Genomic DNA, 128,241 nt, shown 5'->3' with positions numbered 1-128,241 from the left:
AGTGAACTGCCACAAATAGCATCTATCATGCCTGATTACAGTCTCAGTTAAGCTTAATGCCAGAGGCCTTGGACCTCTTCCTTAATCCCAATTCGATCACCTATGATCGACCAAATCTCCTTCGCATATGATATTGCATTCCAAGACCACGACACATAATCCCCATGATCTACAATGAGATCTTACATCATTTTATACAAACCCTAAGACCTAAACCAATTAGGTCGGCCACCTAAAAGATATTACAATAAGATCATTTCATAAATCCGTATTACAATGATATGCCATGTCGACTTAAGACCAAAATAACAATAACAAATTCATAAAACATCCTGAAACATCCCAGTAACGTGTAGAGTACACATTAGCATGATACCGGTCCATAACCTAGATAGGTACCATACCTATTCTTTGTCCACCACGCCAAAGCAATGTCTTCAAGCAATTGAAGCATGATCAAAGAACATCTCCAGCATCCTGAAATCCATGAAGAAGCTGCACCAACACCAATTACGCATCCTATCAAGATTCCTTAATGAAAGATCTACTGATAGAGCCTTAAACCAGTGCCGGTAAGGGTTTACCAGAATGTATGATAGTATCCAATACCAAGCCAATACCAACTAACCAAAACATGATCATGGAGCATATAACACATGAAATCAAACATACTTCACTGATCCAAACATGTCGGAAGTGTCCAACAAATAATCTCTTCTACCGGTAAAACTAGATCTTCTACCGGTAACTAAAACCTGTCTGTCGGTAACCCTCCATAACAACTAGTGTTGACATCAATGCAACACATAATCAATTCATCCACAATGCCAACAAGATGTAGGAAAAAAACTCATGATGAATGAAGTCTCTAAAAACTGCTCTCAAGTGTCCCCATGTCGATGATGAAAGATACCCCCTCCAAAGATGGTGAACGACTCCACACTGTTGAAAAAGGCACTCCAAGATCTAGTGGAGATGAATGTAGAACAAGTCCCAAAGACTCACATGTATCCTCTAAGCATAAAAGAGACCTCCTCCAACTGTTGTATATAAGTATCCACAATCATGTCAACCTCGAGAGAATGATCATGTAGAGAATGAACAAGATGGTCAGAGTGTTCCCTTGCAACAATCGAAGAAGGATCATCTTCATCAAAGAGACGATGAATATCATCAATGATGTCTCCCAAATCTGCAATGTAGGACTCCACAAACAAACCTGCCATGTCTGTCAAGTACTCATCCCATGAAACTGAAGCCGGAAGACAAGGTATATCCTGCTGCACTGAATCACAAGAAGGCAAAATTGTTGCACTATCTACATCATCAGGTGCAATAGGTGATGTGATATCAATAGGAGGAGATGAAGTGCAAGGCTCAATGGGGTCACATGTGAGAAACCCCAAGTTCAAGTACCCAAAGTTCTCCTCAAAATTGGAATCATCATGTGAAGAATCATCATATGTGAAATCATCCTCATCAACAAAATCTGAAAAGGAATATAACTGAGATGCATGATCCACCACCCCAGTCGCAATGATAGCTCTAGTCTCCAAGTCTCTAATGAAAATTGATTTAGATGTGAACTCCACAATTCTCTTTGTTGCCCCATATGTGATTTGATAGATGGAAAGAAGATTGTTTGTCAAGTGGGGTACACACAACACATCATTGAAGGAGTTATCCCCAATAGCAATAGTTCCTTTCCCAATCACATCCATGTATATATGATTTCCCATCAAAATATGTGGAATGGTGCAAGGCTCAAATGTAGAATATATAGTCTGCAAAGATGCCATATGATGAGAAGCCCCTGAATCTAGAAGCCACCTCCCTGAATCGTGACTTGTAGTAGCACAAAGAGCTTTTCCTTTTCTTGTCCCAAAAGAGTGAGTCTTCCTACTTGTTGAGGCCATGAATGCTTGCCCTTCCCCTTTTGATGGTGAGGAAATGGAAGGTGACAAATCCTCCTTCTTGTAGGCATTAGGCAAATCAAGGTTGTGCTTTGTGAGGATATGTATGAGCTCATCAATCTTCTTAGAATGACAATGATGCTCCTCATGACCATCCTTTTTACAATAAGCACAAGTAGGTCTCTCCTTCTTTGGCGAATTGTCCTTCTTGGAAGAGGATGAATCCCCTTGTTGTGGAGACAGTGGTGCTTTGTCCTTAGGCTTTGATTTTCCTTTCTTCTTGTTTAAGTTGTCCTTTCCTTGAGTTCCTTTGTTCCCTTGATTTTCCACTAATGCTTGAGACTTAGAAGTCTTAATAATGCCCATGCTTATCAACTTAGTTTTATCCATCATCAACATTTCGGTGAAAGCATCAAATGTAGGCATTGTGTAGCTTGAACCCATTGTCATCCTATGGGTTTGGAAACTAGAAACAAATGCTGCATATTCTTGTGGAAGCTTTCCCATCAAATTGAAGATCAATTGAGTATCCTTCTTATCAATGCCACAATCCTTGAGTTGTGCCCTCAACTCTTTTGCCTTAGTGACATAATATTGTATAATATCAAAGTCCTTGGGATCTAACATGGTGAGATCACTATCAATTTGATATCCCCTAATCTCATCAACTTGACCATACAAGTCTTGAAATTTTTGCCAAGAATCCTTAATTAAGGTACATTTTTCAATATGAAAGATGAGATCCTTTGATACATACTTTCTTAAGGTACCAATTGCCATGATGTTTTTAGTGAGCCAATCCAAGCGAGCATTAGGATCAACCTTAGGATCAGCGGGAGCAACAATAGTTCCATCAATGTAATGAGTTAGTCCTTTTTCCATAAGTTTACTCCATGCATCAATTTTCCAAGTAGCATAATTATGAGGAGTCTCAGTTAAATTTCCACTCAAAATAACTACAAACTGATAGCATATTATGAAATTAGACGAAAAATCATGCACTTAAAAAAAATGACACTTGAAAAGGAGTTAGTATGAGCCCAAGCGGAGTCCCGAAAGTTGTAAAAATGGGGATTGGATAGGTACAGTCACCAAAAACTAAAATTTCTGAAAAATATGTCCATCCAAATCAGAAAATAATACAACCACGTGAAATTACATGAAAAATATCCCATTTCAAAAAAAATTGCACAAAAAAAGGAGCAAAAATGAGCAAGATATGGCCATTTGAAGTTGAACTGCAAAATAAAAAAGCTCAATGAGAGGGGCCTGTCAAATTTTCAAAAATTGACAATGTCAGATAACCACTATGCTAAATTTGATGGTCATCCAACCATCATGAAAACTTTGCCTCACTGCCTACGTGGAAGTCCATACAGTACGAATTGACAACATGGACCAATGGTGTGATGACACATGTCATACATTATTTGAGGTGGCACAATACAAATGAACACGTGTCTAATGTTGTGGTCAAGTACGGTGCTGACATGGAAAATGATGTGGATCCGACATGTACTGCTGACTCGATGCTTGGTTGGTAGGATGACTGTGCACCAGGTGGCCGGGTCCGCGTGGCGCACTTGTGCTAGGCTGGCGGACAATGAAGCCCGCGTGGCACACAGGAAACCCGTGTGGGGCTAGCCGAGGAGATAGGACCGACGGTGGTCAGAACAATCGCCGGTGAGGAGTGCAGTCAGTGACAGAAGGAGCTCGGGTGCTGGGGCTGCCAGGAAGGTAGCAGTGGTGGCTGTCGGGGAGGTAGCGGCGATGGCCGAAATAGGGAAGGAGTCGCCAGGAAGCGGCGGTCGGCGTACTACCAACGAGAGATCGAAGGAGGAGCAATGGCAGAGGTTGGGGGATGTCGGGTTAGCAACTTGCTGGGGGAGATGTGTGCTGGTCGCCGATGGGAGTAGGGTTGGTTGGCAATGGTGGCCGATGGGAGTTCGTCAGGGCAACTGAACAGTGAGGAGTTGCCAGAGAAAGATATCGCTGAGAGTTGGTAAGATGCATGGATCACGGTGTCGGGAGGTGCAGTTGGTCATGGCAAGAGGATCGACATTGCCTGCAACATGCAAGCTACGTACAGTACGGGGGGTGGGGTAAAATTCCCCCCCAAATAATATAATTTTGATTTTCAAACAAAATAAAACTTTTACAATGTGTAATAAAAACTGTGAATTTTGTATTTTTATTTTTTTAAATATGAAACTAAAAATGAAATTCGCGGAATTTTTATTTATTTATTTATTCTAAAAATCCGTACCATACCGTCTTAATTGGGCAAAAAAAATTCTTCAAGCCCCGAAATTGACTTTCACCCAATATAGGCAAATTTATAATCAAAATTTATGGAAACAACCACCCAGACTCAATGGCGAGGTCGAATCTGGTCTAGGACACCTCTAAAAGATGTTGCTCCTTAGATCTGCCTCTTGACCTCCTTCAAAATCTCTCCAAAGGCTATTCAAAGGTGCTCCAACTGCTCTGATACCATGTGAGATTATGTTTGAAGCAACCAAGATCAAAGAGACCATAAGATAGCACAATGACAAGAATAAACTGTATTCCTATCAAGATGCAAAAGAGATCAGCTGGATCATCAAGATTATTACATACAATGTATGATAAGCCTGCTTATAAAGGCAAGGCTAAGAGACAAGAGAGCACACAATAATGACATGTGGCTCAATGAGATGCAAGGGTAGGTAGGGGTAGGTAGGAGAAATAGTAAAATATTCCACATGAGGTGGACCACCCACCGAAGGTGAAATTATCACTCCACAATAAGTGGATATGATAAGGTAGCTACAAGATCACACCATAAAAGGTGGAAATTATCGTACATACACAATTCCAATGTAGCACGTCTCCCTAGGTGTCTCATATACAAACTACTATGATATGCATGTACCTAAGTAAACTTAAGTAAAGTGTAGTTATATCTAAGATGAATAAATAATTACACCAACACTTATTAACATTATCGTTGCCTTATAATTACTGTGTAAATAAGCATATTAATATTACGTAATATTTAATGAATATGTAATGCTAATGTGAATGTGAGTAATAATCTATTTATTATGTTTATGAATCTGATTATATAATACTAAAGAGGTTCATTCATAAAATCATAATTAAATAATTGATGCATAAGTATATTATATATAAATTATTATTATTTGAAAATATGGGGATATCACACTTTCCCATGGATACATTGAGCAGTCAATCTGCCCATATGCATGGTATGATAAATATGCTAGAGATAATGATATTAGATCCATAAAACAAAATCAGCCTTTACTATCTAGATTCCTCAATTTGATTTAATAGGATTATTTGGAGTGCTAGTCTTTACCATCCGAAATCAAAAAGATACTTTTTTCTCAAGTATTAGATCCTTTTATCCTTTCATGATCTATTTCTCCTCACTCTCTTGTAGCTCTAAGTGTTATCCTCTCTTTGATTCATTCTCCATGATTTATTCTTTTTAATAGGGCTATGGTGCATCACAAAGAACAATATTGCAATTTCCATGACATTCCAAGATTGGTTGAGGACGAAGAGGATTGGTGAGTCTTAAGTCCCGAACTCCAAAATTTTTTGCATTATGCCTTCCTCTAGGCTAGCTTTTGAGTATACTTGTACTAGTAGTTGCATATTCATTTTCTTATATTGGATAAGGCCTTAAATAAGAACAAATCAAATTTGTCTAATAAAACTCATTAAGTGCCATGAGCTTCAATTTTATCATTACATACTCATCATGGATCTTGGGCAATGATATGTATTGTTGATTTTCATTGTCGACAACCAGTATGATACTAGAGTGTTGCACCCTCTGTCGAGATGAATCATGAGAATGAAAGGTAAACACTTATATTCCACTCCCTTGGGCCTAGCCAATTATGCATTTACTTGCATAAGGATATAAGTGTCCTTTGCAACAAATTGTATTCTTAATCTTTTCCCCATGCTTTTAGAGTACTTTCCATGTTGACAAAACTATTGAACTTGACATGGTGTAAAGTGTATCCATAACATAATTGTCTCCTCCAAATTTTAAATTACACTTGTAGGAATGATTAGGGTGCAAGCTTGAGGTTGTGTGCCCTATGCTAGTAACATGATGAATTGTATACTCGTGTTGCTGTGATTTTGATGATGTAGATTTCTCATTAGTTGCTACAAGTAGAAACTAATGAATTTATGTATTCCTTTCTAGCTAGTTGATATAATGAGTTTATGTATTTCTTTCTAGCTAAATGAACACCAATTTCTATTCCTTCTTTAAATCTTCTTTGCTTAATACACAATCCTTTACATTCACAATTTCTTTATGCTCATATGCGTATGAGTGCTTATCCAATACTACCTTATTGTAGTGCATTTGCTCCTTATTAGGACAAATATGACTCTTTGAAAGAAAAATATAGTTGCTTCCTCTTGAGATTATTCTTGTGTCTTTATTTACATTTTTGTGTGGGGTTCCCTTTGATTTGTTGCAATAGAGTGTCTTAGGAAATGATTTATATTTTGGTCTTGGTTGTGGCTCTAGGTATGAGTTATCTTCAATTTGCAAGGATTTTTTTCTTTATCCCTTTTGACTTTTCCCTCATTTTTTGAAGTTTTAGTTGGAATTAGAGTTTTATTGCCATTCCATGGCTACAATTTTTTTTTATAGGGGTTTGTTCACCTTATTTCTTTGATCCCACTGTGTCTCTAACTCCTTTCATTTTCATGACATCTTCGAAAGATATTACTTTTTGTATATCTATTGGAGTGTTTTATATTTTGTATAACCAACCATGACGTATTCCTTTACTAAAGTTTGAATTGCTACTATGATAACACAATTTTTTGATTGTAGAAAGGTGGGTCAAAGAGGTTTGTCAATATAACCACCCACTATTATTTTCTTATTGTCATCATCACCTTTGTTTTCGGTATAGTTGACTCTCAAAGGGCTTGTTCCATCATACATTAGCAATTTCAGAAGTCAGATGATTCAAAAAACAGTAAGAAAACCAACTCTAATACCATTATAATGTCTTGTGCAAGATTTAGGTTGAATAATTATAATAGGTAAAAATGTATAAATTGAAATAATACAAACCATAAACTATATTAAGGTCATGTAGTAGACCTCACAATTCATTATTAATCTCCATATTTCATTACTTAACCCTAAAATAATAAACCATAATCTATTTTACCCAAACTTAACATAAAAAAAACTTTTTCATTACATTCATAAAATAATAATGAGCCCACAATAACATATTAAAAAAAAGTATCTATAAAAAAGGAAAGGTAGAGATGCTTTACAAAATATTGTTGTTACAATAATGATAAACTAAATCACAACAATTGCATTAATAGAAAATCAAAGGTTGCCTAGCTATGACACCCAGCTAAGAATGCAATATTTTTTAGAGAATCCAGATTACAAACCAACTATTATATTAAATATAACTATAAATAATCTTATGATCTAACTATAACTATAATAAATGAAAATGCAGGTGCTTACATCCATGACAATTGTAATTGTTATGCATACTCGATATGAACAATTTTGGCCACTATTAAAGCTCAAACATGGCCTTTGTGTGAGACCACTCCTCTAGTTGTAAGGGCTTTTGTCCTCCAACATGAGATCAATGAGGTTTTTATCCCTTAATATCTATAGATCCATGAGTTTTCCTCCACAAATTTGGATGTTTGAACATAAGTGCTCATGATGATTTTTGGTTAGGGTTTATGTTGTTTGTTCAAAGATTCTTTTCTTATTAGGCTTCTCACCCAAAATACCATCTATAAAGAGGTCATCTAACATGGATAGTGCCAAGTACCAATAATGTACATAGATGGGGGGTGCATAATGTACCAATAATGTAAATAGTATTGATTTCCTTTAAAACATGCTCAAAATTCATGTCCATGTGCTCATAGAATTATTATGGAGGTATGAAAGAAGATACTCAAAGCCTACAATATCTCTTAGCATTAGTGACACAAATATCTACAACCACAAATCTTAACTATCATATTATTGGTAGCTAGGGTAGTATACTCAACTCTTGCAATAGGAAATACATGTGGAGCCACATTCTCCAAGTAAACAATTTTGTTGGCAACACAGTACATTGAAGATGAAGCCATATGTTGAGAATATATTTTATGATGCATTGCCATGTCAGATTGTAGGTGCGACAAATAGTGAGTGGTTAGAGTTGGGGCATTGAGAATACCTTATGACTCACACTACAAGTTAGGTATTGAGGTTTCAAAGGGAGGCATGTTTGTGAGAGAAGGTTCAATTCTCTAATAAGCACTTGTGAAGGAGTAGGGTCTGGAGGAGAGCTATTATGAGATGTACAAGTTTAATAGCTCAATAGAAGCATATAGTGAAGATAGGGGATGGTTGTAAGGTATGCCTAAATAAAGAAGTCTGAAACCTTGATCTAGAAGTATAAAAGAAAGTAGACTTGGGAGGAAGGTCATGCCAAGAAGGGAAACTTCACAATTTTGATGACTTATACTGACTTAAAAAATTGGCCGTGTCTTTGCTTATATTTTTTTAGGATATTAAGCATAAGCATGAGGGGTGAAGGGGAAGATGATAATAAATGGACATTTTGTACCACAACATAGATTATGGAAAAAATATACATGATAATTCAAGTGTTGTATGTTTGTCGAGCAAGATCAACATGCTATTCATTGATTTTCCACTAAGGTTGAGTATTGGGGGGTTGTGGAAGCAACCATAAGGGCCATTTGGATTCAACACAACTAAGTTCGGTATCTAGTTCAAATGACCATATATTAATTTTTATGACAAGTAGAATGCTTTTCAAATTTCATGGATGTTGTCTCACAATTAACATACCAAACACATATAGGTTCATATGCACTATATCTAGGAGTTTATTAATACACAAGTCATTGATCTTCAATAGTGCCTAATGTTTGACTAGATTGTCAACATCTTCACCAAGCCTTTTATAGAAAGCAAATTTCTTCATTTATGACCTTTACAAGGGGTGTAAAAGGTTGCTTTTGAGGGGCTAGCTAATCTTGTCCTTCTTTACTTTGTGTTTTTTATTTGTTGGAATCCATCTTTTCATCCTCTTAGGTTGTGTTTAAGCAAGTGTTAGTATAGCCTTTTTTGCATGTTAATTATATTTTTCCTACACATATGTTTAACTTGCTTAAGTTGTTAATAGTGGGCCACTTATGAGTGTAGATGCTATATTCCAGGAGTGTAACTCCCATTTATTTTTGGTAGTTGGAGTTACTTCTCATTTATTCGTTCTATTTGTCTTCTCTCTTATTCAGATGTACTTTACTCACTTTGTTTAAATTATTTTTACTTTAAGCCATTCTTATTCCATAATTATTTGCATGTTCTTTTCATTTGAAACTCTCTCTGATCTACAATTTCAATTTTAAGATCATTTGTCAAATATAACATGTATGTGATTAAGATCGTTTGTCAAATATGATGTATGTGATTATTTGGCCTTTCATAATTTTTAATAAATTTTAACAAATATAAGCATATGAATAATAAATATAGAATACATTAAAATATATTGAAATACCTATATATAAGTAACGTGAAAAATAAATATATTAAAAATGTGTTTAAATAAAGGAAAATCCAATTTTTCACAAAAATATACAATCTAAACATGGCGTGGCTATGCAAATTCAGAGAATACATTAAAATATATTGAAATACCTATATATAAGTAACGTGAAAAATAAATATACTAAAAATGTGTTTAAATAAAGGAAAATCCAATTTTTTACAAAAATATACAATCTAAACATGGCGTGGCTATGCAAATTCAGCCATGACACTAAGACTGATATCACGACCTTATTAGGGAAATCAAATCCCTCAAGAAATAGTCGGTACAGTTTAAAATCACAAAACTTCTCTTTAATTTTTATCATTCTACTCAGCATACGAACAAAGGCATGTTGTTTGCTCTGGGAATGCTAAGCATCACCTATGCACAGTGGGACTTTCCAAGATGTTTTGTTGTTTTAAAGAATTACTATTGAGAACGTTGATTCGAAGAATTGTTGCTCGATTCTCTCGTAGCTTGCAGGCATCCTCCATAACACGGAAGTAGTAGCAAAATGGAGGGAGGAGAAGAGAAAAGCTGGGGCGAGAGAGTGGCTGAGCTGGTCTACGCCAAGTATTATTCTCTGCCAAAGAAGGGAAAACCCCAAGGCCGGGAGGCCACTGTCCTTGCAGCATTTCTACTCTCTACTCCCAACAATGGTACCCTTTTTAAATCCCCACTTCATATTTTTGTGGAATATGCATCGCATTGGAATATAAATCTAGAATTTTAAAGGGCTACAAGGAAAAAAATTATAAGAATAGAAGGATTTTACAATGGTAGCACCATTATTTCGAAGACTACCTTCAAGGTCCTTGAAGTTGCAAGTAGTGTGCAGCTTTTTCTCTCCATGCAAATGTCTTATGAAATTGAGTGCGAGTGCATCGTTAGTCACACTACCAGCAGTATAACCAATAGGTCTTTAGTCACATTATCACACTACTGGCAGTACTCTAATGGGCTCACTTAAATTAATTATTTGTGGTTCTGCTTCTTAAAATGCATCATCATCCTCCACAAATGAGATTCAATAGCTGCTGTAATGACCAATGTTCTTGAATCTCTTGAACTTGTTGCTCCGCGCTGATCTGTTGGGTAGATCTTATCCTAATCTCACTATATCTGTCGTAATTAGATATTGTATTTTTCCATTAACAAAGCAACGGAATGAAGACTTCTAATGGATATTTATGCAACCATATTTAATTATGCATATTGAGATTTGTATCAGCCTTCAATAAAGGGCTCTTTCGAGGATTAACTATAGCATTCCTGAAGGGTTCACCAAAGGGATCGCCTAGAGATTACTTCTAAGATCATTGAGGTTCTCCAGGAAGTTCATTAGATATGTAATCTTGCAGTCATATATTAGCATAATAATTGGCAACTATTTTACTCAAAGTTTCATGAAAGATGCCAACAATTATTCTGACTGTTATGACCCTATGCACAATGACCTTGTATTATGAAGGAAATTTGAAGAGTTGTCTTTTGGAGGAAAACTCTATTTAAGAGAGGTCAAGCAAGGAGAAAGTGGCATATTGATATAACATTTTAGTTTTTGATTTCTACGTCTTGTTGGAGCATTAAACTTTAGTTCAATTAACGTAAGGATAAAAATCCCCTAAGTTTGAAATTGGAGGATGAAAGCCCACAATTTTTTGGAGTGAATTCATACAGGAGTCAAGATTGGGCTGAACTATTGGAATTTCAAGTTGATATTAGTATTAAACTTGTGCTGAAGGAGCATTCTGATTATTGGAGTAATTCTGCATTCTGTTTGGGTAGAAATATATCAAGTTTGTGGCTGTGATCTGCACAAATAAGGAGTGCACTAACAGTTGGGTACCTTCTGCCATATAAATCACTGCCATTGGAGCATGATAATGGTTTCCTTATGATCGCTGGTTGTTGTTGATACATCACATCATAGATGCAGCAGTAAAAAACTGTTTCATACAACTACTCACTAGGTTCCACGTACATAATTTACATCATTAATTTCCAGGGTAGTGCTGCAAGTTGGGCATAACTCAGATATATGGTAGATCCATATGGTATTATGCAGTTCTCGTATCAAAGTCGTAACAAAGTTGTAACCAATATTTGAGTCTAGATTATGGTGCATGGCCCCTTAAACTTATCATCACAACTAGGACATCGATCATTATGGTGACTTCATTATTGGTCGAGGTATCAAGGATTGTAAGATCTATTCTTATTGAGGTTTCAAGACTGCTGGGATGAACATAAGTCCATATTGTATGCTTCATAACGACCCAATGCTACTGTTCCATAGACCAGTTTGCCTATAAATCAAAGTTTTAGATTTATTGCATCAGTATTCTTCATTTTTGGACTTGAGCTAATCTACAAATCTGATCCATTTTGCTGTTTATATAGTTAGTGATTTTGTGCCGATTATTATATGTAAATTAAATAATACAAAATATTCCATCCAAGATATTATAGTTTGGTTATGCCATTCTTGCAACAAGGATTACACACAAGGTTTTATGGTCACCTTTTGTACATAGGCGGATAGGGGTGAAATGATTTGAAAAAATAACCCTAGTTGAGAACGTTGAGGTGTCTAGGTTGTTTACATGGAGGGTAACACAATAAATAAGGGAATGCCAGTACAGACTAAACAATCTAGTAAATGACTGCCTACCCAATCTCTGGATGTTGAGACTCGAAGGAGAGAAGGTTCTACCAAGGTCAAGAGAAGGGCTGTGAGGTGTGTTCAATATGCAATCACGGTAAGTGTTAGATTCTTCAGTTACAGAATTTTCTTTGCCCATACCATCTTGTTTCATGTGGCTTGTTCTCTCTACTTCAAACAAATGTTGTTGCTCCATCATATGCCCTCCTTGGAGAACATAAACTTTGCATTAACCAACTTGATAGGGAGTATTTTAAAGTAAGTTTGGACTGAGGCAAATTTGGTAGAGAATGGGTTGCTCTAATGTCATGGATGGGTGGATTGATATTAGATGTAAAAGGATGAACACTTCCAGTTTTAGATTTTGAAGGATGATATAGAAGAGGTTGGGGCCTCAAATGTTGTTTAGGTGGTCATTGATTCAACATGTTTGTGTAGGTTAGTTGGCCTGATGGCGAAGAGTGCTAAAGCATATGTTTTGGACCTTGTATTGTGTTCATGCTTTGAACAATACATTGAACAACATAGGGAAGATATATTACCTCCATCCGCAATTAATAAACGACCAATAACACATTCAATTACTTCATTCACCCAAAAAAACCTTAACGCCAAGATATTAACAAAACTTCATTCTTCTACTCTAAACAATGATGGCATCAAATCTCTTCCAATAAGATATTTCAAATACTAGAAATCCTTTCACAATATTTGCAATATAACTAGATATTTTAATATTCTTTAATGAAGCACAAGCACGCACCTCAAAACTTCCATAAGCTAATTTGTAAACTTGATATCTCAAAGATGTATCCAGAATGAGGGTTTTTGTCCTCACCTTACCTTCAGCACTCTGACGATCCTTGTGTGGAACTGTTACAATGAAACATGAAGGTTTCGTCTACCGCTCTAAAAAGCCTTTGGGGTTCTTGTCTTGCAGACAAAAGTTTGGCCTCAAGCACAAACCTAAGAAATCTCCGCAAAGAAAATTAACAATCTTTCAATCTTCTGTTTTTGAAAATGAGACCCCAAGCCCTCTTTTACAACTTTCCCAAGAAACTTCTGGAAGGAAAGAATTAAAAACACTTTAATCTAATTTAACCATATGTCTCTCAAAAGTGACTTTTTATTTAAATATTAAATATTTCAGCACTTAGTCACTTTATAAATAATCAATTAAAGTTGTCACTTAATATACTTTTGTCCAACAACTTAAAATTAATTATTTTCTCCCAAAAATGAGGACATTACACAAGACCAATGCTGCACATCTTGCTTAGTTTAAATGGTAATTTTTTTCTTGTAAGATTCAAACCAAGCTGCTCTCTATCCACATTGATGATGAGCCAAACTCCTTCGATGTGCAAAGCTCCTTCAAATATGACATGCACTATTAGAAAATATATTAAATAGATAATATTATACTTGGTGAAGCTAAACAATAAAGATAGGGGATAGGTTTAAATAATATATAATTTAAGCCTCTTTAAATTAGGCTGTTAAGTTAATTATATTATTTTAGGTTGTTAGTTTTAACACCCACATAAAATAGATTATTAAAGCCTCTTTATATTAGGTTGTTAAGTTCATTATATTATTTTATGGTATTTGTATTAACACCCACATAGAGTAGGTTTTCTAGAGAAGTATGGGGGATATAGCATGAAAATAGTTGTGTACTCCTAGAACATAGGAAGCACAACAAACTTATAAGAGTGTATAGATATCTTTGTATATTATGAATAATATGATTATGAGATTTGTGTGTAATTCCTTCAACATGGTATTAGAGCTAGATTAGGAGCTTGAGCACCAAAGTTTGGTTGGGGGAGTGTTGGAGAAATGACTCACACCCAAACCATAATAAGAAGCCTAGCAGAAAAGGCCTGGTCACGATGAGGCGTGGTAGTTCAGTGGTAGAGCACCCCAGCGTGCGCATGGGAGATCCTAGGTTCAAGTCCTATCTAGTCTCTGGAAAATAACATACCTGTTCACTATGTCAGCATAATTTCAACAGTAAGGAAATATTAAAGGTCACAGTCTTTATTATGTTAGACAAGTATTTGGTTTCTAGGTAATGTAATTCATTGTACAACTCAAGTTTTTCAGAACTGCATGTAATTTATTTTGATTTGTTTTCACTGCGACATTCTTTGATACTTTTTAGTGTCTGCATTTTGTCTGATTTTTATTATTTATTTTTATCCACAGTTACTACTTTGTTAATTTCAGGTTTTACTTGCTACTATGCTTAGTTTCTATTTTAACTTGCACATGACTTTTCAAAATAAATGTGACTTTTAATTGACTGCTTGTGTAGAATGCTGCCTTGGGCTGCTGTTGAAAATGTTTAGTTGTTGGTGAAACATGCTAATGTCATGTATTTCTTTTCATCACTGGTGTTAAGTTATTCTGCATTTAAAGATATGTTCAATTGAGCTTGCCTACTTTCCTATTATCAGTAGTGTTCTAATTTTGGAGTTAGAGATATACATTTTTGAATGTTGTTAATAATTCTTATATTTTGAAATATATTATTCAAATTTTTAATACAATACTATTACATGCTGTTGAAAAAAAAATGGCCCTTCCTCACTACCATCCTTGAAATACAGTCCTGCATTCTCTGCTTTCCCTATCCTGGAAACGTTGTGGAACATTGGCTATCAGCAGTTGTAAATTTTATTGCTATTGGCTTAAATAATGACACATACTTTTTGCAAACTAATATCCAGGGGACTAAGGAAGTGCAAATAACTTGAAATGTTTATTGTGCTATGTAAGGAGGGAATTGTAGAATAAACAAATCGATTTGCAATTGTGTTCTATCCTGTAGGGGTTTAATTTCTAAGTTAGGATACCTAGATGCTAGTTGACTTTTTTTTAGTGAGAAGGCAATTTGTGTTTTGTAACGTGCTTTTATGTTAGTCTTATTTATTTTGATAATTTGATTTGATTCTGAAAAAAGAACATATTCTAATATTCTTCTATGTATCATTGTGCTGTTTGGCATTTCAGCCTTATTATGATTCTTAGATATGCTTGAATCTTGAATTTTTATTGCTTCCTTGGCAGAATTAAATGTTATTTCATTAGGAACTGGAACTAAGTGCCTTGGGCGTTCACACATGAGCCCAGCTGGAGAAGTCATCAACGATTCACATGCTGAAGTGATAGCAAGAAGATCTCTTGTCAGGTGTATACTTGTCCACTTAAAACCTTATATGTTTATTCTATGTATGAACTTAATCACACCATTTGTCAGAAATAAATTATCATAGGCTTTATAGGTTTTAGAGTCATGTGATGCACGTGTGTCAATATTTTTAGGAAATATAAATGCAAGATCAAGAATGCTCTCAGAATTGTTGTAATAACTTCTGTTTCAATGGAAAAAAAAGAACTTATAAAAGAAATCATTAACCGTCAGTATATTTGTAGCTCTTCTATTCTGGTCTAGCAATGATGCCAAAATTACCAGGGAAACAATCATCTGAACCTTCAATATAGTATAACTAATAAGTTAATTATGATATCAACGACAAGACAAGAATTCATTCCCAACAAGACAATCAAAACGAGACCTCCATTTCAGTAATGAAAATATATTTTTATATAATTGAGTTTTACATAAAAAAGTAGATAAAAGAAAAGTATATGTGCCTTGCATTACTAAAATGTCAAATTATGAACATGAATATTGTATCCTCTAATGCATGATATAATGCGTTTTCTGTGAGGAAGAACCAAAATGCCAAAATAGATTTAGCAAAAATATCAAAACGAATAACAGAAATAAGCCAGCAGAATGGAATACTAGAAGACATTTCCCCAATGATCTAATATGAGAGATGTACTACCATTACTCCTGAGGTAGTGTTTCACAGTTCAATCATAATTAAGGAAAAATAAACTCCATAGGCTCTTTAAAAACAAGAATACAACACCATTCAAGACATATACCACATTGACTGCTATTTGTTGCATATACCAAAATAGGGTAAGAGGCTTCTCCCACAAGGTACATGCTAATAACCTTTGATTACATCATAGTACCATTTCATTGGTGCATTGCTGACTTGATATTATACATTTCTCAACAATGCATCATGAAGGTCTACAATATCTCAATCATAGTATACAAATTCGCTGAGTACTTGGTGAGTCACCAAGTACTTGTGGAACTTTTCCATGAGAAGACTAAATAATAAATGAATACGAAAATTCGGGATGTGAGGTTGAAACTTGAGACACATTTCCTAACAATAGTTTAAGTCTGTTAGACATTCAATAGCACTAGAAGCCACATATGAGTTCCTCTTGTTCTATACTTACTGATTATGAAAAAAAATACCCTCATAAATTTCATTTGTTTCCAAATGTCATAGGAATTCCCTCAGTATATTGTTATTAGTGAAAACACGATAAAAGTTCATAATATGTGTACTAACTTATGCAAGTTATTAACCTTAAGTGTACTTTGCCAACATCATCATACAGTATCGAAGCCATAGTTCAGAAACTTGTGCCCAACTTAGACTCAGTGACTCAGCAACAACTCAGCAAATTATAAAATACGTAAATTCCTTATCAAATGCAGTTAAATAGACCATAAACAGGTGCTTTTTTGCAGTTTAATTTGAGTGATTGTAGAGTTTCTGGCACCTATGGGGCTGCATTTGCAGCTCAGTTTGACCTCTGGTAAGGATTGACCATGATTTCTTGCAAGTACAATACTAGCCAAGAACATGTACTGAGTTGTAAGTGAGTAAACTTGCTATTTACTTGGTTTCAGAAATAGCATGCTATTACACTGCAAATTTTTTATCTATGATCCAAGCATGCAACTTGGCATTGTAGGGTTATTGCCATTTTGGAGTCTTATTATCATTAATGGTAATTTTGATAAGGAAAAGGGTTTTCTCTTAGAAAAACTGATGTGTGAAAGAATTGCCTTTGTGACCCTTGAGTTAGGAATTTGGGATATCCTATATGGAGCAATTCAGTGAACTTGGCTTTATGTGATGATAGACCCACTCCACAAATCTAATAAAAATTCTTATCTCTTGTTATTGGAGCAGTTCTCCATACCTAAACGACCATATGGATATGGATAGCCTTAGAATCTGCTTTAGTGGCAATCTTTTGAATAGATCCATGCATAACTTTGCTCTTTTTACACGTAGGAACTCCATTTGTCAGTAAATATCCACCTACCCCAAAGACATATCTTCAAGAAACACCAATTGTCAAGCAGAATACCATATGAATCTGATTCTATACATCAATGGATACAATGGAATCCTAGGTGGAACCAGGGGTATGCATCCCATCAGCTAGCATGCCTGCAAAGTCACCACACAGTCATCTCATTGGGGTAAAGAATTATGACCAAATCTCTTGCCAAGAAAGCTCTGACCACTAAGGTCAACACCAAGTTCGTTGCCACCCTATAAGTGAGGGGTGTCTCATAGGTGACCCCTTCCTATTCATGTCTCTATAGGCATACGATGTTTTTCTTTTGGTGCATCCAAGTATCTCTCTCTTATTTGAAGGTAGGAATAAGAAGAGTACCAATGTAGTATAATGGGGTTTTATGCCACAGCTACTGGTGCTTGTTCCTGCACCTCTAGCCAGAATTTCCCCCTTTTATGCAAAGCTTATTATGACTCACTAGAAGCCTCATGACTTTAGCAGTGATGTGAGGTAGTTTAAAGCACAGCAGTAATGGCACCTTTCCAGATATTTCCTTACGCATTTTACAAGATTATCTGTCTATAAATATTATTGTCTCTCTAGAAGACACACTTTTTTAACTTCAAAATTACTATAATATATAAATATTTATTGTTCACCAACAATCAAAGATGGGATTCTAATTTCAATACATCTTGTCCTCTGCAATCAACTTTTTCTTGAGACATTAAGTTAGAGTACACATTTTGAAGCAAAGTATGCATATATAGTAGCAACTCATGAATAAAATATTGCATAAATTTAATATTTTATGCAATAATAGTGTGCTAATGAGGATGAATAAATGCTTTTCTTTTGAATGCCTGGTATTAAGAGTATTGAGTGAACAAGTAAATTCTATGGCATGCACAATTAGACATTGATTGGATTTATAAGCCCCTTTAAACATTTTCATTTAACAAGACTTTTCTTCTTCTTGGGATGTTATCATATAAGATGAATGAATTCTTTTGAATTACTATGGATTCCATGGGTGACTGCCATCCTTATATTAGTGAACTGCCAATGTTCAACTGTAAGACACAAGGCTTTAATGTTGTTTTTATCTAGTGATAGGACACAAGTAAGTGTTCACCCCTGATTTTTTTTGAGTTTATTTGATTGAATAAGACAGAGATGCAGAAAGTGTTTTGTGTTTCAAGTTCATTCACCATGTTTGTTTTATACATTGAATAAACATTGTAATGAAAGAGAATAGACAATCCATTTGCAATAAATCATATTTATCTCCATTAGAAAATCAGAAAGCCTTAAGCATTAAAGTGAAACCAGACTTGAGAATTAAATTACAAACCTGATTACAAAGACAAGAAATGTATTTTCAGACGTCCAAGTGAACGGCACACTTTTCCAAACTCCTCCAATTGACTTAGCACCAACAGGTAATCAAATGCAGATTTAAAATCCAAAGAAAACCATGCCAAAGGTGCAGATTGAAATGACGAGCAAAACCTACATGCTAAATGAGATATGGTGCCCAGCCTAGAGGGGCGATTTGACTAGGTAAATCAGTCCACCAAAATCTTCAAGTAGTTAAAAGGCGCCCCCCTAAGGAATACAGTGAATCAATATCCAGAATGAAATCTTTCACTCCCACTGAGTTTGAAAAGAACTATGATATCTAGTATCTCTGAAAAAGCACACCAGCACACTGAAAGGACACCAAATCACTACCAAACTTGAACGGCACTCTAAGAAAGCTCACACCACATCAAACATTAGATACCAATAACAGAAAACCTCATAAATCTTCAACATCTTCAAACCCATATCACCAAACCAAGCCAAAATCACTGTCAATCTCAAACCAAGCACACACATCTAGTATATGCAAATGAGAGTTCAAACTCAAATATATAAGAGGGAAGAATTAGGGCAACACGCATTTGAATTTGAATCTATTTACCTCTCATTTCACCTTTTGAAATAACATGGAATTTCCCCTTCAAGTTTGACCCCTTTAGAGCTCTTAATATTTAACTTATAAAAACACTTTATTCACTCCCTTGTCTTCGTGTCACCTTATGAAGGCAAATATAAATCTTTTAAATTATTAAAACCCCACCTTGCCTTGGCATCACTTTTGGAGTTTAACTTGCTTTTTAAAAACAACTTAAAGTGGCCCTCTTCCCTAGGTGTAGGAATAGGGGGAACACTATATGAACACATCATCTGTAATGTCCCTACTAGTTAGAGATTACTGTCCTGCAAAACAGATTGTTAGAATACAACATATAAATATATATATATAAACCATTTTTTAATTTGCAATCTATCTTTAATACTTAATTAACATGATCATAATTTTCATCAAATAAAAGGATACGAATGCCATATGAAAGTATGTCCTTAGGCGGCCGTGAAGCTTGCCTTCTCGGAACCCCTTGGTTCCAAGCCCTTCAGGAAATCGAAGATGAGTTCGAATCCTGTCTTGGGTGTAACCTCTTACACCCAAGCCATCCAAGGAAGACCCTTGTCTATTCCTTGCCTTGGGTGATGCCTTCATCATCCAAGTCCTCAGAGGGGACCGGTCAGATCCGTCTCTTCTTGGTTGAGTTTAATCAACCAAGCCATACATATGCATATCAGTTTTCAGTATATATACTGCCCTAGGGATTATCATAATCCCCCTTTTAGATTAAGGGAGTTTCCTCCCTCTAGCCTCCAACATGTAATCACATTTATAATACATTTTTGCATTTTATTACTATTTTCCATTCCACAATCCACATTTACATATTCCTGAATTACATGTATTTCCTAACATATATTCATAAAAATGTTCGTTAACCAATATTCACATTTATTTCTTAACATATATTCTTACTATTCATTGATATGCATTTATTACTTATGTTCATACATATTCATTAACATCTAAAAATCATTCATTACATATGTATCAAACTGTTAATTACTACATTCCTTAACATATGTATTAAGCTGTCCATTACTATACTAACATATGTATTAAAGTATTTATTTTATATTCATTAACATATGTATTATTAATATTCATTAATATATATATTAGAATATTCATTATTAATATTCATTAATATATATATTGAAATATTTATTATCAATATTCATTAATATATATATTAAAATATTTATTAAGTATATTCATTTGCATATACATTTGTGACATCCCTTACCTATTTATTAATTTACCAATTATTAACACATTTGTTAATTACCTTTTTGTATACATCACTAATACCACTACTGCCTAAAAAACATAAGTTGGTAGTATAACTTTGGCTATAAAGGCAGACAGATCTGACATGGGTCAGATCTGGTCTGCCACTATATTAAGTATGACTGTCGTACTTATTGTTGTTTATATTGATATTACTATTAAAGTTTGCATAAACATTATCAGGCTTCATATATAAGCATACGTATTAAGCCATCCTCATGCATACCACCGATAACAAGAATGGTTGCTGCCTATGGCTGGCCTAGTAGTTCCGATTTTCCTCTCCTACGTGCCCCCCTCCTCTTCCACATTGCACGTTCTTTATATACTTTTCATATGTCCATTGAATAGGATCACATCTTCTCATGACAACGGTTATGACTTTTTATAATTCCCTTTCCTTACGTAATAGTCTTAATCTCTTAGTATGATCGAATATAATTAACTAATAACCATATTTTTATTAGCACCGTTTGAAGTCACTTTTTATGGTACGTGGTATTTGACTATTCCACGTCTCTTAAGGACACATACTCATGCCTATCAGATATTGTTTCACCTACTGGATATAGTTCGCCGACTATCGACCCTCCATCCATTACAATAACCTCTGTCTTTAGCCAATATCAAATATGTAATACTTAGGAATATAACTTTATCGTTCTTCCTTTCCCGATATCCATCTTTCTTTGATTGTCGCCGGCTATGACTCTTTAATAGTAGATTATACAATATGGTTAGAGCATGATGAGTTGTAATTATCGATGATGATATGGCTACTGGTGTTTAGAAGTGGTCAGTGACTTTGACCACCAATTGTAATTTTTAATGATATGGAGCCAGATGTATGTTCATAATAATCGACTGATCATACCCAAAGTTGAACACCAACCCATGCCCCTGTACCCCTTACGGGTTCACTGTTATTTAATCTAGTAATATAAGCTAAATTATATATTTATTGTTTTAGATATATAAATCATGTTTACATTTAAGAATAAGTAAATTATGTTTATATAATTTATTTTGATAAGAATATTATTAATAATAAATATTAATAATAATGTTTAATAAATTCCAAATAGAAATTCGTTGTTTATTATAATATTAATTAATAATAATAATTACTTCATTTAGGATGTATATAACGATCAAGGAGGGGACATGACATCATCCTTCACTTAAGTTATAGAGTGACTTTATAAAAGAACACTAATTATCTTATCAACTTTATAACTCACCAAGGCACTAAACTAGAAGGCATTGCACTCTGAATTGAAAGGAGATAGAAGCCAAGACCAAGTGCTAAAATAATACTTACTAAAAATAGCCATATGCTAAAAATAGAAACTCCGCTAGAATACACTGAAAACCCCTGCTATAGCTCTCCTCAGATGATTGAGTCCCCTAACCACATCCACTTAGCCTACATGAACTTGAGAATAGGCTTATGGAATCCTCAAATTGACTAGGTGCAAGAAGGGGACATTACAGTCCTCCCTTCCCAAGATTGCTTATCCTCAAGCAATTGCGAATTTGGATGCTATAAAATTTGACCACTCTCCCGTTTAGCATCCTCCACTAGCAAGTTCTTCCACTTCACCAAGTACTCCTTGATAAGTGCTAACCTTCTTTCACAAAGTACGCTCCTTGAAATCAACCACTGCCTCTAGAATCAATATCAACTTTCCTTCCTCATCCGAAGGAGGCAACTTTATAGAAGGAATTACATTACACCCAAGTGCCTTTTTGCGGTGAGATATGTGGAAGACATGGTGCACCTTCCTACTCTCAGGTAGCTCAAGCTCATAAGCCACTTCTCCAATCCTCTTGGTGACTTTGAATGGTTCACGAAAGTGAGGCTTAAGTTTCTTTAACCTACTCTTCTTGAGAGTGGACTGTGTTGATGTGTGTTTTGTGACACACTACAACACAGAATAAAATACCAAGTATTCTATGCTCTCTTGAACAAGGAAACCTCAAATGCTAAACGATGTGATCAATTAAGGCTACCCCAAGGTTTACAAGTGTTATATCTAGACAATGCAATAGATAGACTCAATGAATGATGTGGTTTGCCATTATCACAAAAGGACTTACGCTTTTCACTTCTACTAAGCAACTGGAACTTGAATCCAATATAGCAATTTAATGATACTTTTTTCCCAACCTAATTCGATCTCTTCAAACAAACAAAGATCAAAAGGATAAAGGTCAAAGAAACTAAGCTAAGATCCTAAGGACAATGAAGATAATGGATAATGCTTAGATAGACAAATTCCTTAAATCAAGCTTTGCTTCTCCATGATGACAACAACTACACAAAATTGATGCGATCTCCAAAGGTGATGACAAATTTTTCATATTGTCAACATCCATTGAAATACTCAATGTTGGCACAATTCAAATGATCATCCACAATCGAATTAAGATCAAAGTGAGTTTTTGGCTAACCATACACTACAATTGCATTTAACAAATTACAAATGGTATGAACCAAGGAATTCATCACATATCTTCATATTTCTCCATTAAAATCAATGAACTTCAACTAAAACTTGAGAAGTAGAAACCATTCAAAATGTTGAAACATCACACAAAGATTCACCATTTCTTCAATTTAAATTATGAATCAATTTTTACATAGTCTCGGCAACAATTTTTGATCTCCTCCCTACTACTATTACTACTTCCATTGCCATTAAACTCTTCCTTACTATTATTCACTTCTAACTATTAACCTCTCTTATTAACCTTTATAGATGAAAAGACCAAGGCTTATATTTACAAAATGAAGGGCTTGGATTGATTCTAAAGCAATGGCTAAGATAATTCAATTAAACCCTAAGTGGAGTTAGTTATAACCAACAGCTTTTACATTTAATGCTATCTGTTGAGAAAATTATACAACCTTGAATGCATGTCCTTTGAGGAAAAGGACCACTGAAAATTAACATAGCCTCAATGGCACGATTTACAAGGAGTAGATGATGACATTTCATTAAATGCATTCACATGTCCACTTTTTCTCCTTTGGATGAGTCGGGTTCTATGAATCTAAACATGTTGACCTTGAATTGTTTGATTGGTTGGAGATGAGTAGGTGCCACCTTAGCTTGCATATCTTGTAAACTTTCTTCTCCTTGCTCTTGGTTTCAACTCCACTTCTATAGCATCATAAAGAAGTGTCTGGAACTCCAACAATATCTCTTGATACTTAGCATATATCTATTGATGTGTTTTTATGCACTATGCAACACATAATAAAATACTAAGTATTCTATCCTCCCTTGAACAAAATCCTCCCAAGTGCTAAACTTCATGATCAAATGGGGTGACTCCAAGGTTCCGAATGTCAGGTCTTGACGTGCTCTTGGACAGACTCAGTGTGTATGATGCGATATTGCTAGAATCACAAGGGGGACTTACGTTGACACTTGAATGCTGCTGGAACATGGAAGTTTACTTGACTTTAAAATAGAAGATTAAAGGGATAGGGTTTAGGAAGCTAATCTAATCCTAGAATGTAAGTGACTATGAATGACTTAGTGAAATTCAACTAGACTTTGCTTTGCATGGCAAAGCAACAACTACACAAAGTTCAGTGCGATCTTCTAAGGAGAGCAAAATGATGTTCAAATTACCAACGGCATAAACACCATCAATGCAATGCATATCAATGAGTGAGTAGTAATCGAAGTTAAGCTCATGAAGAGAGTTTAGTTGACCACGCAAGATACTTCACAATCAGCGAAATACTATTAGTATGAACATCAGAATTTCACCATTAATCATCCATAATAGCTTCCATTCATCTAATTATCACCATCTAACATGAGGATATAACAAGAAACCATGCAATTATGTAGAAGAAACAACACATTCCACCATAAATTCAATGAAAAGGATGTTTATTTACAAACTTGGCAACAATTTCCTCCTTCTCCTCCTACTCTACTCTACTTCTAACTTGCTGCTCTTGATCTCCTAACTTGTGAATTATTAACTATTAATCTTTACAAATGAGGAAACCGAGCCTTATATAGGTAGCTCTTTACAGTGAGTGGCTTAGATTGATTCACAATCAATGGCCAAGATTACAAGATGAAAACCCTAATTAGGGTTTTTAACACCCATTACATTGCATTTAATGCTGACCAATGATAAAATTACATTTTATAGGACACATGTCCTTCCTTGAATATTTGACCAATAGATGATGAGGGTAGGTGCATCGGATTTTGTGCCCACATGTGGTAGTTATTTGCCTTGTTGGATGAGTCAGGTGCATTGAATCTAGACGCTTTGACTCGCTCCTTGTAACTCATGACAAGTGTTTTCTCTTTCTTCTTCTTTGTAATGTTGATGAATCTTGGAGTGTTGCAGTGTATTGGACTTTCTTCCATGTGCTGAAGTCTTGAATGGTGTGATCTCCTTGAGCACTTGTATCTCTGATGTTTGTTCCTCCATTCTGTGATGATGATCCTATCCGTCTCCTTGAATTCCTAGGGCTTTGATGCTCTTGTTGATTCAGCCTTGATGTATGTTGATCCTCACCCTAGTGATGTTACCTTGCATTATTCTTCAATAAACCACGACTTCACCTTCACTTGAAATGAGACGAGATGCTGGAGAAATCAGCATGTTTCTTCCTTCCTCCTTGGTTAGACTCATTGCCCTGGTGTGCTTGAGCAATCCTTCATGACATTGATGTAATGATGAAATCAGGCTAATCTTCTCCTCCATATTGCTGAGTGTGATCTTGATGTTGTAAGTGAGCTGATGAGCCTTCACCTTTCCTTTTCATATGCTTTGTCAGCTTCAACCTGAAAAGAGCACAGATACAAATCAAGATAATGTAGATAAAGTACTTCTTACTGCCCTAAATCTTGCCTTCAAACCATGACTTAGATCAAGAAATGACTGATTTTACTGGGGAAATGATGTTCTCAGTTCTGATCCATATCTGATTTTACTGATTTCATGTCTGATTTCTTATGTTTTAGGTCCGAGACATGTCTAATTTTCATTGATTTCAGGTCTGAGACCTGCCCTTAGCCGTGGTCTCATAAGGCACTGACAGTGATCTTCAAGAAGTTCAGGCTTTTCATCGTCAACTGGCAGTGACAACAAGCAAGGAGGTTGGGGTTTTCAAGTGCCACTGGAAGTGGTAGGTCGGAGATTTCAAGCCCAACTGGAAGTCACCTTCAAGTAGGTCGGGTTTCTCATAAGGCACTGACAATGCTTGCAAAGTTCAGGGATTTCAAGTGCAACTTGCAGTGTTATCACAAGGTGGTTGGGAATTTTGGCATGAAGTGGAAGTCACCTTCAAGAAGGATCGTGGATTTCTCCTACAACTGGAAGTCCTCCCTGCAAGTCGTGGTTTTTGGTTGCAAGTGGAAGTGGTTGGGCTTTTGAGGAGGCATAGGAAGTGACCTTCAAATGAGGTCGGGCTTTTAGACAGGCACTGACAGTGCCTAGGTCGTGGTTTTAGCCTTCAAGTGGAAGTAACAACTTCCAACCTTTGTCATCTACATCCTTCATCTTCTTTGATCATTCATTTGATCAACTCTTGAAATTGCTTTCTCTCTTTACCTTAGATCGGACCTTTAGGCCCCTACTAGAAGTGCACTAGCCTGGTCGGGGTTTTGAACACCCACTGACAGTGGTCGTGGATTTGAAGGGGCTCTGACAGTGGCTTGTGGTAGGTCGTGGATTCAACCCCTCACTGACAGTGGCTCTAAAATGTCCACTTTACTTGCTCAATTAGCTTGTTTAAAGCATTTCCACTCATTGCTAGAAGAATTCACCAATCTCAATCATCCTTATCTTTGAAAATTTAAGCATTCACCACAATCAAAGTTCATTTCGCCAAGTATAAAGACTTTCTCACCTTGATCGGGCTTTAGATGGGTCATAGGAAATGCATGTGAGCTGGTCGGACTTTTGACCATCAACTAGAAGTGCTTGTAGAGGCTGGTTGGAGATTTTGAGGGTCACTGACAGTAGTGATGAGGCAAGGTGGGGATTTAGGGGGTCAATGACAATGACCTCACGTTCAATTTTATTGATAGTGACACTTCATCAATTCTATTCTAAGGGTCCTTCATCTTCAACAAAACCTCATCATGGTAGCCTATGCCCTAACCCCCCTCTTCTCAAGCATTCCATTCTCTTTGACAGCTCTCCATACTTAAGACTCAAACCATCTCTGATTTTGAAGGCACATGATGATGATGATCAAATGAAATGATCATCACAAATCATTCATTTCCTAAGCCTTGAGAGCTAACTAACTCAATTCCACTTAAAGAGACAGACATGACTTATTACTTCCCGACAACTTGGGGCATTGCACCTCCTACAAGTAAAAGGTTAATAGCTAAAGACACCACTAGACAACTAACCTAGAAAGTGGAAAAAAGTGGGGGTCCCCATTTGCAATGGGGTGATGTGTGAAAATGTCACAACAATATCTCCGTTGGATGAGTTTCTAACTTTGATTAACTCTTTTGAAACTTCACAAGGCTTTCCTTGTCTTCTCCTTTCACATTCCATCTTCATGCTTCACTATCTACTTTTTGATATCTTGGATCTCCTTGATCTTCCAATCATTTTCCTCCATTACAGAGCAATTCTTCTTTGTCACTTTCTTGAATATCTTCTTGAAGTGTGAGTCTTGATGTTGTCTTCCTTCACATTGTTGCCTTCCAAGTTGCTTCATTTGCTTTCTTTGAACTTGAATATCTTGAGCTAGTCCTCTTTCATGTTGTCCTCCTTGTTGTGAATCTTGATGTTGTTATTATATCTTTCTCCATGCTGTACTGTCTTTCTTCATCCTTGGATATCCTGAAAAGAGGAAAACAAAATACCTTGGATTATACTTGTGAATGCCATCCTATGTAAGTAAATTGCAAGAAACTATGATAAAATGAGAATTTGAGACCTTGCACTTCTAATTTATGTTGACAAATCAATCTTCAATTGTGAAATTGTAAAGCAAGCCCTTTTAAACCCTTGCTGTTCACCTTTTTCACACAATTTTCTAGATAAATGTGTCTTAATACATTCTGATTTTGTCTCTAACAGTTTGGAATAACTTGAAAATTCTGGAAATGATGCCTTTTCACATCTGGAAAACGGTTGGAAATTGATCTTGAACAAATTCACTTGAGGTTTTGTGATGTTTCCTCTTGCCCCTTAAACTTGTTTTAGGTCTGATTCACCTTCTTTCAGGTCCGACTTACCCTCTCCTCTGCTGGAATTCGTTTGGTTCTGATTGGAATTCGCTTGATTCTGCCTTGGATTATTCTGAATTGAACTGGAATGGATGTGGAAATGGTTTCTTGATTCCTTCCCCTTTATATGCGTTAATGGGGCAGGTTCACACTTGACAAAAGGGGGTCGGCTAAGAGGATAATTTTAGTTTGTTTCCCTCCAAAACCTTCAAACCATCTTCAAATTTAAATCATTTCAAACCCCCTTTTCAAGGTCAGCCTCCTCTATGGATTGTACTCATCCTAGGTGTGATTCCTATTTATACAAGGACTTATGGTGCATGTGAAGGGTGACTAAGGACTTCTAAGCCCATTTGATTGATGTTCTAGGACTAGAAGGCACAATTTAGAGGTTGATAGGGACTATTGAGTGATTTTTCACTAGTACAAGGACAAATGAGCAGGTTTCATGGTTACTTAATGACAAGAAGGCGGGTTTGAGGGTTGTCCAAGGACTAATGAGCGCATTTCAAGGCTGACCAAGGACTTTAGGGCGCATTTCCAGGCTTGTTATGGATTTCCAAGCAGGTTTTGAGCTTCAATAAGGAATTTGGGGCGGGATTTTCACTGATCCAAGGATTGGTGAGCGCAAATTGAAGGGTGACAAGGACTATCAAGCGCTAATTATACCAATCCAAGGATTTTGAGCGCAATTACCTCTTAGAGAGGGATTCTTGATGGATTTTCAATTTCAACTCAGGAATTCCTTACTTCAACTCTGGATTTTACATTTTAACTTTGAAATTCCTTATTTGAACTTAGGATTATATATTTCAATTTTAGATTTCCACACCTCAAATGAAGATTTTAAACAATCCACATTTCAATTCTGGATTTTAACATCTCAAGCTTGAATTCCATGTTTCAAACGTGGATTTTGTGTTTCAACTTTGGAATCAAAGTGGAAAATTGACCTAGAGCTGGAAATCATTTTTTCAGAATATTATAGATTGCTGCACTTTTCTGAATTAAACTCAGAATAAGAATTCTTATTTGATTTCCACTCGATCCTTCAATTTCACTTAATTGATGGATTGTTGTTGAATGATTGATATTTGTATGAATGATTGATTGATTGATTGATTGAATTCCTTTGATTGTATGATTTGAGGAATTGGTGAGTGATGATTCAGTGATTGATGATTAAATTATTGACAAGTAATGATGTAATGAATGCTCGTTTGATATATTGGTGAATGATGATTTGAGTGAATGCTGATTTAATAGAGTGATTTGCGGATTGATTGTTTTCTTGATTTGATAATTAATGATTGCTTTTGCGGATTCATGAGTGGTGGTTGATAACTCATCCTTGAATGCTTGGAATGATTTCTCCTTTATGCTTTTTTGGTGAAAGGGTCACCACCTTTCATACAAATTGAGTCACCACCTGCTATTGCTGCCTTTCGAGAATATTAAATTATTGTCCAAATTGATTACTCTTGGATATCCTCCTGAAATGAAACCTTCTTCCCTTTATATCTTCCAATGTGAGGGAGAGTCACACCTCTTCATCATGTCTTCCCTTTGTAAGGGTCACAACCTTTCACAATTACCACCCTTTGAAAAAGTCAAAACCTTTCACAATTACCACCCTTTGAAAGGGTACAACCCTTCATCATTTATGCCCTTGAAAAGTCACTTCCTTATTTTCTTCCCACTCCTTTCTTCTTCCATTAATCCTTTCTTAATCCCTATGTTCCATTCTTTCTTCCTTCCTCCATATCCCCTTTCAAATGTACTCTACCCCCTTTTACGTTTCATATTTGAGGAAGTCACAACTCTTCTTTGCATGCGTCTTGACCATTCATTTAATATTATTATATATATATATTTTTATATTTTAATTTTATTATTATTTATTATTAGATCCTATTTCAGAAAGGGGACATCACAATCTGCTTGTATATCTTGCAATATCCAGGTTGGCGAGCCATAGGAATGCCATTAAATGTCTTAAAAATCTTCATTTTAAGCTTGGATTCAGGAACAAGCAATAATCTTTTCTTGTAGTAAACGAGATTATCCCTTACCTTCTACCTTTCATCTTGCAAGGAACCATCTAGAATACTATTGGCAAGGGCATTCTTTGCATATTCGGCTTGTATTTGCTCCTTCCAATCTTCTGTTATCGTTGAAAATGAACATAATTTTGTCCTTCTTGACAATGCATCAACCATTATATTCCTCTTCCCCCTGACATATTTTATTTAAAATCATAGGCTTGGAGTTTGCTAACCCATTTTTGTTGCCTATCATTGAGGTTTGTTCAATTTAGGAAGTATTTAAGACTATTGTGATCTGTTTTAACAATGAACCTCCCTCCAACAAGGTATTGTCTGAATTTGGCTACGACATGCTTAATGGCTAACATTTCCTTGCAATAGATGGAGTAGCCTTTCTCACTTTCTCTCAACTTCCTACTCTCGAATGCAATTGGGTGTTTGTTATGCATTAGGACAGCCCCAATACCTTCACTTGATGCATCACACTCAAGCTCAAATGGCTTAGTAAAATTTGGAATGGCTAATATAGGACTTGTGCTCATCAAACGCTTGAATTGATCAAATGATTGCTGTGCTGATTCAGACCAAACAAAAGCTCCCTTTTTAGTTTCATCTGTAAGTGGGGCAGTCAATTGTGAAAATACCTTAACAAACCTCCTATAGAAGCCACATAGCCCAAAGAAACCTTCCAACTTTGTGAGATTAGTAGGTGGAGGCAACTCAAGTATAACTTTGATTTTCTTAGGATCTACTCCAACTCCCTTAGAGCTGATTATGTGCCTAAGATATAATAATTCTGTCATCCCAAATTCACACTTGGACCCCTTAGCAAACAAAAACTCACTCTCAAGGATACCCTAAATCTCATCCAAATGTCTTTGTGCTTTTCCCATGACCTGCTGAAAATAAGTCTATCATCAAAGAAGATCAAACATACATAATTGCTTACTGAATATCCTATTCATGCATGACTAAAATGTAGCAGGTGCATTAGTCAAACCAAAGGGCATGACAAGGAAGTCAAAATGGCCAATGTGACATCTGAATTCTGTTTTTTCTATATCCTCTTCTCTAAACTCGTTCCGATGGTATCTTGATCTCAAGTCTATCTTAGAAAAATTCACTGATCCATGTAGCTCATCAATGAGCTCATCTATTCGTGGGATGGGGTACCTGTTCTTAATGGTTTTCTTATTCAATGCCATGGTCCCATCCTTCTTCTTCACCAACACAACTGAAGTTGCAAATAGACTCCTTCTCTATCTAATATGTCCCATATCTAAAAGCTCCTTCATTGCTTTCCCTATCTCATCCTTGTGCCTCTTAGGGTGCCTATAAGGTGTGGTTATAATTGGTTTAGCTCCCTTCTCTAACTCAATTGCATGCTCAATGCCCCTATCAGGAGGCCTACTTGGAGGAATGCTACTGAAAAGGTTGCTTTGCTTGGAAAACAAAACCTAAATGTCAAGAGGATATGATCTCTTCTCCTCTTTTGGAACTGTGGGCATAATAATACACCCTATTGCCCACTCTACTTGATCATGCTTGAAAAGCCTCACCATGCATCTGAAGGATACTACATGTGGCCCTCCATCAGATATTCCCCTCAAGATCACATTCCTACTCATTAATTTGAATTTCAGCTCAGTGGTCTGAAATTTAAGAGTGATCTCACCAAGTGATTGTAGCCATTGTGTCCCCAACATTGCATTGTATCTCCAATGCTCACCACATAGAAGTCATCCTTGACTTCATAGTGCCCCAATTGTATACTCAACTATGGAATCATCTTGGTGCAAGTAATAGTGAAACCATCTATCTCATGTGTCTGAAGTCACCTATGTGCTACAAGTCCCTCATCTATGAAATTATGAGTGGCACCTGTATCTATCAAAGCAATCAATTGCTGTCCACCTAGTACTCCTCGAATGCTAGGGACTCATTCTTTTGGAAACTATGGAGTTGGGCAAGCTTCCCATCATTCTTGTCACCCTTTCTAGGCTCTTTCAATGTCTCTTCTTCCTGTTTTTCATCCAAATCAGATTGCTGGTCCAATTTTTCTGATGAAGATTCCTCTGTTGAATAGTATTCTATCTTACTCACCTTTCTTGTAATTGCACACTTATGTCTTGGGTTCCAAGGCTCCTTGCATGAGAAGCATAAATTCTTTTTTCTTAGGTCATTAAGTGCTTCACTATCAAGTCTTGTGACTGATTTTTTTCTTGATTGGAGTCTTTTGTGAAATGTTTTTTATCTTTCTTATTTGAGAAAATCTTGGACTGAACTTTTGATTTCAGGGTAGCCCACTCCATACTCCTTGCCTTCTTCATAGCTTCATGCAAGGATGGAGGATCAAATGTCTTAATCTACCTCTTAAGTGGTTCCATGAGTCCCTCACTAAACAAGACTACCAATCTCCTTCTGTAATCCAAAAACTATAACTAAAAGCCTCTGAAAATCTGCTATGTAAGCATCCACTGTGCCATTCTGTTTCAACTCTGTTAACTCTCTAAAGTGCAACTCAGGATCTTTCTTGTCAAATCTCTTAATGAGTTAATTAGTAAACTCATCATAAGTAGTGATAGATCTGTTACCCAAGGTAATAAGGCCATGGTACCACCACTCATGCACAACTTCATCTAAATGCAAAGTGGCAAACTTAATTGTCTCATGCTTAACCATAGGTCTAAGTGCTAGGTAGTTGTCCAACTTCTGCACCAAAACTCTAGTTGTGCACTTATTACTACCATCAAAATGAGCTAGTGTCACCTTGTCTAATGCCTGCTGTAGGTCTCTCTAAATTGTTGGTCCTCTGTGATCAGCTCTTCCACCACCCCTCTTCTTCTTAATTGAAGGTTAAATTGTTTTTAAGAGCTTTAGGAAGGGTTTCATACTCAGCCTAGGCATTCTGTAACTCATCCACCAATAGTAGAGGAGTCTCATGAGCAACCTGTAAAGCATCTCTATGTATAAAAGTAGTTTGGAAGGGCCTAGGTATGGTGTTTGACCCTGCTGCTATAGGCTGCCTCTCACTGTTATTCTGCTGATTTGTGGAACTACTGTCTCCACCTTGTATTTGGCTGCCTTGTGAATTGTTCTGATTGTCCCATGTGTTATTTTGTGGTAAACTTTGTCCAATCTTACCCAAGAGCTGTGCCATCATGTCCATCATGGTATCAAACTTCTCAATTCTAGAGTTTGGGCTAACAGAACTAGTTCATCCCTTATCTTTCTCAGTCAAGTTCCCTGTAGTGTTCTGATGAATCCCAAGAACACCTGAAACTGTCTCATCGTCTGGAACCTATGGGGGCTACCAACGAGCTTTCCTTTGTTCCCTGTTGAAATATCTCTGTTCTCTTTCACTCATAGAAGGTATGCGGCTGAATGTAGCTGTCTAAAGTTTAAACACAGGCTGGCAGGAAAGGTTTGCTCTAATACCACTGAAGTGTTCACCCTTGATTTTTTTTTGAGTTTGTTTGATGGAATAAGATGGAGATGCAGAAAGTGTTTTGTGTTTCAAGTTCACTCACCATGTTTGTTGCATACATTGAATAAACATTGCAATGAAAGAGAATAGACAATCCATTTGCATTAAACCATATTTATCTCCATTACAAAATCAGAAAGCCTTAAGCTTTAAACTGAAATCAGACTTGAATTAAATTGCAGATCTGATTACAAAGCCAAGAAGTATATTTTCAGACCTTCAAGTGAACAGAAAACTTCTCCAAACTCCTCCAAATGACTTAGCACCAACAGGTAATGAAATGCAGATTTAAAACCCAAAGAAAACCACACCAAAGGTGCACATTGGAGTGACCAGCAAAACCCACATGCCAAATGAGATATGGCGCCCAGCCTAGAGGGGCAATTTGACTAGATAAATCATTCCTTCACCAAAATCTGCAAGTAGTCAAAAGGTGGCACCCAGCAATGAGGAATACAATGAACAAATACCCATAATGAAATCTATCACTCCCCTGAGTTATGAGCAGAGCTATGATATCCAGTATCTCTGAAAAAGCACACCAGCACATTGAAAAGACACCAATCACTAAACTTGAACAACACTCCAAGAGAGCTCACACCACACCAAAAACTAGATACCTGTTGATGTGTTTTTTATGCACATGCGAATACAGAATAAAATACCCAAAAGTATCTTATCCTCTCTTGAACAAAATCTCTCAAATGCTGAAGATTAGCTTAAGGATCACTTGAGAAGACTTCAAGGTTCATGAATGTAGGGTCACTATGTGTGGATAAGCTCATTGGTTTGATGTGATTATGCTAGAATCACAAGGGGACTTACTTTTAAATGCCTGAATGCTTGATTTGCTGGAACTTAGATCATCTGATATTGCAATATAGTGATGCTTTTTGTCGTAGACTAACTTGAATTGAAAAAAGGGCAAAAGGAAAGGGTTGAGAGAGTCTATTCTAAGACCTAGAATGTAAGAAGATAGTTGAATGATTAGCTGGAATCCTACTGGGCAAGGTCTCCCCATTGACTTAAACAATTTGACACAAGCTCAGTGCAATCTTCTAAGGACGTTTCAAAGATGTTCAAATCATTACCATCAACATTGATCACCATTCAAGTTAATGCATAAGAAATGGATGTATAACGATTCGAAGTTAAGCTCATATCACTCCAGTTGACCACGCAAGGCACACTTAATCAGCAAGAGGCTAGTGGTATGGACAAAACGAATTCCACACAAATTCATTCAACAATTTCTTCCATTCAATCTAATCCACATAAAAATAAATTGAGAAACAAAGACCATGCGAGTTGTTGAAATAACAAATCAAATTTACCATAACTTCAATGAAATCAATTGTTCTTTACAACAAGGATTTGACAACAATCTTTGCCTTATCCTAATCTAACTTCTATTCTAATTGCTATTCTATTCTAATCACTATTAGCTAACTATTCGCTATTGCTATTAACCTTTACAAATGAAGAGTTTGAGCTTTATATAGAGAGCTCATTTACAATGAAGGGCCAGGATTGATTCTCCATCAATGGCTAAGATTTTACAATGAAACCCTAATTAGGGTTTTTTACAACAAACTCTCCTTAGCCAATGAGAAAATTACATTCAGTGAGTGTGGACCAATAGATATCAGGGGTAGGTACATCAGAGTTTGTGCATCCATGTATGAATTAGATTCATTGAATCAAGACACGCCGATGTGGACCTCTCTGATTGGTGAATGGTGACTGGGATGATGACTAGGATGCCACTTCAACTCGCACTTTGTAGGCTTGATTTGATTCATCACCATGAAGGGATGTTGAGAGATATCTCTTGATACTCAACATTATCTAGCTCGCTCAAAGTAGTGGTGATGAGAATTATTGATGCAACTAAGTCCTTCCATCCTCGCTTGTTTGCCTTGGAGTGATTGTATGACTTCTCCTTAACACTCCTTTGATCTCTTCATGCCTCCATAGTGTGGCGAGAATCAAGATTCCTCTTAAGTATTTTGTGCTTGTAGATGAAGCATTCCCTTTGCTTGCTGGTGTAGATATCTTCCTTGCAGCTTGATCTTGATGTTGACATTTTCTCTTTAGGACACTTATTTTGATCTTCCTCCAACATGATCCTCTTCATTTCTTTGCTCATTTTCTGCAAAATAAACAAATAAGCATCAACACACATGATTAATAACCTTTTCATACTCTTATTTTGACTTGATCTCTCATTCTGATTTCATGTGATTTTTCACTAGATTTAATCAAAAGTTCATGCTATAGGTGCAATTAGGTCAAATTAGGAGGCACTGTACATATCTCCAAAGAATTTCGGTCTAAATCATGGGAAAGGTACATGAAAATTTTGCTTCAAATTAAGAGCAAAGGACATGGTTTGGTGTATACTTATCATTCAACCTCTTACACTTGCCTTTACTTTACTCAAACCTTAAGTGTTTTAGTCGCTTTAATGCTGAATTAGCCTTCAAAAAGACCTTAGGAATAATTTCGCTCAATGTCCTTGACAAGGTACACTCCAAATTTTGTTCTAGACCATCAACAAGGTAAATACATGACCTTAGCAAAAATTCGCTCTAGATCCTCTGTAAGGTACATGTTCCAAGTAATAAATTCGATCCATTTCCTTTGCAAGGTACATGACCTTAGAAAGAAATTCGCTCTATGTCCTTTGGAAGGACAAGGTCCAAGGTAAGAAATTTGCTCCATGTCCTTGACAAGGTACATGACCTTGTGGAGATTTTCGCTCTGGGACCTTTGGAAGGTACATGAAAAAGTTCGCTCTAGGACCTTAGGAAGGACAAGGTCAAGGTGGAAAAGTTCTCTCTATTTGGTGGCCAAGGTACATGGTCTTAAGATGAAAATTCGCTCCAAGTTTGAGGCAAGGTACATGACTTGGAAATTTGCTCTAGGACCTTTGGAAGGACATGACTTGGACATTTGCTCTAGGACTGCTCCAAGGACATGAAACAAGTTCGCTCTAGGACCTTAGCAAGGGCAAGGTCAAGTAAGAAATTCGCTCTATGACCTTAGCAAGGACAGGGTCAAGGTGAGAAATTTTCGCTCCATGACCTCTCCAAGGACATAACTCAAAATTCATTCTAGGGCTTCACTTGGAGAAATTCGCTCTTGATCCTAAGGAAGGTACATGACCTTAATCAAAATTTTCTCTCACTTGGTTGGTTTTGACCTTAAGTTTCCCAATCCTTCCACATGAAAGCATCATCAATTCGACCCTTAAGAACACCTATAGAGGAAATTCGCTCTGTGACCTTTGGAAGGCACATGCCCTTGGTGAAATTTTTGCTCTAGGACCTTGGCAAGGACATGACATCAAAATTTCGTTCTAGGACCTTTGCAAGGTACATGAGTCTATGTCCTTAGCAAGGTACGGGGTCAAGGTACTTGGGTAAATTTCGCTCCAGCGAGGGAGCAAGGTATGCATCCTTAGGAAAGACTCTTGACTTAGTCCTTTCACCTGACTTTGCTTAGTTTGTTCAATCCTCAAGTCTTTCACCCATAAATCATTCTTGCCACATGCTTGATGACTTACTTCACTCCACTCAGGAGACCAACCCGACATGATGGCCCTCTAGATACTTGAGAAACTCTATCCCTTCAATGCAAAGACTAATAGCAAAGACTCTAACACAACCGAGAAAGCAAAAAGTGGGGGTCCCCATTTGCAATGGGGCGATGTGTGAATACCTCACAACAATACCCATATCAGAAAACCTCATAAATCTTCAACATCTTCAAACCCATATCACCAAATGAATCCAAAATCACTATCAATCTCAAACCAAGCACAACAACCAGCTAGGGTGGATGTTTCACCATCAAAATCAGCAACCAAGAAGAGGGTTTTTTTCCTCAACCAACAAAAGAACTCTTAGAGCTCATTCCTCTAGCATCGACTAATGTTGTCAAATCTTGTATCTGCAAATGAGAGCTCACACTCAAATATATAAGAAGAGGGAAGAAATAGGGCAACACACATTTGAATTTGAGTCCATTTCCCTCTCATTTCACCTTTTGAAATATCATGAAATTTCCCCTTCAAGTTCGACCCCTTTGGAGCTCTCAAAATTAAACTTTTAAAAACACTTTATTCATTCCCTTGTCTTGGCATCACCTTGCAAAATATAAATCTTTTAAATTATTAAAACCCCACCTTGCCTTTGCGTCACTTGTGGATTCTAACTTGCTTTTTACAAACAACTTAAAGTGACCCTCTTTCCTAGGCGTAGTAATAGGGGGAACACTTTATAAACACATCACATTTCACTTAAGTAACTAAGTTATAAAGTGACTTTATAAAAGAACACTTGAGTGAAATCAATCAAATATTATCCTGTAAATGTTAGAACTCACTAAGGCACTGAACTGGAAGGCATTTTACTCTGAACTGAGAGGAGATAGAAGCCAAGACCTAGTGCTAAAAATAGCACTTACTAAAAATAGTCATATGCTAAAAATAGAAACTCTGCCAGAATACACTGAAGACACCTTTTATAGCTCTCCTCAAAACACTGAGTCCCCTAACCATATACACTTACTCTATGGGGATTTGGGAATAGGCTAATGGAAACCTCAAATTGTTCATGTGCAAGAAGGGGACATTACAACAAGCCCTCTGGGATGCAATTGTGTGGGCATTCTAATTAGATTTTAATTTTTGTGGGAGTTGATCTATAGGTTCTAAGTCTTCTCAATATCACTTCCATGAGAAGTCATTACATTTATGACATATTTCATCAAGTTCTTTAAAGAATACCCCCTTGTCATTCAAATTGTGGTCTACCCAATAAGGTGGAGAGGTACTTATGAAAAATGGTTAAATATGAAGCTGTCTTATCGTGCATAGTTGCTTGTGCTTACTGTTTGAAATACATTGTTATCAGGTTAGCAGTGAGCTCAAGTGTAGCATTTGTAGTCACAATTAAACTGTAATTTCTGTGATAAGGTGAGCCTAAAATAGATGCTAACTAAGCCTTTTTTCTATTATAGGGTTGCAGAAGATCACAGTGATGATACTGCAACATTTTTTCATCTACATAGGATGGATTACAAATTACAGTTGGATGTAGTGTTGTGGGATATTACACGATTGCATTCTAAGAGTGACAGTTTTTGGGTGGAAGATTTTTGGACCATACACCACATAGCTGCTGCAGGAATAAGAAGCCCATGCGCTAGAAGCCAAAATGTCAATGAAAAATTAATGAGCTGACTGTTGGCCAGTCCATAGAGATACAATTGCTGCGTGTATTATTGCATCTAGTTCTAAGGTTACATTGGCTGATGGTCTTCCACAAAGCATGATAGCTACTCTCTATAAAGATCTTTTACAATGTATATGGATAGGCTAATGTCTCAGATATTACCCAAGTCAGATGATAATTGTTTTTGTGATGATTTTGTTGATTGTTTAGATTGCATTTAATTTCTCCACATTTTCCATTTTGGGGACTAGTATAGGGGTGATTCCTGTTGAATCTTGTGCTTCTCCATGAACATTTTGACCTGTTTTTCCAACTCTGAACATTCTTTGATAGTTGTTCTGTAACAGGTAGTTTAGGAAGCTATCATCTTGGAATCAACTCAATGGAGTGTTGAATGTCTTTGATGAACTATCAACAATTAAAGCCAGGAGTCAGGTGCACAAGAGATCTTTTTAGACAAATGAATTTTTGTGGTGTTGTAGATGTAACACACTTTAACACCATAAGCATAGGTTACAATATCAAAGCATGTAGGAGGATGATAACTCCTAGATTCAGGGCAGAATGGTTGCTGAGAAAAGACTCTTTATGAAACAGCATAATTGCAGAGAGGCCGAGGGGATTTGGGTGCAAGGCATAGGGGAAACTAAGGACTAGGGAAAAAGGCCTGGACAAGACTCTTATATCTCTCAGATGCAAGGTAGTAAGTTCTAGAAGGGAATTTTACCAAGTTTACAAGGACTTGCTAACCAATATTCACCTTGTATTCTCGAACTTTGTAGTTATCTTACATGAGAGTTGAGAAGTTTACAGGTCTATGTTGTCGTCTATCTTGCTGCTACATTTTTTAACTGAAAGGAATCTGATAGAATGTTAAAAAACTACAGTTTCTACCTACAAGTTGTAGTTACAAATTGATTTGTCACAATAAGTTACATTAAATGTTATGTGCAGTAACATAAAAAATTAAAATACAACATAAACTTCAACACATTATGCATACAATAACTTATATGAAGACATTAAAATTCTTCTGTTCAATTTTGCACATTTATGTTCTGACAATCTTTCATCAATATCAGTATACTTCAAACTGGTGTTTCCCTACCCATGAACTTCTCAGTTATCTTTCATACAATTATGAATCACTGACTTAGTAGGTGTGTCTCATGAAATACCTGACAACTGACAAGTGTAAACTGGTTAAAATTATCATGGCCTTTTGTCATATTCAAATATCATTAATAAAAACATAAGTAAACAGAAAATAATTTGGGGTTATCCTATGTTGTTCCTTAAGCACAAACTTTTGGGCTGTCTTGGGCAATAATTTCTTCCTCTGCAGTATATGCACCATCACAAGGTCTTAGTGATTTAAAGAAACTGTCCAGACCTTAATGAAAACACTCTGAAAGCATGTAGAAAGCGGTAAGATTCTCCATTGTGAATTAGAAACAACTACACAACATGGTTCAGCTGCCATTTTTCCTATCAACTTAATTTATGATTTGAGTTGTTTATTGTAATATTGTTTTGGAAAGACATGGGCTGGAATGAAATGGGTATATGAGAAAACATGCAATCAGAATTCTATGGCCAAAGCTACCCAGTAGAAACCTAGACCTGATTCTATTTTGTGAAATGGACATTTTCTCATTAGGTGATAACATAAAGAGATAAATCCCTGAGGACAACTTTCTTGCTGATACCATGTCGAAATTGAATGTATCAATATATGATTAAATGGTTGTGAGCTTTAATGTGTTGGGATTGTTACCTGTTTTTACTGATCGAAGTAAATTTATTGCTGGTGGTCTCTTGTTTATCTGATGAGCACTAAAGCCTTTCTGCTTCGCAAAATGGCCATCAAGATTGACTAAGTTTTTAATGGAAACTTATGGAGGCCCTGAAGCCATCACTGCTGACATGCTATGGTAGGATATGATGATGTCTGAAGATGCCTTTCTGTATGTGCAATCCGTTATTGGTTATTTTATGTTCACCGTGCACTTGCTTTTAGGATCATATTCCTGACATGCATGTAGATTGTCCTTCACAGTTAGCCCAAGGGAGATATAGTAAGAGGTTTAACTTTCACCCATTCAGTGAATATTCAATTTATTTGTTGTCAATAGTTTTTATCTCATTGCAATTATCAATTATGTATACTTGATGGGTGCGAGACAGGGAGGGTGACAAAGAAAACAATATGATCTTATTGTACTTCTCAGTTAGCCTTTTGTTGGTAGCTATGATTTGTACAGATTTGTTTTCTAATGTTAATGAAAAAATGGTTTTATTTTATGAAATTGATAATGTTGCATGAATTTGTTCTACTTGTTTACATTGAACTGAGGAGCTGTCTCAAGTACACACTGTTGTAAAATGGAAAAGCAGTAAAAATATAGAAAAAGATCAGAAATGTGGAGACATGCAATTGGCTTGCCAAGAGCTTGTTGAAGCCACACAAAGTGTTATGTAGGTCTTTTGATTCGTGAAGCAGTCGAAGATTCTGAATCTGATAAAAATACTATATGTTTGACTACAACAGGTTTTTCTACTTGGAAATTGAGCGTCTTAATAAAATATATAGTAGCACTTCCAGGCATCAGGAAGATACAAATCAAGTTGCAGTAGATTCAATTTTTCAACTGGCTTCAAGTGATAGGAGGGGTCTAAAATATAAAATAAGGTCGGGAGCACAGCTTCATTTCTTTGTCAGTCAGCCTCCTTGTGAGTATATGAATGGCTTATAGTTGGCATTACCTTAACAGTTATCATGGAAATTGGAAAAAACAAAAATATTTTACATCTAGTAAAAAAACATAAAAAAAAGCTTGTCATCTTTTTTATATGAATGTTGTTTATGGGAAATTTTGTTAAATTATTTTTTCAAATGTGTTTTATTCATCTGATTGTTTCTCAACAAAACTCATTACCACAAAAAACTGTCTAATTGAAATTCTGTTTTTCAAATTTGCGTTGTTTGTATTTAGGTGGAGATGCATGCATTATATCTCCAAGATGCTTAATGAAACTTCTGCACTCTGATGCACTTGATCTTCAAAATTCATTCCAAAACTCGAGTAGTCCACAGGAAAAGTCAAAGAGGCATAAACGTGAAAATAAGCAGAGCATTTCAATGAAGAAATCTCAAGGTCAAAATGAAGATTCTCCAAAAAACCAATTTATTGAACCTACAAAAGTATCAGATATTCCAAAGCAACCACAACTATCTTTGTTAATTCGGAAACAGACTGGTGCAAAACTTGCACACCTTGAAGTTGGGATTGGATGTGAAGAAGCACGTGCTGCAGAACAGCAGAACCGTGGGGATCATATCTTTAGCCAAAATGGGAGCAAATTTGTGATTGATAGGGATATTCATGTCAGCCATCAAGTTTCTGGATTTGAAGATGACCATGTTAGGGGGAATTATTTGGATTCTGTACATGCTTTGCAAGCTATTGGAATGGTGAGGAGAAAACCTGGACGTGGAGATGCTACTTTGTCGATGAGTTGTTCTGATAAGATAGCTCGTTGGAATGTGCTTGGCCTGCAAGGTTTGCATTCCTGCTTCCATTTGTCTGAGTAATATGTCATATTTATCTTGTCATAAAGATTTTAGACGATTGTTGTGGATATTTTTGATTATGTTTGTTTCAGGGAAGAACGCTCACCCTCAATTTAAATTTCCCTTTGGTTAAGCTCTCCATTTTTAAGAATGAAATCTTTATGTTAAAAAAGCCTGTCAAAGCTTGCTTATATCTTGCTTTTATTAGTAAACATCAAACATATGCCTGAAACAAGAGATTTGAGGCTTCTCCGGTCAATAAATTAATTTAAATAGTTCTGGAGTAAATATAGATTTTTAGTCATTGATGTTCCAGATCACACTTTGTGATCCATAAAGATGATTTGATAAGATACAATTTAGAGCTCCTTATGTAGATGAATACATTGAAGTACATAAGGTGAATACCATGAGAAAACAGTAGTCATATTCTAATCTTATTAATTAATCGATAGATTTGAAAAAGGATAAGTAGGTTGGTGTACACTAGCCACTGACTAGCCAAGCTTAACTAGCCCTTGACTAGCTGCCCCAGTAAATTACTCAAGTATAATTATTTCTGGTCTAAAGATCCTAGGGCTAAGGGACCCTAGACCTTGAAAAATTTGCTTCCAGATGCTCCCAGTTGGTGTTAACTAACCAATTTTGGAAAATTAAAATATGACATGAATTTTGCAAATCAAATATAAGCATGTACTTTTCCACCCACAGGGTAACCTCCATTCTTCAGCTCCAGCATATTCCCCTAAAAAGCTATAAAAAGTAAAAGCTAGTGGATTTCATCATTTACCTATCATATTTTTTCTTCTTGCATCATTCTCGTTTGCTTGATTCAATCATCAAAAGCACTACTGATTTCACATAAAGACATTATTTTATCCATAAAATTCTTCCTCTTTCTGTTTTGGCACAGCTTCTGAGGTTAGCTTTATTGCCACGGAGGGGAAAGGATGAGTTTAAGCCATCTAGCCTGATTGCACATAAAGACATTATTTTATCTATACAATTCTTTCCTCTTCGTGATGCTGATTTTTAGAAAAAGCTCTACTGCTTTGGCAGAGTCTTTTGACGTTAGCTTTATAGCTATGGAGGGGAAAGGATGAGTTTAAACAATCTAGCCTAACTTTTCCAGCTCCCAATTGGCCGCTAGATCTGCCACCTTATTCTCTATCTTCCTAACATGTTGGTATGTGTTCTCCTAATTCTATTTCCATCTTAATTTCATAAATGATATTCTATTTGCTGGTGATTGCAGAACTTCTTTTGAATGGCTCAGAATAATTGAGTCTCCTTTCACTTGAAGTTTTCATAATCTCTATCCCTTAGTGAGTCTTATTCCAAGAGAGCCATTGCCTCGGCCTCGTTATTTGTACCTAGTTCCAAGCAGATTGAAAATTAACAGATGTCATCCATCATCATCTTGAAAGATTCCTTCTCTTACTAATCTTGGATTTCTTTTCACAGCTCTGTCAAAATTGAGCTTAACCTAATCTGTAAAATGCTTCTTCAATATGTTATTTATGCTCTCTCATCAGGTACTTGAATTAAATAAGCTGATTAAATTGAAATAAGTAACTTGTTTTTCTAGGTATTAGAACTGTTGTGACGTTCTCACACATCGCCCCATTGCAAACAGGGACCCTCACTTTTTGCTTTCTAGGATTAGTTGTCTTAGCTTAGCTGTTAGTAGTTGTAGGGCCTTTTGCTATTAGCCTTTCGTTTGAAGAGGTGCATTTTCTCAGGTGGCTAGGCAATGGTAGACTCATTTCATCCACCTTAGATTGGAAAGAGGTCGAGTAATGTCAATTTGAGCATAGTAGGTAAGGAAGGTCAGTTGCAGGTTGAAAAGGCAAAATTTGACTAAGTACATGAAGTTTTCCTTTGCTTATTCACATGAATTCACACTTCGTCCTTTGCTCCCTTTTAGGAGCGATTACGTCTTCCTTTGCTCATCCTTTGGAGCGAAATTCTCTCTCTAAGGCCTTTCCTAAGGCTAATTTGACACATCCACACACTAGGAAGGCAAAATCATGAGGTTTGAACTAATGAAGCAAAGTCAGGTGAAAGGATTGAGTGAAGAGTCTTCCCTGAGGTCATGTACCTTGCTCCCTAATTGGAGCGAAATTTTCATTGAGACCATGTACCTTGATCCATATTTGGAGCGAATTTGCTAAGACCCTGTCCCTTGCTCAAGAATCCAAGCGAATTTCCTCCATAAGTACTCTTAAGGGTCAAATTGGTGATGCTTTCATGTGGAAAGATTTGAAAACTTAAGGCAAAAATCAACAAGGTAAGAGAAGGATGAACAAATTGAACTAAGGGGCAACATCAAGGTCATGTACCTCACCCCAAAGTTTAAGTGAAATTTGCTCAAGGTCATGTACTTTGCTCACAAATTAGAGCAAATTCTCAGCAAGGACATGTACCTTGCTCCCAAATGGGAGTGAATTTCTTCCTTGAGCCTTCTTTAAGGATAAATCTGATAAGATTCATGTTTATATGGTTGGAATACTTGGATATGATTCAACAAAGTGAAAGAAAGTTTGGGAATTAAGTTTAAAATTTTCATTGAGACCATGTACCTTGCTAAGGACATGGAGTGAAATTTTCATTTGGACCCCGTACCTTGCTAAGTATATGGAGCGAATTTCTCCAAACCATGTACCTTGCTCCCAATTTGGAGCAAAATTTCCTCCTAAGGCCTCCTTTGAAGGTTAATTTGGCATTGGAGTGACCAAAAGACTTGAGGTTTGAGCGAGTGAAGTAAAGGCAAGTGAAAAGGTTGAATGAAGAGTCTATATAAAACCACTTACCTTGCCCTTGATTTTGAGCGAATTTCTCCAAACATGTACCTTGCCCTTGATTTTGAGCGAATTTCTCCAAACCATGTAACTTGCCCTTGATTTTGAGCGAATTTCTCCAGGCCATGTACCTCACATCAAAATTTGAGTAAATTTGCTAAGGTATGTACCTTACTAATTTGAGCGAAGTTCCTTGAAATCATGTACCTTGGCATCAATTTGGAGCGAATTTTGCTCATGACTGTACCCTGCACCTAAATCAGAGCAGATTTCACCTAAGGTATGTCCTTTGCCCTCCATATGAAGCAAATTTTTAGCATACAGTGCCCTCCATTTTGAGTGAACCTGCCCTAGACCATGTACAATGCTCATCAATTTGAGCGAATTCTGCTTATGTCATGTACACTGCTCCCTAATTGGAGCGAATTTTCCCCAAAGTGTGTACACTGCCCTCTATTCCAAGCGAAATTCATCAAGAGGTAGGTTCAATACACATTTGACACTAAAACAATTCAAAGATTAAGGTGAGTAGGCCCTCTTTAGAAAGAAAAGATTAAATTTATTTATCAGACTTAGGTCGGCCTGCAATCAAGGGACATGACTCTCGCCTTAAGTGCTTATATAAGAGAGGTCAAGAACATTCATTTAAACGCCAATTCACAGCAAGTTCTCCTACAATCAGCGAATTTTGGAGCAGATCAGTCACTTTAAAGGGGGGAATTTCATCAGAACAACAGCAAATTCACAAAGGAAGAAATGAACTCAAGAAGGAGATAGCAAAATTTGCTCAAAACCAAGGAGTGATTCCCTCTATAGAAACACCTATCAGACCTGCAAATCACATGAAATCAGAGATTATGTCAAATTAAGGGATTGTATAAGTTATATATCATATGTGTTTTATGCCCATTTGTTTATTTTGGAGGCGGTAAGGAAGGAAATCAAATGGATCAGGCTGGAAGAAGATTGGAGTGAGGATCTTAAAGAGGGAATTTCAACACCAAGAATAAGGACAAGGAAGACGTCTTCAAGAAGCTTCATTAGCATCAAGAACACCTCAAGTGCATGAAGAAGACTCAAAATGCTACTAGGTTGAAAGACTCAAATGTTCAATAGCTGCAAGCAATAGAGCAGGATATCTTCAAGGTTCTCATTCTATCCCATTGACATGGAGAGATCACAGGAGTGCAAAGGAGAGATCATACAATCACCATAAGGCAGGATATACAAGCAAGGATGGAGGGATGACTCGGCCATGACAAATACTTCCTATCACCACTATGCAAGTTCAAGAAGAAGCTTCATCAAACACAAGGGTATTTAGAAAGGAAGAATCTCAACTCCCATCACATCCCGACGACATGAGGAGATCAAAGTTGCAAAGAAGAGATCATCCAACTACCTCAAGGCACTAGAGCATAAAGGAAGGATAACCTACATGATGGAAGAAGGTTTTACAATCTTGAATTCCCTTCGGGAGTCCAAGAATCGAAGTTAGTACAATAAAGAGCTACATTCAACCAGTTGTATCATTCATCAAGTATGTCAAAAACGAAGGAGGATCAACCAAAGTCATCACAAGACCTACATCGAACATGATTGAAGAAGCAGATAGTTTCAGAAGAGTTAACCAAAGTTTGCTTCTCATCATCATCATCACTTAAAGCACACTGGATAATGTTGAGTATCAAGAGATATCTCTCAACATCCCTTCATGATGATGAATCAAATCAAGTCTACAAAGTGCAAGATTGAGGTGGCATCCCAATCACTACTCCACCAATCCGAGGGGTCCACATCAACGCGTCTAAGTTAAATGAATCAAGCTCATATATGAAGGCACAAACTCCGATGTACCTACCCTCAATATCTATTGGTCCACATTCTCTAAATGTAATTTTTTGATTGGCTAAGAAGAGTTTGTTATAACAAACCCTAATTAGGGTTTCATTGTAAAATCTTCGCCATTGATGGAGATTCAATCTTGGCCATTCATTTTAAATGAGCTCTCTATAAAAGCTCAGACTCTTCATTTGTAAAGGTCAATAGTGAATAGAGGAGAATAGTTAACAGTGAATAGAGAATAGTTCAATAACAAATAGCAATTAGAGTAGAATAGGAGGAGAAGGCATAAATTGTTGCCCAAGTTGTAAATAAACTCCATTTTCATTGAAGTTATGGTGAAGTGTGTTGTTTCTTTACAACGTGCATGGTTTCTTGTTGGATCTTCATGTTAGATGGTAAATAATTAGATTGAATGGAGGAATTTATTGAATGCATTTGTGTGGAATCCGCCTAGTCCATACCACTAGCCTCTTGCTGATTGTAAGTGTGCCTTGTGTGGTCAACTGGAGTGATATGAGCTTAAATTCAAATTGTTATGCATCTATTGTTTATGCGTTAACTTGAATGGTGAGCAATGTTTGATGTTAATGATTTAAACATCTTTGAAACGTCCTTAGAAGATTGCACTGAGCTTGTGTCAAATTGTTCGGTTTGATGGCGAGACCTCTCTTAGTAGGATTCCATCTAATCATTCACCTATCTTCTTACATTCTAGGTCTTAGAATAGACTCTCTCAACCCTTTCCTTTTGCCCTTTTTTTTTCGACTCAAGTTAGTTTAGGATAGAAAAGCATCACAAGATTGCAATATCAGATGATCAAGTTCCAGTGATTCAAGCATTCGACAATTCAACGTAAGTCCCCTTGTGATACCAGCAATCACATCAACCAACCATGCTTATCTACATGTAGTGACCCTACATTCATGAACCTTGGAGTCTTTTCAAGCGATCCTAGCTAATCTTCAACATTTGAGAGATTTTATTCAAGAGAGGATAAGATACTTCTAGGTATTTTATTCTGTGTTCGCATGTGCGTAAAAAACACATCAACAAGAACCTTCTCTCATCTTGAAGATTATTAGTCTCCACTCTTGAGTAAGAATATGTGCTACTCAAGTTATACCATGGAGTTAGTTGATGGATTTTTTTATTTTTCCATCCACCGAACAAGCCTTAAAGATAATATGATTTTTTTTTTTGAGCTATGGGTAGAAGAAGAGAAAGCAACAAATCATTTTTATGCTTGTTAATAACAAAAATAGGTCTATGATGTTAAGTTTTAGTGATCAGATTAAATAGAGATAATTCAAACACAAATGCACAAAATTTCCCCTGGGAAAACCTTCCTCTTGAAGGTGAAAAACCCAGCAAAGAAGTTCCTTATTATATTTATTGATATACAAGATGTCTTTACAATGAATCTGCTCCACTCCTTGAAGCTAGCATTAAACAATTTATTGCACTGTTCAATCTACAAACTGTAAGGAATATATACGATCTGCTGTATATGTGAAGTGCAATCCACTCGCTGTCTATGAAGCCACTGCTGTGTGAATATATTCTGAAATGTGATCTGCTGAAGATAGATATATCACGTCTCAAGAAAGGACACGATCTGTTTGCTGTATGTGTAATTCGAACTGCTGGAGATGATAGTTGATTTGCTGATCAAGGAATACGATCCGCTAGATGATACACGATCTGCTTGTGTGAATGAATGATTATTAGGGGAGATTGAACCAATCTTATACCCATGCATAGAGGACACCAAACAACACGTTTCTTTCACAAAGTCGGCTTTATATTGAATCAACGCGTCTTTTGTTAGATAATGATTATATCATTATTACATGTCTCATTATTCAAGGGTGGCGGATTATACATAATCGGCATATTAATAATTAGTAATAAATTGATATAACTAAATTGTCTATAAGGCCGATGGGCCAATTAGACAATTTAGTTGTCTATGTCGGCCCCTGAAGGATGCCGACCAAGGCTATCACATTAACATATGGGATTTGGACGTATAGAAAATCACTTTGATACCATGTAAAGTTGTATAGAAATGTTGCCTTAGAAATGCAGTGACATTAGCTTGAATTGACAGCAAAAGGAAAGAACAAGAAACACAATTTGGAGAGAAGCTTTTTCCATAGGCACCATAAACTCGAAGTTGAAATACATACAGTTACTACGGAAGGGAGGTTTGGTAAATAAAATACTAAATAATAGAATATAACTGAAAATTGGCTTATAAATTCCATGACATGAGAGGTCTCACAACTATCCATCGTTTTGTTTCTATCTCTTATAATCAGGTTCATAGATAGGCTAATAAGTTGGTGGGTACTCCTACCAACTGAGGAGCCAGCCATTCCTTTGAATTGCTTGAATTGGTCATTGGACTAGGTTTATTACAATTTATACATGTTGAAAATTAAAAGTGGTGCTGAGTACAACACAATTCATAATCTTTTATAGAGCACCCACAAATGGTGATTGCTATTACATAACTTGTGGGTTGATTAACAATTGTCCATGCCGAAGCTCCAATACATACGCTATTTGTATTGAGAAGATTGAGCAATGATCACGATTTATGAGAATGGTGAAGGGCATTAGAGGTGGTTCTAGCATCAGTGGTCAAGCCCATGCCAAGCAGTGAATTTGAGGTCAGAGCTACAAAATAATATAATTTTTTCTTTTTTGGTTTGATCTTGGTATTTGTGGTTCCTTGTTTGGATTTTGGGTAAGCTTTTTGGAATGGGGCCATCATTACGTCACCTTGCTCCCCAAATCCCAAAGAGAGAGAGAGAGAACGAAAGAAACATCAATTGCAAGTCATTAGTTACAGTGCATCCACAAAATAATTTTAAAATCTAGAGCTGTCCCACAACATGATAAAGTATTGTGTAAAGCAGTTTACTTTTTTCCTAGTTTTGGGTGATACAAAGACATGTTGAATGCTCTTAGCTTTACATACTGTTGTACAACAATAAACAAGAAACAAATCTAAACTACCATTTGTCCTTTTACTTGATTTTAATAGTGTTGGGCTTGCACATCATGCCTTGTTCTAGGGACCCCCGTGCCGGAAGTCTTTCCATTTGAAAGAGAGAGAGATCTGAGCGTGTAAAGTCGAACTTTCTTCATTCTTCGAAGCAATCTGAAATACGTTGAAGATGTTGAACAACTCTAAAAAGACAAAATGCCTAAAGCGCAGAGTAGGGTTCGATTGTTTTTTTTGAATCGTTTTACCTTACCTTTCAAACATCGATCAAAGGGCAAAATATGTTTGTCTCAGACCATCAAATGGCCCTGAAACTGTCAAAGCAATGCTAATAAGATGAAACGAAAGAAAGCTCGGGCATTTCGTTTAAAAATAAAATCATATTTTTTGCTATCGCAAAACCTCTGCAATCACCGAGAAAAAACCGAACACAATGTCCCCAAATCTGCCAAAAATAATCCACGTGATTTTCACATCACCTCCTATCATTGCCGAAAGTCTCCCGAGCCATCTCTGATGCCGATATAATCCCAAAATATAAATCGCAATTTTCATATCATGCCTTGAAATCGCCAAGAAAAGGCTGAAATTTTCAAACGAAAAATGCCAACGCAAAAATAAGGGAAGTTTGAACCCTTTTCTTCTGTGTGCAAGTCGCGATTTCCTCTCTCATTTGCCAAAATCGCCATCCTCCTGCTATCATTGACAAATCCCCTTGAAAATGCCCTGCTAATATGTCGAGAATCCTCTCGAGAAGTGATGAAGGCACTGGAGATTATAAAGTTCGGCATTTTCATAAGTATGTCTAAGATGTGTTTTTTTTAAATGCCTTCAAATTGCCAAAAGAAATCTTGAGTGAGGTAGCGATTTGAGTTGGGGCGCATAGAACCAAAGATCGTGGTGTTTTGAATCAAAATCCTTCTGTCATTTCGCCTTGAAAGGCCGAAGTTTTTACTGAAGATGGTCAAACCTTTGAGTGTGGTGTGTAAAGAGAATCTCTTTTCAAACCAATTATATTATTTTTGGGCCTTTTCCTTTTTAAGATGCTTTTTAACAGAGCCTAGTAGGCTCGATAAAACCCCTCCCCAAAGTCAACATTCATAAAAGAAACTCGATATAAAATAAACTTTGGGGATGCGAACATAAAGTGTCTCATTTCCCCTCTTAATCACCAAAAAGAAAAATGCCGATGGAGGGAGGCAATGTTAAAGGTTAAGGCAAATTGAAACATTTGAAACGAGTGTCCTTCTAATCATCTCACATGGCCGAAATTTTCCCTTTAGAGCGCAATACGTTCATTTTAAATGGCAAAAAGGAATAAGAGGGGGAGGGGGGTTTCGATAGGTCATGGGACTCAAAGAACAAAGTGTCATTTTTGCACTTTTACCTCCCATCGCCTAACTTTCCCCATTAAGTCGCAAGCCAAATAAAGAAAGACTTTAAGCAAGAGGTAAAATAATGAAAACTTGCACTTTGTTCTCTCAAAGCCGAAAATTCCCCTTTGTTGGCATAATAACAAATTAAAAGATAAAGGGAAATATGTTTTAAAGTGAAAGGTTCAGGTTCACATTTTAGCCTCTCATCACCGAAGTTTCCCCTTAAATGGTGAAATGTGAAATTTTAAAACAAGGGGAACTTTTTGGCACTTTTGTCTGAAAATGCCTAACTTTTCCCTTTAAAGTGGGTCAATTTCAAATTAGGTTAATTGGTCTAACATTGCCTTCGCAACATTAAAAATTTGTTAAGGTCGGGACCAAAGCAATGCTGTTTTGAGTATCTTAAAGGCATCCGATGAACACCCAGAATGCTACAATTTGTAGATTCAGGAAATTACATAGCTGTAAATTCCAAAAAATCAGTTTGTAAAAGCTGAATTGTTTTATTGTAAAATAGGTACATGTGGGCCCCGTTTAATGCATTTAAAATAGTGGGGTACACAGATCAGTTATTCCCAGCTACCTGATTGACCAAATTGATGTAGAACAATGGCTAACAGCTAAGAAAATGGTTGAGAAGGCAGTTGAGAAGTTATAAGAAGTTAATAGGCATGGGTTAAAGCTGCCAGGCTTCTAGAAGGCAGATTGCAACCTTTGGATGCAGTCAATCCTGGCCCTTGATCTAAAATGTAAAATCTATAAAAGCCAGTGGCTTCTCTCATTGAAAGAGGTTAGACAGTTAGAATTTGTCAGAAAGTTAGAAAGTTTAGACTTTAGATTGTTAGATTTTAGAAGTTAGCAGTTAGTAGATTAGGAGTAGAATAGAACTGCTGGAAGAAGTTGTTGTAATGGCAGTTGAAATCAATATATGAACATTGAAATATGGTGTTTGTTATTTTTGTTTTCTCTTGTTTGCATGATTTCCTTTCAGTGATTTTAATAGGTTTACAGTTCATACTATTGTAGGCCTGCTGATTATAAGTCACTGTGTATGGTTAGTCTGAACCCAAAACTGTGTTTAGTTCAATTGTGGGTATTTGTCTCAAGCTGTGCCAAAATTGGGTGCCTGGATGAATCCCCATAGTCTGAAAATCCTTCATTCCCTTGGAGCTTGCATTATCCTTGTTGAGTTGTGAGGGTATCTCTTGCGAAACAAGAATTAGTTTATGGAAATCTGTCTACCCGCAGCACCAGCCATTACTACCATTGTACTTAGGATTCCTAAACCTTATCTCTTTTGCTTTTATTTCCCAACTTGAGATTCACAACAACGTTAGATGCAGGCCATCTTGTTGTAAATGTAAGCCCCTTTGTGTTACTAGCAAAACACATCAAACCGCTGAGTTATCCCACAGTCAAGACTTGACATTTGGAACCTTGAGGTTGCCCCCTTTGATCATCTAAAACAGCGTTAGGGATTTCCTTATTCAAGAGAGATTAGGATATTCAACATTCTATTGTGTGTTGACCGGAGAGAGTTGGAGCTTGACTTTAGACACGTCAACAAATAGTAAATTAAATCTCAATAAAAAAGAAATTGCAAAACAAAAGAATAAAATAAGAAATAACTTTGTAAGGTAGATCTATGATGCCTAACTATGTGATACACTGGCTGATGAAGATCATCATGAATGAGAGCAAGTGAGATATGGCTTTATATGCTGAATTCATCTATGAGTAGAGTTTTTTGGATCCTATAACAAGCCTAAGTATGCACAAGAAATGAAGTAGTAGATAAAATTGGACATAAAAATCCACAAATAAAAGAGTGACACTGAAACAGAAAAATCAATTATGCTTGAAGTTCGCACACCTTTGCCAGGTTTTACACAAATTTCCTTCCTTGTGCCTGCACACACACATTGAAGCAAGATAATTCTATTGAAATGGATAGCATCTGATGAAAACCAACTTAAATGCCAGAGGTAAATGATTAGCAAGTATTCCTACAGCTGGATAAGCTGTATTGATGTGTATAACAGTATAACTCTTCTATAGATTTTTATATAATAATCACACTCTATATATACATGTATGGGTTTTAGTGTTTTGGGATTTACCTATTTTTAACCTTTAGGCATAATGTTGTAAGTCCAGAGTATGGTATGAAATCCAAGCATGAATTTAATCTGGCATCTGAAATTGATCATATTTTCTCACATCATTCTTGCAGGGGCTCTTCTCTCACATTTCTTAATAGAACCAGTTTATTTATGCTCAATAACAGTTGCTAGTTTATCTACTAAAGGTTGCATTATTGAACCTTCTAGCATGGAGGCAATATCGTTTGAAGACCCAGTAAAGAGAGCTGTGCGCGATCGAGTGATCCCCCTCTCTGATATGTTGCCTGCTCCTTTCATAGTAAACAGTGTATGCTTGCAAGAAAGTTTGATCAGTCCAATTTTGTAAAATCTGAAATTAACAACCAGAGCTGAATGCTGATGTTTATTATGCAGCCAATTTTTTGGAAGGCTCCAATACCACCAGTGGAGTTCCATCAATCTATTGATGATCTTTCAAATTTGAAATGCGGGTACTTTATGTTCCTTATTTCCATAGAGTATAATACTTGTAACAATTGAGATGTTTTATGTGAAATTATGTTCTCTACTCTCTAGCAAATTATATGTATGACATAGAACAGATACAACTCACATATTTACTTTGTTTCTTTTTGGCGATGATTATGCTTTTGAAGGCTTGAGCACATCAATCACTAAACATTGCGAGCATGAGATTTTTTCCTTGATTTTTGATTTCGGTTGTCTCAAAGTCGGAACATTTTTTGTTGAATATGTTCCATAAAGTAAATAAGTAACTTGTTTAATTGAGGTGGCGTTGTAGTTAATGAACTGAAGTTTTGAATTGAGCAACATAATATTTTCAAGTTGCACACAACCTTTTATTTTCTAAGCTTTCCCAAGCAGCATAAGTGATACTGTTTGTTAATCATGTACCTTGAATAGGCTTAATACCATATAATTCTTTAATAGCTTTTTGGAGTGGACAAAATTTTTGACTCGTCAAGATTATAATCTCATTCTTGTCCTGTTGGATGTAATAATCACTAATCAGTAACTGTCAAAAGGCATAGGGGAATATTCAATAAGTAGCATCTGCAGACTTTACTAAAGGTATTGTCGCCATTCCATATGGTATTTTCTTTGACTTAAGCTTTGGGTGTTTACAAATGTATGCTGCCTTTTTTTCTTATGGAGATAACTTGAATGTAGTGCAATGTAGACTGATTCCAGTTTGATGTATTCTTTTATATCATCATATGCTTTAATGGCATGTGGTAGGCAGTTTCAGAGGGAAGAGGACAAACTTCATGCAGTTTCTTAAGCACAATCTAGACTTCATAGATAATTTATCTCGGTTTCTGAGGGTTAATATCAATTCCAAACCAAATTGCAGAAAATGGCAGGAGTCCCCCCTGTTTTGGTTCTGATTCATGTATGATCTGTTTCAGAAATGCCAAGTTGTTTCCAGAAGTGGTGCAGAAATAACCAGGCATTTCTGGGCTGTTATTGGGATATACTCATGGCTCAAACATGTCCTTGTAGTATGGTCTTGTCATCTTGTCAAATTACTTTTTATCTATTGTAAATTTGTAAGTATGTGCATAGCAAATATGGTGTTTGTGTAGTTGATTTGGTAATAGTTCAAGAATTGATAGTGGGTCAAAGATCTTGCACATAGCTGGTTCTTGGCTTACTTTAGGTTTATTTCCATTTTTTCATGTTTGGCATATTGAGATCTCATACAAGTAGTTGACCTTTGGCTATGATCCATATCTCTGCAATGAATCACATAGTAGCATAGAGGTTTGTAAATTGTACTAAACCATAAAGGTTCTATAGACATTGAGATTAGATATATCTCCTGACATATTTCTAGGATGAATATCAAAGAAGGAATGAGACTTTAGTAATAAAAATGCCTCTTTGAAGAGATACATAATTGTTTCAGTAAAGGACCAACACCATGCTTGGGAAATTCATCATGAATGCCCTTCATATAAACAACTTTTTTGGTGTATATCATCCTTATAATGAAGGTGTTAGTACTCCCTATAAATTATAAATATCAAGAATAAGTCTTGTATAAGAGCAGATGTCTATGCTTGGTCTTGCAATCAATATCATACAAACTGTTCATAGAAGAACAATTGGGAGGATTTCCAGCATGCCAATGTTATCTAGGTAAGAATCTAAGATATTCTCCCAAATAATTCGATATACAAGTTGATATGTGATATGAGGAGTTGACAAGGATGATAGAATAGAGGGACAAGCAGATAAGGAGAAAGAGGGGAACATACTTTTCATGCTTAAACTTGACTCAGACTTGGCAAACTAAAAATTCCAAGTCAGCAAAAACTTAGCAACTTCAAAAATTTCATTAAGAAACAAAAACTCGGGCAAAGTTTATTAACAAAATGTATCAAATGAGTCTATAAAACATTGGGGAAGTGTCTTCTATTAGAATTTAGATTTAAATGCAAATATAGTACAAAATCACATCATCATGCAAATACAATAGCTAGCTGATAACTACTATAAATTTATTATTACTGTCTTTAAAATTCAGCATCATGAATTACATATTTAGGCAAGTTACAAATTACAAGATTTTACGATTTCCTCATCCCCATTCTAGTGAGGATATAGTCCTCACACATGATTGCTGATCCTCACGTGATTTAGAAGATTGTCCCTGTGGCTTTGCCCTACTACTAGATGGCAGTGACTCTTCTACCACAGTGGTGTCATCCAATCCAATCTCTCTTGCTTCTTTTCTAGTCACATCCTCCATTGCATTCCTCTTACAATTAGCAATCTTGTTCTCTTTAAAGAAGGGTCTCCTCCTCTTGCATAGTACGATTGCTATAGAGAGGAATCTCATCCAAATGATTAAGCTCATGGGATTTGTCCTCCAACTTTCTTGTATGAAGTTGAAGGCTGTATCCCATAAAATCTAGGTCATTCATTGTTGAGTCAACCTATTGCACTTCTTTGTGGGAATGGCATCAAACAAACTCCAATTATAGTCACAACTAGAAGTGCTATAAGGTTGAAACAAAATTTGGAGGAATAACTTTTGAAGATTTGGGGTATTTCCACCCCAATCTTCCCACCAAGAACCTGCAAAGAAGATTTGCAAGAATTTGTAAGAAAGAAATATTTTATTAATAATTGTAATTTGTAACTTGTAAAATATATGAATTCAAATTTTGTTATTTGGTGTCTAATTGGACCTTCCTCGGTCAACTAGTGGCAAACAAAAGAGCCTTCACCTAGCTTGCTTATAATTCTACAACTCTATATTAATGATGTTTCTTGTAATGCCCTGCCAAGGAAACCAAGAAAAGAACACACATTTTTTTGAAACAACACAACACTAATGACAGAATTGTGCCATCAAGAGAAAGACAAGTAGCCATGACATTACTATTGCTAAGCGACATCACACAAGCAGAATACTTCGACGCCGACTGACCACGCCTTATCATCAAAGAGATGCAACAAACAAACAAGAGTCACTAACTCGAGATTTTAGCCCTTAAAACACATAACAAAAGTAGGAGAATGAGCTCCCTAAACCAAGTTGTGACAATGGGATGCTTTGATGCAATGACACGTATCCTTAGAAAAAATAAAATATGGTATAAGTTCTTAACGACGACACAAACATGATCTAAAATTTAGAAGACTAAAAAGACCGTGAGGAACATTTCTATTCACAAAGTTTCTCCAAAAGAATTCTAGAAATACTTGTTAATCAATGTATGGCGGGACAACAACACTTTCGGGGGGCTACAATGCCCTAGGAGGACTCTAGTGGCCAAGTGGGACGCTAGCACCTAGGCGTAGATGTCCTATTTTGATGCCAGAGTCTTGAATTGGTGTTGTAGCTGAATTTTGGCACTTTCCTAGCCAATGGGAAATTCCAAGGTAGAAATTGGTCCTGGGACATGCCAAGTACCATGGAACTACCTAAGAGAGCCTACAACAAAAACTGGACCGTAAAAATGTTAGAAATGACAAGGGGTTCCTAGTGATCCTAGACCCTTTATCAGTAGACATCTCAACGTGCTAAGGACAAGGTTTATAAGGGCTTGGTGAAACCCCAATATTCCAATGTGTGGTTCGAGAGCAGAAGGACAAAGAGGGAGTGTGTTCCCCACCTTTTGTCCATTCCAAGAGCATACAAGGGACCCTAAATGGTGTTGCAACGAGATGGTTCCCTATGAAGGGACACTAAGATCTTGCAAACCAATTAGAGTTTCCAACAATACATCTTCATTCTCTAAATACAATGTTCATTTTAAAATCCAATTGAAGATGCCGATGTTCATTAGAACAAAGTAAGGAAACATTGTTGTTAGCAATGAAGCAAGAAGTATCGTCACAATTGTTATTCTAAATTGAGTAGTAGCTATCAAAATGTAAATGGTAGGAAACTCAATCTTTTAAGCATGGAAGGAAAAATTAATGGTGCTAGTTGTGTTTCTGATTATGTACATAGTTTACAGAAGGGCAAATTGGTTATCTCCCAGCTCTCTTTTAGATTGACCCCAATTAGAGAAGAGTTTGCATGTGTTTATTTATTAGGATATATAGGGCCAAGAGCTAGATCGGATGCTTGCTGAAGCATAGTCCTACATGTGGCATGTATCATTGTAACTGTTGATGTGTTTTTTAGACACCTCAAACACAGAATAAAATACCAAAATTATTCTATCCTCTCTTGATCAAAATCCTCTTGGATGCAAGTTAATTGATCAACCAAGATGACTCCAAGGTTTCTTTAGTCAGGTCTTGATGTGTAGATAGCTCAATTGGTTGATGTGATTGCTGGTATTCCAAGGGGCCTTACGTATATGTTTCTTAAGAGATATTACTTAGTTTCAAGGAATGCTTTTTGAATGATTTGCAATATGGCTCTCTTACTCTTACTAATGGCTGATTGATAAAAAAAATGCAAAAGTTGAAAGGTTGAGCTATACTAAACTATGTCTAAGAATGCAAGGACGAAGGACAATTTCGATGAAACTCTACTAGTCTTTTCTTTGACATACAAGAACAACTCCACAAAGTCTAAAATCTTATAAGGAAATTAAATGATTTTCAAATTACTATCAAACATAGACACCATCATTTGAATGCATATCAATGGTTGAATAATAATTGAAGTTAAGCTCATTCAAGAATTCCAGCTGGCCACACAAGGCAAACTTACAATTAGCAAATTGCTAGTGGTATGGATATATTAGTTTCACCATGAATCATGCACAACGTTTTTATTATTCAGCTTAGATATTTAAACAAAATTTAAAGCTTGAATTGAGAAGATGAATAACCATGCAAATGCTCCAAAGATAGAATATAAAATCAGCACACTTCAATGTCTTTATATTAACCTGGCAGCAAAATAGCAACAATTGTTCAAGTCTCTCTTCCTCATTAAAAATGAAAAATGACAGCTTATATAGAGCTCCAAAAATAAACTAGAGGGCCAAGATTGCTTTAAAATGGACGGCTAAGATTGAGACAACTAAAACCCTAAGTAGGGTTAGTTGTAACCAACCAACTAATTTCAAAATCAACCAATAGAAAATGAACATCTTTTGGCACAAATTTTGAGGAAAATTCCTCCAATGAGAAAATAGACACCACATGGAATCACAACAAATTTTCCTCTAGAAGCTTGTTTCCTTTATCTCTTTCCTTAGAAGCAAATTTAATGAATCTGGTCATGATGCAATTAAGCTCTTCTAGAACATTAGGCATGATTTTCATCTGATCTTCCATGTAGTCCAACTCCTCAATAGCTAAAGCGAAGATCTTTTCCCATTTAGGTCCCAAGTCACTAATCTTACCCACTAGTGTCAAGTGATTGAATATCCTCCAATTGTCCTTCTGAAAGTGATCCGAAAGTTCCAAAGAAGATACTTCGAATCTTTTCCACTATCTTGTCAACGGCCATGTCAGCTTCAGCTTTCATCTCTACTCCAAGAATCATTTCAGCTGCTGCTACATTCTTATCATTTATTGTTTCTATCATATTTACAACTCGATCACAACCACTACTGATGCTTTCAAACATACTTCTCATTTTGAGCATAGAATACCATCCACGGAAGTCATATTTCTGCCCATTCTTTACTATTCTAGCATCCAGCAAGGTTTGTCTTGGAATATCCATTAAAGCTTGCAATCTTGGGATGGTGAAATCCCTTGTATAAACAAAGACATCATAAGAAGCCATAAGAACAGCAGTCCTATTAAGTATGGCTAAAGTGTATCAAATACATGAGCCAGCTCTCCCACAAATTCGTTCGCCTTTGTGAAGGAAGTGTCAATCCATCTTTTCAACATTTGGGAATTATTTCTCATTTTCTCCAAATCATCCACTGAGTTTGGCGGGAGCAATGCTAGAGGCATACTTGAGGGATCAATTTGCCTTATGGGATTATTAAGTTGTTGCACATAATTCGTCTAGGCATTCAATTCCTTTTCTAGCTTCTTACTATGCTGTAGCTCAATTTGTAATCTCTCACGGATTGTCTTCACTGTATCATCCAAGTCCTCCATTGCCTGCTCAGTAGTAATAGGTCCTAACTCAATTGTCTCCAAATCATACTCATCGGCAGTGAGCTCATCTTGTGGCTTGTCCACTCTTGGAGTAGCAATCTGTATGACTCAGGATCCAGCATTGTCTTTTGTGATCTTTGAAAGTTTGGTGGCCTTCCTCTTCTCCTTTGTTGGACCAATCCTATTCAAGAAGTCATCCAAGTTGTCAATTGTTTCATCTTCAATTACTATCACTTCCTTATTTATTCTTTCGTGCAGCCATGCCGGAATAGTGGATCTTTCCTTCTCTACTTGTAACTCCTTTATTTGCTGTTCTGCTCGAGGTGGAGAAGTTGCCTCATCATCATAATTTCCTATATCCACGTATTCATCTTCCACATCCTTGTCATTTGCAATTGCTTCTTGTGCTCTAGGAGGGTCTTGTATATCGGGCTGCTTTCCTTTAGCTGCCTTATCTCCCTCATTGTTATGTATAGTGGATTCTAGTGATTCATTTGCACCTTGATCACTACCTCCCTTCCAAGATGATTGTCCCTCATTGTTGGCCGTCTTGTTCCTATTGATCTCATGGATGGAAGAGGTGCTGGTGGAAGGATGACTTGTACTCGTTCTTTCCTTCTTCTGCTTTGACTCCTCCTTGTGACTTCCTTTTCTTTTAGAGCTCATGGGCTGAGTTGACTGGGTAGTATTCGTGCTTATGCTTACGCTTTCTGTTTCCTCATCTGAAGAATCCAGATCTCCCATCATATCAAAAGTGAGCTGCACATTTTGACTCTTCAATTTGTTATTTTGATATTCTATCCATCCTTTTGTAAGCCAGGATGGGTTTTATCAACTCATTCATATCAGTGAATTCTACTTCAACCCAATTGACTTCCACTTCTTTATCCTTTACTTGCTCATAAGCATGCTGGAGGCGCCTTCCATCATCTTGCACTTGATCTGGGATTGTGAACACTCTAAATGTCTTGATGATATCTATAGGCAATCTGGAGAACATCATTTTTCTAATCTAGAAATCATCTTTGACATTCATCCAATAGTCTTCTATATGTGGCCTGTGTTTGTGGCTGTTACCATTCTTCCTCCTCATTTTGCCGTATGGATCAAAATTAGTTCTTGAAGGATATTCAGTGAAGGGATAAAATTTCATCTCCTCCTCTGACCTCTCAGCTGCCTACAAAGATGGACATACCTCCAATGATTGTCCAACCACAATGGGAAAGGAAATCGTAGTCTTATGTTTGTCCTTTTGAGTCTTGTCATATGCAATTAATTGTCTCAACACCTTGAACAACATCATCTTGTTAGTAGGATAACGTGGAAGCTTGTATGGTGGAGATAGGCATCCTTGAACTCGTATGTAGGTGAACTTGGGAAACATTTCTTCACCAGGCACCGTATTTCTTCACCAATTCTTGTGCTTGCAGGGATAATCTTTGATGGATGCCATCTTGCAACCTTCTTGTTATATGCATGGAGAAGGCATCATTCACTCTCCGATAATGCTCCTTGTTATGAAAATGCAGCTGTGTGTAATTCTCGCATACCCTTATTTCTCCCTTTCCATTTCCTAATGGGCCTCTATACATCAATCCGACATACTCATGATTCTTGGGAAGAGAGTATATGATGTAGGAGCTCAAATGAAATTGTTTGGTGCGCTCAAGTCTTCTCAATTGAAGATCAAGATTGTTGCTTATAATCTTGGCCCAGTTGATCTTCTCATTTCTGGTTGTCACTGCTTCCATGAAGTAGAACATCCAATTCTCAAATGAGGAGGCATGTGGACTTCCCATGATCCTATTGAGTAGGGTAATTAGATCACTGAATTCCTCCTTGCAGTCTGTTCGGTTGAGCTTGCTTGGTACTTTGCTAAGAGCAGAGCAAGCCTTCGACAACCAATACTTGTTGATGATACTATGGCATTCCTCATAGATTGCTAGTGTTGCTTCTTTATTTTTGTATATCATATCCTTAGGCTCGGGTATGTTGAATGCCTCACTAATTGCGGTCTTTGACAAGAATGCTAATTCTTTGCCATCAGGTGCCTTTATTTGTCTTGTTTTGACATCATAGTATCTTGCACATTCAACTATTAGTTCATTGCATTGGATGGCAGGAAAAAACCAGCTGCTTGGACAATTCCACTTTTGATCATCTTTTCTGAAATCCTGGTCGGTTTGCTTGTGTAGAGAAGACCTTGAAATTTCTTCATGTCAATCCTGCTCAAATTGGTGTCTCCCACATTCGCCCATAGTGAGGTAATCTTTGATTCAGGTAGCGCTCCTTTTGCATCTTCCTTGATGAGAGCTTGCCTTGTGAGCCCTCCAGCTTTCAAGGCTACCATCTACCTCCTGGAAGAATTGCCTAAGTTAGTTTATTGATTAGATATTAATAGTCATTAGGTGCAAGATACATCAAAGCCAGCAATTTCTCCTAAAAGTATTTGAAACTCCTAAAATATCTATGAATTGCTAAAATCCCAAAGTCCTAAAATTAACTCCAGCATACAGAAAATCTGGAAATGATTATTTCTTAAAACGAATTTTAGCATTAAAATGTGTTAAACAATCAAAAACTTGTTCTAAATCTCATTGCAAAATGTTCTTCAAGGTTGAAATTCTATCACGGATCCATGTCATCAGGCTGCATCAATAAGAAAGGGTCTGATTTTTATTGAAAATGATCAAAATTAAACTTGTCTCAGAACTGTGCTGAATCTTTCCACTTGGTTGGATATCAAAATTCGTTCCTTATTTGGTGACTTCTTTGTGCCAATGTGCTATCAATGCTGTTGATTTGATAATGACTGATGCTAATCAGTGAATTTGCTGTCTCCTGAAGGTGATTTGCTTTGCCCAGATCAGAATCACTGCACCTGAATAGTCCATATCACTGCTCTGTCTGATTAGAATCGGTGCACAAGAAGAGAGAATTCGCCTTATGTTTTGATCAAAACATTTCCTTTATAAGCGCTCAAAGGATGTGTCTCTTCATGTCCTCAGGCCGACTTGATTGCATTGATTAAATGTTTTGTTTTTGTTTTGTTATTTTATTTTTGGTTTCAATGGCTTTCTTTTTAAAATGTTTTATTTTTTGAGTTTGAATTTTCAATGTCCACGCTCAGATTCAATGCCTTTGGGTAAATAGGATGCACTTTGCCTTTTGGTGATTTTATCCTCCAAATCGGCACCACATTATCATTATTCACCTATATCGTGGTTTTAAAGTTCAAAGTGTGATTGGTCTTGTCTTTTAAATGAAACATTTCTTTTTAAAAGTGAGCCCCTCTTTCATCCTTTCTGGCACTGACATCTTTTCCATGTTTGTTGGGTGTTTAGAGTGGAAAGCACATGCCGCGGTGAATAGGTAGTGAAGAATGTTAGGCTAGCATGTGCCGCGATGGAGGAAGTGTGCGGAAGGTAGGAAGTGGATATGCCATGGTGTAGAGGGTGTGAAGGATATGAAGAAGGGGATATGCCACGGTGAGGAGGGCGTAAGGAAGGTCAGTGGGAAAACATGCCGCGGTGGAAGGAAGGTAAGGAAGGTCGGTGGGAAAGGTGCTGCAGTGGGGAGTTGGAGAGGGATGTAGAGGATAAGAAGGTGCCATGGTGGGGAGTTGGAGAGGGATGTGAGGTAAGTATGTGCTGGGGGGAAGGGGGTGGTAAAGGATGAGATGGAAGGTAGGATGCGATGGGAGTTAGGTTTAGGCTAAAAGAAATAAAGGGAGGTTTAGGATATAAGGTGTGGGTTAGGAAAATGGGAGTTGGGGAATGAAGGTAAAATAATGAGGATAGGTAGGTGAGTAGGGAGGTTAGGATGGGGTATAAAGGGGGTAGTGAATAAAGTTTAGGATATGTTGGGGAGAGGTAGAAGGATAGGAAGGTAAGTAGATAGGGGGGTTAGGCCATAATGGGATGAAGGAGGTGGGGGAGTGAAAGGGTAAGTTAGGATAGGATGGAAGTTGGGAGGTAAGAAAGTAAAGGAAGGGAGATAAAAGGATGTGAAGGATGGGATGAAGGTTAGGTAGGTGAAGTAATGGTAAAGGGGTATAGGGTGAAAGTTTAGGATAGGATGTAGGAAATGGAAGGGTAGTGGTAGGTGAAGGGTTAGAATAGGATGGGAAGGCAAGCTGATTAGAAAATATGGTAAATGGAGTTTGGGAGGTTTAAGGGGTAGTGGAAGGTAGGAAAGTGAAGGAGGTTAAGGTATGGGGATATGAAAGGTAGATAGAGGATAGGAATGGTTAGAGATGAGGTGGAAAGGGGAGGCATAAGGGACGTGAAGGTATGGAAAATGAAGGATAAAGGAAAGATTGAGGGTGGAAGAAGACGATGAGTGGAAGGAGATGAAGGAAGATGAAAGGAAGATGGAGGTCGATGGATGGAAGAGATGGGTAGAGAGAGACATGAAGGATGCCACGTCTAGGGAAGGTGTGAAGGATAAGGATATGAAATGGAGAATATGGAATGGATGGCAGGATGGAAGAAGGATATGCTTCACCTCTTATTATCCAAAATTTTCTCACACTTAGGCAATTTTCACATGGCAACACCACTTCAAGCTCAAGCAATCGAATTCGAATCTCTCAAACAACTGCCTCTCAACCTTGATTCTAATCACTAATCCAATTTTTCTAGGAGCTAATATGACTCATTTTATCCTAAGGAGAGACCTGGAATACTACTAAGCTGCCAAAAACCTGAAACTACAAGCAAAAAGGGGGTCTCCATCTGTGATGGGGTGATTTGTAAAATGGTCACAACAATAACTATATCCAAGTTTAAGATCCAAAGATAATATAGAAATGCAATATTGTTAGGAGGTTGAGTTTCAATAGGAATTTGCTCTCATGTTTTTCTGAAACATAGATTGAAATGAAACAACATTTTCATGGGTTTGTGCTCAATCATTGTAAGTTGTTCCAAGAGAGAGAGAGAGAGGCAGTTGCTCCGCTCCTTGAAACTTTCACATTGTGCACCAAAGCAACCTAGTCAAGGAACAAGCCCTTGGAACTAGTCTAATACCCTTGAATGAATTTGCCAACAACTTGAGGGCTACATTAAGCTGTAAAATATGTTAAAGTGCACACACATTTGTGGTTCCTTGATGTGCTTTGTAGGAGAAAGAGAGCCATCCCATGTAAAGAATGGAAATGCTTTCATGGTTGATACTAGAAGATCATTCCATTGATTGCTTGGAAGTAGACTTTCGAAATCTAAGAATTAAAGGGTTCATTTCTCGCCTTTAAAATGAAAGATGCATTTACTTGTGCTTGGGTTGTAGGTGATAGAGAAACCTCTTTTCTAGTTTGAGTGAGGTGGGAAGTGCATAGTAGGATAATCGACCCCTAACTAATTTTGCATATGGGACTTTTTTTGGAGTCTTTTTCATAAACTACACAGAATCTACATGTTAATTTGAGAGTTAGGAGTTGCTGGGTAATTGAAATAAGAAAACAAACACTTTAATTTGCACCAGTGCTTTGAAGGAAGTGAACTTTCTTGTTGTACATAAACTATTTTTGTAGGCATATGAGCACCTCAAAGCAATTACTACACATAGATGACCTGGTATCTGTTTCTAGATGCAAAATTGTTTAGCACTAAATTCAAGCAGTGAAAAACTAGTGGAAAGATTGAGTTGGGTTCCACAAAGAGTGATAAATTGTTGAGGTCCTAGGAGGACTCACTAACTTGGGTCTTTTTAGTGAGCAAAGTGAGATTTCTTTTGGGGAGGTGAAAGGGAGTACTTCCAAAGGGTGAAGAAGAGGCCTCCTATGATAAATGTAAGAACTTGTTTGACCTATAAATAGGGCTAGAGGATTCAAGGTTCCTTGCTCGATAGAAACTGGTCCGTAGTGCTATTCACCATATCCAATAAATAGGTGAACCTATTGATGTCAATAGTGGAAACCACCAGCCAAATCTAATTCTAGTCTAAGATGTTTAAAACAAATTACACTAGTACCATCTATTACTAATTTGATGCCAGTTGAGTAAAAGGGATAGATAGAGGATAAAGGTTTAGAAAAGGGGGAAGGGTTAGAAAATCGAAAGGACGGGGCAATGTGCCAAAACAAATGATCAATTTGACTTTCTTTTTAACTTTCTATCTTCCATTCATATTCCTTTGCCATGTATGGGTGGGGATGATTCAACCAATTTGTATAACTTAAAAGACAAATATGAATGCATTCAATCGGATGAAATTGGAAAAATTGCAAACATACATTCACACAAATATTTGAATCTTAACGATCAGAGGATCCTAAGCAAACAAAAAACATAGAGACACAACAATTCCGAGAACTCTCTATCCAGAATGAGATGATGGGCAACAAAAATGTAAAGACACTTTTAATAGACAATGAGTGAAAGACTCTTTACAAATGAGCATAGCTAATATTTATATAAATTGAGGGCAAACAGGTTGCACCTCTTGCTATGATTGAAGTTGTAGAAACAATATAATACACTGAAGAGAATGAAAAGGTACATATGTCAAGACACGTGGATGAGAATCATGATGATCTACTAGAAATGCCAAATGAACAATTAGGATGTGGTGCATGCGAGTAGTAGAGTGGTTGGTGATCCCTTAACTTAAAATGATTTCCCAAGAAGGAATGTGCTAATTAATTATGGCATTCCTATGAGATCTAGTTAGTCATCTCAATGTGACAAACGGGAATTCTTGGGTAAAGCCCATGCACTTGGTAGGCATTGATAATTGGTGATTGTCAAAGTGAGATTATCTAGGTATATGCTTAGCAGGTGGAGAATCCAAGTGAACAATGAACAACTAACATTTGTGTTGGAATACTCTATAAAGGTGCAATCGAGTGGAGGGAAGCTTGTAGTACATGATTAGGTGTGAGAGTACAAGTGGGTTGGAAGGATGCTTTAAAAAAATATCCAGTTGTGAAAATTTCTTTGCCTTTAAAGAAAACTCTCAAAAGTTCCACTTTGTCTTGGTATCCTAGTTCAAGAATCATCTGGTTGGTGAATTAACTTGCATGAAGGCAGAAGACAATGATAGATTTGTTTGAACTGAAAATTTTGTAGGGTTCTCGAGGATTGTTGGATTCACTAAGGCAATAGACCTTATTTGAAGGTGGTGCATTGCAAATTTCTAAGTTGCTAGTTTTGGTTTGGATTCCTAGATTCTAGATTTGGCAATGTTTTTTCTGGGTTTGGGTTCATTTGGGTTCATCTATACAAAAATCATTTAAAAATCAACATAGCATCATATAATCAACAAAATCACCTAAATCTTGAACGCCATTTGAAATATAAATGATAAATATTATAAAATGTTCATTGTTCAAACTTCAAGTTCAATATTAAAATAAAAATAATATCAAGTTCAACAATCAATTTTCAGAGTCATATGGATTTCTAGATCATCATCATCATTATTATTGACCTTAGATGATGTAGGAACATTTGTAGAACAACAAGTAGTGCCATTGTCACTCACACTAAAACTGTGCTCACTTTTAGACTCCTCAAGGGCAACATGTTGGGAAGTGGAAACATCCAAGTCAGTATGCTTGGGTTCTATATCTCAAACTTTGTGGAGGGCATGACACACACTATTTTCATACATTTTTAAAAGGAAAAAAAATGCTTAAAAAGCCATAAAAATAGTAATTTTGGCATGTTTAATCTACCTTTTTCATGTGCGGTGTGAGTCAAGGGCTAAGATTCTCTGAGTACTCATTGAAAATCATCAAAAACTTGCCATCGAAGTGAAAGTCCAAGTCCAAGTGAAAGGTGAAAAAATAATAAGAAATCAAAAAAATTAAAATTTTGTCGAATTTGTGATGGGTTCTTTGTGGGTTTGTTGGGATCAATCTACTTCCTCCTTGGGTTCACCTGAGTTTGCCTCAGATGAACTCAATTGTCCATGGCCATGCTGCGCTAGAATCTGCAGGGGAACCAGACCAAACCATGGATTGGGGTGGTTGGGTGTTCACTAGGTGGATGTGGTAACATAAGAAAATGCACTACAATTTTGTTAGATAGGCACAAATTGTGGAAACTTGGCTATGGAGAGGCCTTTGCTAGAATCCAATCAACTTCAATTATGGATTCTACAGAAGAGTAACAGATAGTAAAACTGTTTGTTCAAAATCCAAATATAGACTTATGAATACAGTCATCTAGTATTGAGACCTTTTGGTAGAGAGTACCTGAAACAAGCACTTCAATATCACTACTAGGTTTTGCAATGTTCTTTGGATAGATTAGCTCCTCTAGAAGATGACAGTCTATATGCTTCAAAGGAGTCCTGAACAAAGCAGCAATTCAAGGCAGTATTATTTATAAGCCGATATGTCCAGTTTATGGATGAAAGGTTCTGGTTGGGTTTGGGAGAAAATTAATGGAATGTGAGTGCAATGATTTCTTTGGAAGCCAGTTAAGTCTATTTTCATGAAGAGGCGTGCCATAGATTCATCAGTGAACTCAGTTGAGCAGGGTCTTTCTGTATATGTAAAGAAGATCAATTGCTATTGATTGAAGAAAAGGGAGTTATGCTTCCTTTAAGAGTAAGCCCTAAGATCCCTTTGTTACAAAGATACTTTTTTGTAAGTACAAGCTAAACATAGTTCTTATATAGGATCCAAAGCTAGCCTTTAACGACCTTTTCAACCTTATGCTAAACTGCAGGATGATCTAAAGGAGTTAAAAAGCATTGTCTGCTTCTTTAGACTAACTATTTGTACTCGATTTGTCTCTAAGTGACTCAAGTTTGAGTAGACAATTGAATCTTGGTCTCAGATGTATAGGCAATTTTTTTAACTATCTATGTTTATATGAAGTCAGCATTATTTTTTCAGCCAATGGTTCTATGCTCTGTAATTTGTTGACATTGATAAGTTATCTCTATGTGTGTATCACCGGCTATAATTTATATGTCTATTCACATGTATCTTTTTGTACATAATCTGAGCATTTGTCACATATAAATTGATTCTTTTGTTTGACTTTGATGAGACCAGATATTCTATTTGCTGGAATGCATTGGGTTTGCATGAAGTAGTTCTTGGAACAACAGGTAGAAAGCAAGGGACATCAGCGAAGGGAGCCCTATCTCCAGCTACAATGTCATTTTTATGCAAGTATGATTTTCCAAGCCTATTTTTCTAGAAGGAATTTAATTTAGAGGCACATAAACAAATTTATGGTTGTATGACAACATAGAATGGAGTGGCAAAACTTGTGTTTTAGAAAGAAAGAAAGTAAAAAATGAGAAAATGATGTCTATGGATGACAAAATGGGAAGTGGGAGTAGCAACTGATCATGTGTTATATTGCGCCAAAGGGGAGCACATAAAACATTCTAGAAACTGTCTAATGTAGAAACTATAGGATATCCAAGGGCTGATACTCTACGGTTAACACAATCAAGTCTTTATATCCATTTATTTACTTGTACCAAGGCTTGTCAGGATCATATGCTGAAAGGACATTTAGAATTTTACATCTCATGCGAAATATAGTATAAAATGGATGCTGCTCCACAATTAGTACATTAGAATCATTATATCCTCTGTTTCCTTGTGCCAAGGTTTTTCTTGATTGTGTGCTGAGAGGTCATTTATTATTTGGAATCTTGGATCTGCCTTCCTGATTACCGTTGGTAGCTTGTTCTAATTGTGAATTCTATCTTCAAATGAAACTTTTTCCTCTATCCAGTTCAGAATTGCCAGTGATGTGACCTAGAGAGTTGAGGAAGGGTTTTCTTCTGCTGCTTCAACTATAATATGTAAGATTCAACTTCAAAGTGGCACTGGTGAATTAAATAAAGTGCTCGTATTTTGTATAAATTCTGAGTGGACATGCTGCTGAAGGTGTTTATAATCCATATTGAAGGTTTCATGTTTGAATCCGGGGGGTGCCATGATTGTAAACTTTCATGAATGACATAGAGGTAAATGGAAAAAATGATACCTTTGTGGAATGCTTGAATAAGGGGGTCTCATACACCAATTTGATGTGTTGCTTGGCAGTGACTGAAAACCAGAAAACTATTTTTACTTCTACTCTTTTACCAATTTTCTGTCTCTTTGTGTGTTGCTTGGCAGTGACCTAAAAATCTATCTTTACATTTATGTTTTTACCAAATTGGGGTGTCTCTTGGTGGGGGCCTAAAAAGCTATCTTGTAATGACCCCATTCGATCATTAAAACGAATCAACCAAGGAAAATGCTTTCGTCCTAATGCCTGGCAATCCAAGGACATTACACATTAAATAATTAAGATGAAGGCTATTGCTGACCAAGAAGGGAGAAATCAGATTGATCAAAGTTAATTAGTTCTTAATGATTTTGTTAGCAAAAGACCGATTAGGTGTAAGACATGATTAAATTAAGCTGTTTACAAAAGACATGGCTGTGGGAGATACAACTCCTCACATCATGCCCTTTCAAGGGGTATAAGGAGGGGATTGCCAGTTCTCTAAAAGGTATTGAGTTTTGGTTTTTATTTACATCCATTCGAGATTTGGAAGCGCTCGAGAAGAGCCTTAGACAGTTGTGTAAGAGGGGCATCAACTCATGCCATTACAAGGTAAAAAGACGCATGAATAAAGAGAGGAAATTGCAGAGACGGCGTCAAAGATTGCATGCTTTCAAAGAGATATAACAGGAAGAGCGATCCAGAATTCTGATTATTTCATCAAAATCATAGTTATCCAATTGCATGGTGATAAAGGAATCATTCAGGCACAGCGATCTTATCTATAGAAGATCCGAAGTCATATCCTTGTATTGGTTATCAAAGTGGTGAAGCACAGTAGCCTTAGTATACTCTGCATATATAATCATCAGACCATTGTGTATGTTGAATCTATATTAAATTTCAGAATCAATTTCTCTTGGAATAGTATATTGCAAATTGCATCAAATAAGGATGGTTATATTGTTATCTGTTAGAGCATCTCATATTCATATAAGAACTACTAATTGAGCCCTTTGCTTGAAGTAATCCATGATTTAAGTCTTAAATAGCAATATTTCTATCATATATTTCCAATCAAGACCATAAGAACCAGAAGCATAAATGACTCAATTAATTGCAAATTAGAGGAGATCCCACAAGGGACATTACAGTGGTATCAAAGCTGGTGATCTTGCCAGCTTGTTGGGGAGAATGCAGAATTGTTCTCAAATTGGTTATAGGAATGTAGAAGATGAAGATAATTAAAGAACTGGTGTCAGAATTGAGACAAACCATCCAAAGAAGTGATAGGAATTTAGCCAAATGGAGTGAGTTAAATGCTAAGCTAAAAGAAAGAGCAAAGGTAAATGAAGAAGGATCTTCCAATGAAGAAAATCAGAATGAAGTAACTAAACACTTAAAGGAGCAAGAAGACAAAGAGAGAAATGAGATTAAGGAGTTGAACAACATACATGAGACCTATGACTCGAACCATTGTCCGGAAGAATCAGATTTTGGAAATAGATAGGTCTAAGTTAGGAACTAAGGATAACTTTCATATTGTTAATAATCCTTTGTTTGAAGTTGAAGCGAATGAGACTTATGGCAACCTGCTCTTTGAGTTGAATAAAGAAGCTCTTCATGAAGGTTGTGACGAGATTGATGACAATCGTAGAACTTGGGACCCCGGTGCATCTCCAATCAATGAAGTATTGAGGCAAGCTTGGAGCAGTGGGACAAACCCTAGTGATGCTATCATTAACCACTCTCCAATAAAATTGCAAGAGATTGCAATTCATGGCAGGACGATGAAGAGGATTCCTTCTTTTGATCAACATTCAAATATTGAGTGTTTAAGTCTGGTTGAAAGAAAAGGTCACACTTCAATTGTATCTATGTCCATACCTCGTATACAAAATAGATATTATTTCCATTGTTTTTCCAATGTGAGAACATCAGCTTATGACCAAGTGGTTATTAAACCATTGCTAGCTTTATGGAAACTAATTGTGAGAGATCCTACAAATAAAATTCAATTTTTTGTCTCCACCACAATGAATAGTGATTCCTACCAACATTCTAGGATATCGCTATACAATTATTCCTATAACCCTATGATGACTACAATAGGCTGGAGCAATTGGGACTTTCCTCTTGACATCTTGGGGGAATACGTTAAGATTTTGTTTCGATGGTTGAGTAAATTTCCTTTTCCATTACTCAAGAGCGAGTCCAATAGTGATATCTATTTCAACCCCTTCATGCATTATAGTTTGGAACTAGACAATGCATACTTCTCAAGACTTAAAGAGAGACAAATTCAGTTTGAATATGATAATCAGATTGTTGTAATAAGAATGGTGGAGTGTCAGTGTAAGGGTTCATTTCTAAGATCGACTTGGAATCTTGGAATCATTTGGAATTTGATTATTGCTATGATTTATGATGAATATCAAAGAAGCAATAATCTGCAAAAAATCGCGATTATATCCGATTAATCTCGAATTGTTGAGCCAATTGATTTATTCCCTGAAACAATCCTCATTCATGCAAAAATTGTTGACCAATTGTTGACCCAATTTTTAATGATTTTTTGTGTTAAAATCACATTAAAATCATGTTAACCAAAAAAAAAGGGCAAAAAAAGTGAAAAAATTGTTGGAAAAACCTGTGAAACCCTAGAAAAACTTGTGAAATTATCGAATTGCTTAGAAATAGGGCCAATTTTGAGATGGAATTAGAGTTAGTGCGGAATCAATGTGGAAATGGTTTGCTATTTTGTCCATTCGTTTTCTTTCTGACCTCCAAAAACCCTAAATAGAGGAGGGGAAGGAGCAATGGTGGTCATCAACTAAATTTGAAAGGGCCTCAATCATCCTAGATTGTGGGGGGCATATGAGATAGTGTTGAAGCAGCTGGCAAATCTGCTCTAAATTGCGGCTTCAATATCTCTCTGCACACCCTGCCCCATGGATTCTGATGCTAACAAGTATATAATTAATATTATACACTCTTTAAAATTATAACTATTGTACACTATTATAGATGGCTCTTTGACGGGGAAGGAGTGAACTCCTATAGTTTATAATCAATACTATAAAGTAGTTTTGAAGTGTAAACTATTATAGACTATTAATATATATTAATAGTTATATAATAAACTATAAATTAAAAATAATGTAAAATTTTAATGTACATATTTAATTTTTAATATAATATATAATATATTATTTTGATTGAGGAAACTTGGGTTTTTAGCCTGGTCTAAGCCTAGAAAGACCACTTACAGAGGATCTCTTCTGTGAGGCTATTTTGGGGGGCCATCATTCCCCACACTTCACTTGTTCAAACCTGCAAGCCCAACGGCCCAATGAAGGCATGAGGCTTGCAAGCTTAGTAGCCCAGTAGGGGTTTGAACCTTGGTGGCCGCCTTACCAATGAAGTCTTTCTACCACAACACTAAACATCCAAAGACATATAATATATATAGATAGAAATATAGATATCTGATTTTTAATTGATATATTTAGTTTTTGCTTAGACAAAGACGTATAATTCATTATATGGGCAATGCATCCAAAGTGCTCTATGAATAAATCTGAATGACAACAAACAAGCTTACATACTTGTAATAAAACAGCCTCTAATGCATAATCATTAACATTTGTCTCCACCTAAAATAGTAGTTGCTAGCTAGGTATTGCCAAAACCAGTGGCTTGTTAATCGTTTACTTCAACTAAACAAATGCTTTTTGTTGAATTCTACCCCATATAAAGGACTTACCAATTTCCATTAGGGAACATAAAGCATTGCAATTGTGGAATATGATTCGATAAGCTTTCTCAAATATTGAACTACCCCTAGAAAACTCCTTGCCTCAATCATAATGAAAGTCTTGAATCACTTCAAAATGGCTTCCACTTTTACTAAATTCATGTAGCTGGATCACTGTCTGATAAATTTTGATTTCAGTTACTTCATAGACTTGGCTAATATTTGATCTCAGACTTAGACAACTATTTGGTATATTTGGTGACTGCCCTTTTAAAAAGTTAATTGAATATTTGCCTATGCAATCAGCAATATGAATATAAACAACAAAAATCTATTTTCTCTATTTTATTTGCTCTCTATAACTCTATGCTATAGAAATGTCCTTAAGTTTTTTTAAAAAATAGTTTTTTTCTATTTTTCTACAATTTTTTATGATTTTTTCCTTTTTTTTTTCAAAAAATGTTATACTTTTGGTTTGCCAATTTTTCCCCCAAATGATTTTTGCTGCTATAATGAGTATAGTAAACTTGCTCTCATAGTGTTAAGATTTGAGATCATCAAAGGACATGTTCCCAAAGAGTTCATTGATCTTCCTATGATGGTTTTCGAGAGATTGTTTTCATTAGTGTTCAACTGAACTACATTAAGAGTGAATGGTGCGACAAACCTTGGGACCCAGGAAATTCTATGATGGACATGTTGAATGACATAGATTTGCTTCATAGTATGCTAGAGTTTGACAAACTTTGCAAATCCATTGACTACAGCATGAAACAACGAATATGTGTAGCAGGCTTATTTGGGACCCCGGCATCAACATGAAGGTTTAAGGTTGTTTGTGGGCAAGCAATTCCAAGGAAGGGAGACTGTAATGACCCCAATCTGTCATTAAAATGAATCAACCATGTGGAAAATGCTTCCGTCCTAAGGCTTGGCAATCCAAGGACATGACACACATTAAATAATTAAGATGAAGGCTATTGCTGACCAAGAAGAGAAAAATCAGATTGATGAAAGTTAATTAGTTCTTAATGATGTTGTTAGCAAAAGAGCTGATTAGGTGGAAGACATGATTAAATTAGGTTGTTTGCAAAGACATGGCTGTGGGAGATACAACTACTCACATCATGCCCTTTCAAGGGGTATAAGGAGAGGTTCATGGATTCTCTAAAAGGTATTGAGTTTTGGTTTTTACTTGCATCCATTCCAGATTTGGAAGAGCTTGAGAAGAGCCTTAGACAGTCGTTTAAGAGGGGGCATCAACCCGTCCCATTACAAGGTAAAAAGACGCATGAATAAAGAGATGAAATTGCAGAGACAGCGTCAAAGATTGCATGCTTTCAAAGAGATATAACAGGAAGAGGGATCGGAGTTCAGAATTCTGATGATTTCATCAAAATCATAGTTATCCAATTGCATGGTGATAAAGGAATCATTCAGGCACAGCGATATTATCAATAGAAGATCCGAAGTCATATTCTTGTATTGTTTATCAAAGTGGTGAAGCACAGTAGCCTAAGTATATTCTGCATATATAATCATCAGACCATCTTGTATGTTGAATCTATATTAAATTTCAGAATAAATTTCTCTTGGAACAGTATACTGCAAATTGCATCAGATAAGGACGGTTATATTGTTATCTGTTATAGCATCTCATATTCATATAAGAACTACTAATTGAGCCCTTTGTTTGAAGTTCTCCTTGATTTAAGTCTTACATGGCAATAATTCTATCATATATTTCCAATCAAGACCATAAGAACCAAAATCATAATTGACTCAATTAATTGCAAATTAGAGGAGATCCCACAAGGGACATTACATATCTTTAGCTTTATCTTCTTACCATTATTTATATATATTTGATCATCTGAAGAGGAATGTTTAATGTCGCTCTTAAGAAATAAATGCAATCAGTTTAAACATATTATTATTAGCACAATACAATGATCGAAGATACCTTGAACCTAATCTTGTATTCAATATTTGTTGGCAGTTGGCTGTTTCTGAGAGTTTTATTGTTGCTCATCATATTTTGTGTCTTATGTATGCACAATAGGCAGTTTAAGCTTGGTATTCGAATGGTTGCGGCATGTTATAACAGGAGGAGGAATATTATCTCTAGAATTGCTATAATGGATCAAATAGAGAACAATCTTATATTTGTCATATGTGCTTATTTATCAGGCGGGCGCTGCAGGATTTGTTTATCTCTTTGCTTCATAGATCAGATGGCAATTTGAACTTTTCTCGACTTTCTTATCATGAAATGAAGGTAATTTTCTACCTTCATTTGAAGGATTGATCACTAACCGGAATTACCAGAATTATTTAACTGTCATGGCATATTATTTTTTTGTTTTCCACTGTTTCATGTAAGACCATGTTGAGTGATTATGTTTATCTGTAAAACTAATGTGAAACAGTGTAGAGTGTTAGTGCAAAATCATGCTATATTCTCAAATATTTTCAAAATAAAAAGTATTTCATTTTATGCAATTAAGTTTGTTGCTTCTATGGCCAAATCAATCCTATAAATGCTGCTTCTCAATGTGATTTTTGTTCAACATTTTCCTTGAGTATCCATAGGTACTTGTGATACATGCTAGATTCCAACAATTTATCTGTTCTGTTAAAGAGGAATTACCATTATATATTGCTGAACATTTTGTAACCGTGACTTCTTCAAACTACTTCTGCAAGGGTCAAGTGCTTGAATCTTTGCGATGCATTTCATAAGCATTACTTGGGTAGTACAAGATTTCCCCTCTTGCCATAGCAAACAGCTGTTCTTGATTCAAGTTTGGTGTCAGTTTCTTGTTAACTTTTCTCTTGGTTATATTCTCATGCAAAAAGTTTTTCCTTGCAAAAGCATCTTTTTCAATTTCTATTTCTGTAATTTGCTTCTCTGGTGACATGATTTTCCTGAATATTTTGATGGAAGGTGTTTTTAAATTTTGATATTGAGCTGGTGAAACTTAACGTTCAATGCAACTCCTTTCTTATAGACAGCCACATTCTGTGCTTTATGTTTGGAATCTCAATTTGGTTCCTAATCTTTGTTCCTGTTTACTTCAATGATGCAGCTTGATTTATCCACTAGAAATCAATAACTTTGGAACAAGAATCTTCAAAATAATATTTTTTCCTTAATTTTCACTTTGACTCGGAGCCCTCTGATGCAAAACCAAATGAAGGTGGCTTAATGCAATACTTATGTTGCCAATTATAAATCATTGATTATCATCTATCAGCTATTTTTTGGCATTAGATTTAGTATTCTGAGTAAACAGAGTTTTGTTAGGTATTGCCTTGGCATGCTCTAGTTACTTAAGTATTATGGTATATTATGTTTCCAAGCATGTATGCATGTCTGTCCAGGTGATATCTAAGCTTTGAGATTGGTCATAGTTATCACTGTGTTTGTTATGAGTGGTTACCTGACATTTGTTGAATTGACACAGCTTCATGGTCGATATCCGTGTATGTTATGATTGGACACATTTGAGGAACTCTTCTTGGTATTCTCTTAAGTTGAAAGAATAATCTGTATTTTGAAGAATATGTTTTCCATGTACATTTTGGTATGTGGATAAAGTGTTAAAGTTCTATTTCTGTCCAGTGTTATTCATGTCATATAAATTTATCTGGTTTAGTTGTGTATATATATTGTCTATACTTGACTTACCTATTCGAGAAATTTGGTACTGTTGCCACCTCAAATCTGGTTTAGACTAGACATCATCAATCTTGATAACTGGAAGTCTGCAGAACGTAAAGCTGGTATATATGAAATTTTGAGCGTTGGTTTCAGAGATTTCATGGGAAGATAATTCAATGCACCATAGACAAATCATGAAAAATCTGTTGGAAACAACCAAGATCACTTGCAAAACAAAACTCTCCACAAACTAGCAAAATGCAAAATGAGAAATATCATAAGAGATTGTTACAGAATGTATAAAAGGTGCCTTGCATATAAAGTCAACCAAGAAGAGGTGAAAAGGTAGGAGTGAAACTCTGACGATCCCTCAAGTATGCAACAAGTGTAGGACTCTATGGACAAGTGTTGGGACACTTGGTGACTCTACATTAGGTGAGACAAAAGTCTAGTAAACCTCTAAGTGAGCTTAAGTAGGCTAAAAGAAAACTAGTTAGATAAAACACCTTTTCACACTAATGCCTCCCTTAAGCAAAACTTAGGGAGTAAGCTAATCACATAAAAATTGAGTCCCAACAACATGGCCTGATAAGGTACTTATGTACAAAGAAAGATCTCTCATAAACAGAGAAAGGGAGAAAACCATGTGGGAACAATAATCCCCTATAAAAGAGAGAAGAGAAGGATAAGACCTCCTACAAAGATTTCCATGTGAAAATGAACATGATGATGAAGTGTCGTGCCTCGTTTGAGATTTTGGCCTTATACTACAAATCACAGCCTTAAATAGCCACTTAACCCATGCTTTAGCAAATAGGGCTGACCTGAAGCAAAGGGAAAGGGATAACAAAATAAAAATAAAATATAATTGCAAAGGAAATGAGCCGACCTGTTGGTGTTTAAATGAAATTAAATCTATTTTGATTTAGGGCTGACTCCAATAGCGATACGAGGACATATTACAAGCAGCTCTCCCTTTGGAGATAGGATAAAAACAAATAAATACTTATTATATTAATTCTGGCCGACCTAATCAAAGGGAGGTGACTTGGATAAAGAGGCATATTGAGGGATATATAAACAAGTCATTGGGTGAACATTAGAACACAATTCATGGAACATCATTCTAATCTCTGAGTTTAGAGTAGATATAAAGGCAGAACAGAATAAAGAACCAGATCAGAAATTGGAATACTTATAATCTGCATAAACCAAGAAGAATTACATTTGCAAATCAGTTATAAACACGAGCAATCAGGACAGAGCATCAATGAAAAGCAGAAGCTCTCATATACAGTGATCAGACCTGATCTGAGCCGTGGTACACTAATCTTTTGTGGTATGCAGAAACAATTATTTAACATATATACATATATCTATAACTGGTGTATGGAGAAACAAGGGTATGAATCCTTATGTGCTAATATAACATATATACTTATGCATTTAACAATGTTAGATATGAGCAATCATATGATTTCCTATTTGCAATAATCGATCATGGTAGGGTAAGGAAGGAAATACAAGGAGGGGGAACGGCTGTGGATCCCTCACTAGGCACACCATCTCATTTGGATGGCAGAAAGGCCACAAGGCCAAGAGGGACAGAGTTTCTGCTCGTGGGCCTAGTGTACCCTATTGCAGTTTCCCCTACAACTCCTATACTGATCAATTGTTGGGATAAACTCAAGGGATCTTCAATCATAAGAGGGTAAGTGATGCAGAGGAAAGAGTAGGCATCAATGATTTTTCATCATGTTTTAAGATTATGGGTTCTTATTCCTTCAAAGCCTACAAAACCCTTAAGCCTACACAAGACTAAAACCTTCAATTTTGGTAACCAACACTCAAAACCCTTACCAAACCTTTAAGACAACCTTGAATATGTCCACATGACCTATACAAACCCTCCATGGCTTCCAAGAGCAGAGATCTAACCAACTTTTGTGATTTCTTTAATAAGGTCACCCAATTCCAGTAGGTTTCTGAAACTGATAAAATGACGATAACTTGCAAACCAGACCACATAACTAAAATCTAAAACCTGTTTTGGATACCCATTTGGAAGTTATAAAACATATGTAAAATAGAGATATGGTTGTTTTGGAGCATGTGTCTCAAAATAGTACTGCTATGCTGGAAAAACCTAGTTTCTGAACAGGGTGATTGGAAAGATTCGACCATTAGACAACTTTGATGTCATGTACACCCATTGGTGGGTCCTTCTATGGGATACCCTCTCCCCTGGTTACTTATTTTGGTCCTCTTTGTAGAAGGACTAGGGTATGGAATGCCTTGGTCTGGACCAGGGCACCCCAAAATGCCCCGGTCCCTCTCAAATGGCCCTAATTTAAAATGGGGTAGGTGCTATATCTCCTCGATAGCATTTGATTCCCAAGGCTACACATGACCGTTGGAGGTTGGCTTAATCGGTAATTTGCCTAGGAAACCTTGTATAAAGACATCTTGTATACACCTAAAAATGGTCTGAAGATAATTAATTGAATAAGCAATTATTTAATTAATCCTCCCTCCCAATTTAATTGAATTCACTAAGCAATTTGATTAAATTCCCCTTTTCATCTACTTATTAATAAATCTAAGGATTTATTTAATAGGTTCATTCCAATAATCCCCTTTGATTAATTAATTCAAATTAATTAATTCCCCCCATCAAAATCATTTCTTCTAAATCCTCTAATTAATTAAAACAAATCAATTATGAGTTGTTGAGATTAATTAGCCTTTTCCTATTATTTGAATTTTTTAATTCAAATTCTCCTAACTTCTACCACTCCTAAACCTAACCATTCCTAAACCTAACCCATTCTACCTACCCACCATGTCCCCCTTCATCTAACATCTTCTAGAACCTTGTGACACTTGTCACTAAGTGTTCCCTTTCATCTAACCTCTTCTAGAAGCCTCTTGACACTTGTCACCATAGAGATGACAGATGCTCCTTTTAATTCAACCCCCTTTGCCAACCTCCTCCAATTTAACCTTTGATATCTTCAGATCAATCTTGACTGTTGATTCATGCCACATCACCCCTAGTCTTGGAAAATCCTATAAATAGACCTCATTTTGAGCAATATGCATCCCATCTCATTTGTTTGCCCTCTCAGGTGAATAACTTAAAGTACACAGATAAAGCACGTAATGCAGAATAATAATGCCATAGATATCAGGTCAAATATATAAGATGTTATTCCATTCGTAGTCATTGTTCGTCACAAGTTACATTCGGAAGTATATAAAGATACCGAGGGGGTGCGAGCGCCAACCGTCGCACCGCAACTGCCACCCCGCGGTTGCCAACTAGCCAAGACAATTACAACTTAATTAACTAGTTTTATTTTCATGTACAATATTGCCGCCAACATCATTCCCCCCAAAAGAAAAGAAGTCGTCTCCGGACGACTTAATACAAAATAGAGATGACATTAAACAGAACTGCTGAGGCCAGTCGAGCCCAAAACTTATACAACTGCTGCGTCCTCGCCTGAAAACCCTTTTCTGCTACCATCCGATGCTCAAGTGCGGATTTCACCATTATTGCTTCCTTCGACATCACAGTCCTCTTGTGCCTAAATCAAACTTGTCTGCAAAACACGCGTTTCAGTCTCAGCCTCCACCAACTGCTACTCCAATGATACTGTCTCCCTAGCCAATTTGTCCTCGATAGCCACTCGTGCTGCCCTCTCGGCATCCAACTCCTGGGTACGCTGAGCTAAGTCTCACGCTACTCCTGCCTCCAACCTGGTGGTCAGCTCCTCCCGAGCCCTCTGTGCATCCACCAAGGCAACCTCACGTCCAGCCGAGACATACTCCGAGTTCCTCAAAGCTTACCATTCATGCCTGGAGGTGGCCACAACCCTCTGTCACAAAGGCTACGAGACACCTCAAATCCTCCATCACACTCCCCAAAGGCTGATAGCTGAACTGAATAACTCTCTGGTGTCGTATGACTTCGTGTTCTTGCAATGCCTTCCCTCAAACTCTGTTTGTTCACAACCTCCAAATCCGTCTCCCTCTACGACTTATGGCTTCCCCGCCAATGCTTAGCTGCAGGCTTCTTTCTCACAGTACGGGACAACCCAACACTTACTGTGCCTTCTCTGATGCCTTTCGCCCAACTCAAAAAGTGTATTGTAGCTCAAAAATAAACTGGGGGTTTGGGGCAGCGTCCCAACGGGGTCGAGGGGCAGCGCCCCAGGTGCGCCCCCGCCGCCAACACCAATTTACAACCCTCCGAACCACCCGAAAGTCCATGGCGCGCATCATTTCTGTGATATTTTAAGATGTCAAAACCCTTCTTCTCCACTAATATTTTCAGCATCCTGGCTCCAGATGTCATCGAATGATTTTTCAATCTGGTTTTTTTTTTTTTTTTTTTATTGTTTCCTCTGTAATGTCCCCGATGGCACCCCGGCCATACAACCTCCCCGTACGGTCAACAACAACACCGACACCTCCAATTGTGCGGTCAACACCCTCCTTACTGTACGGACAACATGGTCAACCGTGCACACCGTACGATCCTCCTTCCGCACGCTCAACACAGTTCAATCGTACAGTGGAGCACTAACGACGGAGCGGCTGCGTGTCTTATTCTTTGCGTGGGCGGTGTATCCACCGCACGGTGGTCCACCGTCGGTGTTGCCACCGCACGGTGGTCCCACCGTGCGGTGGCAACCCACCGTTGGTGGTTCTGCCGCACAGTGGTCCCACCGTGGCATCTTCGTTTTTTTTTTAAATCGATCGTACGGTCAACTATCGTACGGACCCGTACAACCGTACGGTTTTTTTCTTTTTCTTTTTTTCTAAGTGTCCAGATTCGGCTCGGGTTTCGTGCCTCTGGGATCGCCCTTTCTCGGTTTGCCTCGCCTGAGAGTCTCCCGCTTTGGTCCCGTGCCTCTCGAGTCGCTTTCTCGGCCTCTCAGGTCCCCTTCCATCCTATCGGGTTCCCCTCCGGACTCTTGGGTGTCCTTCCGGCCTCTCGGGTCCCCTGCACGCTTCTTGTGGTAGGGTTTCAATTTGGACCCGTTGGTGGCAAGTCTATTTTCAATGGCCATCCGAAGACCTGGAACCACAAATTCTATAGGGACCACGGTCTCCTTCCCGTACATAAGAAGAAGAATAATAAAGATTTTGAAGGCTGCGGCCTTCCACACAGGGTTCCAATTGTTGCCGACATAAATGATCTTGGGATTATCTATGTCACCGAGGTTTGGGGCGTCTCCCTTCCAATATTCTCTGTATTCTGGCAGGTACACCTCCTCTGTTACTTGCTCTGGTTCCTCTACTTCGAGCTTGTAGCTTTGGAACATTTCCTAATCCTCCATCTGCCAGTGGAAGAGCCCGTTCAATGACCCTGTCTCATCCTCGGAGCACTCTCCTAGTTTGAGAATCCCTTCGTCGTTGGGCTCCCTGCAGCCCCGTCCTTCATCCCTCAGGTCGCCTTTTCCTTTACCCTCCGATTCCGAAGATGATGCCAGTTCCTCGTCGACAACCTGGGTCCTCAGATCAATGGTGTACTTCTGGCCCCCTTTCTCCATAGAAAGGGTGTTCTTTTTCCAGTCATTGTTCACCTTTGCTGTAACCAGCCACCCTCTGCCTAAGATGGCATCGTACCCCTTCTTCTTGAGTGGGATTACCACAAAATCTAGTATGAAGGGTTGCGTGCCGATGGTGACCGGTTGGGCCATCAGGGTGCCGAGTGGCTTGATGCCGTGCTGGTCTGCACCTACCAAGTTGAACGTGGGTGGCCATAGTATTGGCTTCCCCAGCTTCTTCCACGTATCCTCTAGCAGTACATTCACCCTCGAACCTCAGTCCACGATGGTGTCCTTGAGGATAGCCCCGAGAATTCCCATCTCTACTACATCAGGATACTGACCACTATTTAAGGCCAACAACGTTGGGTCAGCCGAGGGGTTGAGCGGAACTTCTGCCCGTGTGGCACGCAAAGGTGCCTGCGCAGTGGATTGTATGGAACTAAAAATGGCGGTTCTTAATTGTGGCATTGTTTCTAGAAGGTCCTTTACCCTTATAGGTACTTCCATCTGCAGTACTTGCCCAATGATGTTATTTTCAGCTTCCGTACGGGATGATGTACTCACCACCTCGTTGTTCCGTCGTTCGGCTGTCATCTCACGTTCAATATTGGCCCTTGCCTCCTGTAATCTCTCCTACTTCGTACGGGGGTCGGGATAAGTGGCCTTTTTTGTCTGAGCGCGGGTGATCGCCAATACTTCTTTTTCACCCGTCTTCTCAGCCTTCTCAATGTTGAGGAGATTAACCCCTGCCTTTGGGCAATTTGCGTCCTCATGGTCGCCTGGCCCACACCATCGGCAAAGGTGCTGAGGGGTGGCTTCCTTCGTGCAATCACGGGCGAAGTGCCCCCACTAATTACAGGCCCTACATTGGATCATTGGCCGACCCTTGGCGTCATACTGGATACGGCTTCCGTTATTGTTATTGTTGTTATTCCTTCCGCCGCTGTGTCTGTTGTCCCGGTAACCTCCAGATGATGCCGTTGTGTTGGTTTGCTGGGTCGTACCCGCTAGTGCAGATGTTGTGGCCTGCTCAGTGAACAACACTTGGCTCATTTGCGTACTTCGGGTTTTCATGTTGTAAGGGCATTCCTTGATGGAGTGTCCCATCACTTGGCAAATCTCACAAAAGGCCTTCTTCGGGTTGGTGCCTTTTGTGTGGCCTTCTTCCTTACAATCAGTGCACCACACGTCTTTGTTTTTGCTCGTGCTTCCTTTCATGTTCTTAAATTCCTTCAACATACAGTGCATATCCTTTTGAAGAGCTTGCACCTTCTTACTTGATGATTCGTCACTACTGCTTTCTCCCGAGGACTCCTCTTCTCTAGAGGACTTATCCTTTTTCTTCCGCGATGTTTTGTCTTCACTTTCCAAATCCATCGCGCGGTTGTATGCGTCATCGTATGAAGTGGGCGGTACAATCTTCATCTTCTTCCGCAGGGATGACTGCAACCCTTCCACGAACCATCTCTTCTTTAGTTTGTCAGCAGGCTGGTTTTCCATCTTCCCTAGTAATTCCTTTAACCGTCGGCTGTATGTTCGCACTGTTTCGTGCTTTCCCTGCTTTGTGCTTAATATCTCCGCCACGATCTCATTATCATCCCGAAGGAGTCGAAACTCCTCCTCAAAAGCTTTCTGTATGTCATCCCATGTTCCCATCTTTGTTTTATCCACATCAGAGTACCAATCAATGGCTACTCCTCTAAGAGTGGCAGGGAACTGCACCACCCAATCTGCTTTGTCAACTACCCCGTTGGCTGACCAAATTGTCTCACATGTACGACAGTGCTGTACGGGGTCATCGTTGCCATCTCCATTGAATTTAGGCAACTTCTGTGTGCTCGCCATCGAGGGGGGTCGTCTTCCTGGAGGTGGCTGTGGCTGCGTCTGTGCGCCGCTCCCTCCGGTGCCGATGGTGTGTCCTGCGTGGGTGATTGGAGGTACGGTGCTTTGCCTGTTGTGTGTGGCACCTGCAACCGTATGGTTGTCCTCCCCTCCGTTGTCGCCCGCACCCACTCCTGGCTCCCTCTCGTGATCCTCACTTCGTGGCGTAAGGGATGAGTTTCTAAACTGATCCCGAGTCTCTTCGACTAGATTCCGTCGTAACCTTGTTTCCTCCAGAAACTCTTCGTGGCTTCTCACCCTACGGTGTTCTGGCGACACGTAGAAATTTCCCTCGGCTTCTGCACCCTCCGTGACACCTCCTTGGTTCCCTTTGGGCCACCCTTCGGTAGGTCGTCCTTCGGCAAGTTGCCTCAGCCTCCGTCTACGTTCTACTTGTTGTTCTAGAATCAAGGCCCTCTGCGCGGCCTCCCACTCGTCCATTTCTGCTTTCTTATTTCTATCTTTATTTAATAGGTTGGGCATTAATTCCCATACATTTCCATAATTCACAACACATAAACTAGAACACGCCTTTATTAATTCATTTCGTCAATACAACTCGTGTCAATATTATAACACCTTTATTTGAATATAAAATGTTCCGTTATCCCTATGGGATTCAGGGTTCAATTCCTTCCTGGCCTCGTGCCATCCTGCTCCGCTTCCTGACGGCTGCTTTCTTCGTACTGTTGAAGAATTTGTTGGCGTCGCTCTTCCTGGGCAATCTCCTCCAGGCAAGCTTGTTGTGCCAGCGATGCCTGTGCAAGCAGCCGGGGAAGATGGTTCATCAACCGATTTACTGCCGGGCTAACCTCCAGCGCTGTCCACACGGCATTTGGTGGGATTTCCGCCTCCATGGCCTCTCGTCAGACGTAGGTCTCGATGGCTACCTGGAGCAGAATTGAAAATTCCCTCGTCGCAGTGTCTTCTCCGTTGTAGAGCTCTGTTTGCGTGTCGTCGGCCTTTGGGTTTATCTCACCAACGGGTAGGCCCATCGTGTTCGTGCGCCATCCGCGTCTTCCGTTCCTGAGTATGTCTAGGCAACGATGCCAAATGTTTGCCCTCTCGGGTGAATAACTTGAAGTACACAGATAAAGCACGTAATGCAGAATAATAATGCCATAGATATCAGGTCAAATATATAAGATGTTATTCCATTCGTAGTCGTTGTTCGTCACAAGTTACATTTGGAAGTATATAAAGATACCGAGGGGGTGCGAGCGCCAACCGTCGCACCGCAACTGCCACCCCACGATTGCCAACTAACCAAGACAATTACAACTTAATTAACTAGTTTTATTTTCATGTACAATATTGCTGCCAACATCATTCTCATCTTATGCATTGTTACTATAGGCATCTAGTTTATAGCTTATCATTCTTTAGCAATGTTATCATGCTCAATTTTAGCTTAATTACATCTTCATTCTAGCTTATTTTCTAGAATAATCATGAACTCATATAGCTTAATCATGCTACTCTTGCTAGATCATGCATTTTCATCATTCAAATCCTCCATCTAAGTGTAGTCAAGTCACTGGAATATGCATAATCAGATCTGAAAGCATTTTTCATACTCGCATTTACTAGGAGGCAATAAGTCGATTAGCTATGGTTTTGTCTTTCATTGTTTTAATTCACTAACCATTGCTTGTAATGATTTATTGAGTGCATTGTGGTTGCAGGTACAGGTACACTTCACAGAGCACGACACATCTTATCAATTCATTTTAGACCTAGAAACTTTTGAAGACTCCATCCGTATCATTCGTGCATTCGTGAAACAATCATCATCAAGCATCTTTAGAGATTCAAGGCTGCATATCCATCATTCAAGCATTGTGGAGCAAAGTTACATCAATCTTCATGCAATCCTGTGTGTGTGATCAAAGTTTTTCATGTTCATGTGTTTGTCATACCATTACATTCAACATTTGTGATTATATTTAAAGAGCATTGCATCATCATCAACAATTGTAGATTTGAGGTATATCTCCTTAATATTTATTTCAGTAAATGCATTATTTCATTCATGGTTAATTCCAAAACCAGGGTTTGACCTAAGGCAAACTCCTATCCACAACATCTTTCCCTTTCTTTCTGTGTAGGATAGGTGCAGAGATGTACTCGTGAAAGCCAACAAAGTCAACAATGACGAATAGGTTAGCTTTCGATGACGGAATTTTTCGGAGGACCAAGGTGGATTTGTGCTACCTGGTTCTGAAAAATCAGGCCGAACTTCTAAGGACATGTTCTAAACATCATATTTTGCCCAGATCCAAGTTTGTGGCTCCATGGAACATCTATAGCTTACTGTTTCTGTCAGATTTGCTTCAATAATCCCTCATTTTACCCTACTTTCACAATTACGTTACATTTCAACTTAGAGGATAGTCAAACCCCAACTAGTTGATTCCAATTAGAATTTCAGTCTCTTTCCCATAGGGATTGAGCCTAGATCTATTGGGTTCAACCCTCTTTCAATGTAATTTGTTTAATTGGGCTATTTAGTGGATTTACTTAGTGAAATCCTAATTTCCAATTTCCTAAACCTTACAGATCCACTAAAAGAATCCCTCATGTGAGAGATACAAATGAGTAAGTCTATGTGATCCCCTTGCAAATTTGTTAAGTCCATAAAAATCCATAAAACTCCACAAGGTTCCTCCACTGCTCCATTGAAGACAAAAAGCATTAGCAATACAAATGTCATGATTCCCCCCTAATGCTGATGTGGAAGTGTGATGATGGCAAGCCAATTGAAATTCAGTTTTTTGGCACTTTAGATTAGTGCATTTACAAAATTATATGCTGTGGAATGAGTTCTTACATGTTTTATGTCAAGATGTGGACAATGAGGACATATATCAATTTGTCTTTCAAACCTCAACAAGTTGACAAAAACAAAATTTAAAACCCCCCATAATGCAAAATATAGATCCCCTGAAATTATACAATGGATATGGCACTTTATTTTAGTGCATTTACAAAATAGAAAAGATGTACGAGTCCTCAAAAGAGGCATAATTAGAATTTGATATTTAGGAATACTGTCATGAAAATAAACATCACCACTATGTAGAGCTTGAAAAACTAGGTAGGTTAAAAAAAGGTACTTAAAAAGGTATTTGTATGAGCCCAAACAAGTCTCTCAAAGTTCTAGAAATTGGGATTGTGTAGGGTGTCCTTTGAGAAACAACAAATTGGAAAAAATCCGTACATCATTTTGCAAAATAAACTGCAATATTGGATAGAGCATGAAAAAACATGCATAGTAAAACAAAAATCACTCAAAAATCTGTATGACTGAGAAACGGCCTCCTGAAGTTGAGGCAAAAAACAAAACAAGTCAACAAAGAGGGGTTCAAACTTGGGGAAAAATGATGACTTTAGTATAACATCATGTTGACTTAGTGTTGATTGGGTGTACGAACATGTTGACATGGCAGATTGACATGTCCGTACGGATGACTGATTGGGCATTGACTGTAAGTGACATGGCACAAATGTAGGCTGTACGGTTGCTGACATCAACAAAAATATCATGGGTGGCAAATTGTTTTGGCTGACAGAATATTCCATTTGCCTAACAGAATATTTTGTCGGCAGTTGTGGTTGGCTAGAAAGTGTGTAAATGGAATATTTTGCTTGGAATATTCCTAGTCGGTGACACTGGTGTAGTTGACTGCACAGGGTGATGTCATGTGACAGTCAGTGCTTAGACTCTCCACAAACCAGCAATATGAAAAATGAGTAATGTCATAAGCAATTGCCACAAAATGTACAAAAGGTGCCTTGCATACAAAGCCAACCAAGAAGAGGTGAGAAGGTAGGAGTGAAACTCTAACTACCCCTCCAAGTATGCAACAAGTGTAGGATTCTATAGACAAGTGTTGGGACACTTGGTGAGTCTGCATGAGATGAAACAAAAGTCTAGCTGACCTCTAAATAAGCTTAACTATAGTGTGAATAGGACTCAACTAAGTAGGCTAAAAGAAAACTAGTTAGATAAAACACCTTTTCACACTAACAAAAAAAGTTTGTTAGATGAAGATTTTTGGCTACTCTAAAGCATTGAATTTCAAGAACACATCCAAGAGGAAGTTTGAAAAACACAGTTTACGTCAATTGTTTTTGTGAACCACTTGATGAGCAACTTGCCCTCACTTTTGGTCAGTCACTATCTGACTACAAAGATGCCAATACAATTCTGACTAGGATGGGAGATCGATAAGAGAGACTGATATGGGAAAGTTTTATTGAGGTGAAATTACGAAATATGTAAAAGACTTTGTAATGACAAATGGGAGCACAAGAAGTGATAAGTTTTGAATATTTGAAAGATAAGAGATCTTAGAAAGGTAATTTGACAGTCATATGATGGATGTTTAATATCTAAATTTTGTCAAGCATGAATTTGTTTTTTAAAGTCATTGTATCAAGCTCTTTTAAGCATGAAGCATTTTCGAGATATATCATAGAGGATCTAAGATTTTAATCAAATGGAATTGAAGAGCAAGAACAATTGGAGTTGACTGAGGATGTGGGGAGCCATGCTGCAAGGATTGCTTAGGGCTTTGTAGGAGTAGCCAATGATGATTTCAACCATACTTGCAAGGGTACTCAAGAGTGTACAACACTATTCTAATAGAAGAGTAGGATCTTTTAATATTATGGTTTCAAAATATAAGGTAATAGTTGTATTCTCTATCTTTTCAAGTTGAATAATTGATTAAGATTGTAAATTTATCATAGAGTCTGATAGAAAGAGTTAGGAGCAAAGGATTGTCCATTGCTTCCTGTGAGCTTGGTGTGACTGATATCAAGCCTTCTTAGGTGGAATAGGGAGGATGTTAAGTTGCTAGAAGTTCTCACATGATTCTAGTTCATTCACATAGGAACTAGAAGACTTGTTCTTCATACAAACTCCAGCTGAACCAAATTGTATTCACAAACAAATAGATAAACATCAATTTATTGACATCCATTTTGCTATACAAAACTAAAAATGTATGATGCAAGAGGGGCTTGGCAATTGACACCAACCAAAAATAAAAATCTCTTTTATCTTCTGTTTGTGAATATGGCATTGGGCTTCTATGGTGCGGAAAAGCTTGGGGAATTCATTTTTGAGCATTTAAACATATTATTTATCATGTAATTTGGGGTATCTCACTTGGTGGGATTCTCGCAGATTTATTCTTGCCGCTTTTGTGTAGGTTAAGGATGGGTTATGACACCTCTTTCAATATGAGGTTTATGTATGATATTCATTGAAAATGCAAGAGCATTTATTACATATCATAGACGAGGAGTTACATGGCAGAGGCGCTTTGACTTACCAAATTTAGCCTTGGGAAATGGAATTCTCCATTTGCATGTTGACGCTAATTCATTTACATGTTGGAGAGGATGCCCCATTTGACTATTTTTAGCTGGTGGATGATTCTTTTTGAAGGGAGTTATGATCTTGACTTGGTCTTCATTCTTGGAAGGCAGCATTTCATTTTGGTGGTGGAGAGTTACACAATGCCCATCTTTACACATCTTGATTTTGGCATCCTAATTAGAAGAGAAGAAACTTACAAATAATTGCTTGAAGATTGAAGGAGAGGTAGCTTCTATAGAGGATTGAGAAGACAGAAGGGAGAGTGGTTTTCTTTGTTTGCAGGCTGCTAGAAGCTCATTTTGAGGAGATTGAGGAGTATTCAGTGTGTGGGTGTTTGCAAGTGATGGATTTTAGGAGTTGTTCTTATGCATGTCATTTCTGCAATTTGGAATTGTTGAGTTTGCAAAAAGGAAAACTTTTTCAATATTTTGCCAAAATCTTGGGTGCATGTTGTTTGGTAGAGAGCTGAAGTTTAGTAGTGCAAACTTTTGTAATGGCTTAAGTTATTTGATCCAGAAAAGAGTGGTTATATCTTGCTAAGGTTTGGTGTTCATAGATGTTGGTTTTGTAACTTTGTTTTAATCTCTAGGGGAGGCTCAGTCATATTTATGTAGAATCCATGCATGTCTATCTTGTGTACATTGAATCGGATCTATTGTTGAGAAAATCTTTGTATTAGCATGAATTTAAGTTGTTGCATGAGTTAGTATTAGGTAGTTGAATCTCGGATGGGTGTCTTTGGTGTTGGCTGCAAGGACAAGGCTGCCCTTCATTTGGTTCCCTATCCTTGGTTGCATCAATCTAGATAAGAGTGCATCATTGCTTAGAAGTAATATAAGATAGCCATAAATGAAAGTTGGGGACCTGTTGAAGGGAAAACAGTCTTGTGATCTCATCTTGTTGGTCATGGTCAAATGTTTCTTTAAAAGCCAACTAGAAGCCTTTTCTAAGATGAGGTTAAGTCAATGTTAAACTGATAAAGCATGGGAGGCTTCCCTCAAAATGATATCCTTATCCTACTCTTTCTAGAGGAAATACATCGAACTGTTCAAACTTTTTTTTATTGGTTAAACAATATCTTCAATTTGTCTATGAGACTAGAGAAATTTACACCAAGTGAGTTAAGTTCACCAACATTATAATTGAATCTGTTTTGAAACTGACATTGACCCCAACACCTATGTGTTTGCTCCTTTTTAATTTTAGAGAAATTTCAAGATTTATATACTTTGTATGAGCTCTTGTTTATATTTTTCTAGATATATTTAAATATTCACCATTTTGAAATTTCAGCTTCTTTTAGTTTGTTTAATCTTTTTTAGGTATTTTAATGTTTATTACACATTGTACGTTAATTATTTCTAATAACATAATAGGTAACTAGGAGAACATATGCTACCATCATTGTAACTTCCTTATTAATAAATAAATGTGCACACACATATTCCTTGTATGCTCCTTTCTCCCATCTTCAGTAATTCCAAACAGGGAAACATTATTGTGAACTTTATTACATAAGTCATTCACGGATCATCTTCTTGCACCCACATATTGCATTCCTTGTAATGATGTTTTTATCAGCTATATAGAGGTCATATTAGTGGGTAGTCTTGATCTAGTAATAGCTTTTGGGATAAAAAATTGCACTTGGCTACCACTGCAATCTGTTTTTCCATATGTTATGAATACCCTCTTGGATCTAGCTGAGCCCAAAGTGTAGGAGAGCCTATCCACTCTTGTTGTTTGCCCGTAATCCTCTATAATCTGTTGATGAACTATTGTTTTACCCACATGAATAACATTCCCCTGGCCTTGTTGGTAACACTATGTTCTAGGATCATGGGAGTGCAGCTTTAAGACCTAACAGGGTTGTTGCTGGGACTGCTGTGTTATTACCAGTCCAGGGTTGTTGCTCTGACTTTCTGTGCTTGAGGTATTTCAATGTTCATTACACATTGTAAGTTAATTATTTCTAATAACATAATAGTTAACTAACACAACGTATGCTACTATCGTTGTAACTTCCTTATTAATAAATAAATGTGCACACACATATTCCTTGTGTGCTCCTTTCTCCCATCTTCAGTAATTCCGAACAGAGAAACATTATTGTGAGATTTATTATATAAGTCATTCATGGATCATCTTCTTCCACCCACATCTTGCATTCCTTGTAATGATGTTTTTATCAGCTATATAGAGGTCATAGTAGTGGGTAGTCTTGATCCAGTGATAGCTTTTGGGATCAAAAATTGCACTTGGCTACCACTGCAATCTGTTTTTCCATGTTATTTTTCAGTTGTAGCAAAATACCTTGTTTAAGGTTGCCTCTAGGAACATCCTCTTGGGCCTAGCTGAGTCCAAAGTGTAGGAGAGCCTATCCGCTCTTGTTGTTAGCCCTTAATCCTCTATAATCTGTTGATGAACTATTGTTTTACCCACATGAATAACATCCCCTGGCCTTGTCGGTAACACTATGTTCTAGGATCATGTGAGTGCAGCTTTGAGACCTAAAAGGGTTGTTGCTTGGACTGCTGTGTTATTACCAGTCCAGTTATTGGTATTCAGTAAGAAACGTGATGTAATAAGGGGGGGAATGTTAGGATTATTACATCATTTGTAGGTTATAGTTGGTAGTTTTACTATCTTGTACACAATAGGTAGTTAAGTAGTTTTGAGCAATTGGTGGAATTGCTTGCATATTTACTTTGTATAAATAAACCTTTGGTGAAACAATGCTATTATTGCAATTCCAGCATTTGAGCTTAACACACACACATGCTTGATCTCTTTGTTGAGAACATGGTTATACTGAGAGGGGGGTGGGCAGGGTGAATCAGTATAATGTTAAACGTTTACTTTTTCAACTTAATAACAAAAGCACATAACTTAATCCCAAAGCATATTCATTTGATATAAACATTCACATGAAATTTAACTACCATGTAACACAAGCAGAACACAAAATATATATATGGAAATCCTTACGTGAGAAAACCACGGTAAAATAGCTTCCCTATACATGGAAAACTTCTTTTACAAATTTGTAGGTATCAACCCACTAGAGGCACCAACCCATCATTCAATTAGTGAGTGCTTTACTCACTAGAGGCACCATCCTCCCATTTGAGTTTCCACCTTACTAATGTTGCTAATTCAATGGATGATGGACCCACCATAAATCTTTTCAACAAATCTACGATAACATCTTTCTCAAAATTGATATGAAGTCTTTCTTAAAACTGCTATAAAGTCTTCCACAAATCTATGACAAAATGATCACAATAACCTTCTTCAAAATCTGCAACAAGTCCTTCAATTATGCTATGAAATGACTCTAAGTCACCCACAAAATTCTTCACTATTTTGCTATAATGAAGTTCCTTATACCATTTCCAAATCCGATATAAATCAGACCACAAATCTGCCACAATGTGGTCACAAATTCTCTCTCAAAATCTGTTCTAAACTCTTCTTCAGATATGCAATAATATTCTCTTTACATTCTTCTCAGGTCTGCAATGATCTTCTTGTATATGTATATCTGCTCTTGGTGTATGCAACTTATTTATCTTCCTTTATCAACACCACACACACACACTTCTAATTCCAATCTCTTTCCATATATATATGCCTTTACGTCTAAGAGTCACACCCTCTTGAAAAGATATTTTATTTAGGAGTCATATCTTCCTAATTCTTAATTGCATCCCATCATTTAGATAAATTGTATCTCTTCTTATTTCATTGATTAAGTCATCCCTTAACAACTTGCCACCGTTAGAAAGATAATTTCTAAACAAATCGCTGCTTTTTATGATGTGTAAAGAAGACAAATTTGTCTTATCTAATTTTTTTCTTTATTCATAAAAGAGATCACAGACTTTTGTCTTATTAGTTTTCAATAATGAATCGCTGCCCATTTGCTGTAGTTGATATGTATCAAATCACTGCTTATAATGTTTGTCTTAATCTTTTTGTCTTCTCTTATTTTGTCTTTTTCTTCTTTTTGTCTTTATGTGCTTTTTGTCTTGTGTGCTGCAGAGAAAAACTTTTTGATTGCTGACTTTTGCTCCATAATTTAATGAAGTCTCCATATAATACTTTCTCAGGTTCTACTGTGTTTGTTTTGTCTAACTAATCATTCCTTCGCTCTCTGTATATTAGAATGATGGAAACTGTATAGTAATCGCTGCACAATTTAATTAAATCAATCTCTTTAACCTGATCCCCAATCACTGCTTCCAAATATTGATCTCTGCTTATCAAGTTAGAACCAATATCAATTTTGTATGGAGTCCATAACCACTGTTATACTTGTGCAATGAAGATGATTGCTGCCTTGTTATTATTGTATGTGCTGACTTGTCTTTAACCATAACCAAACTGCTCACTATCTTGAATATACAGATTTCTATCAACGCGATGGACTGAATTTAGTCTAATTATGATATTGTCTTACATTGCTTCCAATACACTTCACTGTTGTCATTTGGTTCCAGTTGCATCATCCTTAACTATAAAGATAATGTAGAGGGCTTTCTCTTTTGCAATCTGAAAAACACATCTTCAAATATACATACATTTCAACTTGAATCATGATGTGTTCAGCATACTGCATACTCATGACAATATTGCCTCTTATGTTTGACATCAATGACAGTTCAATAATCTCACTTTCCCATCTTGACATCAATGACAAATAATATCAACATGCTTCCCATACTGCAACAAACAAGATTGAATCTTCAAGCAATTCAAAGAGACTTTCTGTGGCAAGGAATGGATGCTAAATTCAAATATGCACTAGTGGCATGGGGCAAACCATATAAGCGTAGACAAGATGGGTGGCGTGATCTGCAAAAAAAGATATTTTCATCAGCGGCATGGAACAAACTATGCAAACCTAAAAGCAGTGTTCCACGGAGTTTCTAAACTGGGGGGACGGGTTTCGGGGACGGGGGGACCAAGGGCCTAAATTTGGGGACGGCGAGGGGACGATGGGGGGACAGTGGCAGAGCGGTGGTGATATAAAAAATAAAGGTGAATTGAAATCTTCAAGGCAAAATCTGCAATATAACATCTCTGTGAGTGCCCCATGAAAGGCTAACTAGTTTTCACTTTTGCAATCAGTATGTAATGGCATGTGACATATAGCAAGCGACCCAGTGGCATCCTTGCCAGAGGTGGCGGAAGTGGTGGTGCTGTGGGGGGACATTTTCCCCAAGTCCCCAAGTCTTGGAAACGTCCCCCTATAGGGGATGCGGGTTTTTTTGGGGGGGAGGCGTCCCTGTGGAACACTGCCTAAAAGAGAATGGGGGCTTAATCTGAGAAATATAGCTATTAGTATTTTCAACCAGGCTTTAGCAATGAAACTGGATTGCAGATTGTAGAATAATAATTTGAGCTGGACCAACAGTATATATTATATACAACAAATATCCACTTGGTTCTTTTGTAGGAATCTTCAATACATGTTGGAAGCAACCATTATAAGGCATCACCAAACTTATCAAAGTTTGAACTGATTTGCTTCAGTAACAGTTAAAACTGGAAAGTGGGAAATAGGGAGAATTGAAAGCACCCTGTTAATATTGACAACTAAGCGAACTACAACATTTACATCAGATCAAGGGATATGTCTAACTTAGTGACTATTGTAAATCTGGAACATTTTGACTTCTGCTTTGAAGTATGGACTCTACTCAGAGAATAGAATCTAACTATGCTGATCAAAACTGTGCTCTCATTAGGATCTTGAAAATCTGACAAGTGTTCCTATCACAAATAGCTGAGGAAATGATATGGCTATGCTTTGGCTTTAGCTTACAACATTGTAAGCAATGCACAATCTAAACACCCGGCCATAGACAACAGAGGATGGTGATGTGAACCACTTAATATCAGCCCAATAAAAACATCACTTCTGTTGATTATTCATAATAAGATTGTGATAATAGACGAGCCATGGCAGAGAGGTTGTATAGGGTCCAATATATGCGTAAATTGCAAACAAGATGCATAATCTATTCAACATCTTTTCTTCTACTATTCCTATGCTTGTTCTATTTTGTTTACAGCTCTTGGAAACCAGATGATGTTGCATTGTCAATTTATAAATGGACAAGGATTAGCAGTGAGATTTCATTATTGCAAATGATTTATAAACTTGCACAGTGTTTGACCCTTTGGTATGTGAAGAAAGAGCACAACAAACAGATCTTTGCAAATACATACAAACCTTCTTGAATTGTGATAAGCCAGATTAAAGCATGGATCGGAAGTACAATCATAATAATCAGTTAAAATCTATACCTGGGGTTGACTCTACAAATATGATAGATTTTTATTTGGCAAAAAGATGAAATTTTCTGTTCCATTAGAAAGCGCAATGGATATAGAAACCCTTTAATTTGTTCAATACAAACTCAACTTTGATAGAGTGTCCAAGCTGAATGCCAGGCAAGCAGGAATTGGGGGAATCATTAGAAACTCCAAAGATGAGCTCATCCTGGGTACTCAGACAATTGGTTTGCTGCAAATAATATAACCAAGCTTTGGGCTTTGTGTAGTTGTATTCCACTGGCACAAGAAGAGGAGATGCATAGCATTCAAGTGGAAAGCTATCCAGAAATTTTAATTGATCTGATTTTTGAAATTCCTTATAAAAAATCAGGGTCTCATAGGTTCTAACAGTTTTAAACAACATAATTGCAAAATAGACTCAATTTTAAACCTCCCAGTATAAATAATTTCAAATTTTGCAATCATTCATATCTGGCACCAAAGAAGGAACTGCAATTATATAATGGATATGCTGGCAAATAGATATTTCAATTTATCTTCTGGGAATTAGATTAAATCCAATTATATAGCTCAACTCCTTGCTTATATTAGGCGTTAAGTGGGCTTCTAGACCTCTCTTAACAATACTAGTGTACATGTGTAAAATATCAAATCATTAATACTTCTTGGTCAGGTATCAATACAAAGCAAAAGAAGAGGAATCTTAGGAAATACCTAGGATGTGAAAGCTGCAAGAGTGGAAGACCTGATGGATAATGTCTCTTTGCACAAATCTGAAAACATTACATGTATGAGCTCCAAACCATTTTAGTGCGTATGTTGCTGAAGAAACTTTGTGTTGAGAGTGAGAATGCCCTAAAACATAGTATCATCCGATTGCCTTACTTAGTGTGGGAGAAGTGACGATTTGATTATTCACATCTTTTGGGAACTTTACTATTGGAAGGATATTGGAATGTTCCATTATAATTGATCTGAAGTCAAAATGGAGAGAGCAATCCAGATGCTAATTTGTACTGGGAAGATAGGCAGAAATGGATACAGTAAAAGAACTATGATTGAAGACGCACAGGGAAGCAAGCAGGAATATTTTAATCTGGGGTTTTGGATAAATGCTAGCTATGATTCTAGATTTTCCCAAGTCCAACCCAACAGCACCTGTTAACTCACTCTAACCTGTCTAGGTTCCACATAATCCCTTGGAGGTGGATATCTACCAAGCCTTTTTTTTTTCTGTAAAGAATAATGTGGGGAATGGAGCAGCTATGATTTCTATTTCTACTATTGATGCTCATCATTATTGAAATCTTAACCTGCTTAGTGCCACAGTTTCTTGATAAGCCAAACCTTTTATCCTTTGCCTTATATCCCAGATTTAAGGGTGTATCTAACATATGAGGCTTGTCTGGTTTTTCCACATATTTTATATTTATAAAATGGCAATCCCATAGCTTATTACCCATTGAACAAGATCCAGGTCTCATCAGGTTAAACTCGAAATAAACCTTCCTGCTCTTTTATGTTCAAGTATGTATAATCCCAAAACCCATCTTGGTTTAAAATTATCCAATGCTTTACAAATTCTTTCTATAAATATTACTCACTTATGGACATCTTGGTCATCCTCAAAATTATTACTTCATGTTGCATCCCTTGTTTGATCCATATTTCCAACTTTTTTTTTTTGATTTTAATGTATAATCAGTGTGTAATTAGGATGCAGCAGGTTGACAAGTTTGTTTTGTTGGGTAAGCTTTAAGTGACCTGTGCAACAAGGCCCAGACCCTCACAAAAGTTATTAGACATTTTATAAGCACTTCTTTCCTATACAATCTTCCAATCGTCTAGTGTTTGTAAATGTGTTTTGAATGTAAATCATTTTGTACTCATGATAGAGGAGTGATGAAAAATACAAACTTCTTTTCTATGAATGCCGCTTACATTCAAAGGCATCCTCTCTTTTGCATTGACTCTGCTAGACTGCCTAAGTGAACTGTCATTGCACACACCTACTCGAACAACCATGTTGAAGACATGACAAGTTATCTCATATTTTTACTGACTACCCAGGTACCTTTGAGAAGGGAAAATGATATTCTGGATTTTTGAAAAGAACACGTTTTGAAGCCTTTATAAAATTGAAAATGCTGTCAGCTTCCATTGGCTTCAAGTTTGATGTCATCCATGAAACCAGCTACCAATTGTTTAGGAACAGTTACAGTTGTTAGACCTAAATAGAGGTACAAGCTAAAGATCTGTTATCTTTGTAAGACATCTTTTGGATCGAATCAAAGCAGAAAGCTTCTAGTGCTTTGTGATTTAAAATTCTCAGTGAATCCAAGGATAACCACTTGCTTGGTTCACATATCAAATAGAGGTGTTCTCTACTGCAAAATGTAAAGCCTTTTTGAACTAATCAATTCTCTGCATATTTACTAGAGAGATAAAAGAGTATGCATGGCTGCAAACTATCAGCTCAGAGCAACTTAACTGAGGCAGCTGATAAGAATTAATGAGGAAAAACCAGGAGCCCTAATGGCAGTCTCAACTTCAATGGTCAGGATCAGTTGAACTTTGGAAGCTTTTCGGTAATATTTGTACTTGTTACAAAATGTGCATAATCTCACTTTCCCCTGCACATAGGGCCCATTTCCCATCCATGTACTCAAAAAAGAGTCACAAGTGCATCTTGCTGCTGAACATGCCTGTAGATACAAGGCATACATTTTTTCCCACACCCCTAGCTGTCAACATATCTAAGCACTGTGGCTCTGCTAAATATACCTCTTGATGTAATACGGATACCCTTTTCATCCAAGCCCTGGGAACTAGCCAGTCTTCTGGTGGTAATACTACTTGAGCGAGGTATGAAAACAATTACCATGATGAAGCAAGGTTTTTCAAATTGCATGGAACTATCCTTCATCTGGTGGCAAAAATTAACCACTGTGAAAGCCAAATCCCATTGATGGTAGAACGCATCATCCACATGGGGGATTACATTAAAGGGCCAAAAGAGTGTGTCTGTAATAGCAAAAATCACTCTTGGGATTGACTTGGCAAACCAAAAGATTAGGTGTTTCCAATTAATCAGGAAATGAAAAATGCTGTAAAATTCATAAAAGTAGAAAAACAAATGCTTCTTTTTTAGTTTCATGCCAAATTGGGATTACATTTTGATTTTGCAGATAAAATCCCAATTCAATCCCAATTTGGCAAATAAAATTGCAATTTAATTGTGATTAAATCATGAACTTTTGCTGATTTATTGTGCCCAAGAATAGAGAAAAGATCAGTGATCTGATTCAGATCACATCTCAGAAGCTACTCAGTGCTAATTACTTGCAAGTTATTGCATTTTTGGCAGATTTTTTCTACCATGGTGTTTACAACCTAAGTTACTGGTTCACCCACTTGACCTACTAGTTCATGTCCAATCTGGCCTAGCTCCAGATGTATATTCAGTTTGGCAGGGCTCTGCATTTTCCTTCTAAACCCGGACAAACTGTGATGAATTTCCATGTTTTCCTCTACTACCATGACAAACTGACCAATTTTCCTCTGTAAATCGCCTTAAGAATGTTTGAAAATCTCCTATCTTTTTCTGTTTGTGTTCGTGAAGAGTGCATTCATGAGCAAGGAATTTTCGCTTGCATCTGTATTTCATGAGGCAGAGTGAGCAGAAACAAACCTTGAAATTGCAGGCCGAATATGGACTATTGTAATGCTTTAAAAGGTGTAATGTTCCAGGTCATAATGCCATTGCAGCTTGCTCATATTGTTATGCAAACAAATATTTATTACTATGAGGATAATTCTATGCGTCTGTATAAAGTGTATATTTTTAATGTATGGTAATTTTTTTTGTTTGCGTCTGTATATTGCAGCTTCATATCCTGAAAAGGGTAAATAATATTTATTTAAAAATTTATATAAATTAAATAAATAAATAATTATTATTGCTATTAATAATAAAAAGTTAATAGTTATTTATGTTTGTTATTGTTTAAAATTAATAATATATATTAATATATTTTTTTTATAATTTTATTCATTATATTATAATATTGTATATTAACTTTATTAATTTTGTATAAGGCTTATTTTAATATTACCATACATTAAAAATATGTATATAACATCTATTATACCTGATTTTAGGTTGTATATATGTATACATTTATGATTTTTATATGTTTTTGTACCAACAAAACCAAATTGAACCCAACCTCCAACTTTTTTCTCATTGAATCCACAAACTGGACCGGTAAACCAAAAGCTGAACCAGTACTAGTAGTAACCTAACATACAACAGTTAATGAGAAACAGTAATCACCAACAAGCAGTGTAACCCGGGAATGCATTTCCCCTAGATTTGCAGGTATTTCAGAAAAGGGGATGGCCCGGGGACAGGCGGACAACAGGAAACATCCTCTTGGCATCCCCAAAAAATGCGTTTTTGCTGGAAATGGTTTGGAAACTCGAAAAACCAAGGAGGGAAAAACCACTGTGAGGATCAACTCACAATATATGAAACAAGTTGTTACAAAGTTTGTTTTAGGCTCACTGCTCCCTGAATGGACTTGCAGGCTAAGGTGCACTGCCTAGGGCAAGATACAATACTTGCAGTCAAGGTCACTTCTCTAGAGCAAGATACAATGAGGTTACACTGACATACATAATGTGAACTTCTGTAGAAGAAGCATCTAGCAAATGCTGGTAGTGTAGTCCTCTTTTTAGCACAATTACACTATCATACAGATTTTGCACACTTCATTATTATCTGAGATATTTTTGATTTATTTCACACATTACATCAACATTACATCACCTCTCACATCTTCAAAAGTGATTTAACCTTCCACATATATCCTTCGTAGCATCCAAAATATCAATTAGGTCAGCTCAAGTAAGACCTAACAAATGAAACGTGTGACCTAGAATAGGTTGGCTCCAAGCATATGCATCAACCACAAAATTAGGTTGCGGATCAACCTGACACATAATTGAACCTTTAACATATCATAACACATCCTACAATTCAAATGAAATAGGTCAGAATCAACCGCAATTGAAGGAACATAATAAGCTGACCAAAATATCAACACCACTGTCAAGCTTGCTAATTGTTTGCCTTTTTATCAATAGGGAGAGACTCAAAACATCATGTGGACCAAGATCAAGGCACTGAATACAATCTACAACCTTCCTACAACATCTCCTGAAGAGATCAACCATCAAATGCAAGTGTAGAACATCATCACTGAACTGGTAAACACTGTGCAGACCGGACCGATTGTATGAAGTCATCATAATGAGTACCATGTACCAAAGCACCAATAGCCTTGAAACTCATTACACTGGTCCAAAACATTGTCCTCAATATCTTATCAAATCCGCAAGATCATACAAATCATTGTGGTAGAATGCGGAGCATTCTAGTGAGCCAACTGAACCACTTTATTCTGACAGATTGTGATTCGGAGTTCAAACTCTTATAACTTTTTCTGTACAAATAGTTTAGCCCTGAAAAATTGGAGTAGTGTCTGACATACTTCAGAGCATTAGTTCAGAACCACACACCCAAATCATGCAAGGCGGAAGGATGCAGAGCAAAGTACCAACACACAGTTGTAGGAAAATAGACTGTTCTATACTTAGACAAATTTCCTCAAGCAACCAAATGAGAAATCGAACTTAACCATCATAGTACTGACTTTCTGAACTTGTAGACTTCAACCAAGATGACTACAACATATAATCAAGTCAGGGATCAAGTAAACCAATACATACCATCTGCTTCAGATCAGTATAATGTCATCAGATGAATCTCCAGACTGTCTTCTCTGTCTGTGATCAATGACACAGCTGCACTCAAACATCTTGAACACACACACACACCATCTAATACATCAATGAGCTCAGCACATGGTCATACTCCAATCATCTCCTTAGTGACAATACATACTGTCAGACATCATCAATGACAACACATTGCCAACACTATGTGTATGATTGATTTAAATTTTATATTTATCAATGTTACATTGTTATCATATGAATATATTTGAAATTTGAAATTTCCCTATATATTATAAATTTTCCCTATTTTTTATATAGCCACAAATGGCAAAAAATAAAATCCGCCCCTTAAATCTGTTTCCCCGTTCCCCTGTCCCTCTGTCCCAGAAACTCAGGGTAACATAGCCAACAAGTCAATCTTCAATTACTTAGGCAGCTTCTAATATAATCCCATCAAAGACTGATCTAGGAAGATATGCAGGAGCATGCTGAGCATACAAATACTTACAAATGCACATATGCTAACAGTGGAATCCCCACACAAGATCAAGCTATGGAGGGGCATGTACCTATATATTGATTTGGCTTTCAAACTTAGAGATTCCTTTGGAGGAAGATAAGGTCAGTTCCTTGCCAATTCTGAACACACTTCCATCCTTGTCACACTTGACGATGATATTTTGTATTGCCAAGCACTAAACTCCAAATTTCAGAGCTGCTTCTATCAAGGTTCTGTTCCATTTGTTCCACATCATACAAATAGAAAAAATGAGATAAATTGTGTGCCATGCATATGCTACACATCTTCACAGCACTAAATGACAATATGCTCTCCATGTCATGCTGGCAAATTATGAAATGCTGCCCTCACCATTGGCCAACAAGGCTTGCACCCAGTTCTCAACACATTGAGTCCCCCTTTCTATGCATGCCGCCTTAGAGAATGTGTGGTAGTTTACAAGGGAAGAATTATATTTCCAAGACCATGGATTCTACTGTTTGCTTTCATAATGCTCAAGTTATGCTGATGAATTGTAGGGGACTTCATTTTCACCAATGTAATAGCACCCTTAATTGTCTACCTTCTTCACGTTTATGTTGCCAATACATTGTCTGACTTCTGCAAATGCTTTAGCATTATTATTGACATCTGCCCATACAGCAGTAGGAGACCCTATTGTAAGCTCCAATGACGTCTCGCACTTTTGCCCTCCTCTAGAGCAAGTACTTAGCCTTCACAAAGCAAAGATTCTTCCTTGCACACTGCTTTAGCAAACATTAACAACTCTCTTCAAGGGATTTTGACAGCCATGAGAACAAAGAGAAAAATCGACCACTCTTCAGAATATTGCCTCTCTCTTGGTTGCTCATATCTAGAAACAAAAGATAATCCAAATTATTGTGCAAGATTGTTTAATAAAGGAGAGGGAATCATTGGATTCATTGAGACATAATTTTGTAAATCGTTAAACACAAGCATAGGAGGTGAAAGAGCTTTTCATCACTGAAAGACAGCTGTTTCAGTTTTCTGGGTCTATGCAACACAATAGACAACAAATTGTGGCTCCTTTTTCAGCCAAATGCTGTGGAATACTTTGAATCTGGATTCTCTTGGACACAATATGAACCATCACCCTCTTGCCCTGAAAGGAGCTGCCGCGAGGGGAAGGGATTCATGAAGAATATAACACTAGTGATCCTGGCTATCTGGGCAACACTTCTGCCCTCATGGACCAGTCTGAAGATATGCTGTTTTTTCTGTCCCATATGCAACTGACCTTTAGCACTATGTTTAAATTTTTGATCGCTGTTCTCTTTTTACCATATATGGATGATTCTGTATTCTTTCAGACTCTGATGTATATTGACCTTTTCTTTTGTCTTATCCAAGACTGTTGCTCTCATCTGGCATACAATTAGCTATTATTACTACCATTTCTACAATTTCCATGACTATTGTCTGCATGGTGTTTCTTCATGTGAAATGTTTGAGCATGAAGATGTTAATGGAGGTGATAGCAGCTTGTATTTCATGGTGTTTTTCAGTCCTTTGTTTGAGATGGGTGTTCCAGTGGTTCTTTATGTCATTGTCTGTTTGCCTTGGCAATTGCTTCACTATCTCTGACCATGTACACGATGTTATCTCTGCCAAAAAAAAAGTTATCCCAACTGGTTTTGATGTGAAAATTCTTTGTTTTGTTTATTTATTTGTAAAAATGCGTGACAGAACGGTCAGGGCATGGCACTACTGCCCCAGGGAGGTGTTGGAGGGGGCAGGGCACACCCTGGCCTTTTTGCTCCCGCTCCTGCTCCTGTTTAGCGACAGGACTTCGTGCCCTGGCCGTCCTGCTCCTGCTCCCATTTGGTTCGTGACGGGACTCAAAATAGGCAAACTCAATAGCTTAGATTAATGTTGCTAAGCACGAGCACCTAAATCACAAATTCAAATTTACTTCTAAAACTCATCACTTGTGCTTTACTCAGAAAGTTACTCAAATTTTGAGGCTCCACAAACCTATTGGTTTGATGCAATAATATGTCTCTTTGTAGGAGGCTCTTCTGTGAGTTGTTGGTATTTTAGGAGAAAATCTATCCCATGCAAAAATCTCCCCCCGTTTTTGGTATAATGACTCAGCAATTTCCTGCTGCTGGACTGTTCGGATGTAATTTTCCATGTTTCTTTTTAATACAATTAAATGTCTTTCAGCTAAATATATAGCTCATCTTGCTAAAGGTAGTCATTTTCTCCAACCTACGGTTCCCAACATCTACTACTTATTGTGTCTGATAACCTAGCAAAGCCTACGGGTAAAGTCAATATTTAGATATATTTCTCTCTATATTCTTTTGATGACATTCTTGTTAGTTTGTTCTATGACAATAACAACCCCATTTGCAGAAAGTTTAAATTTTAATAGGAATTTTTTGAAGGGATTTATAATAATATCAAGCACCAAGTACAGCAAATCTACTGTCATTGCTATTAGAGAACTCACAAACGACTTGTTCTGACTATAAAAAATGAATTGTCACTAGTATCCATTTCACTCAAGCTATACACTATTTACAGGTTGAAGTATGATGCACACGTATTGACATTAACCAAAATCAGTATGAAAAAAATTGAGAACAATTTCAGTAATTTCTACTGCCTTGAAAGTGATTTCTTTTACACAATTGTTTTATGTCCATTTGGATTTTGTTTCCAACTGTTTTACAATTGCAGTGATACTCTTATAACTCTAGGGGCAAAGACAATATTCTTGATGTCATCTGCACAATGCATGTTTGTGTAAATTCAAAGTTAATAATGAGGCTTATGGGAATTTCTAATAGACTAGAATTTTTTTTGAAAGACATCATAAAAGTTGGTCAGTATGCCTCATTATCTTTTCTATGATACCATCTTACATATGTCAATTGTGTGGAACACATTCAGTAGATCTCAGCCCGGAAATATAATACTGCTTTGGAGATTTTTCGCAGTAGTTCCTCACCTTTTGGAGATTGGTCAATCAAGCCTGCTGAGCTACAATTATTTACCAGGGATTGACAGTATGCCTTGCTTGTAATGATTTGTGTATTATCTATTTTTCCTTAAACGTGCTAGACACATAAGTATCGTTTTTCCAATTATTTTGCATTTTTTCAGAAAAAGTGTAGTTGCTCATTTATAATCGCGATTCAAGTCTAATGAAGTGCTTTTTCCTGTGGCACGTGCAGCTAGCTTTTTAAAAGGATTACGGAATTTATAAGTTATTTATCTTTTTCTATATGTAATCTTCTGATCATGCGAATGGAACTGATGGAACCAAATAAGTTTAAGCTAAATCTAGAGACTTTAACTGGACGGTAATTAGAAATTACACCCATGATTATTTTAGTGGACTTTCCTTAAGTATTCTGGTAATTTTCATATTGTTGTTGGATTATCCATTAAATTAATATCATGATTCTATTGATTGCAGTTTTAAGTGTGGCACCTGTTGCTGGAAACTGTGCTCCTGAACAATTCGTCCCTTGTATTGCATGATTGATGGAAGAAGCCTCAATTGACAGTGTAATTACTTTGTAAACATTAAGATTAACTGTTCTTGTAGGCAAGAAAGATTAATTCTCTACTACAGTTTCTCTTTACATTGGGTTCTGAAGTTATTTATTATACATATCAGAACAGCAAGCATTAATTAGTTATTAATTTGTTATTTGAAGTGGTTGAATTTTATCAACACAACAATCTATTTATTATATATGATATGATATGAGGAGTTTTTCAGTTGTAGAAGCAATTCAGGGCATGCATTTTTAGTCATGATGCTATTTTTAGTCATTAAAAATATCAGCAAATGATATCTTTAATTCAAATGCTTACACACCTATATGGTATCACACACTGCGAAAATTATGTTGATATTTGACAATGGTGGGGTCAGGATGGCAACCAAGGTTGCTGGTTGAAATGTAATAATATATCAAGATTTGGAATGTTTTGCAATAGTACAAATCTTCTGAATGATGAGCATGCCTTTGTTGCCTGCAGAGAGTTGCTTAGAGGACAAGGACTTTAATTAGGATATATTGCAAGAATAATTTGTAAATTATTCTTGTGATAGCCACTGAGATATTTCTGATAAAATGAAACGTTTTAATTCCAAATTTGACTCTGGATCTAAATGATGTGCATTTCTCCATACAATGAAAACCTGCCTCTTCTGATTTGACTATAGACAGAAATCACATTCAGACTTATTATGACTTGTTTGCTGTTAAGTGTAATCTTCTTAAAGAGAATTTATGTGGCATGCAGATTTTTCCTGTAAACACAATTTTGTGAATTTCAAGCTTACATTGTGTTGACGTGTATTTTGTACACAATCATACACAGAATAAAATACCTAAAGGCATCTTATCCTCTCTTGAGAAAATAGTCTCTAACTGCTGAAGATTCGCGTAAAGGATCAGTTAGGTAGACTCCAAGGTTCTTTTAGTGGGGTCTCCACGTGTGGACAAGCTCCAGTGGTATGATGTGATTTGCTGGAATCACAAGGGGACTTACATTGAACTTCCGATCTGCTTTGCTGGACACAGGCTCTTACTAACTTAGATTAAAAAAAATAGAAAAAGGATAAGGGCGAAGAGAGGATCTAATCCTAATACTAAGAATGTAGGAGCAATGACTTGACCTTTTGATGAAACTCTAACTAGGTCTTGTTTTGACATCAATGGAACATCTACACAAGACTAGTGCAATCTTCTAAGGGGAGCTTTATGATGTTCAAGTTATCACCGCAGGCATAGATACCATCCAAGTTGATGCATATCAATGAAGAGGCAACAAATTGAAATTGAGCTTAGGCTGAATGATTCCAGTTGACTACGCAAGGCAAGTCTGCAATCAACAAACTGCTAGTAGTATGGATGTACGAATTCCACCATCAATCAATCACATTTCCTCCATTCATCTAATTATCTACCATCTAAGATTGAAGACTCAACAAGAAACCATGCAAATTGCAAGAAAAACGACATATTTCACCATTACTTCAATGAAAATGGAGTTTGTTTACAATCAATGGCAACAATTTCTTGCCTTGTCCTCCTATTCTACTCTCTAACTACTTTCAACTATTTACAAATCTCTCTAATTCTATCTAAAAATCTCTTTCACTCTAATTCTCCTTTTACAAATGAAATGTTTGGGCTTATATAGTGCCCACAATACAATTTGATGGCTTAGATCAATTCAAGATCAATGGCCAAGATTTTACAATGAAAACCCTAATTAGGGTTTGTTACAACCATTACATAACATTTAATGCTTGACCAATGATAAAATTGTATTGCTTGGACACATGTCCCTTCTAGAAAAATCGACCAATGGATAGCCGGGGTAGGTACATCGGAGTTTGTGCCACCTTCCATGAGTTAAGTACATTGAATCTGGACATGCTGAGATGGACTTCTCTGATTGGAGAAATGATGACTAGGACGCCACCTCATCTGACACTTGAAGCTTGCTAGATATTTAATTTGATGTCGTTGAGAGGCTATCTTTGATTAACTCTTGTTCTAACTCCTTTTGTCCTTGATGTGCAGGATGATGTACCTCGCCTTGGAACGCTGGATTGGAAGAGGTCGCCCATGTCTTGGCTTGATCGTCCTGGCGAAGACCGTCCTTGATCCGGCTTGATTTTCCTTGAAGAGACCTCCATTTGACGCCTACACAACATTTCAAAATTAGTAACATGATTTTGCAATACATAACATAAATTAGAGAGCAAATTTTAGGAAACTTAATGATAAGTCCTTTATTAATCATTTCCTAAAAACAACTGAGCTAAGGCAAAACAAAATTTCAAAATTCAAAATTAAGGCAATGACGATCAAAATTTGAAATTAAAACAAGAGATCTTGCCATACCTTACTTGAGAGCTTAACTCTAAAATGCAAAATAAAGGAATTCGCCTAGGCAAAATTTGAAATTCGATAGTCTTGATGTGATCTTCAAAAGAACGTTCCTCTTATCAACTTCGCCACCCTTCAAGCCTTGGACGTGATCTTTTCTTCAAGTTAGCAATTTCGCCATCTTTGATATGTCTTTGACGTCCTAGGCAACTTCGCTCAAATAGAAACTTCAAGTTCGCCTCTCCTTTGGATAGTTACTAGTGCCTTCTAGCTTGAAATGAAATTCGTTCCTCCTTTGCCTTCTCCAAGTCGCATATGAGAGATGATAAATGATGATGTGAAAATGAAATAAACTACCCCTCCCTTTATAGCGCTCACACCTCTCACCACCATTTAGGCCGACTTTGTAAAAATAAAGCAATTTAAATGATTTTTAAATGAATAACAAGGGCCGACCTCCATAAAACAAATAAATACCAAGCGCTCCATTTAATTTTTTAATGAATTAATAATCAATTATTAAATGCCTTCATTTTTAATTAATAAATTCGATTTTCTTACAAGGCAAAAATAATCAATTAATACCAAGCGCTAAATTTAAATGCCATTAATTAAATATCGATTTTCCTAGCATTTAAATAAATTCAAAAATGCGTTTGAGCGCCAAAATTTTTAAAAAACATGGAAAATATGTACCTCATCGCCCTGGTCCCTGACTAAGGGACAGGAGCGATCCATCACTTGGTCTTGATTTTTTGCACTTTTGACGTTCAAAGCCTTTAACCTCACGTTGGAATTGGCATTTTCGCTAGGATTTTCAAACTTGAGTGACTTGTCTTGCAAATAAATGTCCCTTAGATGTGATATCGCCCTGGTCCCTTGAAGAGGGACAGGAGCGATCCTGAAGCTCTAGCCAAAACGTGTCATCTTTCATCCTTGGTTCCTCGTTCATTGCCTCTTAAAGGACGTCCTTGACCTTAGCTATCCTTGCATTGTCTTGATTTTGTCGGAACATGAGTGTTTTAGTAAAAATCGCCTTGGTCCTTGTCCAAAGGACAGGAGCGATATGAGTCCTTTAACTTAATTGATAACACTTTTACGTTCAAAACTCTTGCATATCATCTTCAAAAGACACCTTGTACCTTTTACCCCTTTGCAAAACCTTGACTTAACGTGATTTTTGAAGGAATTAGCAACTATAATCAATATCGCTCTGGTCCCTTCCTGAGGGACAGGAGCGAACTTCAAGTCTTTGGGTTCATGCTTGCGTTCTCCAACTTGCAATCACCATCATCGTGCAAAATAAAGTTCCTTGATCCTTCGTGATCACTTGATGCTTGATAAACTTTCAAATTTTAAGCCTTCATAAGAATTTCGCTCTGGTCCCTTGGAGAGGGACAGGAGCGATTTTAGCTCTATGGGCCTTATTTCACTTTGTCACCTTCAAAACTTATATTCAACGGGTTCGTAATGTGCTCTTCTATTCATCCATGCCTTGAGATCGGTTCAAACTGTGCAAGAAAGTCATCCACAACAAAAATCGCTCTGGTCCCTTCCTGAGGGACAGGAGCGAACTTAAGCATTTTGGTCCTTTGTTGACGTTTGATAATCTTCAATTTGTCTTCAACGGGTTCGATTGACCTCCTTTCTTGCCTTCGAACATAAAATTTGCTTGATCTTTGCCTAGATCGTACCTTATGAAGAATTTCGCTCTGGTCCTTCAGTGAGGGACAGGAGCGAATTTGACCCTCTAGGCAAAACTTCATCATCTCATTGTTTTTGATCAAGTCTGGATGCTCTATCATGCTCATTTCGTCCTTCACCATGCCTTTGATGTCTCGATTCGTCCAAACAAGGTCAGGAATGGCTCAACTAAGCATTTTCGCTCTGGTCCCTTGGTGAGGGACACGAGCGAAATTTGACTTGTCGCACTCTCGATCAGGACAATTTTAATGGAATATAACATTTAAGTATAAGTGACATTTCCTTCTATGTTTCTTCTTTCTTATACTTTAAGTTATATTCCATATATACTTTCAGGATGTTTGAGAGTGGTTTCAGACCTCCAGGAGTTATATTGCAAAATCTAGTTTTTGGAGGTTTTTTCAGTTTCCAGACTTAGTCAAATTCAGGATCAGGGCATTCCAGACTTAGCCAAATTTCAGGATCAGGACCTCACTCAAGCCGGACTTGCTACCCTGTTGATCTCCCCGACAGCACTTCAAGTTATATTCATTTGATAAAATGTACCTCTTTGGACCTTCTCACATCGTCAAGACGTTAAAATCTTGCAAGGACAAAGCAAAATTGGATTTGTAGCTCCGGTCCTTCACTGAGGGACAGGAGCGATTTTGCTCCTACAGGCCAAAATATCATGATTTTACACATTTTATCACTTCACAAGGCGAAAACAAATCATTTGAAATGCCTAGGATCAAAAATCAAAAAAGTCAAAATTTGGTCAAAATTACTCAATTGGACAAAATTCATGTTTCATCATCAACACTTAGACGAATTTAGACTCTGCGTCAACATTCCAATTGAAAATTAGACCATTCTGGCGAATTCATTTCATTCAAAATTTGCATTCTAGAAAAGGAAACTCAAAAGCTCTCAAAAGCGACTGGATTCTGGTCCGAAAAGACGGTAATTAAAACCCTAAGGCTTGACCCTAAATCCAGACAACTAACAAACTAACAAAACCCTAAAAAAAAGCAAAGCGAAAACGAACAAAACGAGCAAAAAACATGGGTCCCCATTTGCAATGGGGCGATGTGTGAAAACGTCACAACATCTAGCGCCACCTTGAATAAATGTTGAAAAACATTTCAGAGATAAAGACTCAATCGACACCTAGAACCTCTGGAAAATTCAACCAAGCTCATCAAGAGATTAGAAAATGCACTCAAAGTAGAAGGAGAATCTTTAACCAAATCTAGACACTTAGTCTTTGATTACCCAGGTGTGTGCAAGTGTATTTATTCCTCTCGACAAGACAACTATAACCTTCAGGTTCCCCTGTGATTAGCTACGTAGTTTATCTGAACTTCAAAAGCATCCTGGATAGAGCCTCGCTGCCAGCCAGACGTCCATAGTCCCGACGAGGTTATCGCCGCAAGCTCACGAACATTGCTCCATTGCCAGCCAGGCGTCTATAGCCCCGATGGAGTTACTCGCATATTCCCTTTAGCCAATTTTGATATTTCATTTCATTTCATTTTTCTCCTCATTTTTCTTTTTCGTTTTCTCTTTTTTCTCATTTTTTCCTTTTGATATTGCTTTTTCTCTTCGTCAATTCCTTTGGCTCGTAAGCAGTGAAGCTTACTAGGGTTTGAGAATTGCGGTGGCGCTGAAGCCAGATTTTAGATTTTTCACCAATCACAGCTTTGCCTGAAAACCATAATGACTCGGAGTCTTTTAATGTGTGAAGATATAGTAATCAACAGATGTCGGCATCAAGACACAGAAAATGATTCCCTTCCAAGTCAAATACAGGTCCTGATCAGATGATAAAGCTAAAGAGGAACAACCTCGGATTCCGAGCACTTCATGAATAGATATCTAAGAAATGAGTCTAACATAAGATCCAGGATATTGCCAGCGTGCGGGCAACAACACAAACACCTTTCTCACAAGATGGAGACTTCCACTCAAGACACCTAAACTAAAGCAAACCGACCAACAAACCGACCCAAAGCAAACTAAACTAAAACGCACCAAAAGCAAACAACTAAAGAAAGCAAACAACTAAACTACCTGAGCCACACTAGATCATGAGTCAAATGACTCAAGGCAAATCAAGAACAAGGCTCAAAAGACCTCTAACCTAAAACGCGAAAAGAAAACCTACTCTAAACCTATATACAAGATTCCTAGACTCGACACGACTCAAAGAAGCAAAATATGTACATGACTTTACATGATTTCTCAGGTTGTGCAACAGGAGCATGGCAAACGTGATGGTTCTCAATCGGGCAAATTCATCCTTAAATACAGAAAGGCAAACTCTCACCATGCATCTCTCATACTCAAGCAAGTTTTCACTCAAAATGATCAACTGAGGTAATTCGTTAGGACCATGATCAATCCAAATGCAAGTTGTTTTCCCAAAATCCCCATAATCAAAATCATAATAACTTTCAAGGCTAGGATTAAGGAAAGAAACAACCTGGCATATTTCAGGCTCAGACGGAACTGTATTGTTGAAAGCGAGGTCACCAGCCGCTTCAGGAGGTCGCCATTGATGACGAATCATTCCACGAGTATCCACAACATATTGATCTTGATTAGGAAGTTCCTCTTGAAACAAGCTCAGCGCCCCCTCGAATAGCTCAAGATTCTTTGTTTTCACTGAGATATCTTGCATAAACCAGGCATCTTCATGAAATTTTGTTAGCCTATCTTCAAAAATGAGAGTCTCCTTGATAGATTGAGCTTCAAACATCTCCTCTAGTCGATCAAAGATAATCTCAGGTGGCCTTTCTTCTTCAAGTATAGTCTCGGGAGGTCGGAGCTGATAATGGATCACATCACTCACAGTAACTTGCTTATCTAGAAAAAAATTTGGCAGTGATTCCATTTGTGTTTCCTCTACAAGATCCTTCAATGCTTCCTCAAATAGCATAATGGTGATGAAATCTTTAAGCGCCCCTTTGAATTGTTCTTCGTACCTGGGCTCACTTATGATGATTTGTAGCTCTTCACTCAATATCTCAACTTGATTGTCTTCTTCAATGAGGCCATTTGAAAACTCCTGCAATTCAATCTCAAGGATCTCCTTTTGTAGCATAAGTGAGAATTCTTCAAGGAATGAGTCATCCTCTTTAATTGCTTGTTCAACTCCTGGATCTTCCTTTATTATTGTATTTTCAACTGATTCTTCAACTTTTGTTTCATGGTATTCTTTTTCAAGTGCAAGGCATGGCAGGCTATCCATTGTAATACATTGATCATCAGGTGCATTGGTATCGTCAACGTACAATTGATCATTCTCACATTCAGATGTTGGAGCAATGTCCTGTTCATAGGTTCTCCTAAATTCGGCTGCAAGATGTGCACCCCAAGATCCATTCATGATACATTCTTCCTCGGACAAAGTTGGCATTCCAAACTGGTTTCTGACTTGATTGATAGCCATTTCACATACTGAGCAAGTAAATTCCGAGTGAGGTGAGTTGTGAATTCTACACCACAATGGTAGCAATATGTTTTCAAGACGCATTTCACCATCCAAAACGAGTTGACTCTCGATCATCCACATGAAGCTTAGAAGAGGATCTTTAGTCTCTGGGACACTGAAGTTGCCTTCTTCCGTTTCTGGCCTTGGGACATCCCAAAAGAAGATTTTTCCCTGTGCTGCCGATTCCATCCTTGATAAGTACTTCAAGCAATGCATCTCATCATGTTCCTCTGTCTCATGAACTCGACACTGCCCTGGTCTTGCAAACTCGGACAATCTTCGTGGATAAAGTTGCGTATCTAACCTCCACCAAAGTTTAGGAAAATCAACTTGTTGCTCCTCGTGAAACTGTTGCCGCTCCATTGAGAAATCTTTCTTTTTTGATTTTTTGATTTTTTGATTTTTTTGGATTTTCAATTTTTCACTTTTTTTGGATTTTCTGGAATAAGAGAGATCTTGAATATCTCGGATTCAACTTGAACGTTCAACTGGTTCCAGCTTGATTCCCTCTTGCGTAAGTCCAACTGACGATCCAGCGATCACCTTCCTTCGAGTGTTTGAGAAAAAAAAACTTTCCACCGATCTTCCTTGGATTCAAGAGTTCGTGTTCACTGTCAAGCGCTTCTCAGGATCTGACGTTCAAATGCTCAGCCCTCCTTCTAGCGCCAATTCTGTTGTGCGCGGGAGGAGGGACAAAAGCTCTTGAGATAACCTCCGTAAATTTGAAGTGATAGAATCTGGAGTTCACGTACAAGCCCTCCTTCTAGCGCCAATTCTGTTGACGTGGGAGGAGGGACAAAAGGTTCTTGACAAGATCGGACTTTCAAATACTCAGCCCTCCTTCTAGCGCCAATTCTGTTGTGCGCGGGAGGAGGGACAAAAGCTCTTGAGATAACCTCCGTAAATTTGAAGTGATAGAATTTGGAGTTCACGTACAAGCCCTTCTTCTAGCGCCAATTCTGTTGACGCGGGAGGAGGGACAAAAGTCCTACACAACTCCTTGCGAATGTGATTATCTATGAACAGCTTGATAATGATCGAGGCATGATAGTACAAGCCCTCCTTCTAGCGCCAATTCTGTTGACGTGTATTTTGTACACAATCATACACAGAATAAAATACCTAAAGGCATCTTATCCTCTCTTGAGAAAATAGTCTCTAACTGCTGAAGATTCGCGTAAAGGATCAGTTAGGTAGACTCCAAGGTTCTTTTAGTGGGGTCTCCACGTGTGGACAAGCTCCAGTGGTATGATGTGATTTGCTGGAATCACAAGGGGACTTACATTGAACTTCCGATCTGCTTTGCTGGACACAGGCTCTTACTAACTTAGATTAAAAAAAATAGAAAAAGGATAAGGGCGAAGAGAGGATCTAATCCTAATACTAAGAATGTAGGAGCAATGACTTGACCTTTTGATGAAACTCTAACTAGGTCTTGTTTTGACATCAATGGAACATCTACACAAGACTAGTGCAATCTTCTAAGGGGAGCTTTATGATGTTCAAGTTATCACCGCAGGCATAGATACCATCCAAGTTGATGCATATCAATGAAGAGGCAACAAATTGAAATTGAGCTTAGGCTGAATGATTCCAGTTGACTACGCAAGGCAAGTCTGCAATCAACAAACTGCTAGTAGTATGGATGTACGAATTCCACCATCAATCAATCACATTTCCTCCATTCATCTAATTATCTACCATCTAAGATTGAAGACTCAACAAGAAACCATGCAAATTGCAAGAAAAACGACATATTTCACCATTACTTCAATGAAAATGGAGTTTGTTTACAATCAATGGCAACAATTTCTTGCCTTGTCCTCCTATTCTACTCTCTAACTACTTTCAACTATTTACAAATCTCTCTAATTCTATCTAAAAATCTCTTTCACTCTAATTCTCCTTTTACAAATGAAATGTTTGGGCTTATATAGTGCCCACAATACAATTTGATGGCTTAGATCAATTCAAGATCAATGGCCAAGATTTTACAATGAAAACCCTAATTAGGGTTTGTTACAACCATTACATAACATTTAATGCTTGACCAATGATAAAATTGTATTGCTTGGACACATGTCCCTTCTAGAAAAATCGACCAATGGATAGCCGGGGTAGGTACATCGGAGTTTGTGCCACCTTCCATGAGTTAAGTACATTGAATCTGGACATGCTGAGATGGACTTCTCTGATTGGAGAAATGATGACTAGGACGCCACCTCATCTGACACTTGAAGCTTGCTAGATATTTAATTTGATGTCGTTGAGAGGCTATCTTTGATTAACTCTTGTTCTAACTCCTTTTGTCCTTGATGTGCAGGATGATGTACCTCGCCTTGGAACGCTGGATTGGAAGAGGTCGCCCATGTCTTGGCTTGATCGTCCTGGCGAAGACCGTCCTTGATCCGGCTTGATTTTCCTTGAAGAGACCTCCATTTGACGCCTACACAACATTTCAAAATTAGTAACATGATTTTGCAATACATAACATAAATTAGAGAGCAAATTTTAGGAAACTTAATGATAAGTCCTTTATTAATCATTTCCTAAAAACAACTGAGCTAAGGCAAAACAAAATTTCAAAATTCAAAATTAAGGCAATGACGATCAAAATTTGAAATTAAAACAAGAGATCTTGCCATACCTTACTTGAGAGCTTAACTCTAAAATGCAAAATAAAGGAATTCGCCTAGGCAAAATTTGAAATTCGATAGTCTTGATGTGATCTTCAAAAGAACGTTCCTCTTATCAACTTCGCCACCCTTCAAGCCTTGGACGTGATCTTTTCTTCAAGTTAGCAATTTCGCCATCTTTGATATGTCTTTGACGTCCTAGGCAACTTCGCTCAAATAGAAACTTCAAGTTCGCCTCTCCTTTGGATAGTTACTAGTGCCTTCTAGCTTGAAATGAAATTCGTTCCTCCTTTGCCTTCTCCAAGTCGCATATGAGAGATGATAAATGATGATGTGAAAATGAAATAAACTACCCCTCCCTTTATAGCGCTCACACCTCTCACCACCATTTAGGCCGACTTTGTAAAAATAAAGCAATTTAAATGATTTTTAAATGAATAACAAGGGCCGACCTCCATAAAACAAATAAATACCAAGCGCTCCATTTAATTTTTCAATGAATTAATAATCAATTATTAAATGCCTTCATTTTTAATTAATAAATTCGATTTTCTTACAAGGCAAAAATAATCAATTAATACCAAGCGCTAAATTTAAATGCCATTAATTAAATATCGATTTTCCTAGCATTTAAATAAATTCAAAAATGCGTTTGAGCGCCAAAATTTTTAAAAAACATGGAAAATATGTACCTCATCGCCCTGGTCCCTGACTAAGGGACAGGAGCGATCCATCACTTGGTCTTGATTTTTTGCACTTTTGACGTTCAAAGCCTTTAACCTCACGTTGGAATTGGCATTTTCGCTAGGATTTTCAAACTTGAGTGACTTGTCTTGCAAATAAATGTCCCTTAGATGTGATATCGCCCTGGTCCCTTGAAGAGGGACAGGAGCGATCCTGAAGCTCTAGCCAAAACGTGTCATCTTTCATCCTTGGTTCCTCGTTCATTGCCTCTTAAAGGACGTCCTTGACCTTAGCTATCCTTGCATTGTCTTGATTTTGTCGGAACATGAGTGTTTTAGTAAAAATCGCCTTGGTCCTTGTCCAAAGGACAGGAGCGATATGAGTCCTTTAACTTAATTGATAACACTTTTACGTTCAAAACTCTTGCATATCATCTTCAAAAGACACCTTGTACCTTTTACCCCTTTGCAAAACCTTGACTTAACGTGATTTTTGAAGGAATTAGCAACTATAATCAATATCGCTCTGGTCCCTTCCTGAGGGACAGGAGCGAACTTCAAGTCTTTGGGTTCATGCTTGCGTTCTCCAACTTGCAATCACCATCATCGTGCAAAATAAAGTTCCTTGATCCTTCGTGATCACTTGATGCTTGATAAACTTTCAAATTTTAAGCCTTCATAAGAATTTCGCTCTGGTCCCTTGGAGAGGGACAGGAGCGATTTTAGCTCTATGGGCCTTATTTCACTTTGTCACCTTCAAAACTTATATTCAACGGGTTCGTAATGTGCTCTTCTATTCATCCATGCCTTGAGATCGGTTCAAACTGTGCAAGAAAGTCATCCACAACAAAAATCGCTCTGGTCCCTTCCTGAGGGACAGGAGCGAACTTAAGCATTTTGGTCCTTTGTTGACGTTTGATAATCTTCAATTTGTCTTCAACGGGTTCGATTGACCTCCTTTCTTGCCTTCGAACATAAAATTTGCTTGATCTTTGCCTAGATCGTACCTTATGAAGAATTTCGCTCTGGTCCTTCAGTGAGGGACAGGAGCGAATTTGACCCTCTAGGCAAAACTTCATCATCTCATTGTTTTTGATCAAGTCTGGATGCTCTATCATGCTCATTTCGTCCTTCACCATGCCTTTGATGTCTCGATTCGTCCAAACAAGGTCAGGAATGGCTCAACTAAGCATTTTCGCTCTGGTCCCTTGGTGAGGGACACGAGCGAAATTTGACTTGTCGCACTCTCGATCAGGACAATTTTAATGGAATATAACATTTAAGTATAAGTGACATTTCCTTCTATGTTTCTTCTTTCTTATACTTTAAGTTATATTCCATATATACTTTCAGGATGTTTGAGAGTGGTTTCAGACCTCCAGGAGTTATATTGCAAAATCTAGTTTTTGGAGGTTTTTTCAGTTTCCAGACTTAGTCAAATTCAGGATCAGGGCATTCCAGACTTAGCCAAATTTCAGGATCAGGACCTCACTCAAGCCGGACTTGCTACCCTGTTGATCTCCCCGACAGCACTTCAAGTTATATTCATTTGATAAAATGTACCTCTTTGGACCTTCTCACATCGTCAAGACGTTAAAATCTTGCAAGGACAAAGCAAAATTGGATTTGTAGCTCCGGTCCTTCACTGAGGGACAGGAGCGATTTTGCTCCTACAGGCCAAAATATCATGATTTTACACATTTTATCACTTCACAAGGCGAAAACAAATCATTTGAAATGCCTAGGATCAAAAATCAAAAAAGTCAAAATTTGGTCAAAATTACTCAATTGGACAAAATTCATGTTTCATCATCAACACTTAGACGAATTTAGACTCTGCGTCAACATTCCAATTGAAAATTAGACCATTCTGGCGAATTCATTTCATTCAAAATTTGCATTCTAGAAAAGGAAACTCAAAAGCTCTCAAAAGCGACTGGATTCTGGTCCGAAAAGACGGTAATTAAAACCCTAAGGCTTGACCCTAAATCCAGACAACTAACAAACTAACAAAACCCTAAAAAAAAGCAAAGCGAAAACGAACAAAACGAGCAAAAAACATGGGTCCCCATTTGCAATGGGGCGATGTGTGAAAACGTCACAACACATTGTTTGTTTGTTTTTTGAAGTTGTCTATCTTATGATTATCATGCAACTTTTGCAGGCTCAAGGAGATGAATTTCAATTTTTGGCCCCGGTGCATTTTATTCCACATGGCTTACTTGATCTCAAAAATCAGGTCAAAGCCTACTGGATCATTAGGGTCACAGTGTTTCATGGTTGTTGGAGTGTTGATGAAGAGCAAGGAGAGAATTTGTCAACAATATGGAGAAAAGGAGCTATGTTGATCGCTGAGGATGATTAGGGATGGTATGGAACATTTTGTGGAAGTCTTCGATCAATGTTATAAACCTCAAAATGATCTGGAAAACTTGTTTTGGCAAAATCACCACTTGTCACTAGTGGGGAATGTGCAGACGACATGGTGGTTGTGAACTCTCTAATGTGGCGATCTTGTGAAAACGACAGCATATGGATGAATACCTTGGCAATAGCTCCAATGTGCCTGTGAATGCTCAAAAGAAGCATCATGTCATAACCCTTCTTTGGACATTAGATTATTGTGATTAAATAAATACGATAATTAAAACATTTATTAATTAACATTTAATAATATTGGAAAATCGTCTCATTTATGAGACTTCACGATTTTCCTTTAATATATGATTATTAATATTTATTATTTGTTATGATTATTATTTATTATTATTGTTTTATTTTAATGTAACGTTCATATTTCAATTATTAATATTATATTAACTATTAAAGAAGTTTTACCATTAAATTACATTAAATATCAATACACTTATTTAATACTGATTAACCATTCATTTATTTCTATCAGCAATCTATTATTGAATAATGAATAACCATTTATCTCTATAATAATAAATTATTAAATACCATTTACCTCCGTAGTAACAAATTATTAAATAAAATATTGATTTCCAGTCAATATTAATTACTATTAAATAACTATTAAATAAACACCTAGTGGCAGACCAAATCTGACACATGTCAGATTTGTCTGCCTTTGCAAACATGTATAAAAGAAACAAGGAAAGGTACGATTAAGATATGGAGACATAATAATATTTGACTGACATTAATAAATATTTATTAATAATAATATTTAATAAGGCTATGTTAGCCATAATATTTATGAGGCTACGAACCTTAGTTATTCCTAAACAAAAAAAAGACACCGTTGGAAATAAGGAGGAGACACGTCCTTCCCATACAGCCCATCACATCAGCAACACATGTATTAAGAGTTCCAACGAATCATTATGAGGAGTAGGGGGATTGGAGAAGACAAGAAGGGGTATTAATACGATGTCTCAATTATACGATAAGAGGGAAAAAAAAATAGGAGAAGAAGAATCTGACAGATTACGTACACCATTGGTATCAAACAAAGACATTTCAAGGTGCAGCGATTAAATACAAGGAGAATGAACGACGAGAGTTTCAAAGACTTGTCTTCGACTATGGCAAATAAACACTTAGAAGTCTCTGGAAAGCCTCGATGTGGCATCAATATTTTCAGAACCATTTACACGTCAGATATTAGGAGCAAATACACTAGTTATAACCGACGGTTCTATTGAAGACAAATTATAATACCACTAAGTATGGCTAATAGCTAGTAAATATCAAGGATATGAGTGATATAGTTCGATATTTATATGTAGCCGTGAAACATTACAAAGGTTGGAATTATGTCTTGCATTACGGGAGGAGTTGGTTCGTTCACACACATAGAATCTCATGGATAGGAAACGATATGAGCAAGGAGGAAGACTTTGCCGATCATAGAATATCACAGCGGAGCAACCAGATAAACATCAATTAATAAACTTAGAATAGATATATGAGCAACCAGCAATCATTAAACATATCGATCATACAATAATGTTTATGAATCCTATCAAGACCCATCACATACACCAACGGAGGACAACCTATTAAGCATTGCATCTTGATCATCATGCATATGCAAAGATTCATGAATAACGACTCTATTGCAAACTACTTATTAGTTATCGGGTTGGTAAGACTTACGAAAGAAAAGGGATGAGGAAAGACTTGAAACATCGATTAATTCATCAACTGATTTGGATTATGAATGCAGCGATTAGTTATAATCATGAAGTGGTGCGATTAGTACTACGAAAAAGAGTTGGTAATAAGACACGTCTTTTGAATGCAACTCGTCATTCCATTTACACGATATAAGAAGGCATTCGAAATCTTTCAAACAGCATCATCGATTTTGGGAAAAACTTCTTGAATCTTATCCATTTACTGGATGTGCCCTTGTGATATTGCTCTTATTCTCCATTACATAGTTTAATTGCAAGGATTACACAGTGTAAGTGTGAGGAATTGAATTAAGTGTTCCGATATTTTAAGGTATCTTAAAAGGGGACATTACACATCAATTTAGGTAGCACTCGATGATTCATGTTGGTAAAGTGACAATTTTGTCACTGTGTAGACAAAATGTGGAATAAAAAGAGTTTTTTTCATTTGATTGTCTAATTTGTTGACTGGTTTCTCATTTTTTGAGGATGGGAGACTCAAGGGAGGTTAGATGTTGCTCTGCCATGACTTGTGTGGGGTTGGCTCTCATTTCTATGGGGTTTTAATCCATCTTTTGATTGTTGCAAGTGTGTTTGCAAGTCTATTATTGGTGAGAGTACTGTTGCATGTCTATTAGGAGCTTCAAGCTTGTTATGCAAGATCATGGGTGTTGTGGAGACAATGTAACATTTGTAATCAACCCTTTTGATATTGGAACCAAGAGTATTTTTTCTGTAGAGTTTTTCACCTAATCATGGTTTTATCGAATGAAAATCTGTGTTTTAGTTTTAGTTTCTTGTATGTTCTATTATAGTTTGTTAAGCTCACACTCTTTATTCCTTTATATGCACCATAGTTATGTTGTTTTGATTACCATTAAAGGTGGTTGCTAGTGTGCCTTAATGGCTTTCAATAAATTTAGTGAGTATTTGTTGTTGAAGAACAATGCATAAATGACTCTCTCTTTAGAGTTCAAATTGTATCAGAATAGTTGAATCCTTTGGCTATTTTCTTCTTGTAGGGTTTGCACGTATATTTGTTTTAGAAAATCAAGTGAAGATAAGAGTTTGTAATCTCTTGAGCTTGATAGTGGATTGAGAGAATGGTCAAGGAGAGCAAGAGTGACAAGCAAAGATGATGGAGAATTGACGTTCTAGAAACTTGGAGACGATGTTGCATAGATTCTTAGTGTAAAAGAGAAGGTAGATCTATTGAAAACAATGATGATTGTCCTAATCTCAAAGATCAAAATTCCAAAAGATAACATGGAAGTAGAAGAATAGAAAATCATAGAGATGGAGCAATGTGGGTCTTAAGGAAGATTCTTTAACGCAAAGGGAAAAGCTAACATACAATCCTATGATGCTGAAATTAATGTTGAGAAGTTGGACCAATGGGTGTCTCAAATGAAGGCATACTTAGTCTTCATTAATTGTCTTCTCATTAACATTTCTTTTGCAAGGTTGAAGTTTTCTAGGCATGCTCTTACACGGCATGAGAGCATTGCACAATTGTTGGGAGTTAGGAAAGAGCCACTAGTTTTGAAGTGGAAAGACTTCAAGAGCTTGTTGCATATGCCATTAAGACCATATGCCATTAAGAGTAGGTGATGCAATGACATTACTTTAGACAATGGAATGGGCAAAGTATGCAACCACACAAGTCAGTTTAGAAAGATGAGAGTCCAAATGGGTAAGGATGTAATGGATTGGTAAATGCTTATAAAGTATGTTGGAGAATTGTTTGGACATTTGAAGAGGCAAATCCTATGTCCAAGTCTCAAGATATAAATGAGGTGTGCACCCACACACAATACGTTGAGCTAGATAAGATGGGAACTCTTTCAACAAGATCAAAGTGATGTGTAGTAGTTTGGTGCAACAAAAAAGAGCAAAATGTAAAAGACAAGCAATGAAAATGCTCTTCCATTGTTAATTTAAAGGGTAGAGGTAAGAGTGTCTCATCACACTCCTATGATAGAGATGAATGCTTTGAAGAGAGGTTAGAAATTGCACATGGAATTGGGGCCTTTAATGAGGACATGAGATTGAGTGTACTTTAGATGTGCATGAATGTTTGTCATATACTATGCATAAAAAGAAGTACAAAAGGTTGGTGGCAACTCTCATGGAGTTGAAGAGCTCAGACAACCTTTTTCAAATTAAAGTGCAAGTGGAAGGTAAGAAGATTAATGCTATGTTTGACTCATGTTTTCAAGTGAATTTGATTTTTGGAAGTAAAGTTAGTGAGTTTGAAATGGACGTTAGTCATCCACATACATGCACCTTGGGATGGTTGTAACAAGGAGAAAATATGAAGGTACATAGTACAAATTATTGTTTGGTCTTCACCCATAGTTCATAGATGAGGTATCGTGTGATGCTATCTAATTAGATGTGAGTGATTTGAATTTTGGGAGTCCCTACTTGTATAGGAGGAATGCTAAGATATTATGACCATTTCTTATGTTAAGGTTGAGGATGGTTTATTGCCCAAGTTGATATGTATGTGGTTGAGAACAAGATGCCTTGAGAAAGCAACTAGGTGCTTCCAATGAGAATGGGACGATTCCATGGTAGATCATGCCATGGAAAGATTCTAAAAATTTAAGAGGAAGAAGTTAGAGGGTAACCAAAGTAAGGGCTTAAGGAGTCCATGTTCAACAAAGTATCGATGTTGCATGCTATTGTTACAAAAAGAAAAGGCATATAACAAACAATTGTTGGGAAGTATACTCATGTGTGTTATGTGGCTTGCATAACCATAGTTTGGTTACTCTTGGAAGATGAAGGCATTGATATATAGCTATGGAACTCTAAGGAGTTGTTCAAAGGTTTGTGTGATATTAGATGCCATCCCCACATAAAGAGTGGGCATATGCAAGAGGCTTGTTTGAGCATACATTTGTGTCTTTGTTTGCAAAAATGTAAGAGGGAAAGTCACTTTAGAGTGATTTGATATTGTCCCATCGGATGTGTGTGATTTGACATTGAAGAACAAATTTGTATAAGTTGGCATTGAATGGGAAAAAGTGTGCTTTAAATTAGTATGGAGGGAGGTCAAAGATTTCTATTGAAATATTAAAGATTAATCAATGCTAATGGAAGGATTATTTCTTCTTTTTTGAGGGAGCAAAAGTGCTTGTGAATATTGTTTATGGGGCTATTATAGAGTTTTAGGCACATGTGGAACAAGCTAAGGGGAATGAATGCAAAAATGTGCAAGGCTACCATATAAAGGTAAATAGGTGTACTTCACTCGTGATTTAGAGCACAATTTCACTTGTGATATGTAGTAGCTAGGTGTTCATAACAAGTTCTCATATATGGAGAGTGAATTGGCTTGATTGTTGCCAATTTGTGTTGATAAGTCTTCTTATGATAGCATAAGGATTGTAGTGTTTTTCATTTCCTTTTGTATTCTTCGTAAGATTTTGGGAACCAAAAGCCTCTTACTAGGGGAGTTATGATGCAAGAAAAATGTTAATGTGATCATTATAGTCATGGCATTTCATATTCATTAGACTATTGACGGGGGGTTAGGAGGTGGAATTTGTCATCAAAATGAACATCCTCTTGGTTTGGGTATCTATTCAAGATTGTCCATGTTGAAGTGTTGTAGGTAGGTGCATGACATTGCTAAAGTACATATGTTGAAGTGCATAAGAGGTTACCAATGTATCAAAGTGTTTTTGATGAGAATATGGTTGTTGAAGTGCATTGTGCATATTAATTTGCAAGATTGTAAGGGTAAATGAATGAAAGTGAGGGACAAAAAGGTGGTCAAAAGTGGTAATTTTTTTCTTTTAAAATAAGATAAATCTCAACTTTGATGATTAATTCATGATATTTACACTCAAAATTGAAAGATATTGTAACAACAAGAATTGTAGTATTTTGAATATTGTTTTTGGACTATTCAAATTAAAAAAAATGCTTAATATTAAGAGGGTGAAGTATTGAGTGTCTTAAAAGTGTTCCTACTATAAAGGGTGAAAATTAGGGTTTCACCTGTTAATGTAGTAAAACAACTAATTTTTGCTTAGGGACCTACACATTAGGGTAAGATGGAATTTGATAGATCTAGATTTTGATTAGATTCTAAGGGGTTTAGATGTGCCTCTTCTTTCCCTTTAAATTGAATTGATTTAATTAATGATGCTGAAATTAGGTTAAATGTGTGCAAAGTGAAGCAATTATGCATAAACAATGAGCTACAATCTTCAAACGAAGCCACAAACCTGGATTTGAGCATATGTGAATGTTCAGATCTGTTCCCAGAAGGTCGACCTGAATTGTCAGGACCGGAGTGTCGGTCGCTCTAGCCCTCCGAACTTTTCGTCGTCTAAAAGGGAACCTGTTCGTCTATGTGAATAATGTCGATCCTGAAAATTACAACTTTGTACATGTTCCTGCACACAATAGAGAACGAAAAATGATTGAGAATAGGGGTTTGCCTTAGGTAAAACCTCGGTTTTGGAATTAACCATGAAATAAAATTGAAATGTAAATGAAATACTGTAATGGAAATGATTTCTTTTTAAGGGAAATGCTGAAAATGTCTGAAACACTAATGATATATGTTGACTATTAATTTTGCATTAAACGCTAATAGCCTTATGGGAAATTCAGTGATGGGGGACCTTTTGCGCAAGATTCATTGAATAACCTTTGGGTTTGAGAAGTCGACTCTTCATATCGTTTGGGGAGAAAAGGGGAAGAAGAAAACTTTAAAAGCTATACTACTTAGGCGATATGCGAGAATATTTTTGGATATTTGCAACACAAAAAACCAAGATACATGCAGTTTTTAATGCACATTCAACAATATACATGCTCAGAACTATTTAAGAAGATAATTCAACAAAACTCATTCAACATTATATGACATTCACTATTCATCCAACAAATAACAAGTCCTAAAACATAGTTTAATCCGTGGAGTCTCACAACATATATCACATAAGTTATCAAATTTGAAAACAACACATAAGTCAGTCTATTAAGCTTCAAATAAAACAATCATAAAGGTCATAGGCACAATCTGACATGTCTATCATTCACCAAATTTAATTAACATAAAGGCTTCTTCAATGAGCCAAAGACTAAAAATATCTCTAAAGTTCGAACCCTTTGAAAAAGCAAAAAAATAAAGCCTATATAGAGCCTCCAAATCTTAACAAACAATACGCAACATCAGCAAAATCCTACCAAACACTTTTGGTAGGAATTTCCCAGTGTGGCACTCTGCGAGACGCTACCCAACAAAAATGACCTTCAAAGTTGTTACCTCAACCGCATCATGGCGACCCTTGCACATGCCAAACAAGAAAATCATGACTAAACCGCATTCTGGTTCACGAACCACCATGGAAGACACGCGGTGACTCGGGGGAGACCTGAAGTCGAGCGCAAAAAGAGGACTGGAACGTGCAACGTGGGGGAACCAAGTGTCACTGCCTTCACACGAGGGATGGTGGGGTCGAGAAGCACATGTCGAGGAAAAGACTTGAGCCATGTGACAGCTTTGTGTTCTCTCAACACTAAGCGAGAAAAGCGAGCCGCTTAGAGCAATGCTGAGGCACCACTTGGCACGTGCGCTGATGAATAGGAAAGTGGGTCGGAAATCAAAAGAAGGCGCCACCACTTAGCGAAAAATATTGCCCGCGAACGATCACGGAATAATATTAACATTTCTTGGCAACTCAATGGGGAATTCTGCCTGCAAAATCCTAGAACCCAAAATTGTTGTTTCAAAGACTAGACTTCATGCCTGAATGGGGAAAAGCAAATCGAAGACCTACTGCAATGGAAACCAATCATCCTTGGAGGGTAGCACCTGAGCTTCCAGATTCTAGTAGTTTTGGTCTAAATAGATCACTTCATCAAATGGCAAGCTCACTGGTTCATCATGGACCAGCTTCAGGAGTGCGTAGAGTTGGGCTAGGGGGTGCAAGAGACACTCGACTTCCTCCGCCGAAATAGGACTACTCAAGTGCTGTAGGAAGGTCCGATCTTGCTGTAATTGCTCTATTTGGCTCATAACCTGTTCAATCCCTATCACAGAGCCATCTGCGGGAAAAGAAGGCAGGCCCAAGAAAACAAACGTGTACACGCTACTTGATGTCTGGAACCAAAATCTTCAAAGGCTCAAGCACTGTTGATACATGCATGATTACCCTGTGCTGGTTAATGAAAACGTTAGTCTTCCTAATTAATTGCTTGTGGTTTTTAATTCCTTTTGCTCTCAATTCTTCATCTAGAGCAGCATATAACAACTTAATTAAGCTCTGGGCTACGGGGAGCTTAGGACCAATGAAAAGCATAGTGTTGTTAATGAGAGCGCTCACTTCAACACAGAGAGATTGTGCTTCTCCTAGGAATCTCAGTAGGGGTTGCAGCGAAGGGTAATACTGCTTAATTCTCTCCTAATGAGAAACATACAATTCTACTATAATCAGAGAGAAATCTTGAAGAACCTCCAGAGGGGGGGGGGAAGGTTCGATAACCGCATGACTTCCTCGTCCTTTGTTTTGTAGCTCCTTGCACCTGTCTTGTTCATGGGCAACTTGATTTTCGAGAGCAAGGATCTTAGTGTCTCTATCTTGTAAAGCTTGTTGAAGTTGCGACATGTGATTCCATTCTTGTTGCAACAATCCCTCCACATCAAGGAATTTCTTTTCAACTTGCTCCAAGCTACTCTATTTCTCACGCACATCTGTTTCAAACCTTTCTCTTTCCTTTGAAAGCGTGACCTGTGTCTCACTTAGCTACCGAGCGTATTCCTCTTTTAGGCGAACCTCCTCACGCAGCTGGGTTTGAACTTGGGCAACATCTCTGGAAGCTACTCTCAGCTGCTGTATCTCCTGCTCTTTCTCTTGGAAGTCTTTTAATGCTACAC

At 37.2% G+C, this 128,241-nt stretch overlaps 1 protein-coding gene across 14 annotated transcripts; it reads left to right on the top strand.

The window, feature by feature from the left end:
- The first annotated feature begins 9,772 nt into the window (after positions 1-9,772).
- Positions 9,773-119,808, top strand: LOC131055414 (tRNA-specific adenosine deaminase TAD1). Of its 14 annotated transcripts, XM_057989883.2 has the most exons (13): positions 9,774-10,221; positions 15,303-15,423; positions 41,247-41,428; positions 41,692-42,258; positions 53,538-53,734; positions 53,821-53,897; positions 68,975-69,094; positions 75,880-75,967; positions 86,481-86,671; positions 105,732-105,847; positions 106,016-106,144; positions 106,261-106,352; positions 119,360-119,808. In XM_057989883.2, the coding sequence occupies exons 1-11, from the start codon at positions 10,077-10,079 to the stop codon at positions 106,045-106,047; spliced, it is 1,836 nt and encodes a 611-aa protein (XP_057845866.1). In that variant the 5' UTR covers positions 9,774-10,076; the 3' UTR covers positions 106,048-106,144; positions 106,261-106,352; positions 119,360-119,808. The 14 variants fall into 14 exon arrangements, with proteins under 14 accessions (XP_057845869.1, XP_057845871.1, XP_057845868.1 ...); XM_057989886.2 differs by lacking the exon at positions 119,360-119,808 and having other exon boundaries at positions 9,773-10,221; positions 15,324-15,423; positions 106,261-106,581; XM_057989888.2 differs by lacking the exon at positions 119,360-119,808 and having other exon boundaries at positions 9,773-10,221; positions 53,538-53,674; positions 106,261-106,581.
- Positions 119,809-128,241: the final 8,433 nt, after the last annotated feature.

The sequence above is a fragment of the Cryptomeria japonica genome, chromosome 8 (assembly GCF_030272615.1).
Source record: "Cryptomeria japonica chromosome 8, Sugi_1.0, whole genome shotgun sequence".
NCBI classification, from domain to species: domain Eukaryota; kingdom Viridiplantae; phylum Streptophyta; class Pinopsida; order Cupressales; family Cupressaceae; genus Cryptomeria; species Cryptomeria japonica.
This window is presented reverse-complemented; position numbering and strand designations above follow the sequence as displayed.

Excerpts from the sequence above, each read along its gene's own strand:
- LOC131055414 (XM_057989883.2), top strand. The coding sequence starts at position 10,077 with ATGGAGGGAGGAGAAGAGAAAAGCTGGGGCGAGAGAGTGGCTGAGCTG. Across the intron at positions 10,222-15,302 it reads ACTCTCTACTCCCAACAATG|AATTAAATGTTATTTCATTA; the intron begins GTACCCTTTTTA and ends CTTCCTTGGCAG. Across the intron at positions 42,259-53,537 it reads GAATGTGCTTGGCCTGCAAG|GGGCTCTTCTCTCACATTTC; the intron begins GTTTGCATTCCT and ends TCATTCTTGCAG.